This window comes from Parasteatoda tepidariorum, chromosome 3, assembly GCF_982258835.1.
Source record: "Parasteatoda tepidariorum strain Cologne lab strain chromosome 3, Ptep-v5.0, whole genome shotgun sequence".
Taxonomy (NCBI): domain Eukaryota; kingdom Metazoa; phylum Arthropoda; class Arachnida; order Araneae; family Theridiidae; genus Parasteatoda; species Parasteatoda tepidariorum.
In genome coordinates, this window is record NC_141757.1 from 55,675,689 (window position 1) to 55,819,867 (window position 144,179).

General features: G+C 29.3%; 3 protein-coding genes across 8 annotated transcripts; 2 read left to right on the forward strand and 1 right to left on the reverse strand.

Annotated features, from left to right (window-relative positions):
- Nucleotides 1-6,100: 6,100 nt before the first annotated feature.
- On the forward strand, nucleotides 6,101-6,712 carry LOC107454919 (NPC intracellular cholesterol transporter 2 homolog a). Its single transcript, XM_016072263.4, has one exon. The coding sequence runs from the start codon at nucleotides 6,101-6,103 to the stop codon at nucleotides 6,542-6,544; it is 444 nt and encodes a 147-aa protein (XP_015927749.3). The 3' UTR covers nucleotides 6,545-6,712.
- On the forward strand, nucleotides 6,697-78,327 carry LOC107454917 (sialin). Of its 6 annotated transcripts, none has more exons than XM_087159355.1 (12): nucleotides 6,697-6,832; nucleotides 48,254-48,280; nucleotides 51,660-51,734; nucleotides 58,011-58,210; nucleotides 60,418-60,651; nucleotides 63,839-64,019; nucleotides 67,387-67,514; nucleotides 67,856-68,005; nucleotides 69,332-69,464; nucleotides 70,977-71,132; nucleotides 74,706-74,791; nucleotides 76,394-77,911. In XM_087159355.1, exons 4-12 carry the CDS (start codon nucleotides 58,043-58,045, stop codon nucleotides 76,613-76,615), a joined length of 1,458 nt encoding a protein of 485 aa, XP_087015481.1. In that variant the 5' UTR covers nucleotides 6,697-6,832; nucleotides 48,254-48,280; nucleotides 51,660-51,734; nucleotides 58,011-58,042; the 3' UTR covers nucleotides 76,616-77,911. The 6 variants fall into 6 exon arrangements, with proteins under 6 accessions (XP_087015481.1, XP_087015482.1, XP_087015480.1 ...); XM_087159356.1 differs by having other exon boundaries at nucleotides 76,353-76,718; XM_087159351.1 differs by lacking the exons at nucleotides 6,697-6,832; nucleotides 76,394-77,911 and adding exons at nucleotides 45,133-45,242; nucleotides 77,980-78,327.
- On the reverse strand, nucleotides 20,101-20,568 carry LOC107454918 (ecdysteroid-regulated 16 kDa protein-like). Its single transcript, XM_016072262.4, has one exon. The coding sequence runs from the start codon at nucleotides 20,566-20,568 to the stop codon at nucleotides 20,101-20,103; it is 468 nt and encodes a 155-aa protein (XP_015927748.3).
- Nucleotides 78,328-144,179: the final 65,852 nt, after the last annotated feature.

The following is a 144,179-nucleotide window of genomic DNA, read 5'->3' on the forward strand; positions in this document are numbered from 1 at the left end:
TTAAACTTATAAAAATGTTTTGCTAGTTGGTGAAAATGACACGATAAATACTTTATTTTAAAAAGTTCAGTTTTAACTTTAACTATTTAGAAAAATGAAGGCATATATCGACACTTTTTTTGTCTACATATTCTTTTATAAAGATAAGTTAAGTTAAATTTTGAATCCCTGATTTTAAAATATGTCGTTAATAGCAATTTGATCATACTTAATCATTAGGAAACATCAACCTTAAACGCTAATTACTGAAACAAAATAATAATTTAGGTACATAATGACATTAGAAATTTTACAATTGTTTATAGACATTTAAATTTACGATGGTATAATTTATAGATATTTAAATTGAAGAGAATATACTTTAAAAAAAATCATAAATATTTAGAATAACTACATTAAAAAATATGTTATGAAATTAGGAGCATTTCAACTATAAACTATATATTTTATTTATACTTTTTACTTACATTTTAATTTTCTTTGACTTTATCTATTTTTTAATTCTTTTCACCTGCCTTTCTTTATGAAGTAACGAGGCGGTTTCTATTTAGATAATGAATTTTTATAAAAGTTCTTTACGACAGAATAAACGTATTGCTGTTTTATATTAACTGTGTCATTTCGGAATCCATTCTTTACATAGTTGTTCATTTACTTTAAGGAACACTCGAAAAATTATACTTTTTCCTTTTGTTTTTATATCAGAATTTTTGCAAGTTGCAATCGCGCTAACTGGCATTTCGATAATAGTTTTATATTCTTGTAAATTCACTGCAAAAACTGAGGAAAGTCATTATAGAAAATAACAAATGTCTTAGAATATCTCGCAAAAAGAAATGAACCAATATTAGTTAGAGCTAGTAAGGCCAAACGCTCCGTTCTTGAAGTAAAAGTGCGAGCTTTGCGCCAAAGTGACGTCACTAGAGTGACGTCGCAGGATCGGCGCGGCGAGAGATACCTCAAAGGAGTGAACCAGCCCTTCTATTCTCTTTAGCCCTGATCTGTGAGAAATTTCTCCTCGTTTTACCATTTTTTTTTATTAGCATGGTTAGTTTTCGTATTCAGAACCTATAAGTTTGTTTTATTTTGAATATTTCCCCTTAACTTTATTATACTATTGTGTTCGTTTTTTGTGTGTTTCGTCTTTTCATACATAATTTCCTGGATGTCATGCAGATTTTTTAAATAACATTTGCATATAGTTAAATAATATTTTTAAATTTATGCATTGAACCATCACTAAAGAAAGCAATCCAGAAAATGCGCATTTTCTAAATTGAAATTAACTGAAACGAAAGGAGACTAATATTCATAAACGAGTTCCCGAGTATTAAAAAAAAAAGAAAAGAATTGAGTGGTTTTAAAATTTTGACTATTAAATGTTCTCCGAAATAACGTACTTTTAAAATAATAATACTGAGTAATTAAACAACGTACTTAAAATAAGTAGACTAAATCTTCTAATTTGCTTTTCATTTAAATGACTTTGGGATTGGGATTGTTATGCATTTAATAATATACTTTAAAATATTTGTTGCTCACGGTGCGCTTTTAAAAGATTTGTCAAATATTATATACATACTCTATGCATTTGCCTTATTTATGCGAACATAAATTTAATCTTCGCATGTTATTGTGTACTTATCAAAACCCTTTAATAAGTCTTTAGACAAATTTACGCTATGACAGCGAAGTTGTATTATTAAATACTTTTATACTTTAAATTTAATCTGCTTACGAATATAATTACGCAACACAATGCATTAATTTAGTTAAACTAATGGAATGCTTATCAATAGAGGCGACACATATTAAAATAAATAATTTGTTATCAGATTAAACGAATAATTGACAGTTCTCAAAGCTCTTTGTTTGGTTAAATTTATTTTAAGAGTAATTTAAAAAATAGGTTGAAAATAATAGAAAATATTGTCTCCAACTCACATATGACAAAAATCACCATGTTCTAAATTCTAACTTTAACGAAAAGAAAAATATTGCTTAGAGATTCTAATAATATTCTTCTAGAGATTCAAATAATAGTTCAAAATTAGCTCTTATATATTTTATTGCCTTTTTTCTGTCTATTATAAAGTTTGACACAAATAACAATTCCAGTTCTACATAATTAAATAACATTAAACTTAAACAAGAGTATTAATGCAAAACAGGAGAGACAGTAATTTAAAGTAAATAAAAAAGATAAATTAACATCGTTAAATTCGAAGAAAGATCAGCCTGTATTTTGAAAACATTATTTAATTTTAATAGGAATTAGATTTAATATCTTGAAGCCTTATCATTTACTTTATTGCTTTTATAAAGTGACATACATTTGTAGGCTGCCAACTGGCCTGTGTAGGGTTCAGGGAACTGGCCTTACATCAGAAAGGTTCTGGGTTCGAATCGCTGGCAAGGCATGGATGTTCTTTTATTCTCTGTACTATCTGTCCTTATTGTGGGAGCAACGTTGGCCCCCCTAAAATGATGCCCCAGGAAAAGTGACCAACAAATCTGCCATTCAGATGCCTGTATGACATAAGTCATTCCCCACGTGGGCATTTAAAAAAAAATATTTTTCTTCCAGTGCCCACCTGTGTTAATATCGGTCAATTCAGGCATATACAGGGCGATTTTGTTGGCCTCTCTTTCAGGGGCATCATATTAGGTGGGCCAACGTACATTTGCAGGCTTGTGTGTTCAATTTAGGCTTATAAACCTTTGTCAAATAGATGGTAGGTAGGTACTTTATTTACGTCGTACTAGAGTTGCACAATGGGCTATTGGCGATGGTCCCTGAGGATGATCTGAAGACATGCCATCACAGTTTTGATTATCTGCAGAGGGGATGGTTCCCCTACTTTGGTAACCCGACGACCTGTGCGCGAAGTCTAGCACTTGAAGGTAGAACAGTATAGCGAGTACTGATATCGCACTCCCTCGGTCCCTACGCAGGCTGATCAAAGTGGTCACCCACCTGCTTACTGACCGCAACCAGTGACACCTGACTTCGGTTTTCTACTGGTAACCGTGTCTATACGATCAGTTCACTGAGGGACTAGTCCAATAGAGCTGTACAGATAGAACTATTCAAAGAAAGACATTCCGAAGAATACATCTACTGTTAAGGTTGGATTCGAACCCGCTACCTCCACGTTTTGCACAGTGTTTGGCGGGGATGATACCACTCGACCTAGGAGGCCCCTTTATGATTTAAATCGTAAATCGTGGAATAAGTCAAGGAGCGCTTTGCGTAACGTTATAGCTCTGTAATACCATTAATGAGGTATAAGGTTTAAGCAATTCAACGGCGCAATCTAGGGTCAATAACACAACATTTGCTATTCACAACATTCTCCGATCCAGCACCCCCAGAGGTTTTCTTCTGTTATGGAAATTTTTTGGGGCTTTAGGAATCCGACAGAATTAGCGATCACCAGTTATCCTTTGCACACGGGGAGATTTCGGCCTGCGGAATTCGAACTCACGACCTCTCGAACATAGACCCAAAGCCCTACTAGCGATTGGGACTCCCTGGCCCAGCGGTATCGTCCGGCAAACGCTGTGCAAAGCGTGGGGGTAGCTGGTTCGAATCCCTCTGTTACCCTGGAAGTATCTTCGTGCTGTAATTCTCTGTATTGTGCTATATGCCTTCTATTTGATGAAGATTTATAAGCCTAAATTAAGCACACAAGCCTGATAATGTATGTAAATGCAATATACAATAAACCTACAAGCCATTATTTTTGTTATGCATACATTTGCAGGATTATGTGCTCATTACAGCATAATGCTTAGAAGCACTTGTAAAATTGACGAATAACATCTCAAATACATCTATAGTTAAGGTAGATTCGAATCTGCTATTCGAAGTTACAGAATGTTTGAAACTGGTTGGCTATGAAGTTCAATCTTATTTTTTATTTTATTTATTGCTACTCATATGTACGTGAGCATTTGTGATTCATCAAGTAGAAGAGCATGCGTAGCACAATTTAGAGTAAGACCGTATAAATATATTCCAAGGCTATGGCGGGTTTTGAACTCCCTTCCTTTACGCTATAGAGCAGTTGGATAGCTCTCGGTCATGGACACACCATCTTTTAACTTCATCTATCACAGAACGTTATTACTAACATTTTTAATTGTCTCAAAAATACCATTTAACTATAGGTTTAAAAAATCCTGCGAACAGGCTTATGTCTTAGAGTATGTAACTAAATCTAAGAGTATGTAACGGCTACTGTCTTAGAGAATGTAACTAAAGCTACCTGTAATACGAACGTTATTAATTTGTTTATACAGCAGCTCTAACAAATTCTTGAATTTATGAAAAAAAGTCAAAGTTGAGTCTTTATGAACTGGCATATTAAATAATTAGTCATTGCAGTTTTATTCATTGCAAGCCCAAATCTTCAGACTTTCATGCTAAGAATACATTACAAATTTTCGGAAAAAACAACAACACACATCCGAACACATTAGCAAGATATATCCAGAAATAGAACCAGGTATTTTCCACTCTAATGTGTGTTATATGGTTTTAGATTTGAGAATTTTCAAGTAGTAGTAGTTCATTTACGTCGCACTAGAGCTGCACAGTGGGCTATTGGCGACGGTCTGGGAAACATCCCTGAGGATTATCCGAAGACTTGCCATCACAATTTTGATCATCTGCTGAGAGAATGGCTCCTCCTCTTTGTTAGCCCAACGACCTGCTCTCGAAGTCAAGTACTTAATGGTAAAATAGTTTAACGAGGACTAATACCCCACATTCTCAAACCTTCACTGACTGATCAAAGGAGTCACCCACCCGCTCACTGACTGAAACCAGTGATGCTTCAAATCGCTGATCTTAACATAGAGGCTGGGAACCATGTTTAACGATAACTATGAGACTATATGGACACATAAGATATCTTTTATTGCTTATAATTCATTTCGTTGATTGTCCAGTTATGTTTCGAAATGAGTCTGTTAGTAATCAAGAACTTCTAGTTGAGAATGAGCGTCTCAAGCATTCAATGTTTAAGTGGATGAAGTTAAAATACTCAGTAATAAAATTCTCAAGTTTTCACATTTGAGAAAGAGAAAAAAGGAATCTTCTATCTGCTTAATATGGGCAAAATAATAACTCTTTACTTGTTTTAAACTTTTCTAAATTTATATCGATGTTGACTCATAGAATTTATTATTTCTTTCTTTTTTTTGTAGAGATTTTTTATTAATGCAAGACATGTCCTTGGGATAAAAAAAAACTTTTTCAAATCATAAGTGGTCTCCATGTTTGAAAGTTATTTACTAGATTTAATTTCTCGGAAAATGTATATTTATCATTTCTGGACATTACAAGTGAATAAACAATTTTTTTCTCTTTAAATTTATTGCTGAAGCTATAGGATAATAAAATGAAGATTAAATAGATAATAATATGAGTTTATTTTTATTTACTAGAATGGAATCCGTCTTAAAAAGAAATATGAATATTTTAAGTATTTATATTTTTTGTATAATCAAATGAATAATTTTTTGTTTGTTTAATCGATGATTACGAGGAAAACTAAACAATAGTATTAAAAAAAACAACTTGTTTTTCTGGCTTGGAAAGAAAAAGAAGCCCTACAAATCTCTCTTCACCTCCAGTCTTTTTGTTGAGCAAAACTAGTCACGTGCAGAATTTTCACAGTGAGTAAAGTAAGATAAACAACTGTTACATTCATATCGACCCAGAATCAAAGCCATTCAAGTTCAAGATTTATCAGTTTTTATTCTTTTTATCTATCAACAAGGTATTTCTTTGAAATAATTACTTATCCTTTAAGTATTTTCTACTTTATGAGCTTTATTGTTTGTTTTCCTATTGACTGGTTCTTATCAGGCCAAAACGTAAAAACACGTGAGCGGATATGAAGGGTATTTCAAAGTTCAGTCTTTAGATAAGCAATTTCCATTTGACAACATATGTCAATATCCCACCTATTTTATCCATCTGTTTTCCCGATATTGTTTATTTGCTTTTACTACTTATAAAGCCTCTGACGATTTAAAATTCACTCCTTTTTTCCCTCTTGTTCAGTTTCAGAGCACCTTTCGGAACAAAATGCATCGTTTTGCTGGTTTGGGATTGCTGATGCTGGTGGTTTGCGCATCCGCCACAAAGTTTACGGATTGTGGATCTGCCAAAGGAAAAGTTGCTAGTGTGGAGGTTTCAGGTTGTCCGGATTCTACACCAACTTGCACTCTGAAAAGAGGTACAACAGCAGCTATTACTATCAATTTCCAAGCCAATGAGGATACCACTAAGGTTACCGCTGTGGTACATGGTGTCATCGCTGGAGTACCAATGCCGTTCCCCGTTCCCCAACCTGATGGTTGCAAGAGTGGTTTAGCTTGCCCCATTAAGAGTGGACAGTCTTATAGCTACAAAAATGAAATCAATGTAAGGAGCTCTTATCCTCCCATTCCTGTTACTGTGAAGTACGAGTTGAAGGATCAAAACAATGCAGATCTTGCCTGCGTGTCTATACCAAGCCATATTCATTAACATTTTGGAAAATATAGTAGGAGTCTAAAATAGAAAAACTTTTTCTTCCTGGAATATGTTGATTCTTTACGAATTTAAAATGTGAAATATTTCAAATTTGTTAAGTATTTGTACATAAAGCTGTAATTAGAAGTTGGAAAATACAGAATTTTGTCTGAAAAACAGAAAGCAGTTTATTTTTTTCTACTGTTCAGTAAAACATTTTTGATTCATCGAATTCTTAATTTTTTCAGCTCAATTTTTTTTTTAAAGGAAAATGCATGCTGTCCTAATTTCTGATTGAAAAAGGTAAGTAATAGTTATTAAATTTTAAATCCTAAAGCTTTTTTATGCAGAAATCTTCTTGGAATTGAAGATATAATTATTTTTAATATCTAAAAATCCTTTATAATTCACGCTATACTCTTTGAAAACATGCAAAAAGGAAATGAAATTTTCTTCCTTCTTCAAATATTGTTTCTTTTGTTAATTGAATGTGTGAAATATACATGGAGACTTTTAAAAATGCAAAATTTTTTATTTCTGAAACGTGCAATAATTTTGCGTGCTTCAAATAAAAGTTTTTAATAATTATTCAAAAACGCACAAGCTCATCCTAGATATGAAAATATTTAATATGTTAAAGATATCGATTTAAACAATATTAAAAGTTGTAGTAAATTTTGTAAATTTTCTATGTATCTATGAACACCACTTCTTGATTTATTATTTTGTATATTAGTTTCACGATAAGTGTAGAGATAAATTTTTACCATATATACTTCTTATCATATAATAAAAGAAATGTGAAATACAATTTCCTTTAAAGATCTTATTCACAACAGAAAAAATGGATTTTCATCAAATTTGAAAATGCAAAACAGAGTATGGTTAAAAAAGTAAGACATCAGACACTACATATGTGTAACAAGCATTTTCACGAAATATATATTTAATATAAAAATATTTCGTTAACAGCATTTGCCATTTCAGTAGAATAATCATAAAGATATTCCGTAAGAAAAATGTAAAATGAGAGCTAATTTATTGCAGACATTAATCCCTTATATCACTAACTCCTAAATATTGAAATAATATAAATCTTGGTAAAACTTCAACGTTTGAATTAATGAAGTAAAAACTTAGTTTCGAAACAAGCAAATTTTTTTTCTTATATTCTAAGTACATTTTCCTGGAAAGTCTCTGTAAAATGTATATAATCCTAACATTTTGTAAGATTACCGATATAAATTTAATTCTTATTTACTAATCATAATTATATTTAAATTCCTTTAACTATTAATACATTTATTTATTTTATGTATAGTTATTTAAATGAGATTATCAATTAAAATGAGATATTTTTGCAAGTCTATGAATTCGAAAAGATGCTGGTCCAAGTGATATTAAAGTTAATTTAAAGAAAACAACAATATGATTCCATGTTAGTAATACCTGTCATTGGAATGAAAGATATATAAAGAAAAAAATACTGTAAGTAAAATATTAAAGCTTAACAATTTCGAAAGTTCTATAAAAAGGAGCAGTTTTGCTGAAATTTTAACTAGTATAATAGCTTTTATTTTCGCATATATGTTTGAGAAGATTAACTATTATAAGAATTTAGACTTTAATCAAGAAAAAAATCTTTCAATATAAGAATACTTTCGCTACTTGAAAATAAATACAGTTGCGCTATTCTGACTTATTCTTTGATAATTTAATTAAATTACAGCATTGTAGTCAATAGTTTTTTTTGCATGAATCTTGCTACGTAGAAGGTTTTTAAACTATTAATTTTGATGACTAGTTTGAGTTTTTAGTATACAAATTTAAAACTTATATTAAATTAACTATTTTGAGTAAAATTTTTTAAATTAATTTAATTTAAACTTTCATATTTTAGCAAAATATTGTTGAATTATAAAAATATGTAATCAAGGAGTAGCGAACTTTTATTTTTAGGAGGGGTACTCCCATTTTGCTGAAGGAAATTTCTAATTTGACAGAATCATAAATAAGCTCCAGCAATTAATTTTAATAAAAAAGGATCAGCAGTGGTTCTAAAAATGATGTGTTAATGATAGTAAGGATAAAGACATATTTGTCAAGTTTTCCAATTTCATCTCAACGATATTTTTAATTTTTATATTTAAAGTGGTAGCAAGATTTATACTACAATATTTTATTTTTATTTAATACATTTGGCTTGAATTGTTCGTGATCATCATTATACTTGATTAGTTTAAATACATTTGAACTACCTGATAATCATAAATGTGGCTAAGAAATTTCTGCTTACAGTACTTCTTACAATTTTTAATTCACTACCACTAGAAAAAAAAACTTTAAAAACTGCAGTTGTCAGCTAAGAAATTAGTATGATTTGTCTAATACCACATCAACATGCCAGCATATTTTTAAAAGTGTTTTCTGTAATAAAACGAATTCTCCTGTAGGCTAAGGAAATAGATTAGCCATAACTAAAATGAAATGATTTTTATGCATAAAAATCGAGATAACTTATAACAATTCCATGAATTTTTTTGTTCAAAAACGATTAATAGGATATTTAATTTAGTAAATGTTGCCAAACATTGAATATAAGTTTATTGAGAGCTTATACTACACTTATTTGCCTATTTCGTAAAAGTAAATGAAGAAGTTGTTATCTCAGGAGATTAAAGTGTTTATAGGGATGTAATTGATTTGCTTCAAGAAAAAATATCTTTTGTTTGTTTTTAATCTTTTAAAAACATTGTTTTATTACTGATATAACAATTGTTTTATTACTGATAAATATATTACTGATATAACAATTTCATACTTAATTAATCTAGTCAAAAATTGAAATAATTAAGGATCAATTTGATAAATAATTATAAAAATTCACAAGGTACACAAAATTCACAAGAGGAAGACATAATTTTCACTGCAACACAGCACTAAAACAAGTAATTTTTTGACAGACAAATCTCGTTGAATACAGAATAGAAGTGGAATAATAAGGGAATCAAGGTTCTCCTTTAAAATGATTCCGTTTTTTTAATGAAAGGAGAATATTCGACAGTGTTGTATCTAAACGCGGTAAAAATTGCGCTTTTCTTCCCTTTCCAGATTACGTAAAAAACATCAAACATTTTAAAATTGACTTCAAAACTAATTCAAGATTTAAACAAAATCAGACGAGTTACCCATTTCTGAGCATGAGAGTACGAGGCTACAAAAATAAATAAATAAAAATAATTCCTAGCTAATTGGAGTGTGAATTACGTGTCGCAAAAAAAAAAACAAAAAAAAAAACACCCAACTCCATTCAACTTTTCAACTTTGACGAAAAATAACAGTATCAGTAAAATTTTTATAGCAGTATGTTTAGTTAGGTTTTGATAATAATTAAAGAATGAAGGAGACAAAAAAGCATATTCTTCCTAGTTTAAAGTGCCTTCTGTTGACAATGGTAAACTAACCGAAATTTTTTACTTTCCTGGAATAAACTGGCCGACTATGCAGATCATAACAAACCACATGTTTTGGACTTTTTTGATAAATTTTTAAAAATTGTTAGGGCTCTTTTTTTTAAATACGGTTTTCATAACTAAATGATCCATAAACTTTTTAGAACTATTTTTTGTTATAGTTAACTATTTTTAATGAATAGAACACAATTATATAGAGGAAAACACATACATATTATATGTATATAAATGCTTCCGTTTAGATAAGTGTGACTGGTGGGCAATGCTAACTATATTGCTACCATCGTTCATTACAAAATTGCGAAGCCTTGTTTCAAGAAACTCCACGTGCAGTAACGGGATTTTTTTAAAAAAAATAAAAGTAAGTACTTCTTTTGCTCTGAAATATTAAATATTTCAAATTTTTAATTAAAACATAAATGTTTTAACTTTATTTTCTTGTTTTTAATTTTATTTTCATAAATAGTGCACCATGCCTCAAGTTTAGTTTTATTTTTGTAGAAAAAAATTCTTAGATACTGAGTTCGCGGCAAAAAGGACGGTAATTCTTAGGTTGAAATTTTTAATTAAAAAGTGTCAATATTTTTGTTGCAAGGAAAACATTTTCTCACTGTTCCTTTAAAAATAGAATAAAATCGACCATTTTACTTTAGCGTTACACAACGAGAAGTTACAGAAGTATAAGGATATTCGATAACTAATTTCCTATTCTTCCTTAACATTGCCTTAGTTTTATCTATCTTCATCACACAAGATACTTTTTTTCATTCTATTCTGGCAACAATAAAGAAAAAAGATTGTTGTCAGATCTCATAGCTGGTCGAACATTTCGTGCTTTGAGAAGGGAGGAAAAATGGCTTCCGGCCTTGTTGGGAAACAGAAGTTTGTTTCTTGTCAATCCGAGCATTATGCAAAGATAAAAGAAACTAAACAAATATCCTGATTTCTGAATGCTTTCAGTTTCCGTTTCCTAGCCTAAAGGCATTAGAAAAAGAAGAAAAAGGTTTCTATTTATTTTTTTTCTCTCTCAAAAACTACATTTCTAACGTATTCCCCACTACATATTTGCACTTTGAGGAATCAATATATAAATTTCTATTTCTCGCCAAAAATGACGCATATATCCTTTTAGCGAAATCTTAAATTTGAATGCGAAAGTGGAAGAAAATTTGTATGTGTGTAGCAAATTCTGTAGCCGATAAAATGCAGACGTCACAGAGGAAAACTTGTTTCGTCATTGCTTTTTAAAATTCCATCTTACTATTTGGGAATCCGCATTTTGGTTTTATTCTGAACATAACGCCACATATAGATTTGTGTTTTAAAATCTGATGACAGAATTCGTTTCAAATAATAGCGGCCGTCTTTTGAGATCTTTAAAGAATGTTTCAGAAATCTTCACACGTGCTGATGCATAAGTATTGATGATTTGCTAAAATATATTTGAATAGAAACATGCACAGTGGCTAAAATGTAACATACAATTATATTAATATTGAGCTTGAGTAAAAGGCATAGTTGCGTAAGAAATATTTCTTATTGTAGTAATGAGACAATAGGGGTAAAAATGAAACTGTACATTATTCATGAATAATAATTTTTGTTATTCATGAGTGTTCTATTATACTAGCAACTGATAAAAGCACAGATTCGGTTTTTATAGATGCTTTATAAATAATAGAAAAACACAGACGTAAAATTTGAATATTTCGTAAAATAGGGTATTTGTTTTTCACTATTTCTGTCTTCATGTTGATTGCAAATGCTTTCTTTCTTTTAAATGGTGCCTTTTTGAAAAATCAATTTCAAAGAAAGGTAAACTACGTTGCTGAGTTTTGCAATTTATTTTTAAACAAACTCTAAAGGTATTAAACTCAAGCAAACCTAAAAAAAATATACTTTTATTAGGGGTATCCTATTGTGAAGCAATATTTCCAAAAGTTTGTCCGATAATGTCTTTTCTTTATTGCCACGTTTATATCAACTTGCCTTCGTGTATGTCTGTTCGGGTGGAATTTTGTAATCGATTTTAAACTAACTTCCCGACTAGCTACAGATTTCGCACATAGTTCAGAATTGGATGACACTGCATGAAGAGAAAGAAGACTTACAAAGTAAAATAAAATTAAAGAAAAATTAATATTTTCGAGATTGTCTTTTGTTGTTGATTCGATTATTTAAAATTAGTGTCACATGTCAGTTGAAAAGCTTTGTGCACTGTGAGTGAAAAAATTGAGATTTTGAAAGTGAATACAAAAAAAAAATCAAAATAAAAAGTAATATTTTTAAAAACCACGTTTTTGTAATGGAGAATAATAATTAAAAAACAAAAATTTGAAAAACGTGGTGTGCATGAAATACATAGCAGTACATATACACATTTTCTTACTCATACACATGCATATACACAAACATACTCCACATACACATACAATTACAGATATTCATACACATATTCTCATGAGCACCCATACACACACTAATATAACATTACTGTTATGTATTTCATGCTCCCCACGTTTTTCGAATTTTTGTTTTTTAACTATTATTCTCCACTACAAAAAATTGGTTTTTAAAAATATTACTTTTTATTTTGATTTTCATTAATAAATCTGTAGTAAAGCTTATTGAATATAAAAATGTTAAAAAATAAAAAAAATGTGGAAATCTGGGTTATTAAGGAGGGGGAGAAGTAATACTATTAAAAAAAACTTTGTTTTGTTTGCTTTTCTATAAGCCTTAAATTGACAATTTTTGACTCAAAAAGTTTCTAAGCTTTTCAAAAACAGCGCAACAGTTTTAAGATATTTTGTAAATAAACCTTAAATAAAAATAGAAATTTAACTCTAGATTTTTATTCATTGAAAGATTTCGAAACATTGTGATGCAGTTTCAAATTGTTCAGTTGTTTCAATTGTTTCCATTACTGGTGTAAAATTTTTAGCGCCATTTGCAGAAAAAAATTTAACAAAAAGTTGGAATTATAGGGAAAAAAATATCTTTAGTTATCTGAATATGCTGCAAGAGTTTTTTTAATTGTAACAGATTTTTTCTTAAAATCTTTTTTAATTATTAATATTTTCTAAATTTATCATTATAATTAGAACACGCTAAATAAAGACTATTGTTGATTTGTTTGTCTTTTTTCTTCTCTAAAGGCAAAATGAATGATTTTGGATCTTAATTATTCAACACACTTCAGACTTGCGATTCTAAAGATGGAAAAAAATGGCTTTGATCTTTGGACAGTTAAGAAAAGGTGGAAGGATAAACAGATCAGAACATTGAATTCTGATAGCAATTAAATTTAATTCCCAATTAAAATGGAGTAAAATTATAATTTTGCTTATTGATACAAATTATAACCAAATTTTTCTATAAATACCATGTAAATTATTTTATTAAACACAAGGTTAAATGATAAGAGTACGAATTTTTAATAGAACGGTTACTTGATAATATCTTTAACAAATGGCAGCAATAGATGTGTTACTTTTCTTTGGGAATGAGTTTTAGAATAAACAATTGGTTTTGAATCATGTCTAATAAAGCAACGTTCGAAACCGCTCTATTATTTTTACAGTAAATAGAATAAAGTAAGCATTTTATAATTATTAATACATTCTTAAAATAATTTTTCAAGTTTTTGAGTATGTACTTATTTTTTGAAATATTTCTGCTGCAAAATTTTCGTATACGTAATATATAGGATTTTCAAATTATATGATATATGCAACACCAATAGTTCTTCCGATAAATTTATTGTTAAAGATAATCTTCTATCCTAAAAGAGAGTTATTAGAGTTAATTTCATTTAAATAACTTATATTTTGCTGTGTGAATATTAAGTGCGTGTAACATAAATAACAATAGAATTAAAAATTCGGGGAAGTTAGCATCATTATTACTGTAAAAAATTTTGGTGCATAGTTACCATCATTTATGGTGCTGCGATAAACAAAGTTTTTCACAGTACACGTAGTTACTTTTTTCTTTATTTTTTTTTCCTCCTGTTCTAGTGTTAATTATTTATTAAATTTTTTTCTTGTCTGTTTACTGATTACTGATATTTAGATTGTATCGATGATTACTGATTCATTAGAATTAATGTGGTGCTTTTATTGCAAAGATGTTTCGTTTAAAAAATAAGTAAATTTTTTGTAACATTTTTACTCTAATTCTTTCAAAAAATTGTTATTTTTTCAATTTTAAGAAATTTTTGCACGATAAGAATAGTTTTGAACTTAAAAATATTCTATACCAAAACGTAAGTTCTAAACCAAAAATGGGGGCAACTATATACCAAAATCTTTTATTGTGCACTTACGAATCTTTTTTTATAGAGCTGCTACAAATCATTAAGCAGGAGTAATACTTTTACATTCATTTATTATTATTTGTTATGCTTCTTGCTCAGTTAACATTTTAAAGTTGATCAGAACACATTTTAGATATTTAACTTATCAAAAGATAAGTTAACTGTGCGAATATTATTTGATATTAGAAATGATGCTATTACTGCTAGCCAAATTGTGATAATTAGGATTTTATCAGAGTAAATGAATTTTAACGTATATTGACACCAAAAATGGTGACAACTACTTTGTACTCAAAATAATGTAGTGATACACCAAAAATAATTATTTGTCTAGCCAAATAGTAAGAACAGTTCTTGAAGAAGTGAAACACCTGATTTTTTTGCACTACTTTTTTGCGTAATGTAGTTGTCATCATTTTCGGTGTTTATTAACGCTAAAATTTACGATAACAATGACATATGATATATATAAGAGTCAGTAAAATTATTTTACGTATACAATTTTAAATAAGAACTGTTATTTTAGTCTGCCGATAAGACTAGTTCTTAAAATGAAATTAGTTTATAATTCAAACATAAACATAAAACAGTATTAAAATGAAGTCAAATCAGATTTAACAGAACAGAAGTGACTAGAAACTACAGTATATTCCGGCGTATAACGCGCACTTTTAATACAAAAAATAACATTGGAATTTACGGGTGCGCGGTATACGCCGAATATCAAAATTTATAGATTAAAGGTTTTCTCGCCCTCCAACATCCAAGTGTTCCACTGTTTTTTTTTTAAATTGGCTTTAAATGGTTTGTTTAAGCAGACGTCCAATGGCTGAACTAATGGTGTCAATCCGCCCGGAATAACTGCCATATCGGTGTTACATAGTTTCAACAATTATTTTGTATTATCTGTAAGGTGGGACCGAAACATGTCCCACACTAAAAGGCTTTCTGGTTTTCTTACGCAACCAGGATGGATTTGCCAGACATTTTTTACCCACAATTTAACACCATTTTCGTCCATCCAGCCTTTTTCGTGGACATGAACAAATATACCTATTGGAAAATTACATTTGGGAAGAGTATATCTTAAAAGTTAAAAAATGTATTAGAAATTACGGATGCGCGTTATACGCCGGGGCGCGTTATGCGCCGGAATATACTAAATATTATAGAATTATTTAATACAATTTATAGTTATTTAAAAACTATTGTATAATTACCCTTATTGCACAACTCAAAACATACATATATTTTTTAACGGTGAACTTTTGTTTCAGTAGATGCATACCAATTATTGTTAAATAAGTAATAACTGTAACGTTGTCACGCTGTCTTGTTTGTAGCCGATTTCAGCAGTCTTCCTCTCCTCAAGCTGCAGATACCCTATAAACGCACTCTAAATTTTATTTTGTATCGAATAGAGCTGAAAGTTATCAAAAGGCTATATTGCCTATGCTATATTTTAAATAAAAGAACAATAATCTTAATGGTGATTCCTGGTGAAAATTCACTTTTTATAAATCCAGTTTGAAGGCCATGAATAGTATGTTCTGATATCAACAACGACCTGCTTTGTGTTTAAAGCTAGCTAGTATGACAAATTTCGCAGCAATTACATAAATGGCCTAGAAGATTATTCGGAACAGAAACAATATCCATTATTATATATGAGTCATTCTCAGGGAAACAGTCGTTTTCGATTCGCAAAATTCAAAATGTATAAAGTGAATAAAAATTTTTGAAAATTTCCCTATTTATGAATGTATGAAGTGTCATTATGAGAAAAACATATGTACAGGGTCTTTATAATTAGAGTTCCACTTTGAAATAGCTATAAAAATAAAACTACCCGACCAAATATCATCAAACTTGGTAAATGTCTATAAGAGGTCATGGAATTTTAGTTAACGCAAAAAAAAGAAAAAAAATTAAAAATTCACCACCAGCGAAGAATGACGCTGTATGCAACAGTGTTAAACAAATGTGAAATATGCAAATTTGTTTTACACGTCTTTTACCGTAAATTTGCCGTAAACCTTGCGGTGTCATTGAACCTCGGCGTTTTCCTCATACAGTACGGAACTTTTGTAAAGCCCTCCGTTCATTGCTGTCGCATTCATAGTGACATTTCACGAGCAAAGCACGGTCTTGCATGGTAACAGACATTGTCGACTCAGAACACTGACAGCTCAGACAAGGCGCCTCACTTTTATAACTGCAAAGTCACATGACGTGTAAAATAAATTTGGATATTTCACATTTGGTTAACACTATTGCATACAGCACCATTCTCCGCTGGTGGTGAATTTTTGAACTTTTTTTTTTGTTTTGTTTTGTTGCGGAAACTAAAATTCCATGACCTCTTATAGACATTTACCAAAGTTTGATGACATTTGGTCGGGTAGTTTTATTTTTATAGCCATTTCAAAGTGGAGCTTTAATTATAAAGACCCTGTACTATAAATTATTCTCAATACTTCAACAAAATAATTAATTTAAAAAGCGATTTATTTTTAAAAACTGCAACAATCTCAAATTTCAAAGTGATATCATTCTGAGTATATTTATAATCTGTACTTATGAATGCACTAATTTTATTGGAAAATAGAATTTTCTGCCTTGATTTTCTTATGCATTTTTGGTATTGAATATGGTATTTTTTTAGTTTCTAATTATATCCATAAAAAAGTAATTCAAAAACAAAAAATTTATACTTTAAACAATCTAAACTCTTCTTTTGAACAATTAACACTACAAAATATTTCCTTCATTTTAGCATTGTTTTTCATTCTGTGTAGCAGTAAGAGAATTATTACTTTATTAAGGTGACAAGGGACTTTCAAAGAAGCAAAAATTTGTCAAAAAATCGATATTTTACATTTTATATTTCTGAAATCTTGGCATTTAACTGAACATTTAAAAAAAAAATTTCTGGAATTAGAGCAAAATTGATGAAGTTATGATCATTTCAGTTTTGACCCCACCCCTTTGTTTACCTTTTTTTGAATGCAGGTAACTGTTAAAATTAGTTTAGTTTAAAATTAATTTTAAATTAGTTAAATATTTTGTTAATTTTTTAAAGAAATTTAAAGTATATAATTATTAAACTATTTCATTAGACAATATTTATAGGTATTTATATTAAAAACAAGAAATATTTGTTCAGAAGTAAAATTTGCAATGAAAAAGTAGTAAATGTCATTTTTCTCAAAATGTCTTTTTTGTCAAATTTACAAATTTCAAACTGTTCCAGCGTAATGAATTTTCATTCTATTGACCTGAGAATTTAATGCTACATATTGATGAATATTATTAACATTTTGTTGGAAAAGTTTTTTTAATTAAGCGAATAGAATTTTTTTTATACATAATATTTTATAGAGGTATGATGTTTTTTTCCTGAAAATGTAAGTTGTTTATTGTTTTTTTAATGTTATTTATTTCTATAATAAAAAATAAAAAAAGTACTCCCAACAATTTTTTCAATATTACCTAATATGTAATATTTTAAAAGAATTTTGTCATTTTGACAAAATTTCAGACGCGTGGAGTAATATAAAAAAAACATAAAAAATTCAAAAATTTTAATTTTTTAATTTCTTAAATTTTGAAATATTTCTTTGAAATTTTGTATAAAAGTTGTTTTTAACAATATAAATGTATTCTGAAAATTTCAAGCAAATCCCTTCATAATTTCAAAAAAAAAAATTTGAAAGCCCCTTGTCGCCTTAAAGCTTAAAAATAACATTTAAGCTTAATTGATTTCTTAAATCAATCACTCTCAAACATATTCATACAAAAAAGCAAGCTATAAATATTTACTTTTTAAGAGTCATTATTCTTTATCAGAGATGCCAACTGTTCCGGATTCAACAAAATATTTTTAAAAAATGGTAGAAAACTACAAACTAAAATTTGCAAATAGCTGGGCTATTTTTCGAACTTTTAAAAGACTCAACACGGCTTTACTGTATTCGTATTTAAAATCAATATCTGTGTCTCAGCTCGGTTATGGGCTTTTACACACTCATCTGAACAAGGTTAGTGTTCCACATTTGCCAAAGAAAATAGAAATTGAGAGGGGGGGGGGATCTCCCTATGTCCTGGGGACCTGCTTCTCCTGCTGCTTTCCGCAGCTTTCACAGTTTGATCTCTAGGAACTGTCCTGATTAAATATAATTAAATAAAAATTGAGAAAAAAATACATACAAGGATATTATGATGAGAGAAAAGAAACTATATACATTATTTACATAAATTTTTTAGAGACTACATCATTCGACAGGAAAAACGCAGACACCGGGTTGTATTTTGAATTGCTTTCAATTAATTCAAAGCTGAATAGATCTTTGTAGGCTTTACTGTAACAAAGTGACTTATCATATAAGTCTTTGAACTATTTAGAAGTAGTGGTGAATAAAAAATCCTGCAAATCGAATTTTCTAAACTAAGTATCATGCTTTATAAGACGTTTCAATGAAAGTATTTTGAATATGAAAAATATTTATTCGAACTAAAATACTTATCCCATTCGAAAATATTTATCTACTATCCGGAACAAGTTGGCATCTCTACTTAATTTTATTTTTAATAAACACACGCACACGCACACACAAAAGGAATTAATCAATTTAATTTATTTGGATGTATTCAAATTCATTTCACAGGCAAAAGTAGTTATTTAAAAATAATAAAATGCTTTAATGTCGTTCTATGTTGCTAGTAATGAATCATTGATTTTGTTATTTCTTTATGTGGCAGTTATTTAGAATTTTTAATATGGAATAGTGAGGGAATGATACCAGCATCAGGAAAACTAAATAAGATCCACCAACATGTTGAAGATTTTTTTAAATATTTCGTGTGGCAGTTATTTAGAATCTTTAATACGGTTCAAGGAGGGAATGATGCAATATCGGGAAAACTAAATATGATCTTTTAAAATATTGAAGATTTTTTTAAAAGTGCTTCTGTGACGAAAAAAAATCCAAATAAAAAAGATAAAGAAGTATGACTAAGTTAAAAACAACTATACAGAGAGAAAAAACAAACAAAGAAAACATTTATTTGTGCACTGCACGAATGTTTTAAATTCTATGCATTTGTATACCTATTGAGTATATAAATTTTTAGCTAAGCATTTTTGTAAAAAGATATTAAAGTTTATTACAAAAATTTATTTTTAAAACATGTGAAAAAAATGGGACAGTCCTTAATACGGAATAATGAGGGAATGATGTAACATTTGGACAAACCATGCATATAAGAATATTAAATGTATATTCTTATATAATTATATTTAATAAATATATTGTAAATTTCTTTTAAAGTGCTTCTGTAACGAAAAAAAATTCAAATAAAAAAATTAAAAAAGCATGATTAAATAAAAAACAACTATACAGAAAAAAAAAAATTATTTGTGCACTGCGCGAACGTTTTAAATTCTATGCATTTATGTAACTATTGAATACATAAATTTTTAGCTACTAAACATTTTAGTAAAAAGATGTTTACGAAAAGTTTATTATAAACAAATTATTTGTAAAGCATACATTGAAAAAAATGGAACAGTCCTCATTGCATTTGGAGTGAAGATAATAGGCATATAAAAATGGGGAAAGATATTATAGCAGAACATAATGAAACATTAATTTTATTCATTGTTGCTACCATACACCTGAAAACATGGAAATATTCTTTTAAAATAATAAAATTTTAAATAGTTGATATATATGTATGGTATGTTTCATGAAACCATGAAATTTTCTCATAAAACAAATTCAGTTTTGCTTTTCATTTTTGATCGTTGAAGGTATCTCTACGCACAATATTACTGTACCATTTCCGTCCTTTAATTGATACTTAACACCTACGTCTATTGTAGGGTACCACTTTTTAATGAATATTGAACTATTATAATACTGTGATTTATTGGCAATCAGTGGACATATAAGACCACTCTCATGGCATCCATCTTTGTTTGGATTTTTAAAGGGGGCAGTTATTCCATTTAGCACACCATGCAGCTCAGTAACGACTTTTTCAATGTCAGATGTTGGTGTAAATGATATTCCAATGATAACGTCACTTCCTTGATACAGCGGACATCGTTTCTCACCATCACAGTTGCTGACGTTGACATCCAATACCTCAGCAATACCTGGTTGGCAATTTTTATATTCTATGCTATTTAACAATGATACAAATGTAAAAATAAACAAGGTCAGAAATAAGTGTTTAAATTCCATTGTAGTTCACCAATCTTAGACCAAGAGATTAATTATCCTGTGTTCAGCAAATATAGAATATCACTGCACCTATTTCATCACGTGTTTTGATAGATTACTTTATGAAAAGCTCAAACTATTTCCGAGCAAGGTATTATGTCAAATGCGTTTTCTGCCTATCTAAGTGAGCACTTATGCGTTATGCAACGAAAGTGGAAAGTGATAAATAAAGGATAAAGATGTATTGAAATAGGGAAGGTAAAAAAAGCTTCAGGCGGTCAGTTTAAATATTTGTATAGTTGATTAAACAATGTGCAACTTAAGATCGTGAATGATGGCTATATGAATTCAGTTTAATGGGAATTCGAATAAAAAAATTGCTCATCTTTAAGAACTGAACTGTTCCATTTTGCTAATAAAACATGTTAAAAAAAGTTATTTATAATGATAAGACACTACCTTGGAATGAAGAAAAAAATATAAGCGTTGGATTGAATTAATAAAGTTTTCTAATCGTACAGTTCTTTGGCGTTAAAAAAATATTCATTAAAAATAAATTAATTCTAGTATTAAATAATTATTTAAGGAAGCTTTTATTTAAAAACACTTGGATTGTTTTTTTTAATTCGAAATGTACCTTTCTTTCAAAAAATTCCTGTGTGCATGTGTTAAATTTTACAGATTTATCATTTTAAGTTTAAAAAAGCTAAATGTTAAAATAAGTTTAAAAAAAACATAATTACTTAAAGCATAAGATAAAATAAAAACTAAAACCAGTTTTTTAAATTTTTGTTTGTATAAATGTGCGCTACAGAGAGAGGCACACCTACAGTGCAAGGAGAAAATATTTAAATAAAATGACCGTAATGTACAAAAATTACATTTCTAATGACAAAACAAACAAAAACAGTAGATGATTCTGTACTAAAACAAAAATATAAGGTATTTAAAACATTCATTTGGTAACTTTCTACCGGAAATTCTGGTTTTCAAAATTACATTTTTATTACCATACATTTAGTAAAATATACAAAACTGAAAAGCCAATTTTACAGAATATATGGCTTTAATGCCATGCTCTAAGGTATCATGATTAAATTATCAAAATATCACATATTATAAAACCATATTTTATTGTTTATTTAATCAAAATTATTACAAATGCACCTCAGTAAAACATACCGAGCTTCGGTGTTCACATAGAGCCAGAAGCACAGCAAATTTTATTATATTCCGGTAATTTTAATCATGTTTTTTTTCTCAGTGTATACTTGATTTCTTTTAATGCTTTATTCTACCAATTCTTTTTTAAAAACTAGAACCATTAAATTATTTTTAGTTTTTCCAGTCCTTTTGTGTTTAAATTACTTTATTGTTATTAGCTGCGAAATTCTCATAATGCTGGTTACAAAAATCATAAATAACAGCAACTCTTTTCCAATTTTTAACAAAACTTTTCAATTTTAACCATTTTAAAATGCATGTAATCCTAAATAATTTAAATTATTCTACTCTTTGCAGTTCATCAGCTATTTTATTTTCGTCATGAACATTTAGATTAAGCACAATTTTTCACTGATTTATCTATATTTTCAGAAACTTAAAAGCTTTAGAGTAAATTCTGGGGCAGTGAGTCTGCTCTAAAAAAGAAATTTGTTCTCCAAAGAGCACCCCCCCCCCATTGTGAACAAATGGAAATGGGATGGCTAATCTATTGGTGGAAAAAACTTGGATGATTTTCAGCTGTTGCCAAACTAAATTCCCTTACTCTTCAATAAAAAGTATTATTAAAAATGAATCTACTAAGAACTATCAGTCTAAATTAACTGAACAATTCTGGAAAAAAACGTAGATAAAAATTCAATATAAGATTTCATAGTACTCCAGGGAAAAACTGTTGCTGACTCTTTAGCTTTAAACTAGTCATGAGTGTCTTGCATATTATTTACATACACCGAAGAGCCATTACATTATGACCACCCACCATCTATAACAATGGGCACGCCCAGGTTTTCATGGTTTCTATCCCAGGAACAATATTTTCATGGGGCACATTAGGACCCATAATCTTCATAGAACAATCCCTGACGTCCGTAAGCTACTTGAACATAGTTGCAAACCAGGTTCACCCATTCATGGCAACAGGCAACAGTTTTTCCTGCGGGGGATGGTGTTTACCAACAGGATAATGCACCATGTCATGAGGGTCGAATCGTCGAGGAACATTCCAGTGACTTTCAAGTCATATCTTGGCCCCCAAATTCACCTGACCTTAATCTAATAGAGCATTTGTGGTTCTACTAGGAAAACCAAATTCGTGCTGCCACGCTCCCCCTTGCAATGTGAGGGAATTTCAGGACCAGTTGGTGAGCTCTTGGTACCAGATACCTCAGACTACCTATCAGCAGCTTATGGAACCAATGCCACGGCACGGCATTTGAGGGCAAAAGGTGGTCCTACATGTTATTGGCAGGGTGGTCATAATGTAATGGCTCTTCGGTGTATATCCTTAACTGCATCGTGTGCAATGTTAGTGAGATATGATATAGAGTTGTGGTTTTCCACTAATGCTATTTGAACTTTACAGCGCATGCTCGAAAATTCTCCTTCAACTCGTAGTATGACTAAAGGGTAGAAAATGACGTTAGAGTTGCGGTTAACCTTAAACAAATGCTACGCAAATTTCTCCAATGATACATTAATTGTCACTGAAACTGATTGACTTTTGTTACTATTGTGTGGATATCATTGTTTCTTATGTGTGTAAGAATGTAATTCTTTTCACTCAAGCAAACAATTTATATAAAGTGCCACTGTTATAAATAATAATGAATGCTTTTGAAAGTAAAGCCAAAAAATGCTGTAGATCTTGCTGTTAAAAGCAATATTTCATATTCTCAGGATTTTTAGTTACTGTGAAAAACTAAAATTATTTCAACATTCTATCTTATCCATAGTCGAATTATGGTCAATTCTTTAAAAAATAAATAATAGAAATTAATTTTAAATTCAAAAATATCTAAATAAGTTATAAAGAATGTCGTTAATTCTGGTTAGATTAAAGTTTTTAGGAAATATCAAATAAAAAATTATTTTGAGATTTTATATGAGTAATAATAAAATTTATGCTTAATTAAAGAAAATAAAACGTCTTCGAAAATAAAACTTTCTTTAAAAAAACTTTCATTCAAAAGATATAAATTACATAAAATCTAAAAAAAAAACTTTTAAGATTTTATTTCAATAAACTTGAACACTTTTTAAACTTACTGTTAACTGAAAAAAATAATCTTCAATTTTGATTTTCTGTAAAAATAAACGAAAATTTCAGTTTTGAATAAAAAAAATTATATTTATTTCCACTGTAAATTATATAAAATCTTAATGATTCTTTTGAGATCTTATGTAATCTATAATTGAATTTATGGTTAATAAAAAAAGAAAGTAACTTCATGTATTTAAGATAATGTAAAGATCATGTATTTAAGATAAACTTTATATTTTAAAGTAAATTTATTTTATTAATTTTAAGAAATCAATCGCAAACTGTTGCTGGTGTAAGAAAAAATTATTTTAAGTATGCAAAAGCTTCACGAAACCTTTTAGTGATTTCAATTTTAAAAACCATTTATATAATACTGTGAATCACACAAGTAATTGTTCTAATAGTTCAGATATGAAAAAGAAATTATAATTACCCAAAATATTACGTAAGAGAAAACCCAACTCATCTATTTCTTTTCTTTCCATGCGGGCTCTAAATTTGAATTTCAAAGTAAGATCATATTTATTACAATTCTCCTTCTACCCTACTCGGGTAAGGAAATGTAATCTAAGTGCTGTCAGGGTAAGAAAAGGATGTGCCCTGTAGCTAAAATTAGGGTGCAAGAAGACATCGAAATTAATGATGCAAAGGACCAAGACAAGGGAGATGAGAAGGAAAAGAAAGAAGAAAGTCTCTATTAAGGAAAGTAGGCATCATTAAGCGTAGAGTGTAGAGTCTATGTGAAAAATGATTAATGTTTTTGGCCTGCCATATGAAAGCAGGGTTGGTTGGATTTACATTGAGAAAATCATTACTAAGATTTCTTTCTGTTTTACTGATGGTAATATCTGATTTGCGGGCTTTGTGATACACTTTTATTTGTTTGATGAATTGAAGTAAGGGTAAGGTTAGGTTTAAATTCGTAAAAAAATTATTTAAGAAGAAAAAAAGTGTTTTAAAGTTATGCACTCAAAAAATGTTATTTGATTCTTTTCCAAAACTATAAAATATATTTTTTTTATGTTAACTTGACGATAAATTGAGTTTTAATTCATTAAAAAATCGATTGAGAAAGAGAAAAAAAATGGTGGTAAATTACGCATTGAAAACTTTTTGTTCTATAAAGTCTAAAAATATAAGAAATATAATTGGTTTGCCAAAGCATGAGTAAAAGTAAAAATATTAAAAAACTAACTGACTGGCAAAAGCATAAATAAAATAAACACATAAAAAGATAAATTTAAATAATAAAAGCAGACGATAAAATTAGAACACCAAAAAGTTTTTGATTTTTTAGAATGAGTTTTGTGTGGAATTTGAGTTTTCATATATCCCGTTACGAGCACTTTATCTAGCTGTTTTATAATATTTTATCTATCCCACTATGGGTGAGTTTTCATATATCCCGTTACGGGCACTTTATCTAGTTGTTTTATAATATTTTATCTATCCCGCTACGGGTGAGTTTCCTTATATCCCGTTACGGGTTTTTCTTGCTGTTTTATGATCTTTTCACTATCCCGTTACGGGTAATTCATATTTGTTACTGTTTGTGTTGTTTGTAAATAAAAGTTTTTTATAAAAAAAAAAAAAAACTGAACAGTTCTTTAATATAGTTTGATACGCTACAGTTCCTAAACCTTTCTTTGCACTTTTTAACAGAATTTAACAAAATTTTTACTATGAAGTCTTAGACAGAAGCGCGTATGTAAGGATCAGTTTAAATCCGTAAACAATTTATTGTAACAAAAAAAAAATGGTTTTAAGTCATGCACTTAAAAAGTGTAGTTTGACCTTTTTTAAGAACTTTAAACAATTTCTATAAGTTTACTTCACGAAAGATTGAGTTTTAATTCATAAAAAAGCGATTAAAAAAGAAAAATAATGCCTGTAAATTACGCATTGAAAACATTAATGTTAACAAATCTTTCTTTACACTTTCTAAACGAATTTAATAGAATTTTTACTTTAAATTAAAAGTTTTCGATGTCAGCGTGAATGTAAGGATAGTTTGAAATTTGTAAATAATTCTATTGAAAAGTAAATAGTTGTAAGATATCCATTGATAAAATGTCGATTGCTTCTTACACTTTTAAAATAAGTTTCGTATGTCAGCTTGATGCTTAGACAAGTTATAATTTTGGAAAAATTCCATTAAAAAACAAAACTTTAAATTGTATGTTCATATAAGAAATTGCTTTAACTTATCTCAAATTTTTAAAATAATTTTTTGGTTATTATTAATGCTTGGAATTTTATTCCATCAATAAGCAAAAATTAATGTTATTCACATTAATATAATTTAACTAATTCAGCAATGAACATTATTTGTATTTTAAAATTTATATCTCAGTTGATCTTTAAACAGTCAAAAAACTTTCATTAAAAATTCATAATGTTGTAAAAAATAAACAAATCTCAAACTTTTCTTTACGTTTAAATTAATCTTTTAAAACTAATGAATCAATTTTTAAAATTTTTAAAATTAATCAATCACATAAATTTTTTAAATGTAAGCTTTTTTTAATAATAAAATTTAACAGAATTTTTATTTTAAAGAAAAAGTTCTTTAGATAGCAGGGTGAATGTAAAGTTTGGTTTAAATTCGTAAAAAAAATTTTTGACAACGAAAAGAGAATAGATGTAAGTTATCCATTGAAAAAATGTTGTTTGCTTCTCATACTTTTAGAAGAATTTCCCTATGTCAGCTTGATGCTTAGGGTAGGTATAATTTCGTAAAATTTACATGAAAAAGGAACATTTTAGTTGTATATTACGCATATAAAAAATTTTATGTAAGAAATTGCTTAAAATTATATCAAACTTTTAAAATCGTGTTTTCGGCTATTTTTAATTCTTAGAATTTTATTCCATCAGTAAGAGCACTGTATATGGTATTTATGTTTTGAAAAATAGATCTCAGTTTTTGAGCTGTTAAAATTTTTTTAATTAAAAATTATAATCTTGTAAAAAAATAAATAAATCCCAAACCTTTCTTTACACTTTTTATTAGTATTTAACCGAATTTTTATGTTAAACAAAAAAAAATGTAGACATCAGCGTTAATATATCATTAGTTTTAAATTCGTAAAAATATTTATTGACCAAGAAAAAGAAAGTAAGTTATCCAATGATAAAGTACTGATCGTTCCTCACACTTTTAAAATTATTTTGATACGTCAGCTCCTTGCTGAGGCTAGGTATAATTTCCTAAAAATTACTAAATTACATGAAAAAATGAAAAATTTGAAATGCATGTCTAAACTTGTCTTAAACTTTTAAAATAATGTTTTGGTTACATTTATTTCTTAGAATTTTATTCGATCAGTAAGAGCCCAGGAAAATGGTATGCATGTTTTAAAATTTACATTCTAATTGGCATTTAAACTATCAAAAATTTTTCGTATAAAAATTATGATCTTGTTAAAAATGAAACAAAACAATTTCTTTTAAAATACAATCAATTTTAAATCCAAATTTTGTGGAAGATATGGGAAAATTCCGTTATTTAATAAATCTTTCTAACAAGATTAAACTAGATCGAAAAAAAGAATCTTATAAACAAATCCCCACATGAATGTTATGAGATGATTTGATTTATTTGTTCCCATTTACAATTCCATTGTAAAAAATTCTTGATCGAATTACGGCATAAAATACCAGCACTTTGGATGCATCATCCATATTAACCATTTTACCGTAAAATCCATTTCTACTTTAAAATAATATACCGTAATTGTTACTGTAATATTTATTTAATTAGATTGATTCAGTGGTTTTACGTTAATTATTACTGTAAAATTACGGTTCATAAAATTTTTTTTTGTATCATATTCCGGTAAAAAAACTGGATTTCACGGTAAAAGTACTTCCACCAAGAGTTCACTTCTTATCGTAATTGGATTAGAAAATTTGTACAGTGTACTTTTTTAACGTAACCTAATATATGATAATTTTATAAACAATATATATGTCAAAGAAAAATTTGGTATATTTTTATTCACAATTCTTTGCTTGAATACAGAAACTAACAAAAAGGCTATTAAAATAAATTTGATATGAATGAAATTTTCGTAATACAATATAACATCTATTCATTGTTCTAATGAAAAAAATATGCTTCTATACGTTTTCTAAAACAACCAACAGAAATTTTTTGTAATTGTTTAAGGTTTTAAAATAATTTTTGAAACAGTTGTTTTATTGCATTATATTCTAATGCATTTCAGTTATAAGTAAATACAATGTCTCACATACGAAAATACACAATTTCTGTAAAATACATAAATTAACAAATGCACTAAATAAATATGCTAAAACACAGGTCATAGGAATTTTTCAACAATTTGTCATTAACGTAAGCAAATAATTTGTATAGATCATTTTTTTAAATTAATTAAAAGTTAAATAATTCATTAGTATTATAAATTTTAAAAAAAAATAATTGTAAGGTTTACGCATTTTTAAAATATCGAAATTTTATATGCTGAAGCAACAAAACTAACTTAAATAAAAAATAATGTAAACACAGAAACAAATTTAACTTTTTTTCTTACTTTATTTCTTAAATAACAAAGGTTTAAAATTTCAAATGAACAGATTCGGAAAAAAAATTGAAACAATATTACTTAGTTCAAATTAAAGTTCGGATGTAAAACTGAAATTAAGCTGGAATCTTAAAAAAAAATGTAATTCACTTAATTGCACGTAACAAAAATCAAATATCCGAATTACCCTCTAAAAATAAATGAGTGCACATTCAATGATGTCATGCCATGTAGTTTCCTTGCCTTCCAATCGCGAAGTTAAGCATATCCTAATTTTCTATTCAAATACTCCAATAAGAAACTCTTCGAATAAATGGATTAAGCAAATATACTTGTTTCATGAAATACTGCACACAAAAAGATATATGGGTAAACTATATTAAAGGGAAGTGAAAACAGCTGAACTGTTATGGTGAATTTTTCTTGCTTCGAAACTTCTTTAACTCTCTCATTGTTTGCTTATTTTCAGGAGAAATACATTCCAGAAGTTTTTTTTCTACCCTTTCTTTTTCATTTTCTACCTTAGCTTAAATTGCGGTACTAAAGAAAATTCACTTTTGCTTAATTCATTGGCCCCTTATGCATAATAATACGACTTTTATTAGTTTGTTTTCTTAATAAATAGGGTAACACTTTTCCTGGGGTAATTTAAATATGAGTAATGAATCTTTTATTCTTTTGATATCTATTAGAAGGAATGCTTACGAAGAAATAAAAAAAGGAGAGATTCTAGGGATATTTGTAAAGAAAGGGAAAAAATTGGTTTGTCTTGGGGGACACTTAAATGCGTTGATGATAGTGCGAGTTGTGCATATAAATGAGTTATTTATTCAAACTCAAGATAATGTAGTGAAAGGCACAAATTTATTCAAAATAAGATGCTTTTAGCGGAGGATCTGTAAATTACGAGACATCAATTTTACTTTTTAGGGTACTCGGTTAAGTAATGTATGTTCAAAAGAAATGCGATATTGTTTCAAAACAGATATAATAAATGTTCCTAGAAAACAAGGTTAAGTGATTATTGTTTTCATACCGACAAAAAAATCGTGTTTTAAATGCAATAAACTAGTGTTTCTTTTTGTTTCGAAAAATGTATGTTCTTAGACTATTTATTGGACATTTATTGTTTTTAAATGTTCATTTTAGTATTAAAACACGGTAAACTTTAAAACAAAAGTGTAAAGAAAGGAAAAGAAATAAAAATGCGTTAAAAACGTAAATAATTGATCTCAAAATGAAACTTACGAGAAAAAAAGTAAAAAGTAGAAATAAATTCAAGCTAAGTTTTCATGTTCTATGATGTTTTTTTAGTAATGAATTTCTTAAAATAAAAATAAATTCTTTGTTCAAACAATATATATTTCTAATATTATGCTTTATTTCACTGTTCAGAATAAGAAGTTTCAGCAGATGTAGATCAGAAAATTCCGAGCCACCAGTTTTACTTTTTAAGACAATCACTTTGGTAATAATATATACTAAAAAGTATTACATTGTTTCAAAGCTATAATAAATATTTCAAGAAGACAAAGTTATGAGATTATTGCTGTTGCGCAAAAAAATCCATTTTAAGGAGATTTTTAACCTAGTTCTTTTTTGAAAGTTATAAGTTTCTAGGTTATTTATTATCTATTTCTTAGAGCGTTAGTTTTAGTTTTATTATATGGGTATTCATTATAACAAAAAATTAAAGTATATAATTGTGGAGGGATGATTGCACTTTATACGTAGTTATAAATATTAAATTAAAATTTTTTAAAGTAATTAGAAACTATATAGTACTCAAATACAAATATATCCATTATCCACAGTATTGATTTGAAACATTATTGTATGTCCAGATACCTAATGAAGTTTTGTACAAAATATACCTACAAATATTGATTCATATATCGTTATTTTGTAGAAAACATTTTAAGAAAACATCAAAGTTTTTTCAATTTCATTTCAGTTATTTTGAATATTTTATATCTCTGTTGGGTTTCCTTGTTGAAACAAGATGTTTTGTGTTTAAAAATTTAAAGTGTGCTGGATATTTGTTTGAAAAAAATAGTGTACATTCTGAAAAAAAAAACCTGGGTAAGGTATTGAAAATGGAAAATGCATAAAAAGAAAATAATTTATTTGAAAGAAAAGCGATAAGAATAAGCAACTGAAATTTATTATTATTAACGAATTTTATTATGGATATAATTATTTCTTGATGTAATATGTCTGAATTAATGGTTAAATAACAATTCCTTAAATAATAATAAATAGGGGAACATATCTTTTCTTCTCTGTGCTCGGCAACCACTTCAAAATGCTTTTACAGTTTTTTTTCTAGATTTCTTCACAAAACAGTTATAAGTTCTTTATTCGAGTGTAACATTATAATGTTAGATATAAAAATAGAAGAAATAGCTGAAAAATTGAGGAAAAGATATAACTGATCGATCTTTGTGTGTAAAACGCTCCTCTCTGCTATGTTAATCATAAAGCATCATTCATTAAAACTGAAAAGTAGTTCTAAGCTAATAAATAACCTGTGTAAATTGATAAGCATAATTAAAACAAAATATAGCTTTATCTGTTTGTTTATAGTAGAGTTCCTTTAACTAACTATGTAGCTGACTAGTACATATATTTTTAAGAAACTAGTACATATATCTTTAACTAGCTAATACATAAACCAAAGAGCTATTACATTATGACCACCCTCCATCTATAACAATGGGCTCGCCACGGTTTTCATGGTTTCTCGCCCAGGAACAATGTTTTCATGGGACACATTAGGACCCATAATCCTCATAGAACAATCTCTGACGTCTGTAAGCTACTTGAACATAGTTGCAGACCAGGTTCACCCATTCATGGCAACAGTGGTGTTTACCAACAGGATCATAAGGGTCGAATCGACGAGGAACATTCCAGTGACTTTCAAGTCATGTCTTGGCCCCCAAATTCAGCTGACCTTAATCCAATCGAGCATTTGTGGTCCTACTTGGAAAACCAAATTTGTTCTGCCACGCTACCCCCTTGCATTGTGAGGGAATTGCAGGACCAGTTGCCGAGCGCTTGGTACCAGATACCTCAGACTACCTATCAGCACCTTGTGGAATCAATGCAACAGCGGGTGCTAGCAGTTTTGAGGGCTAAAGGTGGTCCTACATGTTATTAGCTGGGTGGTCATAATGTAATGGCTCTTCGGTGCATAACTCTAATCTAACTAGCTGCTTCCTACAGAGTTAGACATATAAACTCAAGTTGATGAAACATAACGCCAAGTTCAAAAAACTGATCACTTTTTTCCTTTCATTTCTTTTAGCAGAGTAGTAGGAGTCTTAGCATAAGTTTGCTTCAGCTTTTCGTAGCCCACGATAGGAAAGAATTTCCATTCAGAAATTTCTAAACATACATGTTTACGCTCTCATTCTCATTCGCATAAGTTCAGTATTCATATTTTTATGATCATTGAGAAAATAAATTGCGTTGCTTTGATGAAAATAATTTTTTCTATTAATATACGCATGCTTTAGTGTTTTTATATAAAGAGAAAGGGACCCAAACCCATGCTGAGGGTGCTCCCTAACCCTAAAACCTGTTCTGGCAGTTAATTTCTGATTGCTTCGGAATTTTGAAACAAATAATGAATATAGTTTTCCTGTATAAACAATCATAATTTCTATGTTTAAAGAAACAATTTTAGGAGATCTATTTTAACACATACTCGTAAAATTTATAAAAATCAAAGAAAATGGTAAAGGGGGAAAAAGTAAGTCTAGTCGTACTTCGTTTATAAAACACACGTTTTTTCTCTGGTAATTATGATGCATTTTTAAAACTAAATATATCACAAACTATTATTGAATATGTGTAAAATTATAACAATAATTAAAGCAAAAATATTGCCTAGTTTGTTTGTGAGAATTATTCAATTTTATCTCTCCTTTTTGCCCAACTAATAGCTCAGTTGATCTTAGCGTTTCGTCCCTCACGCAAGAAAAAGATTTTCATTCAGAAAGTAAGTATGTACGTTTGAGCGATAATGCTTAAGACTGGGCATTTGCTTGATATTTCACTTTCTTGTTGCCAACACGAAAAAGAAATATCATCTTTTTTATAAGCCATCTGTGCATTAGTGTATTTTATAATAATAGATATATAATAATAATTAATATCTTATTTTTTAAACATTTTTTTCTGTTATATATTTCACTATACATATTGTAATTAATGCAATATTAAAGTATGAAGATAATTGATTTAAAAAATATATTAATTTGAGTGTTCCTGTAGATCCAGAAACACGGTTAATTTAACCATATTCTGCAGTTTTGAGCTTTTTTTCCCCTCAGTGTATGATTATTATAATCTCAAATAAATTCTTAAGTAGTATTGACTTACTTAACTTTAGTTTAAAAAAAAAGTGTCAAATGACTCAATTCAAATTATTAAAAAAACATTTCTGGTTGTGCCACAGCCTTGCGTAAAAAAAATCCACTTTTTTATTATTAACTTTTTTGTTGTTCTTTTCTTTACTGAAAAATAATAATAAGTTAAATTTTACTACCTCGATTAAAAGGATAGATTTAAAATTTTTGGCAAAACAATATTCTTCCTAGAAGTCTTGTTTCAATTTTTTTTTATAACAGTAAATATTAAAAATATTAATAGATATAAATGAAATACACTCACATTAAAAGTTAAAATTCTAGAATGTACTTAGATGTTCTATTTTCGTTTTGTTCTGTGATTACTAGATGGCGTAACATGACCACTCGGTAAGTTTTAGCTATCTTTTTACCCTTATGAGATGTTTCCATTCCAAACGGCAATCGTTTTGAATGTTAAAAAAATTCGTTTTTATCAAGTAAAATTTAAAATAATTCATTCAAAAATTAAAAATATCATTATAAGATTATTCTTAAAACTATTGGAAAATTATTATTGAAAACAAAATCGTTATCATTATTATTTTAAATGTTTCGAAATCTTTTAAATACTAGTAAGTTTCATAATTAAAAAAAACAGAAAGAATGAAAAAGAGGAATAAAGAAAAAAGAAAAGTTTATACATTCTTTATACAATCAGAATTGAAATGAAATTGAAAAAATAAAATAAATAAATAAACATTATTTAATTAATTCTTCAGACTTGTTTATTTTTATTTTTTGCGAATTCCAAATATGTATCTGTGTGGTATATATTATACCTAAATATTTTATCAATCTAAAATACATTAGATTAATGTTCATTAGACAAAAACTGTAATGAAAAAATTATTAATTTATAATGCTAGTTTTTAAATTGACTCTTCTAATACTACGGGAACTAGAATTTTTCTTTCTTTTTTTTCTTCATTTTCTTAGGCATGCTAATCGCAGATATTTCGATTTTCACGTAAACAATTAAATGTTTTTGTGGATACTGTTGTGGATGTTCGGGAATCGCGTAAAATAATTATCAGGAAACAAAATTATTGTTTTTATCGCCTACTTGAAGTTAGTGTAGATACAGTCTTCTATATAGAAGAATATATATATATACTTATATCAGAAGTATATATATATATACTTATCAGGAAACAATATTGCCGTTCAGATCTCTAATTTGAAGATAGTGTAGATATTGCCTTCTTCATATATAGATATCAGAAAAAAATATTGTTATTCTAATCTCAATTTGAAGATAGTGTAGATAATGCCTGCCATATATATACCTATAAGGAAACAATATTGTTGTTTTAATCACTTTCCTTACAAATTATTTTGAGGGGGAAAAAATTCAAAAAAAAAACAGCATATTTTTTTTATTAATAAATATAAGGAGCTGAAACAAAGCATAATACATAAGTTTTAAGTTGAAATTCTATTTTTTTTATGTGTAGAAAACATTTAATTTACCATCAGCTTACTATCAAGAGTTATTTCGAGCAAATGAAAAAAGTTAAATATTAGTCTTTGTATGATAGTTCTTAAAACAAGGGACAACACAAAGGGATACTTTCCAAACGCCAGTTAAGTTATACGCCATTTTTTACACACACACACACACACGCACACACACACACACACACACACACACGCGCGCGCACGCACGCACGCACGCACATTTAGAATCCCCGGAGTATCAAAAAAGTGTCATGTGTCCTGGTGTAGCGGATTTAGAATGCATTTAGAATCTTTGTAAACAACGAATTTAAGAATAATGCAAATTAGAGATCGTAAATTGATCTTTAAGTAAGGAAAAAATACAGAAGATTTTTCAAATTTTAACAATCACTACTAAGGAAGGTGGAAATGAAAGCATTTAAACCTGTTTAGGTGTCTGTGAAACTTAGAGGTGCATCGAATAATTTCAGTTTTATTTCCTGCAGCAATTAAACAGGTTCTGGCATTTTCTGTCCTTATTTCCTCAGACAGTATACAATACAATATATATATATATATCCATATATGTATTAAATTAATTGAAATATATTCTGTAAGGAATCTTATTTTTAAAAACCAAGATAACTAGTTTCGTTTGAATATTATAATGAAGAAAGTAAGATTACGAAACACCCTCTAAACAAATGAAATCCTTTTCTTGTAACATAACACCAGGTTCTTGAACGCTTCCTTCGACTTTCAACCTTTTACCCTGAGTATCAGAAAAGGATCTTGTATCCTGGTGTAGCGGATTTAGTACAAAATATTGCATTAGAGCTTTCCATTACCTAGTGAGTTGTAGCTCCTCTTCTCATTACAGTGTCTAATGGGGAAGGCGATAACTTTATTACAGGAGCCCAGACTCAAATGTCACTCATAATGAAGTGAACCATCTAAGGAAAGATAATTGAACCTCATTCCGTGTTGTAAGGGATAGATATATCTCTGTATTATCTGTGTTAGACACATTGTCTGGTGGGTTTTAAATATTGATTAAATTGCTATGTTTGTAGTCGGATATTTTTTTATTTATATATTTCTGTGATCATTCGCAAGTTTATAAATATTTCTTACAAAGTAGGTTCGATTCGTAAAATAAATGAATAAATTTATAATCACCCAGATTAGTTTAGCTTTGATGTGTGCAAATTAATATTATAAAACCTTATGCTCAAATTATTGATATAATTTTAATTTTAAGTATTACAGGAAATATATAAAATTAGTAGGAAAAGACTGTAATTTTTATAACATTTTTAATGTTAAAATGGATAAAAAAAATAAAATAGTTGAAATTTTTTTTTATCAGCAATTGAAAATAATATTACTATTGCAATTTTAGTGAATATCATTGAAGCTATACATAGGGTTTTCCGAAATGTACACCTTTAATACATTTATTTTGAAACTCGTAAAAATACGAAATTATAAATAAATTACGCTCATCAAGGTTCGCAGCCTAATACTTGAGTGAGAAATAAATAAATAAATAAATAAAAAAAAATAAAAAAATAAATAAGACTTTTTGAAATTCCGACAAATAATTGTTGAGAATACAGAGAGCAAAGAAAAAACTGGAACCATCAACAAAGAAGAGTATAAACAAATAAAATTAAAAAGGAAAATAATAAAAATAGATAAATATTACTAGTTTATTTGTTTAGTGTGACTGAAATGTTTTCGTCCTCTGTTAGAAACATATTTCAAGCTTCATCCCCAAATAAACTGGTTTTAACTTATTTTAATCCGATTTATGTTCCTTCTTACATCAGTAATAATTATTAAGAATTTTTGAAACATATTTTTTTGCTCTTTTAAACATTAATTTTCACCCCTATATTATGGACGAGGAGAGATGAGATTGAAATTTTCAAGAAACAGTTAATTTATTTAGTGGGACTACTGAAATCTAGTTTTCTGGACATTAAATCTTTTTTTGTTATACAGACACTATATTGAATTCTACTATAGGTGAGTGTGAAAGAGAGGTTAGTTGCACCACTGTCTGATTGAGAAATTTTACTTAGCTGTCGCCTTATCAGTTACAACTATTTGCATTTCTTAATCAGTATTATCCGAATGAACAATATATATTCATTTCTTTATTATATCCAAGTCATCACAAACATTCACAGAGAGCAAAAAAAAAAAAAAAAAAAAAAAAAAATTGAAAATTTACTAATCATATTCTATTTTTCTTGAAAATGATTTATAAATATAAGCGGATAAATGATAGCTAGTGAAATGTAATTCTAAATAGTCATGAAAATAATATTTTATTTAAATAATCTGCTAAATATATATTTTTATTTTAAAAACAATGTAAAGCACCGTCATTGACTATGAAGTACAATTGCGATTCGATTGGGGAAAAATGATGAAAAATATATGTATTAAAAATAAGATAAATATTTGAATCTGGTCAGCCTTATAATAAATTATTGGAGTACATTTTGATATTATTTCGTAGGAATCGCCTTTAAATATATTTATACATTTAGTAATAGTCTAAGGGTAATTCTCTTGCTTCTATGCGCCTTCATTATCATAATTCAGAGCATAAAAAAGAAATCTCATGCAATAGCAACTTCTGAATATATCAATCCAGAGGCAAATACACATAATTGAACAAGAATTATCAAATAATGTGAAGTCTGTTACCGTGAAGACGTTAAAACATAAACTTGCAACAGAAAAAAAAAAACGATTTTGAAAAGTAACTGGGTTGACAACTGAATTAAATCTTCTAAAATATTGTGTGTCAGCTGAATAAAATATTATAAAATATTGTGCGACAGCTATATCAAATCTTGTAAAATATTGTGCGATATTAAAATCAAATCTTGTGAAATATAGTCTGACAACTAAATTAAATCTTGTTAAATATTGTGAGACAACTAAATCAAATCTTGTAAAATATTGCGAGATAACTAAGTCAAATCTTGTAAAATATTGTGTAACAACTAAATCAAATCTTGTTAAATATTGAGTGACAGCTAAATCAAATCTTGCCTTGTATTAGAAAATAAGGACAATAATGATAAAATTTTATCTCTTAGATTTGTACTGTATTCTTGATTAGTTGTATATGGGCAATCAATAACTAATTGCTCCCAATTATGAATAGAGTGTACAGTCGGCAAAAAAAAAAAGATATCACCCTGAATAACTTTTGTTATAATGATCGGATTTTCACGATCTAAGTGTCAATCTTAATGGTTCCCGGGGGTGACCTCAAATATGCTAATTAATTAGTGCTAACTATTAATTAAGTTACGAAATCTGACACAAAAACGTACTTTCTCTGAATAAACATGTATTTTTTTTTACATATTTGGATTCCTAACCTTCAAAATATAGGGGGTAGCCGCAATCTGGGAAATGTGGTCCCCATAGTTTGGTCAGGAGAGCGATCCAAAGTTCGTACCCCTTAATGTTAATTTCGCTTTTTGCGTTTTCAGTCATATTTTCAAAACTAATGAAGCAATTCAAAAAAAATTGCACCCACTCATAAAACTCATTTACCCAAAGATAATTTCATGAAAAAATAATTTTTAATAATTATTAATTATTTTTTATTATTTAATTAAATTGAGGATGAAAAAATTTTGAATTATAAGGTATGAATTTTTTTATACCATAATAATCTACATATTTTTCAATAGAAAAATCTAAAGTTTCAACTGTTTTTATTTATTAGAAGCTGAAAAAAATTAAAATTAATTATTTTTAAAAAAATAATTTGGCGACAATAAAAAAATGATTAAATGGGGCGATTAATATGAAAATGTGATAAACTTGCGAGGAACTTGACTTCGCGCGCGTAGTGTAAAATTTCATTCATATTTTTTTCGCTAATAATCGTTTGCTAATCTTTTTATTTTTATTTCTTTCAAACTATAAAATACGATGTTTATTTTTAGTCATTTAATAATGTATTTGTAATTTAGTAAAGAAATTATGAATAAAACATTTTGAATAAAAAACACTTTATTCAACGAATGTCTAGTTTTATAAAGGCGTGCTTCTGATAGAATATGATTATGCACCAGATTGTGCTTACTTAATGTGATTATTTTTTAATTTTTGATTTTCTTTTTCAATAACTGATACAATTTCAATAATATACACACGTATGCATAGATTTGGAATAATATATTTATCAATTTCTTGAATATATATTTTATAATTATTAATACGAATGCGTAGTCAACATTTTTAATCATTTTAAAACTTCCCCCGGTGGCTGAGCGGTAGCGCTTCGCCCTGTCGTTCCTCGGGTCGGACAAGGCTGACTCAGCCTTTCATCCCTTCAGTGGGTCGATAAATAAGTACCAAGCATGATTGGGAACTAAACACTGGGGGTTCCGCGTTCGGCTGACCACCTGACCGGAACATCTGCTCCTGCACCCCAGAGCCCTAGGTCCAGAAAACTGAGATGGGCATAGTAGGCCTTGGCCCTCCATGGGCTGTCGTGCAGCTGAGTTTAGAGTAGAGTTTTTTAAAACTTCTTTACATCTTATATATCGCCTTAATCTTAAAATAAATTTGTAAATTACCTGTCTATGCGTGTTTCGCAGAATTATTTTTCTAACTTTTTTATTGAATTTTAATGCAATTTTTTTTAAAATTCTATTATGTATATTTTTTTCCAATAATATACTAATCAATTGTTTAAGTACTTTAATTTATGTTTTTCTTTAAAATAAAATTACTTTTTAAATTATTGCTAAGTTCTTATTGAAAGAAAACTTAAAATTATTGCCAGCTATCTGAGAATTAAATCTTGTTAAGAAATTAAAAATATTCTACTGATCACACTCAATATCATTCGAAGCAGAACAGCTGACTATTTACTAGAAATACTATTGTTTACGAAAAATGAAGATAAATTATTAATTTTATTTTTTTTATTACTTCTTATTTATTCGAGTAATGAAAAGTAAATGCGTATGTGCGCACAGGGGAAAAATTTAACAGATTGTTTTGTTTTTTAAATGAACAAAAAACTATGGGCATGCAATTTTAATTCAACATTCAAAGTTAATCTTGTGCGCTAACCCTTTTAAGTTACCCTTTTGTCTTAAAAAGTTGAAAATATTTTCTTTAAAAGTTGTTTGTATAATTTCTCAACTTTTGCACAGTTCAAAAAAATATTGCTATATCAGGAAAATGTTCGATATGCCTTGTTTTGTTAAACAACTACTAAAATAAAAAATTGCAAAAAGATTTGAAAAATGTGCTATTTTTAGAATCATCATCTCAAAAATTGTTCTTTTACTCCATTTGACTTTTTTCTTCTTAAATAACTTATAATCATAGTTTTAACACACGTTTTGAAGAAATTATGTATACAAATTTCTCCTAATATTTCGTAATAAAAAAACAAGAATATTAATGATTTATTTATACAGTGAAACCTGCCAAGTTGACCACACTTGTAAGTTTTACACCTGAATAAGTTGACCTCAATTATCAAGAACGGAAATTTTCCTACATAATAAAGAAGCAAAACCTTTGTAACTTGACCACCTGTCTATCTTGTATGTTGACCACTGAAATAAGTTAATTTTGTCTAGGAGTATTATGAAATTCTATTCTAAAACCCTCATAAATTGACCAGAAAAAAAAAATTCAGAAAATTTTCTGTCATTTCGCAATGTATGTTAATATTTCACTTGTTTGGTGAAATAGTGTAAAAAGCTAATCTAAACCTTTTTGTGAGTTGACCATCTGGGGAAACTGTAGGGAGTCAGCTTTTAACCATTTCTTTCATTCATTCATTGAAAACAGGTGTGTTATTTGAAAAGTTGCTCTTCCAGTTGCAATAGTGAGCAAATAGGCTTGTATGCGTAGTAATAACAGAATAAATTTTAAAGTGTTAAAATAATTTTGTTTTGTTAAAGTTTTCAATGTTTTCGTGTTCTGATATTTTAAGAAATTATTTTTATTAAACACTTCACATGCATAACTAACAAAATAATTTTTTTTTAAAAGTTAGTTAAATATTAAAATTATTTCTGTGTAACAAATTGAAGTTCGTTTAGGTTTAAACACATTTCTTGAGATATTCATTTGGCCATTTGCTAAATCAAATTTTTAAGTCAAGTAAAAAAAAATTTTTTAATGTATAGCAACATGTAGGAAACGAAAAAGTAAACAATGTCCCACCCCTTCTATAAGTTGACCACTTGTCTACGTTGGTCACTAAAACAATACACATGAAGTGGTCAACTTACCCAAGTTTTACTGTAATTGTTTCATTGAACCAGAGTAGTTAATTGTTTTCGTAATAATCGGCCTTACAACTATTTAACTTAGATTCTTTGGACTAGGCGTCACTTCATGCATGTCTTTCGAGATTGAAATTTCAAAGATAAAATGTAAAAATTACAAGAATGCGTAAGCTGATTTCAACTAACAAAAAAAAAAGGGACAAAATCGTTGGCAAAAGAAGTTATCTCATGAAAAGAGTGTCAGAGTTGAAAAATTATTGTAAAAACTGTAACAATTGTTACTCTTGTTTAATTAAGGGTATTATAAACCTAATTTTCGTTTAATCATGTTTTTTAAAGAACTAACGAAAGGAGTGTGTAAATAACATCAACTCTTTTTACTGCAAACTAAGTTTACTTAATATCATTTGCAAATATTAAGAAGTACAAATTCTTGACTTGCTCTTTAAAATAAAGTTTTATTTTAATCGTAGTTGAAGAAGTACGGATATAGTTAAGGGAGGTATGCGACATTCGGAAAAAAAAAGTCGTGTGATAGAGATAGTTTTAAACAGAACGAATTAGTTCTTTTAATTGAAATGGTGACAATATCATTACAGCATTTTGGTTAACAAGTGCCATGAAAAAAGGTTCTGAACTTAAGATATGGATTTTAATATATTTCCCTATTTACATACCTCCTTGATCTCCGCACCGTTTTAATATTCTGTAAAGCATAAAATGAAATAATGTTGAATAAAAAAATAGATTTCAAATGAAATATTTTATTTTCCTTAATACAGGGTATCTGTTACATTTTAGATTTTCAAATTCATAACTTTTCATGTCTAATTCCAAGAATTTTCATGATTTAACGAAGTTACTATTTTCTCCGATAAAAACAGAATAATAAATTCAAAAAGCATTATAATCACATTATATAAAATAGGTATAACCAAAACACTGCAATAAGAACGCACTTTAATACAAAACCCCTCTATTTAAGCTTTTAGCTCAATTTCCGCTTTTGGTTTCATATTTTGTAATGTGGCAATCTTTTTCGAAAATATTTTAAATAATTCTTTAAAAATTTCACGTTCATGTAATAAGTTCATTTGAATTCGCAGCTTGCTTTATAGATTTCGTTTCATGTTTTATTCTGTTTCTTCTTTATACTTAATTTTCTGATTTCGCTTGATATTTTTACATATTGTGTTCCATTATGTTTGTAATTTTTTTGTAAAATTTTTTTGAGTGCTTCTCAAACTATTGCATTGATATATTTTACTTTGGCTATATTGATACAATAATAGAAAGTACTATTTTTTTGCTGATATAATTGGGTAAGCTGATGAAAAGATTATATCTTTTATTTTCCGGATATTTTTAGAACTTTTTTTCCGGTTTCTTGCTGTTTTATTTTTTATTATTATTTTTCTTCCCCCCTTTTTTATTGTTCCGTAATTTTTCCCAAGTTTTTTCTACATTTTGAACTTATTTACTTATTTTATGAGTTCTATTTACTTGCAGCTTATGCGCAATAAATAAAACTTATTATTTTTCGTAATTTTCTTCGTGTTTTTTTTGTTTTTATTTATTATGATATATATATATATATATATATATATATATATATATATATATATATATATATATATATATATATATATATATATATATATATATATAACATTTATTAAGTTTTACAATTTTATCGAAAATAAATACCGTGATTTCTATAAAATTTTGCGATTATGCATCAGAATAGCTATCTTTTTTCAGGTCCACCTTTGCTTGATCACTTTTTTTTCCTGTCCTAAGAAACTCGAAGTGCGGGGCAAAAGCATTTAACCCTACAACTCTTCATAAATTTATGATAACTTATGAAAATTTGGTTTTAATTCAAAACTGTCATACAAATTACATTAAAACAGCTTTACAAAAATAAATAATGTCAGATAAAAATTCAAAGATTCTATAATCTTGGAGAATCAAAAACAATTTATTAATTTATTTAAATTTCCTTTTTAAAGGAGATTTAAAAAAAAAAAAAAAAAGCCCAGAAAGCAACGTGAAAAATTCTTTTGGTTGCTTAGCAACGAGAAGCACTATCTTTTCCCATCTTGTCATTCATTCAGTTTCTTTATGGTTGTTATAAATTATTTCCCCTTCTATGGCGAGGTAATTTGGCATATTTTTAAACCATCGCCAGATATATAAATCCCTATTGCGACCTAATTTACAACCCATTTTTTTCGAAGTTTCGTCTACCCCCCCTATTTTAAGGGTCAGGATTCTAAATATGTAAAAAAAAATACATGTTTATTCAGAGAAAGTACGTTTTTGTGTCTGATTTCGTAACTTAATTAATAGTTAGCACTAATTAATTAGCATATTTGAGGTCACCCCCGGGAACCATTAAGATTGACACTTAGATCGTGAAAATCCGATCATTAGAACAAAAGTTATTCAGGGTGATATCTTTTTTTTTTTGCGGACTGTACATGCATCTTAAATGTTGCAAATTTAAGCTCTATACGATCTTCTGCCTTTCTTGTAGGCAAACTAGCCAACCCGCTTCTGCTATTATATTAATGAAGGAGTACCGTCCTGAGTTAAACGCTTATAATTGGTATCATTACTTGCCATTTCCTATCCCGTATCTTTTCCTCAAAAGACACCAACTTCCCTGCACTTTGACCATTTCCTGAGGATTCCTCGTCATTCAACGTTCTCATCGAACTCAGCATTCCATTCTAATCGAAACTCACTATTCATTTCGGTTTCAGCTGAGATCTATTCTTTTGATATACACTTCAGCATATGAGAAACTAGAGTTAATACCGCACTGCCTTAACATACAAAGACTCTGAGGCTATTATAAGGGGTGAGTTTGTATGGTTTCGCTTTTGGAACGGCTGAAAGGGAAAATTCGAACAATATAGCGATATGTAATTGTTGCCGGTTCCACTCTCTATGCTAGAGATACGCTTGATTAGAGGAGAGAAGCTCGTTAAAGCTGCACTTTAATTGAGAGAATTATGTCAGGTGCAGCATTAGGGTATGTAATGAGAACGGTGAAGCCTCTTGCAGGCCATTTCCACAATGAATGAAATGAAGTTATTTTTAATTAAATGGACAATCGAGATCGAGTGATTAGTTACATTTGCTGAATAACTCGTAACATTGAAACTAAACTACGCTTTCAAATATTTTGTAGAACTTATAATTAATACAGTTATTAATGAAAGTTATCTTAGATGTGAGTAGCAATAGTATTAGTTGATCTAAAATGAGTTAATTTTGTCCATTAATGCTTTTATGCTTAAATAATAGGTCTTTCAATAGTATGTTAATAAAAATATAAAAAAATATGATGAAATCCATTTTCTTATTTACAGTATCAGGCGATCGAAAAAGTTCACATCGATCTCAATTACATGAAATTAAAAAGTATTGTTACGTGTTCAATGAGATTTTTGAGAAATGCAAGCAACAAGAAAATGTTAAAAACTTACATAGTTCAAAGGTAAAATTCTTGCAAACCCTTCTTGTTTGGTCACTTGAACATGCATTTTATTTGCCACGAGTCAATTAACAGCCATTTTAAAAGCAGTAAAAAGGAGAACTTCTCCTTACTCACGTGACTTTGTATACTCGAATGTACAGAAATTCGTTTCTGTGAAAAATAATTTGAGAGTCAAAAAAAAAATTTCCCCCCAAAAAACAGAAGCGTCTTTTTCTACTTAATTTTTGCTAAAAATACCGATTTTAAAGCAAAAAGAAAGTAAAAAATCTGTACAACAGTGAGAGACAATTGTGCAGCCACATTATTCAAATTAGCTGGCACTGGCAATTAATAGGAAATCAGGCACAAAACATACTTTCTTTTAAATAAATAGACCTTTTTTCTGGAATTTAAAGTTTTTTCAGCTTGGAAACGAAGATAGACATGAAGAATGTTGCTAAATAGTTTAGAATATGTGTGGAAATAAATATAGTGTCAAATATTTATTGCCTGTCTACATACTTACGATGGACTAAGTACATTCTCTAACATTCAGTTATATTATTCGCGGTTCAGTATTTGCATTCTTGGTGTCTTATTTTAACAAAAAATAAGGAAAACATCATTTATTTTGCAAAGAATGTTAAAACCCACTTTTATTCAGAAAACATTTTAGAACTTATTAATTACATTGATTCACTGAACTCAGAGATCTCAATAAATTCCCAATTAATAAATGCCGCATAATGAAATAAGACTGAAGGAAAATTTTTACCCGAGACCTGCTAAATATGATTAAAACTTTCTTTCTCAAAGCTTTTCAATAGCTTAAAATCTCTCAGTTATGCCCTCAAAATTACTTTATTTTCTACAACACTGCTAAGTTAACTAGACGCAAAACAAAAAAATTGCAACTGTCAACGAAAAGAACATGCGGTTTTAGGTTTTATGTGTCTTTAACTTTTAACAATGCTATGAATTTATGACGTCACAGTGTACAAAACATCACATAAAATAACCTCATTTTGGTTTCGTATGAATTCATATTGTCATTTCTGTTTATCGATGAATAAGTTTCAGAAACTAGGGTTAGCATAATCATATCAGCCTTACTGCGGACTTTATAAAACTGTATGTTATATGAAAGATCTTTATTTATATTTTCAAATGAAAAAGAACAAACATTTTTAGTCTGATTTCTTTAAGATATAAAAATGGGATCTGCTCTTTTAGACTGTTTGAGAGGTAAGAAAACAAGCTTATAAAATTTTGATTTAAAAAAAAAACTTTCGATAAATTGTGTCTTTATTTTATACGATGTAATATTCTTTGGCGTGCTAACAATTTTAGTTTACACGTCTCTTCTGCCATAAAATGCTTTGTGTAAAACAGTTTTTGTACACTTTGGTATCGACACCTACATTTTTGAAAACCGAATTCTCAGTGAAAAGGAAAATGAAATTTTGATCTACTAAGGTACACCATGCAGAAAAACTCTTTGACATCTTTTTTTCTCATTAATTGTTTTAGTCACAATGAAGGAAAACGTAAATATCCAGGAACACGAAAGTTAATTATATCATTAAAAACAACACAAAACGCAAATTATGCTTCTACCCTTTTGCACTTTTATATCCTCTTTGAGAGGACCACATGGAGTTTCAAAATGTAATCTTCCTGACTAGTAACCACTTTATTTTGTGACTTTTGCAATACTATAAAATGTAAACTAAGGTTTTGTTATGTCTTTTAAAATCAATATTTATATAATTAGTTCATTAAGTTACTTCATCTCAAAAGGGTTAATCATACCTTAAGCCCAGTAGTGTCATAATTATGACATCACTATAAAGATCATAACAGTTGAGAGGTATTTTGACTTTTTTTGTTTTCCTTCCCCTGGCGATAATTCCTCTTCACAGCATAGTTGAAAAATTGCGCCAAATAATGTTACTATGTTTGTAAAACATGCGTCTAATAACTTTGATACATGTTTTACGAGCCCAATAAAATACTCTTTGATGTTTTATAAAATACTTTTTGATGTTATATGCTAATTTATTTGGCTATTTTAAAAAACAAAAAATGCACAATTTTGTCGCCAAATATTAATAATGTCGCCAAATCACCATAATCAAGTTCAAGTGTTTTCTTCATGATGGAAATTATTTGTATTCAAAAACTTTACGTGATGCCATTTCTGAGAGGTTACTTTTGCTGAAGAGGACGCTATGTTTGAAGATAAGCCTTTCACTGCGATTTTTGTTTTACTTGTATCAGTAATTGAAAATTTAAATTTCTGAAAAAAAGTTGAGTTCAGATTAATCAAAGAGTAAAGCATGAAACATAAAAAAAATATGCTTTACTTTTGATTTATCTAAACTTTTTCTCTACCTCAAATAACCAGTAAATGTGAAACACGATTTGCCATGAATTTTTTTTCTCGGGATATAACGCCCACTTAAGGCAACTATCCTTAAATAAGTGATGTGATTCATTGTATTAGTATGTTTAGTGTCTGCTGTCACTATGTTGTCTGCTGTTGTCTGTTGAGAGCTGTTGTTGACTACTGTTGTCAGATAAAAGGAACTAAACTGTCGTAAAATTGACATTTTCGTGAACAAAATAAATGAGTAATGGCTATTCCAAAATATGAATAGAAATTGTATAAATAGTAAATTAATATAAAAAATGCTACCTGATTGAATGTTAAATGATTCAGTAGTTCTTAGTACTGAAACGTATTAAGACTGAACAAGGCCATAAATAAATTTTATAAAGTTTTAAACATCAAGAATGAAAAGTCTTACTAATAAATGTATAACTCAATTACTTAAATAATACTCAATGCATAAAAAATTATTCTTTTATGGTCTGCTTCAAGACTCTTCTAGAAGAAAATAAAATAAAAAATATTTTAACTCGCAAAAATAATTATCGAATTTTTTTGAGTAAGGTAACAAATTGCAAAAAAACCTTCCAAAGTTATTATATGTATAAATATTTTTATTGTATTTTGAAAGAATAATGAAATAGAAGGTTATTTTGGGTGAACAAAAGAAGGAGAAATGGTGCTTTTTGAATCGTGACTGCACATTATATTCATAAATAAATTTCGATTACAGCAAAGTCTTGATTTACTGCAATTCATAGGGAATTTAATAGGGGATTTAATAAGAAAAAATAGGATTTTACTGATTTTTTTAAGAAAAAGAGAAAAATCTGATTGATCCTTTAGATGAATGTTTGACTTATTCTTTATTCTCTTCCTAATTCTTTTAAAAACTTGGAGACTTATTTAATATTCATTTACTGTTTATTATTTTCTATATTTTTTCCCTTTCCTGACGCCAAAAATGAGGGTAGTTCTCATTCTAAATTGGTCACACTTTAGTCAGCAATAATAATTCATTTTGCTAGGTTGTCTAAAGTAATAATTTAAGTAGTGTTAAATAATTATACGTTATTGTTTAAATGGATTTTGCTAGTTAGTCTTAAGTGACAGTTTAAGTAGTGTTGAGTATTTAGTTATGCGTTAGGTATTTATTTAGAATAATATTGTATTTTTACCGAATTAAAATTTTGGTAACGAAGTAATTATTAAGATTTATTTTTTATTCTTTCTAAAATGGATGTAGACATGAACGGTGCTATGGTGCCGCATATAGTAATACTAATTATTACTGCCGGAATTCGCCCTTTTCCGATGCTGAAATGTCCCGAACTCATACTTACAGTGGTTTGAGAGATTTAATGGCTGCAGGAGGGATTTTAAGTTCTTACAAAAACTTAATATATTAAAAACATTAGCAATATCACGAACATCTTTTGAAAATAGTAAAAATTGAAATGAAAGTAATTCCGCTCCAGAACAGCTACGGGAAACAGCTGACCTTGGAAAAAAGTTGGTTAATATATTGTTTAAAGCTAATTAAGGTGATAGAATTTGAGGAGGAGTTGAAGAATTCGAATATTTATTTGCAGCTGTGTTGGGCATTCGGCTTGATTACTTTTAAAGTTTACATGTTGTACAAGATAATTTTTAAAGGTGATCAAGCTTTTCGCCACAGGTAGCTGGAAATAGTTATAATTTCATAATTAAAAGCAATGGTGGTTATTAAAATGTCCAATTCATATTATCTTCATATTAAAATGTTGATTTTGTTGCTCCATTTGATCACTAATATGACAGTTTCTTTATTTCTTATCACTTTATTATCTTGATCACTAAATATGACCGTTTCTTATCTTAACAGGACTCTGTGGTGCTAAGAAGGAAGAAGGTAAGAAATATTTGCAAAACTTATTGAATAAACTTAAAAAGTTATTAACTTTTTCATTCCTGTTACTTGTTTGCAGATAAAATTTCGAGGAAAAATATATTAAGAGGACCTGAAATATAAAAAAATATACAGTTTTAGAAAAAAATATTTTATATTAAAAGTCCAAAGCATATTTGTGCTTGGAAGTTTTATTCTCGGTGTTGTAAATGTTATAACTGTTAATAAACTGTGAAAGTCCCGGACATTTTATTTTTCCCCATAACAAGATAGAAATAAAATAATTTTACTACCAGTTTTTTAGATTTTCCAGGTATTTTTACTCAGCTTTGGTCAGTTACCTACATGCATACGTGAAATTATGCAAGAGTTGATTAAAATGCTGGATCTCTGTATTATTATTATTAATTAAAGCCTGCCATTCAAATGAAATTAAACCAAATTGTAGTTTGTGTAGAGTTCTAGTATCGTGTAATCGAGATTTATCCATTTTCCGATCTAACATCAATCCAATAAAACATCGTAGAACTGAAGTCGTCATCACATTAAATTAACGTTGCTCTGTTTATTCGTTAATTTTTCGCGTATTTCACACCGATTGCAAGATTGCGATGGTAAGTTTGAATTAACTCCTTATATTTCTCTGTAAATGTTCACGGAAAGTCAGGTCCGATTTCTTATAAAGCGTGAAAAATACAGATTTTTTCAAAAGATATTAAACTTAATTCTATACACGCTTTTTTTAATATTAATTCCATATTTATCTAAATATAAGTTATAACGTTCTTTAAGCTTTAGTATGCCTATGTAGTGACATTAATAAATCTAGCCATTTGCTATATTCAATACATAAGAAGAACCATTTACTATTCTTGTGACACAAGTATAACGATTCGATATACTTATTACCTAAGTATAGCCATTTGCTATAGATAGATAAATTATCCTGATCTGTTTCTTTTACATTGTCTTTCGTGTTCAAGTTTTTCCCACTGAGCAATACTTAAAAACAACTGAACACATAAAAATCACTCAGCACCAAGGAAGGTGGTTAGCTTGTTCCTAACCAGAAAAAGAATGGCAAAGATACACTCTAAAAACCGTACCTCTGATTTCAGAGGCACATTTGGATCATTTGTGCCTCTGAATTTTAAGGGCGCAACGTACCTTTAAAAATGAAAAGCACAATGTATCTCTGATTTCAGAGGCAAAGTCAGATGTACCTCTTAACTTGAAAGGTACACTGTACCTTAAATTTTGCTTTTGTGTACCGCTCATTGAAACAAGCATTTAGTGGTTCCAAAACCTGTTATTTACCAGATTTGAACACATTTTTTTTTACCTATTTGTAATTTGCTAGCACTTCATATAAAAAGGGACTTTCTATTTGGTTTACACTATTACCAAGATATTAATTATAATAATTCTTAATGAAAAATATTTCTCCATTCTTTGAATATTGGCCACTTGAAAGTGATCATTTCAAGGGATTCCATCTAAGGCTTTTTCATAGACAATTATAAAATATGTAAATTTATACCATTTCTTTAATTATGTAGCGTTTAATGATACTTCAACAACTAAAATGGTGCTTTTCTGATCAGATATAGGTACAAAAAGATAATATTTATCTCTGTTAACCCAAGTCAATAATAATTCATGGATTTTTTTTTTCAAAAAGCATCCTCAAAATGGAAATTTCTTATAAATTTAGATATTTTTTAAATATTTAGAGATTTAATAAAATAGTTTTATAAGGATCAAAATTAAGCACTAAATATCATGAAATCTAATATCTTTTATTTTCACACATAAAGAACAATTTTACATAATTTAGTAACAGTTGCAATATGATGCATACAGTTGCACAAATATGGAAAAACATAGAACTTACATAGAATATTTTAAAATGATAGATGTAGATTTTGACAACTTGGATATTTTATAACATAAAATATGTTTAATCAAATGACTTAACAAGTGCAAAATGAAAGATTTCCTTCCATTGATATGAATTTTTTTAAAATCCAGATTTTGGCGAAGAATATTAACCCGTTAGGTGCCATCATTCCCATTTTGGGAACATTAGCTTTCAATTTTTTTAGAACTAACTGTACTTATTATTATTTAATCGATGATTTTATTTGAGCTCAAAATATATGAAAAGCCTTCTGCAATTTTTTTGGAAAGCTTGTTTCAGAATTTTTTTTAATTGTATTTTAAAAAACGTGAAATTCTGCATTTTTGACCCAATCATTAAACATTCATTTGTTTTATAAATATCATTAAAATAAGAATTACTTTCGTGCTTCAACTTAATTACAACAATCGGATTATAGTCGGATTGAGGATTAATAAACTTCAAACTTCTATCTTAATTCTCTTTTCTATAATCCGAATTTCGATGTCTACAGTATTTCTTAAAATGCCCTATTTCACTACAATAGAAACATTCACTTTCAGATCTAAATTTCTTCACAATACTTGGCGAATTCCATTTCTCATTAAAATGTTCTTCCTGGCGATCGTTATTACACGGAATATCTTGTGGATCATACTGAAAATTGGCAATGAGATTTTCTTTAAAGTAATAATAATTATCATAAATTTCTGACCTTTCAGCAGGAATAAGCTGTAAAGCACACGAAAACCAAAGATCGAAATTCACACTAAATCTCTTCGCTTTCTGTTCAAAGAGTTCGAAGTACTGTCGAATTCCACACTTCTTGGCATCAATTTTAAACATTTCATTCACTAATTTTTTCTTAAGTAGAAAATCCATAATAACAATAATATTTGTCACCAATTCTTTCAAAAACTTAATAAAACATTTCTGGAACGGTCTTCAACGCTGCCACCAATTAAATACATAGCTGTAGCGTATCAAGCTATATTAAAGAACTGTTGAGTTTTTTTATAAAAACATTTATTTCACACCACAACAAATACAATAACAAATATAAAGTACCCGTAACGGGATAGTTAAATCTCATAAAGGAGACTAGAAAAAGTGCCCGTAGCGGGATATATGAAAACTCACCCGTAACGGGATAGATAAAATATCAAGGCACTCTAGATAAACCCGTAACGGGTAATATGAAAACTCAAATTCCGCACAAAACTAATTCTAAAAAATCAACAACTTTCTGGTGTTCTAATTTTATCGTCTGCTTTTATTATTTGTATTTCGTCATAAAATATTTCATTGATGTGCGCATGCGCTTCTACGCATATACATGAATACATTAAAAATTTTTGTAAGAATTATTGATTCCTAGTATAGTTTATTCAGCAATATCAGATAAAACACAAATGTCTGATTTTGAATTATAGAAATCGCTTATCTCTTTGGGGATTTATGTAATTTATTTGTCCTTTTCAGAAGAAGCTGAATTAGTGTCCTCTGTGGTTGAAGACGCATTGCGAAGGGAAGATGAAGGCTTAAATTTTTTTCGAAGTAAGATGTTCTTGCTATTTTCATGAAAATAAGAAATATGAATCTATCTATACATTAAGTAAAATTCGTTCTCCTTCAAAATGGTTCAGTTTGAAACCTCTTCAAAATGAACCATCTCAGGGTGATATTTTATAATTTCAACAAAATAATTTAAAAAAAAACCCTTTTTTGTCACCCCCCCCCGAAATTTTTAAATTCTGATATCTATGAATCTATAGAAGATATTAACTTTGAATGAATAAACTTTCAGCAGTGAATCTTTTCATTTTAGACCCAAAAGAAAAAAAAATGCAATTTTTAATTAATTTTCAAGCGTACAGAAAATTAAAAAATTTCTGATTTCCTCAGCAACCATTTTTGCAGTTGATATCAGATTATTTCTTCTTTCGTTCGGCGGATTTGCTTAGGCTCAGCAGCTGAACCCGTTTTTAGGCAGTAGTATAAATATATCTTTAATAATATCAGTGGTTTGCTTGCTTATAGCTCTATTAAACCAAATATTGGTTTCATTAGCGTGTTTAATTGGGTATACTATAGCCTACGTCACAGATCGTGTTATTCCTACTAAATTTAACTAGTAAACAGCATTTTCTGCGAACCTGATTTCTAGCAACAAGTAAAAGCATCAAACGAAGTGTCTTGTTTATAAGTCGCTACTCGCCAGGTTGGAATTGTATTAGTCTAGTTCCTTTGGAAATAATTTATATTGTTGTTTTACCGAAGTTTATGAATTTAGTAAACATATTTAAAACTCAGTTTATTAATTAAACTAAAAGGTAAATGTTATTCCTAGTAAGTGGAAGTAGTTGTGCTTTTTTCATATTATACCCAATTAATTAAGGAAGGGACTATTCTGCAACGCAACAGATTGAACAACATATATCGTTTTTTTATAATTTTGTAAACTGTGGCCGCTGTAGAGACGCGTGTAATAGTTTGAAATGGATTGTCATGGTAATGCCAACTATTCATTTAGTTGGTTGTTCTTCAGAATACATTTAATCAAGAAGAACTTTCAAATAAAATATAAAAAAATAAAAAATAAACTGGAGAATAGTTCTGTTAGCTGGAGTCACACTAAACAGTATGAAATAGAATAAATATAGGATTTCTTGTCCACGACAATCGAGAATGGCTTTAAAATTTTAAGGGGAAAAACGCAGTAGAAACCTGTAAAAAAGAAAGATTTTTTTAATGGATTTTGCAACGATTTGGATAAATGTAAAAATTTTTTTTAATCTTGTAGTATATGCTTTAATATTTATTTTATCTTATTACAAATGAAGAATAAATTCGCGTTTCTATAAGAAAGAATTAGTGTTTCTATAGCGCAATGTTTGTAATTTATTTCTTAAATTATCCGTAATTTGCTGAGCTAAGTTAAAAAAAGTAATAAAAAATTCTTTCAAATGTGATTCCGTTTTGATTTGTTTAAACTACATGAGTGTAATTTAAAATTTCAAAGAAGGAAAATTTGATGATTTCTTTCAGAAAAGAGCAGTGTTGTGAAAAGAAAAAATAAAAAAATTATATGAAATACGCTTCATTTTCACGAATTGCTCAAAAACAGTCATCCCAATTAAAAACTCCCTAAAAGTAATGAAAACTATATTAAGTGTGAAAATTGTGTCAAAATTTGAAGTAAATCTGTGAGGAATTGTACTAGTTAGAATTATAGCAAGTAAGAGAAACATAGTTTCGAGTATGTTTTAAGTCTTGTGATCAATAATTTCAATAAATATATAAAATTTTGCAGCAATAATGCATTAATACCAGGTTGATTCGATTTTTCTTCTCCATCGTTTTCAACAGTCTTAAGTACTAGTTTTTTTTTTCGTCGATCTACCCTCAAGTGACGCATCATATGTTGTAAGTGTAGCAGTCGAAATTCTACAATCATCTTCATTTTGGGCACAATCTTTGGGTGCTGAGCCTACATTTATTTCTCATTGTTAAATGATTAATTCTAATTGGTCCATGTTACATAAATGCTATTACATTTAAAAAAGTTGCAATTCCAACTATTTATATTGAAAGTACCATTAATTCTTTTTGTACATAATTGAAACAAATTATTTCAATAAAATTATTAAAATAATAATTTACTGCTAAGAATTTGTCCAATTATATACTCCATTGAGCCATTGTGGCTTAAGGGATAGAGCGCTCGCCTCCAAATAAGGTGGCCCCAGGTTCAAATTCCAGTGGTGTTGGTTGATACGAATTTTGCTCCCGGCTAGAACCGACCACATTGCTGGCGTAGAATATCCTTAATAATTGCCGAAACATGGGTTAGATTCCCCTTGCTATCTGGCTTGACGCGGGAGGATAACGCATGCAACGTATCTCTCCGTGTAACGCAAATGCGGATTAGTTCCATCGAAAAGTCATCCACGAAGACAAGTTTGCCTCAATGTTTGATCCAGGAGTTCCTTTGTCTTATGGGTTTGATTCAAAATTACAAGACTATGGAGTAGAGTATTGATAGTCATAAGCTCAGAATTGGGTCGGCTGCTTGACGCCTGTTATAAAATAAACTATACTAACACTAATAACATTGTTTGTTTGATGTTAATATTAAAACACAGAACACATGCGGAAATTTAAATACTTTCAATACAAAATTAATACTACTTTTTTTATAAAAATATATAAATTCAAACGGAAACTAAAATGGTGCCGAAGACAGCGAGGTCACATTGGAACTGCAAGTGGTCATGTCAACAATTACGTCATTGGTCATAAAACTGTGAAGTCTTTACCTAAATTATCTTTTTGGGCTTTAACGCGTAGTTGAAAGAATGATTTACTTTACAATACATCTGTAGTTTCTTATTTTTTATTTATTTACTTTTTTGAAGTAATGAGCATAACTGGACATATCCTGAACAACAAAAAATAGTAAAAAAAATTGGCCTTCCAAAATTTGCCTACGTACCGTATTTTTTAAAGTGTGTTTTTTTTACTTAAATATCGCTTAGTATTTCTTATTTTTACTCCAAGCGTATTTCACATTTTTTTTGATATTCTTATAACCGTATAAAAAAATGGAAACTCGTCGCAAAAAAGCGGTCTAAGCTGACGTCATTTTACTTACCTGTCTACATGAAATCCATCAATTGGGTATAATATAGCCTACGTCACAGGTTGTGTTGTTCCTACTAAATTTAACCCATGAACGGCATTTTCTGTGAGCCTAACTTCAAGCCACAAATAAACAAACGAAGTGTTCGATCGCTTAAATAGCTGCTCGCCAGATTTTATTGCATTATAAAGAAAAGTTATTGAAACTAAATACAACTAAATAAGCAACAACAACTAAAACAAATAACAACTACTAATAACAATAACTAATTAAACAACAACTAAATTTCATTCGTTTAGCATTGCGTCATATGTTGTTCCTACTAAATCGAAGTAGTTGTGTTTTTTTCATATTATACCCAATTATCAATCAGTTACAGAACAACCAATTGGAATACGCTTCTTTTGGGATGGGAATACAAATCATTTAATAGGAATCGTGCAAATAACCAGTTGCAATTCACAATCACAAAAATCGATTAATTTAATTCATTCAAGTGACGTACTTCAGCTTTGGCTTGGACTAGAGCCCCTGAATTCATCATCTATTTTTGCTCCAAAGAGCTAACATAAGTACAATACTAACATAACGTTAACTTGCAAACTTTTTTGCTCCAATATTGCTTGATAGGTCAGCTCTGATAGTATAGGAGCCTTAGCTTGGACTAAGGCTCCTATACTAGCAGGTGTTTAATTCAGGGGCTCTAGCTTGGACATCTTTATCGACACAAGATATGTTATAAACTGTCTAAATGTGATTAGAAATATTTTTATTTCCTTCGGAGCTACTTTATTGATTGGCTAACATAAGCAGCTCAATATTTTTATATGTTTTCGGCTTAATAAGTTTTAAGAAATGTTATGTCGGGATTTTTTTGTTTTTTAGGATTTATTTGTTTGTGCTGTGGTAAATGTATTATTTAAATAAATTATGCGTTTTAAATATTTTTATTAGATTAATTTTGATTTTTTCCACGTATTTTATTAACCCTCTTCATTTTCAATAAAATGTTAGGGTTATATCAGGGCTCGAAAAACCGCCCGTCCTCGGTGATCAAAAATTCTCCGCGGACAACGAATTTCTCAAATCCGATGTCCGCGCGGACAGTCATTTTCCCGTTAATGTTCGTGATACATTTTCAATTTCTGTTATCTTACTAGAGTCTACTGCCTCACTTCTAAAATGACCCTCTAATCTAGAAATACAGCAACATACTGCGCATGGTGGAATTGATGTTTTCTCTGTCTGGGAGTACTGCAGAGGTTGAAAGGGGCTTTTCAGCAATGAACTAACAAAAAAACACATTACGTACTGGTCTTAAACAAGAAGCGTTAAACGCAATTATGAACATCTACCTAAATGGAAAACCTGTTTCAGATTTCTGTGCAGAAATCTCTGCAAATCATTGGTTTGATTGCAGAACTGGCAAACGTCATATTTGATTCATTCAAAAAACGCAGTACCCTCGGATAAATTGACATTCCAGATAACTTGACCTTTGTCGTTTAAATTATTTCATAAAAGAAATAAATTATTTCATAAAAGAAATAAATTATTTCATAAAAGAAATACTAGGTCACTATTAGTAACCTAGTATTTCTTTTATTACTGTATAATGTAATCCTAGTAACTACTAATTCATTGTGCAACTTATATAAATGTTTGTAATAAATAAGAGAAAATTATATTTTTATTTACTTAGAAGCTGCGGGTTAGTTTCAAAGGAGGACGGGTAAAAGTTCTGAGCTTTTCGTGCCCTGGGTTATATAGTTATTTCTCCTTGTTTAATCTTATTTGATGAACTATAGTTATGCTATTAGTATATATTAGTGCGATTTTGGTAAAGTTTGCTTTAAAATCATCTCTTTTGTTTTAGTATATATATTCTTTTATACCTCTTAAATGTCGTAATCAACATTCTCAACTGAAAAACCAAATTCATTAAGCTACAAGTTAGGATCAAACTTTTTATTTGGATTGTTAAAGTTTTTTATATTCTTAAATTATACAGTAAGCTAAATATATTCTTTAATCTAGTACATTAGTAACACTATTAATGTCTTTTGCTGTTTTTTATTTCAGGATGTAAAAATAATTGAATCTTCAAAATTTCTAAAAATAAATTATTCACAAAATTTTTGATGTCGTTCATGCCGGAAATTTTTCTTACACGTTGCCTAATATGGTTTTACAATTTTATTTCTCCTGGTACAATTTTATTAGAACAAGGAAAACATCTTGAAATAATTTATACTCTTAAAAAGTAATAAGCATTTGACGGGTGAAGTTCATGCATAATTTTCAAAGAAGAATATTCTAAAAAAGGAAGAATGAAAATTGGATATAATTTATTTATTAATTTACTTGATTTCATGCATTTATTTCTACAACGTTTACTAAGTTTTCTGCCATATGCATCAGTTTTCCTAGAAAATTATAAGACAAATTAAATGTGATGAAAACTAAATTATCTTCTCTTATAGTCATATCTTTTCCATACATTTTCGTGCTATTTTCTAAAAAAAAGTAGACATCCCATTTCAATAATATTTCTTATGTACTACAACCAATAAGATGTTTTAACTTTCTTAGGAAAATTACAATTTTGTCTTCGTTACAATGAGAGTAAAAATATGGTCAAAGATTAGTAATAAATTTGATAAAACTGTGATACAATTTGCTAAATGAAATAATTTTTATCCTGATTCCTTAGAACATGGCTTAAAAATCATATATTCTGCTTAATTTACTTTTTAATTTTGTAATTTTTACTTAATGTGTGATAATACGAACTATACTTTTGAAAACCAGAATTTGAGTAAACCGTTAAAATATGAACGGAAAAGTTACCAAATGAGTGGTTTAAGTAGCGTATACATATTTTTTTTAACCAGTTAACCAAAATTACGTTTATTTCAGAAAAAAATTCTTTAATCAAAAATGTCATTACCATACAATATGGTAATTATTCCTTCTCTGTGTACCAAGCTTGGTCATTAGCTTGCTGATCTTTTTAGGTGTGGTTTTTCGCAAAAGCTAGATAATCTTGCTTATGTTTGTACAAGTAATGTTTATTTTAAATCTCATGATTCATGATTTTGTTTCAAATTAATTCAAAATAAACAATATTATTAGCATTGTTTATTTTGAATTTATTTCGAATTTTCTGATTTATGATTTATTATTTTTAGGACATGTGCCAATTAGATATGTTTTGACCTTTATGGGATTCCTTAGTTTCACAGTTCTGAATATGATGAGAGTGGACATAAGCGTTGGTATCGTGTGTATGGTTAATTGGAAAAATTTAACTGACAACTCTGAAGGTCAGTCGTGCTCTTACGATTCCTCAGTGACCAATTCTTCAGTTAATGTAAGATCAGACGATGAGGTAATCACTGCTTGTATTTACATATTTATTTATTTAAATTAAATTATTGTTTAATTTTTATTCATTAATAATGCTAAAACACAAAAAGTATGTTAACATATCGTTCATGGGCTGCAATAGTGGCACAACTCAAAAAACACATGTTTTGGACTAAGAACAGCTGTAAATATGAAAATACACTTTCTCTCAGCAGCAATACTAGCACAAATCATAATTCAACTTGAAGGTAATATTCGTTTAAGCAAACGAAAGCATTTCTTATGCATTTTTCTTAGAAAGGAAAACTTTAAACTCACTTCTCTCAAAACATGATTTTTTGAGTTGTGCCACTATTGCAGTCCATTAGCGATAAGTTAAATCATAATAATCAAGACTATTTTTAGTAAGAAACATATGCTTGGAAACTTTTGATATTAATAAACAAGCACACAAGTTAGCAAATAAAATCCTTGTAGTCTCTAGGATGCAATTTAACCATTTGAAGCAAAATTTTTATTAAAGGTATTTTATATAATTTTTTCATTTTTTTATTAATTCAGGCCGAAATAAGTGAAAAATGCAATGGTTAACTTTTTAATAATTTAGGGTTATTAAGTACAGCAAGAATCACTGTTGTCGCTTTCTGCGTTAAAGATAAAATCTTCCGAACAATAATTTATCAAATTCACACTTGTTCAGATCTAAGAGAAACAGTTATTTATTATTGAAATTTCTATAATTTTCAGAATCAATTATTGGGAAATTTTTTGAATATAAATGAAAAAAAAACTACTTTTTAAGGATTTTATATTTTAGTACAAGCATCATTTCGATTATCTAGCAGTTACGTTAAGCATGTAATGAATCTTTTAACTCTTATTTGCAATAATATATTAATCTAATTAGCACCACAAAAATAATAGTTGCAAAAAGATTAATAAATTTAGACAACAATTTAAATAAATTTATCATAAAATGTTGCGTGTTAAGGTAACATAGAATTACGATTTAATTCAGAAACAACTCTTTTAGCTTTGAAATCGTTTTGGAAACATTAAAAAAACAGTTAACATCAAAAACGTAATAAAGGCAGAGAATAATAAAAAACATAAATATTACAGGTTCTACTAAATTAAGGAAACAAAAATATTTTGTAGGAAAGCGATACCTTTTGGACTTCTTTTTTTCAATTTCTGGAGTAGGTGCATATTTTATCAGCATTTAATTTTAAAATTCGGGAACATCTATCTTCTATATTATATAAAACGCTAATACGTATGTATCAATAAAACCGATGATATTTCTTTTCTCGCGTTGGCAACAGTTTTCATTTTTAATTGATAGGATTCGGCGCGCAAGAACACGTAGTGAGCATCATATGGCTAATCTATATTACATAAAACGCTAATACGTTTTAATTGATAGGCTTCGGCGCTCAAGAGCACGTAGTGAGTATCATATGTCTAATCGGGTGAATTCTCACCGAATTATCAAAAACATTCTCACAAAAATATCTTCATCGAAGCCGATGCTTTACATCCGGCGTTCAGTACTATTTCATATTGTTTTACAACACATGGTTTCAGCCCTCTGGTGGGAAAGACTTTAAAACAAAACTTACAACAGTTACTTTTCTTAACAACTGAAATTTAGAATAGTGTGATTAAGAAAAATATGTGAACTCTGTTTGCAATTTCAAATTAATATTGAAATGCACAGGTTTAGAATTTTCTACAGTGAAAAGTTTTCGGAACTTCGGTGTTCAAAAAAAATTACAAAAGCTAGACGTTAAGAACGTATCCAATGAGCAAGCAAAGCGAGCGTCGGATTGCGAAGCAATCCGAAATGAACTGCGAAAGCAGTTCCGGGGGTTGGCGAGCGCCAGCGAGCAGGGGGCGAAGCCTCCTAGTTTATTTTATTATGTAACCGTCGTTGAACATTCGACCCAATTTTCGGTTTACTACTTCTGATGTTCAACTTCTTAGTCTCGTAATTTTGAACCCAATCCGGAAAACAAGGGAACTTCTGGATCAAGTATTGAAAGAAATTCGTGGTAGACATTTTGATGAAACTAACCCGCATTATTCGAACCCGGTTCACCTCATTGGAAGGTGTGCGTTCTTACCCATGAGATACCACGGCTCTCCTGAAGATTTATTAAATTTTTAGAAATTCAATATTCTATGCGTCATTTTTTAAACATTTAAGCAATAACCTTTTTTTTTTAGGATGGCCCTTTTACGATATCTACTCTTATGCAAGGGATTATTTTGGCCGGTTATTTTTATGGATTGTTGGCAACTCAATATCTAGGTGTGATATTGTGTGAAAGATTAAGCGCTAAATATCTTCTTCTGAGTGGTGTGTTCATTTCTTCATTGTGTACAGTTCTCGTGCCTGCAGCTGCTCATTCAAGTGGAATCGGTTTAAGTGTCGTGCAAATTTTCAAAGGAGCTGGACTAGTACGTTAATCATTTATTTTTTAAAAGTAAAGATTTTATTTCTTTATTTTCTGATTTGACTTACAACCTATCTATTATTATTTTAATTATAAACAACAAAAAAATAAAATTTATTATTAGATAATTGGTGCACGTGAAGTTAATCGTAATAGATCTTGGAAAAAATGCAATTATTAAAAAATTTTTTGAGCATAATACGGTGTTACTAATGTTGTTTTTCGATAATCTAAAATTAAATGCTAAAATCAAATTATTAGTTAAAAATTTTTTCATAATAAATTAGATTCACATAAATTTTCATTTTAAAAAAGACAGCTCTATTTTTGCCCTTTTATTTATAATTTCAAAAAACAAAGATTGTAGTATTTAGCAGTGTTCTGTTTTCCTAAAAGTAAATATCTTAGTGATTGTTGTAGTAGGTAGACGTTGAATTGCTGTAGCTATTATAAGGCACGCAAAAAATCGGTAAGACGCTTCAAAAAAAAAATAAATAAATAAAAAAAATAAAAGAATAAATATAAGTAAATAATTTCAGTAAAAATTGAAACTAGCATTTATTTTGAAAAGAATATTCATATTATTAATACATATCACAAATATATTAAAAAATACATAAAGAATACATTGAAAAAATGACATTTTAAATTTCCTTTCATTGTTTTCGGAAGATAAAACTTCTGCTGTAAGACTTAAAAACTTTTGCTCTGCTCATTTAACCGAGTGTTTTAAAAAATACCAAAAACTTCAAAAATTCGTTTAAGAAAGATAGAAAAAGAAGATATAAATGTATTGTTCTCATGTGATCTGCTTAGGAAACCAATATCACTAAACTTCAAAAATAGTGTAGTTTTGATGGTTAACAAATTATAATTTTTTTTCCATTCTAATCACATTTGATGAAATTATAATTATTACCTAGGAATCAGTAAAGAATACATCATTTCCCTTTTCATATCATTATATTTTGGTTTGAAGCTAATTAAATGACATTTACTTCACCATCTAAATTACCAACTTGCTTATGAGTTTAGTTTATAGAAATAGTTCTAGAGGAATTCTCTTCAACCTAATCGTTAGTTTGGAACTAGTACCAGAAATTCATCTAGGTATCGTTCATGAATAATGGCCGATAAATACAATTCAATTCGAGAGAAATTCCTACCAAAACGTTAGTTTGGAACTAGTACCAGAAATTCATCTAGGTGTCGTTCATGAATAATAGTCTATACAATACATTTTATTTCGAGAGAAATTCCTACCAAACTGTTAGTTTGGAACTAGTACCAGAACTTCATCTAGGTATCATTCATGAATAATAGCTAATACAATACATTTCAATTTGAGAGAAATTTCTCGTTAACATCAGAGATAAAGTCCCAATGCCTTCCCCCCCAATTTATAATTTCTCATTAGCTGCCAAGGATTTTAAAAGGGACAATGATTTGAAGATGTGAAATCGAGGGTATTGGGTAATTCTCTTATACAAGAATAAGTTATTTATGTATATTTCGGTAAAATTTAAAAACACTGTCCGTCTACGGTCCCACAATGACTCGAAACAATATTGGAGCTCCATAGCGGCAATTGATGTAGATCTTTTGACAGGTCTTAGGATACGAGTTTGGAAATTTATAATTTGTTCCAATTTTTCTCTGAATTAGTTATAAGGGTCTCAATACCACACCATATTCAACCTTTGGTTTAATTGGTGGTGTAAACCGTCATCTTGAGTATAATTCCAGACTGTGTGACCCAAGCGTTTAAGAATCTTAGCTTTGTTTTCACGACGAGCAATAGCTTTCCTTATTTGACCATTCCAGTTTAGTTTTGAGTCAAAGACCATGCTCAAATATGTAAAGCTTTTGGTTTTTGTTGATAATTAATCTGATATTTGTGTCACGTTGTTTAGAACTGAATATGAAAAGTTGAGAGATGACTTGGTCCGAGTTCATTTTTATCTGACTACTTTTCAAAATCCATCACGGTTTTTCTTCTGCATAAATTCAAAGCCTATAAACGTAGTCATAATTACAAAAAATCACGAAGTGACTTCATCATTAGATTACAGAAACCAGATTCAGAAAGCATTTATATGATGGGGTTGCTTTGATTTTGTATTAATTTTTAAAACAGGCATCATAGATAGTTACATATTACTAACATATTTCAAAAAGTCCCTTAATGTAAGAATTGTTTTTATTAACTTGATTTTCTTAGCGAATTAAATATCTTATAGGAGGCTCATTTTGCCCCCAAATTTCTTTGAAATTATAATTCATTTGAGTAATTTCGTCACAGTTTGTTCTCCATTTGATATTTAAAAACGTCCTACAGCACAGTTTGTTCTTGGTTTAGCTTAGCTTGTTTTTTTCTTTTTTATTAAATTTTAAATTTCAAATGCAGTTGATAGAAAATTGTTTTAGTCATTATAAATCAACCTCTGTATAGCATGCTCTTAAAAACTTCAGAATTAATTTGTGTTTGTAAACAAACATGCCAAATGCTCGTGGTCAACATTTTGATGGCCCTTTAGCGTAACGTTTTAAAATAGAAGAATTACGTGCAAAAGTTAGATTTGTGAGCTATCTGTGCAATTATGAAATGGTTCAAAACTTCACTATTAAATCAGTAAAATATGCCAGACAAATGTAAATAGAAAGAAAGAATTATATATTGTCTATCGAAAGAATTTCCTTCACCACAAACTCTAAGCCTGTCTGCTTCTATGAAAACGATAAATAGCACATTTCATAGAGGAGAGCTTCTCTCTCCTCTGATTTTTTCTCGTCGTCCCGATTCTAGACTTCTTTTATATATTGAAAAAACTTTATATTTGAAATAGTTTTACCTTATAATCATAATCACCGCCACTTCTCCAGACAAATCGGGAGTTCTTTAAATAGACATACTATAGATAATTTGATTGGATAAGGTTTCTGACTGAAAAGTGTGGTTTAGTTTGCCGTTATAATTACAATAAGCAAAAATATGCTAAAAAGGAATTGCAGAGATTTTTAAATTAAATAATTTAATTTGTAACATATGCAACTTATTTCAGCAAGTATCAACACTGTCATTAAACAAACGAAATCATATATCATTATTATGTGAATTTTGAACACAACAGTTTAGATGTTATTTTTGCAGAACATATTTCAATCTTTTAAATAGTGAATTCCTTTTTTAGGGAATCGTCATTCCAGCTTTTAACACATTGATTGGAAAATGGATACCATTAAGTGAGAGGTTTTATTCAATGTGTATTATAGGTAGTGGAGTGCCATTTGGGAGATTTTTAGGAACTTTAATTTCTGGAAAAATCTGTAAAAACGAAAATCTGGGATGGTCGCATATATTCTATATCTTTGGTAAGTGAAACAGGTTTTTTTTTGAAAAAATTCACACTTTGAAAACATAATTTATACCGAATTCACTTGCTCTATGCTAAAAGAACTTTGTCTCTCATTGAATAAGAGAATTTTATAAAACAAGTTTACAATGAGTAAAATTTTTTTTTCGAGATCTAAATTGTCCTACCCCCATGATATTCGCACTATAAAAATTAAAGATCAAATTATGGTAAAAAGTACCGGCACTCAGGCTGCCTTTACTTTTTACCATAATTCACTATCATTGGAACATGTTATAGAACAAAAAATCTGATAAACCGTATTTTTTACAGCATTAATTACTGTAAAATCACGGAATCACTCCGATTAAAGAAATATTACTGTATAAATCGGGATACTACATTTTAACGATTAAAAATTAGTTTTACGGATGATGTACTCAAAGTAGAAGGAATTTAAACTGCAATTTGATCTGGAATTTTTTGTAGTGCAGTGTACCATTTATGATTCGCTTAGTGTTCATCACTTCTACAGTCTTGAATCAAACACTTTGATTTTCATATCTAACTTTTGTATATTTGTGCACGGCTCTTGAATTTTTAGATGCAAATATATATTTATTCGCAACTCTAGTTGACTTTTATAAAAACCTTTTGCTTTTGTACCCGGTATTTATATTTTTGAACACAACCCTAAAGTTAAAGAGGAATCAAGATCGTACAGTATTAAGTACGAAAAGCCTTGTTTTATTGATTAATCATTTTGTAATATGCATAATTGCATATCGATTAAATATAAGTTTAATATTTAAGAGATCAAGGATAAAACGCAATTTTTACTAAGTGTATTGAGCATAGTGAATAAAATTATTAATGAATTCCGTTTACGCAACCCTAAATGACCAACTTTCTTACAGCGGAACCCTGATTTTACAGAATATATGAACACAACTATGATCCTATTAACTAATAAAAGACTGATTTATTTTGAAAATATTTAAAAAGATGAATGAAATGTTTTCATAGTTTTATCACTAACAATCTTCAACTAGGTTTTATGTCTGACAGTTGAATTCACAGTCTTGCACTGAGAATGTATGGTCAAAACTACCAGAATATGGTAAAATTTACCGTATATCTGTCTGTATAGGAACAGCAAAATGCTCGGTAATTTTTACCGAACACTTTGCTGTCGAATTATGGTCAATTACTTTAAACTGAATTATGGATTTTAGATTTCATTGAAATGAAAACTTAAAAAAATGCCCCAAGGAAGTGCTTAAAATTATTGCGTTGAAAAGGATAATTTGGAAAACATGTTTCTTTAACGAATTTAAATATTATATTTTGATTTGAAAAGCACGATACGAAATACTATTGCATATTTTTATAAATGCATGTTTTTCTCATAATTCATTAAATAAAATGTTTTTTTTGTGTCGTTTTTTTAAAAAAAATAGAGCCATTTCTTTTTATTGACAATTTGCTTCGTAAAGATAGCCGATGTATTAAGCAAATACTAAATTACTGATTAGATACAAACATAATTACAGGTTTCAAAAATGTTTTATCGGAACCTCTTTAACTCTTCCACGGTACCTTAGAATTCCGTGGAACCCCATTTGGGAACCAATGATCAAGAAAATAATATTTAAATAAGTATAAGACTTTTGATTTTTTGATCTCTCTATTTATATAGGGGCTATAAAGAATCTGAGAAAAAATGGGGAATATAAAATAAGATGAAATTCATTAATAAATTTTAAATGGAAATTTAACGTATATGCGGGAATAACTGCATAAAGTGATTTAAATAATAATTTTTTTTTCTATCAAACTATAGATAAACTGCTGTTTGTAGAAAATGCAACACCATGAAGGAATCATCAGAATCAAATGAAATTCGCAGCAAATGTCAATTATAGGATATTATGCAAATTAATGAAGTTTCAGAGCCATCGCGCGTGCGTGGCGCGCGCAGCGCCCTCTGAATTGATGCTGAAAGCGTATAAATAAAGTGCTGTAGCGGGACGTTGAAAATAGTCTATGATTATTTGTTAGTGGCAAACGTTTAGTGAGACCTGAGTATGCCTCCACGACGGAAGAATAAGAAATTCTAGCAACTTACGGAGTTTGAACGAGGGAGGATAATCGGCCTTCGAGAAGGAGGATTTTCCTATCGCGCAATAGCAGCTCGTACGCAGCGGAACAGTTCCACAGTGATGCGAGTTTGGAAGCAGTGGACCGACGAGCACCGAACAACTCGAAAAACAGGCACTGGACGACAGAAGGTGACGTCAGAGCGCGATGATCGACACCTGCTCCGCATGGCGGTGAATGATCGCACAGCTTCCTCCAGGCAGCTGGCAGCACACTGGTCTACTGCTACAGATGTACAATTGTCGGCTTCGTCAATTCGTCGTCGTCTGCTGCGCCGTGGATTGCGTGCAAGGGTGCCATTATACAGGATTCCCCTCACGGCGGATCATCGACGGCTGCGTCGGCAGTGGGCTCTTGAGCACAGAGACTGGCGAGCTGATTGGCACCAAGTTGTCTTTTCAGATGAATCACGCTTCAATTTGTGGACCCATGATGGCCGTGTTCGTGTTAGACGTTATGCCGGTCAACGCTGCCTTCCTGAGTGTATTATTGAACGACATAGTGGTCGAACACCCGGAGTTATGGTCTGGGGTGCGATTTCGTATCATGGACGATCCAATTTGATACGAATTGAGGGTAATCTCAATAGCAACAGATACGTCCGTGAAGTGCTACAGCCCGAAGTCGTTCCTTTCCTTCAAGGCATCCCTGGAGCTATCTTTCAGCAGGATAATGCACGCCCACATGTTGCGCGGACTGTTAGAGACTTCTGTTCAGCACAACGCATGCAACTTCTTCCTTGGCCTGCTTATTCGCCGGATATGTCGCCTATTGAGCACGTGTGGGATATGGTTGGTCGGCGTCTCACTCGTGATCCGCGTCCTGCAGTTTCCAAAGACGAACTTTGGTTGCGCATACAAGCGATATGGAATTCTCTTCCTCAAGCAGATATTCAACATCTGTTTGACTCCATGCCACGTCGTATAGCAGCACTTATTGCAGCGCGTGGTGGCTGCACCAAATACTGATTTCGGACGCTTAATTTGTTTCTTTTGTTTTGAAAATTTCATCATTTATTTGTATCAGTACAAGTCGTTTCTGCATTAAATTTCATTTGATTCTGATGATTCTTTCATGGTGTTGCATTTTCTACAAACAGCAGTTTAGTTAAAAAAAAATTCAAGTGGTTATGTCACTTTTTGTAAATATTTCCGTTAAAATCTTTCGATGTTTTTCAAAACCCATTCCATTTATCCAAAATCTAATGGCTATTATTATTTTTATAGGTGCAATGGGATTTATTTATTGTATATTATGGGTTGCCTTCATTTTTGAGTCACCATTGACTCATCCATACATCACGTATAACGAAATGATTCGAATTTTAAAAAGTAGAGTGATTTTACCTCAACCAGTAAGTATAATTTATTAAATTATATTGAAATATTTATTCTTAAAATAATATTGGATTTATCGAATTCTTTTATTATGCCAAAGTAATAATTCGAAATTCTCGAAATGATATAAAAACTACCTTAAAAAGAGTGATTTTCAATGCTGTAATTAAAATTATTTTCGGATAAAGTGTGTGTGATACAGGTTCTGGGGCTAAATCCGAAAACTTTGAAAACTTTGCAAACTGTGAAAGGAATCAATAAAAAGCTTTTCTGATTCATTGCTATGCTAATGAACCTTGCATAAATAATGCCTATCAAAATAATGTCTACCCATTTTGTTGTAATTTTATATTTTCAGAAAACAGTCGTACCTTGGAAGTACATTCTGAAATCGATACATGTGTGGGCTTACTTTATTCTTGGATTTTCTTCGTATTGGGTTCTTAGCATTTACACGACACTCGTCCCAACATTTTTGAGTACAGTCCTGAAATTTGACATTGAAATGGTAAGTTTAATTTTGTATGACGCTTTTGGTCGTAAAATAATGAAAAGGTTTTTGTTACCAGATCTGCAAGTACGCAAACTGTAACACAACATGTGAATCACTTTCTTTTTCAGTGGCAAGTCATAATTTGCAAATAAGAATATTGTACAAAATGGAGATTAGGATCTCAAATGTTAAAAAAAAATTAGGTTGAAAAACTAATTTATTAAAGATTATAACAGAACATCGAATGGCAGAATAGTTGTAAAGGTGTAGATGTAATGAGTGAAAGGGTAGTGGGCGTTTAAAATTACAGTTTGATACTAGAAGCGTGAATGAGCATAAGGAAGATGCTTATTATGGGACTAATAAAATAATCTACGTATTAATTTTAATTCTTTCTTCACTCACCTGAAAGCAAGGCGACTCAGAGTGAGTTCTCTCTGTGCAAGAGAAAATTGTAGATTTTAACAATTCTAACTGAACGCGCCTGCGAGGAAGATGCAGTGGCAATGGTCGTCTTTATATCGCAAATTGTCTACCAGGAGAATTTTTGAGAGCAGGGCTCAAAATATGGCTCCTTTGTAAAAGTAAAAAGAAAGTTTTAAACACTTAAAAATTGACAAAAAAACAGAGTAATTTGTTTGAGAAGGGAAAATATTAAAAATAAACTAATTAAAATAAATTTTAGTATTTTTAAAGTTATTTTTCTTTATATATACGATTTCTAAAGGTTGCTAATAAAGTTTGCTATTCCTAAAGGTTGATCAACTTTTTAGGTCCCTCTGTAGTATTTAGGTATTTTATGGTGTTTTCAGCAAAAATTATGCGAAGCAAAAAAAATCCAAAAAAAAAAAAAACTTTGCTCCTACAAGATTTCTGTCAGGAAGCAGTTATTTCAACCGAACACAGTATTTTATAAAAAACTGAAGGATAGGCAAATAGAATTTCAATAAAATGTAACTAAAATTAAAATAAGTTATTCTTATTCCTTAAAGTTTAATAAAAATTTCAAATTTTTTGAAATGACTAGTAATTTATCTCGTGTTCTTGAGTTTTAATTGTTTGCAATTATGGCTATAACTATAATAAGAATTATGATTTTATGTAATTATGATTATAGTTGTTATCGAAATTAATAATAATTGCAATTATGACTACTATATTAATTAACTTTATGATTGCTATTTATCACGATTATTTACAATTACTGTTTGTAATCAATTATATTTTATCCAAATCTGCGACATCTATATTTAAACAATTGCAAAAGTTTGCACTATAAATATTTAACAATATTTTTAAAAAAAATTATAATAATTATATTTTTACTTTCGTTATTTTTAGGTTGGAGCCTGGTCTTCTTTGCCTTACGTATTTGAATTGATATTCTTTATTTATTCCTGTGTGCTTAATGACAGACTAAAAAGAGTGGCAAGAATAAGATCTGCAATTGTTCATAAGTGGTCGATTGTCGTTGGTAAGAATAAACATTTTTTTTTTGGTTTTAAAACCGTTTGATGTTCACCAAATGCACGTCGTACATTTCACTTTAACCTAACGCATCTTATATGCTTAAGCGGAGTACTCTGTTGAAAATTTCTCGGAAAAAATGGTTAAATAACAATGGACTTAATTGTTATTTCGCATATTCAAAAAAATTTTTTAAAAAACCTTAAATAAGATGGTATTCTAACTGTGAGCAAAACAGTTCATTAACTGTTTGTACCTAATACGGTTAAACAACCAGAATTTTATTGCACCAACTATTCTCTCCTAATGAAGTCACTTGCTTCTTTACTGCTGGGTACATATTACAGCCGAGAAGGCTAATTTATAATAGAGGGATCTCTTGATCGGCAGAACGAGGGTTCATGTCTAAGCGAAGATCCCATAATTTTTCTATTTGATAAACCACGCCTTAACTCTACTACCAATTACCTAACGAAAATCTTAGTCTTAAACTCCGGTTAAATTTATTTTTTATGGTTTTGAAACCATGCTAGTTGTAAATGGCTTCAAAACCGTAAAGGTTAAAAATAGTTCTACCGTAACCTTTATGGTTAATTGGAGGGACAGAATGCTGCCGGTTATTTTACCATAATTTTAGAACGGAAATTCTAATAGTGCATATTTAATATTTATCTGACAAGATTTGGTGTAAGAGGAAAAATAACGCGAAGTATGAAAAATTAAGATTTATTGCTTTTTTTTATTGGCATTTATTGATAAGAATTTCAAGTGTGTTGCTTTTTTCCAATTTTTTTAATCGAGATTCGTTGCAATTTAAAAGAGAATAAGAGAATAACAACACTTGCAATTTAAGAGAAATATTTTAAATATTTTTTTCTTTTTCTTTTTGGTGACAGAAACCACTTTCTCTTGACATGTACTCTTAATTTAATTTTAATGCTTTAATAAACAATGAGCCAAAAAAAAATATACCATGAATCATGTACTAAGTAGGACGAGCTTACCTGAAATACTCAAGAAGTTCTAAAATGTGATAATTTCTTGCCATTCAAAAGCATACTCTCTATAAGCAAACCAGCCTTTTGTTTAACTATGGATTTGGATTTTTGACACTCAAAGTACGGGGTGTGGCCACTATCAGTTGAATATGGTCTTATGAAATGGAACAGAAGTATGATCTCTTTTTGTGTCTTTCTCATTTTGTGTATTATACCATATCTCTAGAAGTGACAAAATGCACTATTTTAAAGAAATCGATCAAAATATCGAAATCGGTTTAATTATGTACAGAGTGTTAAATTTTACATCCATTCACTTCTTGAACTTCATTACACGATACTATGGTGCAATTTAAAGATAAACATCTCATTAAATTTGCTTAAAACTTTTACTATACTGATGCTCAATGATGAAACGATGTTTCCGAGAGTGCAATTGTGTCTTTTTACGCTTACGAACAGTGTCGGTTACCCTTATAAACCTGGTTTTCTTTACCCTATATATTTATTTCTCTTCTTAGGTCTAATTGGCTTTGCGGCGTTCTTTTTGGGTCTCCCTTTCTCTGGCTGTGATCGAGTTATTGCTATTTCCTGCCTCGTTATGGCTATGGCTTTCTACGGAATAATCATCGGTTCTGCTTCTCATGTACCTATGGCATTGTCTCCTCGATATGCAGGTTAGTATATGAATAATTTACTTCGAAATATCAAATACTTATGAGTTTCAAAAATTAGAAAATTTTTTAAACCTCCAATTCCTTTGTGATGTTTTCAATAAGAACACTCAGAACCTATTGTTATATCAAAACCTATAGCTTTTTTTTCTGATCTAAAACGTTTTGCGCAAAATCAAAATATTTTTGTATTAATGTAAATGTAAAACAGCAATGAATAGATATGCAAGAAAGCTTTAGCTCTCTTAAGCATAGTAAAAATAAATTATTTAGAGAAAATTCATACAGTTTTAATTGCTTGAGCTGGAAAGATGTGCTTCTTATGTCAAATTGCTTTTGTCGCAAAATTTCCAATTACGTTCTGTGCAAGTAGACAGGCAATCATCACAGAAATAAGAAAAAATAGAAATTCGTATCACAGAAATCTAAAAGATATTTTCGATTTCAAGTCGCGGTTTGTCAGGGGATATAGAGCATTCACCTCCCAATGAAGTCAGTCAGGTTCAAATACCTGGGTCGGCTGGTTGGTACTTATTCTGGTTCCAGTTCGCACTGACCATAGTGCTACTGTAAAATATTCTCAGCGGTAGATGGATCATGGGTTAGAACCCTTTGGCGTCGGACTAACCATGGGAGGTTTGTCCAAATCACCATGTAAAGCAAATGTTTGTTAGCTCCATCATAAAGTCTTTCACGAAGGCTAGTTTGTCTCTACGATTGATCCAATAGTTCCCTTGCTTTCGAGGCTGACTTCAAAATTAGAAGGCTTATGGAGTTTATCATCAATTGCCTCAAAGTCAGAATTGAATCGGCAGATCAATGCCAGTTATAAAATGAAATACAATTTCTTTAAATCTTAGAGCACTTAATGTCTCGCCATGAATATCACTCATTTGCTTTCATAAACACATCGGTTAATTCCGTGCTAGCGCAATTAGTAAAATTTATTAACAATAAACAGGAATAAACATTGGAGGATACGATATTTTACTTTGATTAGAAAATGTCATTATGTAAAAATTGTTAGCGCCTCAACCCAGAAAAAATTCTGATATTCTTAGCAAGTCCTCAGATGTCAAGAACAGAGGTTAGTGTCAAGCCCTTCGTTAGATGGGTTTACAATGCTAAAAAAGAACTCTGGGCGCTGGGTGTCGAAAAATGGAAGTTTATGACGTTGGATATACAATAATAGTGACCACTGAATAAGACTGCAACGCCAGCTTTAGGTTGTAGTGTCAAAGAAGAAAGAGTGGTAAGAAAACGACTTCTGCTTGGTATTTTATCCAGAAAAATCACGCTATTCTTGATACCTTTTTCCTCTTCTTCCTCAATGCAAAAAGTAAAAACGGTGATAGTGAGCCAAAAGAAATTTTTGAAAAATTAGAATCGTCAGTGGGATTCTAAATGTTAATAAAATTATAATTTCAACACTGAGTGTTCACCATATAATCTTTGGACCAGGTTCTTTGCAGACATTTTAAAATTACACGTTGCAGTTGCTACGATAAAATATTACATCGGTTATAAAATAGCAGAGTGCGACCATATGTTATCTCCCGAGAAAGAGAGAACTAGGGTAAACTAACCAGTGAAGGAACACTTAAGCTTCGCCTGCCTTTTAAAAAATCATATTAATTTCAAAATTCGTAACTTTAGTTAAATGTCAGTGTCAACATATTTGTTACTAATTGCAAATTATGTAAAAAAATTGTAGAGAACTTACATAATATTGTTGTATAATTTTGGAGGCTCAAATAACAGGTAGTAAGAAGACCAAATGAAGGAACAGCTCTTACCAGAGAATGAACACCCAGTAAAGGAACACTTAATTTTGGTTATTTTTTAATGCTTTTTATGAATTTATAAGCCATACAAATATTTGAAAACAAGCCTATTCTTGAAATTATAACATATAAATACTTGGAAAATGTAAACTTTTTTTTTGTAATTATGAATTGAAAATTAAAGTGTCAACATATTAAAACATACTGTTCATTCACTGAGAAATCTATGCCCAGTAAAGGAACATGCCTGCTCCCTCACTGGTCAAAAGTTGTTTTTTGCATTTTTAACATACTTTTGATGCGGAACATCACTAAAGGTACAAGAAAATTAAAGTCATAATTGCAATTAATAATTCTGATAGCAACTATATAATCAAAATTACATAAAATCATATTTTTTATTATAGTTATAGCCATAATTGAAAATAAAAATTAAAAACACATGCTCCTTCACTGGTTTTTCATCGTTTGGTGATCCAGTGAATAAACACCCCCTTATCTCAGTACCTTATTATGTTATGATGCTTGAAAAAATAAAACGTAACTTCAATAACTATATTTTAAATTCTCTTTTTCACGGTGAGAAAAATAAAACTATTACATGCATTTAATTCCACTTCAAACATATAAATACAAACACTCATCTTATAATTTTTTCAAAGAAACAAGGTGTTGCAGAGATAATAACAAATTCAAAAATTTTTCCGGTAAAGTCTATTTGACCAGGTAATCCAAAACATTGCTAGATGATTTCTTATTGTTTGGCAGTAAGCTATTGTTACCAATCAATCTAAAGAAAAACTTTCAAATTCTTATTTTTGATTAATATATATGAAATGTTCCTTCACTGGTTGGTTTACCCTATAACAGGGAATTAAAGAATTTGAATTGAAAGAGAAATAAAGAATTTTGAATTACATTTGATCATTCGCTGAATATCCTACACAAAATCTTCCTTCAAAAAACAAAATTACATGGGAGTTAAAATTTATCTGAGAGAATGTAGCTAAGTAACAAAGTTGCTGGAATCTTTTTGTTTTTCGTTGATTTTATCTGTGAACATTTTTTTCATGCGAAAACTGAAAACCTTCGCTGAAGATAATATGGATTACAGCATCTAAACTGAATAAACAAGTTGGTTTTCTGCGTTTTTTTTTGTTGTAAAGTTTAGTGAAAAATCTAGAGTACGTGGCATTTTTCTGAAAACCTAACATTACAAGTCTATTAGTTTAATTCTTTCCTTTGTTTAATGTTGCAATTCTACTGAGTGCCCGTGAAAATGGCTGGCGACTTGAAAAAGCAATTGGAAAAGAAATTGAGAAGATAGAAACGCATATTTTACTGCGTTATACTTTGGAAACAAGATTTTTATCTCATAAAGTTTAAAATTAGTTGAAAAATTTCGTTAAAAGATGGCACTGCTAATGTTAGAAAATTGCAAAATTATGTTTTCGGAATTACCACATTTTTCGGCAATAGTGTGATAAAAGTAATAGATACCCGTCAGAAATATTTATGTTGGAATGGTCTGAAATACAGCGGAAAGAAACGAGTTTTTTAGTTTGCAATTCCATCTGTTGATAAACTCAGTAAGTAATTTTAAAATTTGACGAGAAAGACAGTCTGTTCCTTAACGAAACATACATTTGTATCTCCCTTCATTTTCTTGTAGTTTTTTTTCAAATGTTTGATCGTGTTTGAGAGGTCTGGTATATGATGCTATTGATAGTCGATAGGCGATTTTGTTTATACAGAATAAATATGTTTTTTAACAATTCTTCTTATATTCCAGATAAAATTTCTGTAATAATGAACACATTTGGTGCTATAACGGGTATAATTCCACCTACTATGATGGGTCTTTTAACTAAAGAAAAAGTAAGAAATATTTAATATATTTTAAATAAATAAGGGTATGAATTGGTGCTTATCAGCATTTAAGGCCGGAAACATTTTTAATTATCAGTACTGTCACTAAACAATAACTGGTGATTTGAGCGATTATATATATATATATATATATATATATATAAAACAAATTGTGAGAAATTCTTAATGTGTTCTATTATATTTGTTGAAAATTTTTTTGAGTGCTCCCCACACTATTGTATTGTTATATTTTGCTTTGGCTATATTGATACAATATTAGATATCACTCCTTTTTGCTGATATAATCGCGTGAGCTGGTGATAAAGATTAGATCTTTTATTTTCCGGATTTTTATTAATTTTTACTATTCTTTCTCTTCCTTTTTTCGTAATTTTTTATTACCCGGACTTTTTTTAAATTTTTTATTTTATCTTCTTTATGTTATGTTTCCCTTTTTTCTTTGTTCTTTAATTTTTCCATGTTTTCTCTACAGTTTGAACTTATTTTATGAGTTCTATTTACTTGCAGCTTATGCGCAGTAGATGAAGCTTATTATTTTTCTTATTTTTCTTACTTTTCTTCGTTTTTTTTTCTTCCTTTTTGTATATATATATATATATATATATATATATATATAAATATATATATATATATATATATATATATATATATATATATATATATATATATATATATATATATATATATATATATATATATATATATATATATATATATATATATATATATATATATATATATATATATATATATATATATATATATATATATATATATATATATAACCTAACCTAACTGTTGAAATTTATATTCATTTTCATGGTGTCCCAAAAACGTCCGGTAAGTCAAAACTTATTTAAAGAAAAATGTCCAGGGACAATACAGCTTGCCGTGTGCTTCTTAGGAAATCAGAATTTTGCCGACTAAATTTACAAATTAGTTACATTTATCTTTATTTTGACAGATGAAAATAGTGAATAAAATTCTGCATTGTTTTACGATTGTATCAACCCAATATCAAAGGAAATATTTGCATGACCACCTGTTGATTTTTTCTTGAGACAAAAGCATGAGAATTAGTTTTTATCTGAGTTAGCACGTTGTTATTGGAAGTGATTATGTTTTTTTTTTAAATATTTATAGTTTTTTTCAGTAAGAAGACCTACTTGTTGGCAAACGTTGTGATATGAGTAAAAATTATTGAGAAGAAATATCTCTTTTACCAAACAGAAGGCAAACCGTATTTCCTCATATCTTTCCTTTTATCTTCAAATATCCATCAGCAAGTGTGGATGGTAGAGGCTTTCAAATTTAGTGACCAACTACACTTTTTCTACCGTTACTTTCCAACTAAACTGGTACCTTGCGATTTGAAACTGGATTAGTTTCACGTCTCCACGTGGGATAGAACTCATTGTCAAATTAAAACCTCAACGATTGTATTCAATTTCGTTTTTCTTTAAATGATATTTAAAACCACCGGTCATTTTTGGGACACCAGACACTAAAGCTTTAAAAATTTTGTTGAGTTCTCTAAATTTGTTTGTAGGAAAAAAATGTGTATTTGGCAATTTTACTTCTATTTGACAGCGAACTATGGATGAATGGCAAATCCTGTTTTACATCACGGCTGCCTTCAGCCTGGTGGCTCTTCTGGTCTTTTTAATTTTCGGATCTAGTTCAGTTCAAGAATGGGATGATCCGCATTTTCTCGGAATAACAGATTCTGAAGATCATCGAGATCTGGCGGTAGAAGTCAGCGCAACTCCTGAAGGAAGAATAGATCTTAAACTGAAGTCACCATCAAAATAAAACGCTAAAATTATCAGGATATTTTTAGGCTAAAATCATGTAATACTATCTATCTAAATTTAAGAAGCTGAATGTGGATTATTAAAGATATTGTCAAGCGTAAGAGTATTTTTTTTAACATATGAGTGACTGAACCATAAAGATACTAAGTCTGTGACAGAACTGTGACAGCAAAACGAGAAATTAAATAAATAAATAAGATCTCAGTGACATTATAGCACCTTTAAGTACATAGTTTTTCTAGAATTTTACCACGTCTATTGAAATGTAGTATGGTCTAATATAATGCAATTGCGTAAGGTTTACTGATTTGACAATCATGTGCCTAGGATTAGGTTTTGAGAAAAATGTAATAGGTGTCAGATTAAGCAGAAGCAATTGCAATCATTTCAATTATTTCAACACCCGCTGTTAAGAATTGCAATTAATTCAACAGCTAGACTACTACCCTCTCCAAATGTGTATTATTGATCAGCAAGAAAGAATTTGAATTAAAGTAGAAAATATTTTAATTGTTTTTAATATCCCATGTGATTCGTATGATTTTTCTAAAGTTTTAATTAATTCTAAATAATTTCCTTTTATTATCATTGAGTGAGCCTCCTATTGAAACGATTTGAAAACTTTTACTTTTTAAACATCAACACATTGCAGTTGGATCGCCACAACACTGACAACATATTTTTAAGGCTAATGTGCACATACTCACATTATGCCTAAAATCTTAGTTTGTCAAAATTATTAATTCATCAAACTATAAAGCGAATTATTTTTTCCACAAATTTTAAGAACTATTTTGTGAGTGTGTTGAAATTTACTTTTTTGAAAATATTAAATGCTATTATTATAAACGCTATTTTTATTATTATGATATTATTTATCTGCTGTCCCAGAAATGACTGATAATTTAAAAAATCATTTAAAGAGAAACTGAAAAATATGTAAATATATGAATTGCTAGAGATACTTGCGTTCTAGAGGAACTAAAATATTGATTGCAAAATTTTTAAAACGATATTCCAAAACCCGTTGTTATACTTTTTGCATTTAAAATTCTCAGAATAGGAAACACGTTTTATTTTATTACATGAACCAATATATAAGAAATTATTAATAATTTTGGAACTAAGACTTCAATTATGTAGCAACTAAGTTTATTCATGCATATTTATTACTGCTGAGGATTATTTTAATTTTCACAAAAGGTAAAATGCCATGTTTCAGTAAAATCAGTTGTTCAATTTGCTGATACATAATATTTTATTAGTTTAAAAATGAATAAGAAAACAAATACTGCACACGAGCATTATGTCTTTAATTTGAAGAATGGAATTGAAACAAAAAATTCCATTTTCATCCTACAGCATTATATGGAAGCTTGGCGAATTTTGTTTTACATCTCTGCAGCCATTGCTATTGCGTCTCTGGCTATTTATATAATCTTCGGTGCGACCGAGACTCAGAAATGGAATGATCCATCTTTTCTGAATCAACTTGATCAAGACTCTTCAGAATCGTCTGAATCCAGTACTAATCAGCATAAAGACAGACCATGGAGGACTTCTTCCTTTGCAGATATCCCTAAGGAACGCGAACCACCTGTTGTCGTAGAATATTAATTTTTCATTGTTGAGCCTAAAAAATATTAGCTTTTTGAGTCTCTGGATGGATAATGTAATCAGGATATTAAATATAACGACTCATATCACATACTTCTTATATTATAAAATATATTATTTAAGATGATATTTATATGTATGAAGGATTCATATTATGTAAGATGAAAGAAAAGAAGATTAAAAAGAAAAGAGTTCAAATCATGCAAAAATATCTATGAAATACATATTAAAATATATCAACTTATATTAACTCTATATTAAGAGTAAAAAAGGTCTGATTTTTCATTCCTATTTAACTATTTTTAAATTCATCAAATACATATATATTTCAAACTGAAGTTACAACAAAAGATTGAAAGCAAATATTTGAATTAGGCACTTAAAATACTTATTATTTTCAAAGCCTTATTCAGATAAAAACAATTTAACAATAAATACGTAATACTTTCACTAAAAAAGCGTGTTTTTATGTAATAATTGTGGCTTGAGCAGATTTCTATGTTTATTAAAATTAAATTTTGAAGCAGCGAAAACGGCAAGAGCTTTGGAACTCTGTTTAAAAATCAAATTAAACATTTACAATTTACAAAAAACAAAAAAACTCATTTGTTTAAGACTGAAATCAATATTCGTTTATTAGAGGAGTTAAACACTATAGTGAAATCTCAAAATTTTCATTCAGATAGATATTCTTTAGATAAATTCAGATACATTTGGATCAGATAGGTAATATTTCCTTAGATTCAGATAGGTAGGTACTTTTTAAGTTTCAGGAATTTCAATTAGCTAAATACTCAATGCACAAAACACTGAATATTACACGTAAATCATGATAATTTAACCCAAAACATTTTCTTTAAAAAAATTAGAATGAGGTTTATTATTATAAAGACAAAGGTCTTTCATAAAATGAAAGCATAATGAAAACAATCCAAAAAAGTAATGAAAATTAAAAAAAGGAATATTTTTGTATCAGATAACCTATCAAATTGAAACTAACTTACTGCGAACAAGAACTTGTAGATACGAAATAACAAGGTGCTCAATTATATACAATTTTAGTATTTTTAGAACCCTTGTCAGAAATAAAGTTAAGAAAAAAGTTGCAACTTGAGGGTCACAAAAGCTTTGAAGTGAGAATTAAGCTTAACCACTATCAAAATGTAACGAATTATTGATGAGAACAGTTAGACTGGAAGTATCGAAACTAATTCAATCGTCAGATGGTACCTCTATTAATCGAATACCCTAACTCTGCATAAACAAAAAAAACAGTTTTATATTTTTTCGAAGGAAAAATTGTGTGTTAATCAAATGTTAACCCTGCTCACACTGTAAAAAAATTGCGATAAAAAGCACCAGCACTCAGGGAGCCGGTACTTTTCCCGTAAAATCCATTTTTACCGGAACATGTTACGAAGCAAAAAATCAGATATACCGTAATTTTTATAGTAATAATTACCGAAAAATCACTGAATAAATATTACTATAAAAATTACGGTATAATATTTTACGATCAAAATTGATTTTGTGGTAAAAATAGATTTTACGGATGATGCCCCCAAAGTTACTTGATACCGTAATTTGATCCCGAATTTTGTACAGTTTAGTCATAGTGTTCTATCTTTTACATTGTATCAAAGGTTTATTTGAAAAAAAAATAATATTTTAGAATAATTTTAAGTTTATGAGTTGTAAGATTATATTTGGGACCAAAATAATTTTCGGAATCTCAAAAAGTTGATGAATTTGGTAATGATACATTAAAAAAAAAATTCGAGCATTGTTTTCAAATTTAAAATTTAAAAAAAACATGCATATTTAGACACATTCTAGTTTTAACTTCACAATAGATTGCTATTTTTTATGTAAATATTAAAAATAATGTAATTATTTATTTTATTTATGCATGTCAGCGTGTAACACTCACAACATTTCCATATGAAAATGCTTGATCGTGATCCGTTTTCAAGTCGTGAGCCCCTTTGATATGCAGATGAATTCCATCCTTCGATTCTATATCCTTCTCCAATAAACTTTTCAAATGCCGTGAGCAAACATTTCAGAACGTTCTAAAGGATTGTTCCATTCTTCGACAAGCCTCTCTCTGCATATTCATGAACGGTAGTTGAAGCATTCGAGTGGCTTAAGAGTTTTCTATTATCCATATTCTAAGCCCTTTAACGAAGGTGCGAAGTAACACATTATAAATCTTATACATATAAACGCCAGTAAAATACATGTTGATTTTAGAGACGGCTTGGGAACTATAATTTGGAGGCGCTCTTCTAGCATTAATGCAGTCTTAAGCGATGGTCCTTCTGTTTCCCCTTTGTGTCAATTAAGCTTAAGCAGCAATTGATACATGCGTGGCATGAAAATTGTTTTGGAGATTACTCGATTCTAATATGCTTCAAAAAGATTTAGCACGCCCAAGTTGCATGATCAAGTATAGAAATGTGGGCCAAAGCTATACATTATTCAATATCATTTTAATTAAAAAAAAAGAGCCACTAGGAATTTATTTCAACTTGCAAATAATGCATCATAGTATTTAAGAGTTAATGTCCAAATGTTTTTGCTATAAATTGTAAAGTAAGCGTAAGTGATTCACCATTGTTCTAAGGATTGTTTATTTACAAATGAATGGCGTACAAAGACGGTTTAAGTACGAAAAGATACATATACATGAAAAGAATCTTTCCTATAGGCAGGTACTGAACTTCTAGTCCTTCACCTCGGAAGATGCCAAAGTGTTGCTCATTTAAGGTTACCCGGTGGGCACCTGCGAAACTAAGTCCCACTGCCACAGGTAACCGTTCATAGGTTTAGGTAAACCAAAAAAGAATAGCTTAACTTAAAAAAATAGAAATTTAAAAAAAAACATGTTTTTTCAGCTATTTTCAAAATGCGACGGGGAGCCCCGCCCAGTTATAAAAATTATGTTTTTTGACTGTTTTTTCAGGTGTAAATGAAAATGACCAATGTATTGACAATAGATAAACCTCATTTATCATTTTCATCACAAAATTATTTTATTTATTACATATTTATATACTTTTAGTGAATTCTATCATTTAATAACAACAATATTTGTTGTTAAAAATGCATATAACATTCAAATTTGAAGCAATAAAATAATAATCTTTGCAACCATACATTTATCGACGAAATAAAATTGGGCGGTGATACCCGACATTCATGTACCCGAAATCCAATTTTTTTTTGTCAATTTGTAATTACTCGAACAATTTTTCACATATAAACTTCTTTCTTTGGGCAAATTAAACTTAAGACTACATACTTTAATGCTGTTGGTATAGAAAAAATAATTTTTTTAGTATTAAAATGAAGTTTAATCGAAACATTCAACTAATGTTTCTTAATTTTATGACTACTGTAATCAACATATTTTCAAAACTATTGTTTACCATGTTAACAGCTGCATAAATACTTGAAACTGTGAAAATAATCTTTTTTTAATATAACAATTAATGTCCGATGGCCCAATATATTGAAGAAATATTTTATACATTTGAAATTGACAATAGGAGGGGGTACCCGCTGGGCGGTGCCACCCGACTCTCCCCTATTTTATTTTAAAAAAAATAATTTTCAAAGAGATAAAAATTTTATTACTTTATACTTAGCTGGTGTCTCAAACTCTAATGTGTAATATAATAATTTCATTTTACAAAGTGTCAAAACATGCTGAAAGCCATCTCCGTCCTTTTCGCACTCTCAATTCTTTATCTATTTTCACATTTCAGTAAAGAAAAGTTACAAAATACTGTCATGTCTCATTAAGTCGCCAACGTTTCATTTCCAAGAGAAAATCCTCTTTCTACACAAAATGTATGGATTTTGCATATGAGCGGGTTGCCGAAATTTAATTATTCACTTAGAAAAGTTTATCCCGGAAAAATTCAGCAAGAATTAATGTACACGACTAATGCATTTTATTGCGCTGCTAAATCAATTTACATAAACTACTGCGTACACCTCGCCGGAGCACACAAGAAGGGGACATTATTTTCAACCCAACAAAATTTCTGTTACTAAAACTAAGAACGTTAGGTGAAAAGGCGCTTTATAAATAATTACCGTTATACGGGTGGGGGAGGTGAGTTGATCTGATTTGCTTATACTTAGCGATGCACTTTATTTTCATTAAGCTTATTATTGTGCAGCTTTCGAAATATCTTTCTGTTGATATTTAGTTTTTGTGTTATATCTGTCCTCAAAAGAAATAAGTTTTCTGTAACTTATGACATTCAGCAAAGTTTGGATGTTGAAAGCGTAGCCAAAATGAAAAACATTTTTATGCTATTCAAGAGAAGATTTTGAAATGAAACTTATATTCTGCATGCACCGTTAGGATTATCAGATGTTTTGATTCAATAGAGCAAAGAGGGCATACTTTTAAAAGAAATATCTTTTGTGATGTTGAAATTAACTTCGTTAATAAATTTGATCTTTAACTGATTATATTAGGTTCTAGCTCTTTCCACCTCCTTTCAAATAGAAAACTATATCAAAATAACAGAAAATGAATTTATTTATAAAGTGTTTGCTCTGTTTATTGTAAGATCAAAATGCTAATTCAAATAGAAATTTGTAGATTGAATTAGATTAATAATATGCATATAGCTTCATATTAATATAAAAAAGCAGTAATAAAAACCAACAACGATCTTTGGAATAAAACTCTCATTTCGCTTGATTTACCATTTTTCGGCAGCATTTTCTTTTAAACAATCATTTCGTTACAAAATCACGTGATTTTTAAGGAAACGCTAGCTCTTATATATATGTTGGCTTTAAAAAACTAAAGCTACGACCTACTTTTTGTATCTAATTTGAAATTAAATAAACATAGAAATAAGAAATTTGGAGGTGATATGCACTGAACAGTTCCATATTAACCCTTTCAAGCATGCATTTTTCATTTGAGATAAAAAAAAAATTAATATTTAGATATGCTACGAACCCATTTTGTATCTCAGAATTGTTGCATTTTTGAAATTTTTGTCTTGTATAGTAAAATATCGGAATCTTCAAGTACAAGTGAGGACTTAGCTCATATAATGATCGCAGAGGATAACTTAAAGTAGTTAATTGTATGCCATGGTAGTCCCAAACTTTTTCTATCTGATTCAGGACTGAAGATCTGTCCGGCCAATCCATTCGGTGAATGTGTTTATACTTCAGAAAACAATGGACATAACGAGGTGAACTCCCATTTAAATGAAACCAGTGTTAAATAAATCCCTTAAAATGAGCAAACGGTTCAAATAAAGTTGCAACGAAAACTTATGCTTTACGCTATATATATATTTTATAATCATCGTTGAATAGCCGATCCAATTTTTGTTTTACTACTACTAATGTTGAACTCCGTAGACTTGTACTTCTGAACCAATCCAGAGGTCAAAGGAACTCCTGGATTAAGTATTGGGAGAAATTTGCTTTTGAAGAGAACTTTTTGACGAAACTAACCGCATTTGAGTTACATGGAGAGGAAAACCACAAAATCTCCCACATTAGTCGAAAATTCCCTCTTTTATTTTCAACTAGAGAAAAAAAAATCAATCGTTAAGGCTAAAGTAACGCCTGTGTAAACGATATGCGATACATTTAAAATTTAATAAATTAAACTTGTGGAGATTTGTATTTCTTAGGTACAATTCAGTTGCATCAAAATATGCTTCAAAAGTTTCAAAATGTTAAAAATTTAAATATTCAAAAATATGTATAATCTATAAAACATTTTCTTGTGTAACAGAATTTCATGTAAATCAAATTTCATAGTTCACATCAAATAAACTTACACGCATCATGTAATAAATTTCCTGCATACAGTTTCATTTATGGAAATAATCTTTGCTTGTGTCAAACAATATAACTAACTCAACATCGTGTTTCATTTGATTAAAGTCTTAAGTTAATTTACAAATTTTTTTACCTATAAAATTAAACACGTGAATTTTCTAGAAAAAAAAAAGATAAAATATTTTAAAATTTTTTGAATGAACTTGTGGAAATTGATATTTATTTAATGCAGTATACACTTGATTTTTAATTCTAAAGCCTACTTAAAACAGATTTTCAATTTATTTTAAAATTTGAAATTTTAAAATAACTGGAGAAAGGCTGTCAGACATTTTCCCGTGTAACATAATTACACATGAATCAAATTTCATTTCAGTCTCAGAGTTCGCTTCAAATAAACTTACACGTATCACACAATGAACCTCTCTTACTTTACGCTTCATTTATGTCGAAGTAAAACCATGTACCCTTCCTTGAGATTTGTTTTAACATTTATTGAGTTTCGGAAACTTTTGAAAGTCTTGATTAGCTCTAAAAGCTAATGCTTGTAACACTGACAGACAAAGTTCATAGCATCTTTAATGTGTTTTAGTAGATGTGAATATCTTGAAGTTTGATATCTGGATGTTGGTTGATGTTAAACAGATTTGAATTTTGGTACAGTGTTGTGTTGCAAATGTGAAAACTGTGTTTTAGTTTCTAAATATTTTAACTAGAATCTCACTTTATTTACAATTACATAGTTTGTGGAGACTGCGTTTAGTGGTTACAATATGAACTAGTATTTAAAATTGTGTTTAAATATAAATGGTACATCATTTTAAAGTTAAAAGCCCTTAAACTTATAAAGTGTAAATATTTGTTGGTAATTATTGTTTCATAGCAACTTTGAGGCCAGTTTAATTGTAGATGTACTTAAATTTGAAACTAGAATTGAAGGTAAACTTTCCCTCGTTGGAGCATATTTTATTCTTATGTGATGAAACATTTTAAATTTTATGTTAATAAATTTAAGGTTAATAGAAATCAGAATTTTTTTTTTATTTGTTTCATTTGAAGCATCAAAATATACTACCTAAATTGTTTTGTAACTGATTGTTTAGTAAAAACGATCCAAAATCGTCATTTTTGAAAAGAAAAATTAAACTCTGATTTTCATGGAAAAATATTATTTAATTACACAGTATTTTATTTTCGAATGTTTTTAAATTTCTTGGATCTCAGTGAATCAAGATACTATGCGTTAATCCTTGAATATTTCCGGAGTGATAATATAAAAAGGGGTTTCCCAAAATGGAGCTGAAAAGTGCGAAAATAGTTCCGAAACAAACATAGTTTAATTTTGAAATCCCATGCATTCTAAATTGAAACAGCACATATTCATTTTTGTGCACGTGATGCGGAGAGAAAAATATGCGAGAGTATTGTTGGTGGCTACCGGCAGGATTCGAACCAACGACTTTCGATATCATAGTGGGATGCTTTAACAACCATAGTTGTACACACCAGTCCTGGGAGCTTCATATAGAGATTATATATTTATGTGTTTGAATTTAATTTAACAAAGACACATTACTTTCTTGTCCTCTTAAAACATCTAACATGATTAAGCCACTTCATAAATTTTTTTATATAAAACTATTACGTTCATAATACGTGCAACAATTAACAACTTTTAAGCTTTACAATGTAAATTCAAATTAATTTAATCATTTGTGGTTATTCATATTAAATAACAGTCTGGTTGAAAACGTATGCGTTCATACAATAATTAAACGACTTTTACACTTTACAATGTGAATTCGAAACTAATCATTTGTGGTTATTTATTTTAAATAACTAACTGATTGAAAAGGTATGTGTGCATACAGCAATTAAACGACTTTTAAACTTTACAATTTAAATTCGAAACCAATCATTTGTGTTTATTTAAATTAAATGTAGTGATTGCAAAGGTACTGAGATTCAATTGTTAAATAGCCAACTTTATCCTCAATTTCTTTTTAATGCATGCTAAGAAAGATACGTTTAATTGTAGGTAAAACAATACAACACAAAAATATAGGCCTGTTTTAATAATTTTTTACAAATACTTATGAGGAAAATTAAGTTGTCCTTTTTTATTCGAAAGCAATTTAAAATGCCTTGAATTGTTACTAAATAAAGATTCCCAAATAATTTGAATAATTTTCATAAGATTTTGCAAAACTTCGCAAGTGTACGTCTAATTACAAAAAAACAACGGTACTTATAAATATTGTATGAGCATTTTGTAACAAGAGATTATAATTTATTAAATAAGTTCGAAAACTCTTATAACAAAGAAAAAAAAGTTTAATTTATAAACTTAAAAACCGTATTTTTGAATATTTATTAATGAAGTACAGCTTCTAAAAGATTTCTTGGAATAATTACTTATTTCTAAACTCCATATTTCCATTCTTCTAATTTTCATATTTTTTCCTGGAACAACATCATTTTTTTTCTTTATTTCTTGTCGAACATTCTGTGATCTCTGCAGGTTTAATCCTACGAAATAACTACGTTTAATGATGTTACACAATTAAGCAGATTTTAATGAGCTTTGTCATTTTCACGATCGACTTTTTATTCTTTGTTCATTTATTTGATATAAAAATGTAAAACCTCTATGAATAATGTCAAATTTAAAAGACAAGTTTGACGAAATTTTTTCAAATATAAAAGCTTTTGAAAGGGGATTGCGGAACAACGTACTATATAAAGAAAATATTATTAACTTGTAAATGTAAAATTTATCTATAATTAATTTTAAATAATTTCTAGCATTGGTATAACAATTGTAATATTATAAATTTTAAAAAATTAAACAGAGGGACACATTATATTTCACAGCGATTGTATTTTGAAAATGAATATAGTGATTTAAAGAGTTTTAATGGATACATAGTTTTTAGTACAGCATTTCTTAACTTTTTAACCTATCAGAATATTTCCTTAGATATCAAATATACCCATATTAACGTAAAATGTACAAAAAAAAATACTGTTACTAAGGTTTAGCAATGCTTTCCAAATCCCTGAAAAATTTTACAGTTTTATTCACATCACTAGGAGACCCAACCGTGTTTATCTTGACCTCATATTACAAACTGTTTGACATTTCAGTAGTACTCAGGCAGCAAACTTATTTGTCTTAAGTTATTTAAAAAGTAATACCTACAGTAGTTAAAATCTTGAAAAATGTATTGATCCTTCCCATTCTGTATTAGAAGAAAACGTAAGGACCACCGATGCCGTTGCTGTTTTGGATGTTCTTCTTGAAGTTTAGTTTTCTTTATTTTATTAGAAGTGCAAAAACTATATGACTTAAAAATTTGGAATTAATGAGGTGTATTGAAAATTGGATAGGCATAACGATGGAATAAAGAAACATCAACATTCGATAATTTGAGAAAATCGTTGACTTGTTAAACTTATGGATGGTGTATTCTACACTAGGGAACGCTGCAAGCTCGGGACTGCCTAAATTTAAGGGTTACTGTTTCAGTTGTATTTTAAAGCCATTTGACATCATTGTGTTTTGAGATTCTCGCAAACAATGTATTTGATTACTTATCACTTATGTTTACAATGCTAACAATACTTGTGTTTACAATACTAAAAGTGTTAACACTAACGTAAGATGTTGCACAGCTTGCAACACGAACAAACAGTAATAAACAAATGGAAAGAGGCCAAATCAAGACTGCCAAAAAAGCGAGTTATTCAAAATCTAGCAACCATGTCACTTTTTTTAATAATAAATAACAAAATAACTAAAACGAATTTTCACTCCAAACTCACCAGAATTACATAATCACATTAATATCTTATGAAATACGGCAGATTTGAGCTCAGAAATTATCTAATTTATTTCCTTTATTGAAAACAAAATTATCCGTTTGAAAACATCATCTATCAGAATAACATGTAGTAAGCAGCTGCAAACTTTTTAACCGGAACTAGAGTAGGTGCCTAGCTCGAGATTGTTATTGTTTACATTTCTATTGAAAACACCATCTATAGGAAAAAATATCATATGTCCGCAGGAAGGCAGCTATGTAATTGGAATTTGGCATGATGCAACATTTTCAACCAACTCACAGTTTTGTTTTTCAAAATTTGTTCGAAAGTTAATGCGATTTAGGTGCAGTTTTTACGAATTTCTTCTTCCAACTTTTTTTTTTTTTTTACTTTACTATACATTTTGCCTTGCTGCTCAAACTCTATAAGATGATGTGTAGGAAGCATTTCTGGAACATGGAGGAATAAAAAAGTATTCAGATTTAAAGATTAATTTGAGAATTGTTATTAATCTTTACTACTTGTAGAAACTTGTAGAACTAACTTGTAGTAAAAAGTAAAATGTTGGTTGATCAACTGTCCTCTGAAATGCAACTACGGAGTTGAAATTTGATGTGTTGATAAAATCATTTCGCTTGGTTCGTGATTTTTTTTTAAATTTATTTTTGCTTTAATTATAAACTATTTATTCATTGTAGTAGAAATTTATTTTCTCACACGAGATCTCTATTTCTTTATTTTATGGGTTTACTTTTGAACAGATTTCACTAAAAAGTTACAATAGAAAGATAGATAGGAGAGAGAGAGAGACAGATATCAGGTTGTCAGATATAAATGTTAACACTCATAGTAAAATTTTTAGAATTAAAAAAAAATGAAACAATGAAAATTGCACCCGATTTGAATTGTTATAAACTTCTTCAACGAGAAAATTATCCGTCTCTTTTAAGAAACCGGTATTATACTTTACATTTTTAGTTATACTTTCAAATTCTGGAGAAGAATTTAGAGGGAATGTAGAGGAATATAGATAAAATATATTACATTTCAAGCTTGTCAAATTAAGACTAGTGGTTCAAATTAATGGTTTAACATGCTAACATGATATGACAGTTAGGAAGTGATGGTTTCCTTTATCGCTATAGTTAATACAATATTAAAAGCCACGGAGGCCCAATTGGTTGACTGAACTGTCATATGGGACTGTCACTGAACTGTCATTTGGAAGAACTGGAGTTAGATCCCGGATGACTGTTAGAAGCTCACACAGCTTCAGATCGATGAGGATCATCTTGTCTAGGAAATAAAGGCACATGGTGCTCAGTGCCGTCAATACAGTAAAACTTGTGTAAGTTGACCACTTGTGGTGCATTGTTTTAGTGGTCAACTTAGACCAGTGGGCAATTTATAGAGGGGGTGGGTCATTGTTTACTTTTTCGCTTCCTATATCATGTTGCGTACGCCCTGTGGCTGAGTGGTAGCGCTTCACGTTCCCGTGCCACAGGTCCTTGGTTCGATCCTCGGGCCGGGCAAGGCTGACTCAGCCTTTCATCCCTTCAGTGGATCGATAAATAAGTACCAAGCATGCTTGGGAACTAAACACTGGGGGTTCCGCGTTCGGCTGACCACCTAAACCGGAACATCTGCTCCTGCACCCCAGAGGTTTTGTTTCTTTATTAGGTTACAAAGGTTTTGCTTCTTTAATATATAGGAAAAATTCCGTTCTTGATAATTGAGGTCAACTTATGCAGGTGGTCAACTTGGCAGGTTTCACTGTATTACCTTAATCATGGCGTTTGTCACGAAATTGTGAATCCTTAGTCCCCACCTGGCCTACAACGGTCTGTTGTGGATAGGTTTTACTTTATTAAAAACAGATTATGTACCGATTGGGTCAACTATCATTGCCTTCGTATGCGTAACTTTTTCGTTTAAAAAGTATCTATAATTATGATTCTCACACATTTGATACTTCTTCAATTTAGATTTCGTTAAGTACATAACTTTGAATAAAAATCATTACTAAAATATTTAGTGCTAAAATTACTCCTAAGCCATCAAATTTTCTTACGCCTTTCTGCTAATCACTAAAATACGTAATGACCCAGTAATAAAATATTATAGACCTCTCTTTAACATCTTTCACGTCAGACCTTAATCTATTTGGGTTATCTCAAAGAGTTATTCACTGCGTTTCTCAATAATTGTCCTAACTGAACAACAAAGTGCTCGTATAATACCGGATAAAGCATTCCCGATTTTTACGATCACCAGCTTCTTGTGTTGGAACTCAATTCAATCAAGAAGAACGCGAGATCTTTAATAGGGCACTTAGCGATCCCAAACATCGACCCTTCTATTCCCTAGCAGACAGATTTAAGGGCCATCAGACAAAAATTCCTGGATGCGAGAGATGATAATACTGAAGTATGCCAATGATTTAGGAGGGAATCTAAAACGAAAACGAGATGTTTATGAATTGTACAGAAAGAGGAAGTGTATGAAATATTAAGGTTTTGCGTGTAGGTTTTCTGAAATCAATACTTCTTATTTGAAGTGACTCGAATCTTGGTGGATGAAGTATGGCATTGAAAGAAACTAGTGACTAGTAGACTAGTGGATTTGTTACTTAGGTGATTTTGAAATAAACATATTCTGTATGTTAGAATCTAAAACGAAAACGAGATGTTTATGAATTGTACAGAAAGATGAAGTATATGAAATATTAAGGTTTTGCGTGGAGGTTTTCTGAAATCAATACTTCTTATTTGAAGTTACTTGAATATTGGTGGATGACGTATAGTATTTAAAGAAACTAGTGACGAGTAAAATGGTGAAAGAGACTAGTGGATTTGTTACTTAGGTAATTTTAAAATAAACATATTCTGTATGTTAGAATCTAAAACGAAAGTGAGATGCTTATAAATTGTCCAGAAAGGTGAAGGTTTTGAAATATTAGGGTGCCACTTGTAGGTTTTATGAAATTAGCAAATTTCATGTTACGCATGTAGGATGAACGTTTTGGGACATGGTAAATGAGCTACAGTAGTGAAAGGAGCAAACGACTATTGAATTTGTTACTTAGGTGATTTCGAAATAAACAAATTCTTTATGCTAAAATCTAAAACGAAATCGAGAAGTTTACAAATTGTACAGAAGGGTGAAGTTTATGAAATACTAAGGTATTGCTCGTAGGTTTTCGGAAATCAAAACATTTTATGTTTTGCCTAGTGGGACGAGGTGGATGAACTATAACATTGAAAGGAGCAAAATGTTATTGAATTTGCTACTTAGGTGATTACGAAATAAACAAATTCTTTATGTTAGAATTTAAAATGAAAACGTGATGTTCTCCACGCCATATTCTCCACGCCACTTTCTAAGGTACGGAAATAAATATATTTTGAAAGTTTAGAATCTGAAACGAAAATGAGTTGTATATAACTTGAAAAATAATGAGGAAGGATATAAAATATTAACTATTTCCTTGTAGGTTTTTTGAAATCCATGCATGTCATTTTACGTGCAGTAAGCCATAATGACTGAACTATAGCACTCAAAAAACAAAAGGCTATAGAATTTGTAAATTAGATGATTTCGTAATAAGCATATTCTGTTTATTGGAATCAAAAATGGATGCGAGAGATTTATGAATTTTGCAGAAAGTTGAAGGATATGAAATATTAGCGTAAAGTTTGTAAATTTTCTGAAATCAATACATTTTATTTTAAATTAGGTGAGTCTTTCTTTAAAAATTTGAAATATAATTAAATTTCTTATTATAAGGATTTTGAAATAAGCAATATTTCAGTGGTCAAGTTAATACCTAGTTGACATCTTCTTTGTTACAAGTGAAGTTAGCTGCAGCACTTTTAGTAACTGAATTATTTTTTTAAAAGTAGTGATTATAAAATATTTTGAAAAAAATGACTACTTAACTGCTTTTATTCGGTGGATTTTTCTGCAATATTTTAATTACACTCATATGTTCCAAATGAAATAAAAATAAAATTGAAGAAAAAGTCGTAAATATCGTGTACTATAAATAATAACTGGTTTGTTTAGACATAAGGAATTATTAAGGAATTTATAATTCTTGTTTGCATCAGACAATTTATTGTTCTAAAATATTCTTTTATAAATCTTTCCTTCTTCATTCAGCTTCCTATGTCTTAATTTGCCTTTTTTGACAATGAATGCTTAATTCAAGAAATACTAAAATATTAACAATTATTTGTGTATTTGTTTAATCATATCAAATTTTTTTAATTTCTTCTAAGAAGCCGTGGTGACTCAGGAGACAGAGCGCTCGCCTTTCAATGAGGTGATTCGGGTTCGATCCCAGCGATAGCTGATGGTCGAATTCCACAACCGGCTTGCACAGACCACAGTGCTGGCGCAAAATATCCTCAGTGGTAGACGGATCATGGGTTAAAGTCCCTTGCCGTCAGGCTAACCGGGAGAAGTTTTTATGGTTTTCTTCTCCATGTGACGCAAATGCGGGTTTGTTCCATCAATAAGTCCTCCACGAAGGCAAATTTCTCCCAATATTTGATCCAAGAGCTCCCTTGTCTTCTGGATTGGGTTCAAAATTACTACGCAATGGAGCTGAACATAAGTAGCCGTAAACCCAAAATTGGGTAGACTGTTCAATGGCGGTTATAACATAAAATAAAAAGTACTATGCATCAAGAGTTATAGAACAAAATATGTTTCCCTTTGGAATTACATAGAATCATATTTGATAAATCAGATTTGATAAATTGGTTGCGTTTGAACCTTAAATCTTTTTTTTCCTTACGAAACTAATGTTAAAAGTAGTTACCAGTAGTTGTATTATACCACCCACTATACTATTTATTTTAAAGGAGCGCATTACGATGTAGAGAATACATTAGCTTCCATTTCTGTTGCGTTAATTTCAACCACTGCATTTTTTGCATGTTAGTTTCATGGTAAGAACTGCTGTTCAGTTTATTAAAAATCGTATCGTTCTATATTAAAATTCTGTTTAAAGTCAATGTTTCAATATTCATTGGCACAAAAAGTCGTATTGTCATAGATGTGGTAAAACAAAGGAAGGTAAACAGTAAAAACAAGAAAATAATAAACAGGGATAATTTTTAATAACTAAGTTGTAGCCATTTAACATATGTTGAAAAAAAATAATAATACAAAAAATTAAAAATACCTGTGGCGTGACTAGCTATTTTATATTGTACTGTTATTGCCTATGTCCATCCTTTGAGTCTGTAACGTAACGCTGCTAGTTAATCAATGTAAAATTAAATTGTCGCTACTAGGCCGGATAGCCTGGTCAGTGGGGTGCCGGGCCCATGTCCAAGAGTTCGCGGGTTCGGTCCCCGCTGGTCGAAGACTCCCCGTGTAGTAAATGGTGACTGATGCACGTTAAATCTGTCGAGTTTCAAAGTCCCCCATGTTCCCATAACAAATCAATACCTCTGGGGTACCGATCCAGGAGTTTCCTTGTCTTCTGGATTGGTTCAAAATTACAGGGCTACGGCGTTGAACATTAGTAGTCGTAAACCCAAGGATTGGGTCGACTGTTCAACGGCGGTCATAAAATAAAATAAAATAAAGTAACTAAGTTGGCAACATTGCTGCCTTTTTCCCACTCATTTCACCGAGTTATGATCATTCACGCTTTTGTCCTTACGATGAGCAAGTTACGCGAACAAAAAATATTGATAAAATTGTACACTTCAACTTCACTTAACACTTACAAATTTTAAAACTTTATCTCTAAGAGTGTGGTGGAGATATGTAAAAATAACATAATCATGCAATTTAATTTTAACCTGAAATAAAATATGCAATTTACATAAAATTCGTCAAACTGAGCTTAATTTACAGAAAATTTTAATCATCTGGGATAAACATATGCATCCAAAATATCAGAAAATATAGAAATTAATACAAATAATGTTTAATATTTACAAATTCAGCAGGGATTGAATTATTCTTAACTAAATAAAACAAATTGAATCATAAATTATAGCAAAACAAAATAAATAATTTTAAAAGTATTTAAAATGAATTGATGGGAAACGTAAATTAGAATTAAAACTTTAAATAATTGAATTTGATTTTATTTTTGATTATAAATGAAAAGGAACTTGAAGTAATCCCGCTTTCGACAGTGTATTTATCAAATTTAATTAGGAAATGAACGATACATTTTATAAATTATGAAATGAATTGCCGTTTGATCGTGCAACTAATTTGAAGATTAATTTACACAGATTTATAGTTAAGACTTAAATTAAATTTCAGTTACTTAATCAGATGTAAGAAAATTGATAAAAATAATTTTGATTAAAATAATAATTTTAATGCTTGGTATATAAGAATTTTGATAGGAAATTAATTTGAAACAGTAATAAAATAATTCATATAATTCTATTATATGAAGGAATGCGTTTATATAATAGAATGAAGAATAGATTGAATAGAACAAACAAACTTTTCTTGTAATCTAATTCCTACTTGTATTCTGAATAAAAGAATAATTTATTTTTATTTAAATGAATTTGTTTAACTTAATTATGTTTCTTAAGTTGAAATAATGTAACGCGTAATTATGTCAGATATATATTGTAAATTCATTTTAAATATGATAAAAATATTTTAAAAACAATCAACTGGTCATTTTTTATTTAGTTAATAAAATTTTCAAACGACACTGAGAAAAAAGTACGGTTAACACTACTAGAATATGATAAATTTGATCGTGTTTCTGACTTCATGCATACACGAAAAACTTGGTAATTTTTACCTGACAGACAGGTGATGGTAATCATTTTGGTAAAATTAACGATAAAATATTGCTTTATGATGTGTGATAAAATTTAGTAATTTTATCATGATTCCTTAGAGCATGGTATAAAAAGCTTGTTATGGTGAAATTTCCATTTTAGTTTCGTATTTTTTACTAAATGTGTGGTAATAAGTACTATACTTTTAAAATCCAAAATTTCCGTCAAAACGGTACCATGTGGATGGAAGGAAATTACCAAATGAATGGTTTAAATGCCGTATATTTTGATTTTTAAATCCAAAATTAGTTTTTTTTACTTGAACTGTCGCTTACCGTAGAGTAATCTTATTTTACCAGAATTTATTTTTCCCGATTAAAGTTAACTAACTTACGTGTTTAAAAATGTGTTAGATTTCATATAAGTTAAATTGGCTCAAGCTCTCTAATTTTTACTTTTATTTTTTTTAGCTTATTTTTAATAGCACTTTATTATCTTTAATTTATCAATTGCGTATTTATATGTACTGTTAAAAACATTGAAAAGCTACTGAATTAGGGATACAAATTAATGACAAATTAGATCTTCGGCTTCCGAAACCTATGTAATAATTTAAATGTTACGCAATTTATTTACTGACTATACCACAGGTTAAATATAAGCGATTTGAGCCTAAGTGCCAACTTGGGGCTAATGTTTGATTTCACTCTCAACTTACAACATTGCTCTCTATATACAATCATATGTGCATTGGCTACGTGCACCACATTTGTTCATAGTTACTTATCCTTTGAAGTTAGTCTGATAGCTAGTTTTTCCAATACTATTTGTTTAAAAATTTGGTATATTCTAGGCGAGGTCAACCTGGAAAATCTTAGTTCTCTTACGTTTTTAGAAATTGAATGTCTTAAATTCAACGGAATAAGGGATTAGGCACAAATAAAGCCATGTAAATTGTGCAGTGCAATGCATGCTACGGCGCTATATTAATTGCATTTATATTTCATACTGCGGTTGCTCATAATCTGTTTTTCAATTGTTACTATTTATAAAATTTTGGGATTTTAAGTTTGTAATCGACAATTAGGCCATTGAATATTCACAATCGTAGATGTGATACTAAATTGAACCTTGCAATCGTTCTCTATAAACATAATTCAACGATAGTATGGTTCAAATTTAAAAGAGTACTATTCATTCTTCATTTATTTAAGATTCCAACGAATTTTCACCGTATAATAGTTCAACGCTGAACCAATTTTTCTGAGAGTGCACACTGAGAAATAAAGTATGGTCAAAGCTAACACAATATGGTTAAAATCATCGGGTTTCTGGCTCTATGAGAACACCAATATGCTCGATAATTTTTACCGAAGAGCTTTTGTAATAAGTTCTACTAAAATTAACCATAAAATGATAAAAATTAATAAATGTGGCAAAATTTGGTAGTTTTGTCATAATTTCTTAAAACAGGGCATAAAAACCATTCGTTTGGTTAAATTTACTTTTAAGTTTTGTATTTTTTACTAAGTGTATGAACTGTTATTTAGGGAACCAAAATTTCCGGTATACCGCTACCATATGAACGTAAAAATTACCAAAAGAATGGTTTATGAATACAATATATTTTTGTTTTATTATCAGAATCATTGCTTTTTCTTACCAGAAATGTCAATACCATAGAGCCCGGTAATATTTTTTTAGCCCGGTATATAACCAGAATATTTTTTTTTTGCGTAGATCTGAAATACAGAAAAAAAAAGCTGCATATTTTCACGAATAAAAAAGTTAATTTAGATACTTCTTCATCGATATAACTTTATCATCAGAACTTTAGAACCTTTAATTTTTGTTTAAATAATGCCATGTTCATACATTTTAAAGTTTATTTGTCGCAATTCCGAATTTGTTTATGACGAATCTCAAATCTAAATTATAGGCTCTATTTCTGCACTATCAAACAGTTTATACAAGTGTTTCTTTTATTATTTAAAGTTCATCAGTACTATTTTATAGGAGCCACTTAATTCAATCAATATTGCTTTTGGCATAAAATTTTGGATCCCTCAAATAGTCCCCACCCATGGGGCGTAAAAGCCCACATCCTATCCCGCACACACTAACTACGTCATAAAAGTGAAGATTAATTAGAGAAAACCATAAAAATGATCATAAAGTGCTACTGCAACGACTCGATACCGTTTCTCCCCCATCGAATTAAGTTGACCCTCTGTTTGTGTAGTTACAGATTGTATGAAGGTGATAGGTTTGATACTGGGTGAACGGTGGAGAGGGAGGAAAACTATACTTGGCACAGTCTGGGCCAGTGGCACCCCAACTTTATAGGGGTCGTTCTCTGGGGTTTCTAAGAGACATTATTTGACAGAATCGAGTTTAGTGCCCAGGGGAATGAGATAATAGAATACTAAACCTGAATCGGTAAGGGAGAAGTTGGGCAACCATGGTTTTGGGTATTTCTTCCGCTTCTGTGGAAGTTACTCATAGAATTTGTGAGTTATGATCTTACATAGCCTTTTGGTTTTGGTGAACGCGTATAACAAAGAGAAGTTAATGTTGTGGAAAAACTGAGAATTTCATTAAATGATTTTAAAGCATGACTGATAAGAACATGCGTTTCAGATTCAACATAAACGTACTGGAAATAATGACTTTTATATATTTTTGAAGTCATGTACAGGTGACAGTGTTGTACCTTTGATCAATTCTAATTTTTGTGTAAAATATACATCGAATAACGTAAATAGTTTGTGAGAAATGTCTTTTTCTTTTAGCAATTAAAGAGTGAATATATATAAGATATAGACTATACAAGAAAAATAACACAAAAATATTTGGAAAAAAATGTGAATAAAATTTAATGCAGCTCCATGTAAATCGTAAAAAAAAAAAAAAATGTGCAAATGGATTTGATCATCGTTCTTCGTTCGCAGTATTGTGCTGCCTGACTTGTAAATGTTTCAAAATAAATCCATTTGTATAAAAAATTTGTACAGGGCACACAGAGAAAAAATTCTGCTAAAATTTTCCTTTTGTCTGGTAAAAAACCGTCATAATTTTGAAAATAAAATTAAAAATATGAGGTATTTAAACCATTCATTAACTAATTTTTCAGCAACAACTGTAATGGTTTTCTCCGGATATTCACGTTTTTAGAATTATTTATCTTATTACCAAGTATCTAGCAAAAAAAAAAAAAAAAAAAAAAAACAGAAGTGAAAAGTAAATGCAACTAAAAAAATTTTTTTATACCATGCTCTGAGGTATCATGCTAAAATTATAAACTTTTACTAAATTTGCCGAATTTCATTTTAAAACCATATTTTATTGTTTATTTTATCAAAAGCATTAAAAAAGCGCGTCGGTAAATATCACAGAGCTTTTGGATGCTCTCATAGAGCCAGAAACATGGCAAATTTTACAATATTCTGGTAGTTTTGACCTTGTTCTTTTCTCTATGTGAAATTTTGCGATCATTATGAAATTTTCGATTTTAAAATGTTAAACACTGTGTGACTCTTCACGACACTTTCAATAAATTATTTTACACAAATATAATGCAAATTGTGCAGAATTTAAAAGCATATTTTAGCAATTTTTTTAGAAATCATCAACGGTTTTTTTTTTTTTTTTTTTTTTTTTTTAATTTAACATTAAGATACAAATCTCAAATTTAGACGAAAAATTTAAAAGTAAAAGATCGTTTTCCAAAAATTCTACTTTCTGGTGGAATTCCAATATTAGTCCTTTAAACTCTTGCTGTTGTGTCATTCGCCACTTTTAAAGGGCGAATGACACATTCGAGATAACATGATAAATGATATGATAAATAATAAATATTGACGTATTTCTTGTACAAAAGAAAGGTTCGAAGTTTTTCTGAGGTCAAATATTATGGAATAGAAATTTTTACTTAAGTTTTCATTTCATTATTTATTAAATTAGCTTTTTTTTTTAAATCTTTTACCGGTTAGCAATTTTATTGAACATCGGTAGGTGACGATACTCAAAGATTAATGCTGAGATGTAACTGTAATTGTAACCGGCTGTTATAAATGTTCTCAACCTCTTTGTCGAAGCAATTTTTCTCTTCCAATTTCTTCTGTGTCTCACCAGAAAGTCATTTCGTATTGACGGATTTTGAAACACTGTTGCAGTTCCGAAATGCTCATCACTCTCTGATAAAAATTCAGATGGGGAATTTACTTTTCAATTCTTTCCAACGCTATTTTTTTTTAAAGTGACAGAAACGACCATGAATAAATGCACGATAAATTACTATATGTCGCTAAGAGTAAAAAAAAAGAAAAAAAAATCTATTTCCAGACACTGTCGCTTCATTGCGTACAATGCGGTGAAAAATGAGGCAAAAATAACTAGAATAAGAATGGAATAAGAAGAAAAAGGTGGAAGGAAAAAAAAAACGAAGCAGTTGCCACAGTTTCTGTTCGCAAGGTATTCGAATTTATTCTCTATTCCCCAATTTACGTTTTGTCAGATCTAAATGATATTTGAAAGGACCTTCTGTTTCAATCATAGATGTTACAATAGTACAGCTTAAATGACAGAAGACGAAGGGATTTCCAATGAAATTTGAATGAATTGAAGCTTTTATTAAATTTCTTGCGCTTGGTACTTTTTGATACTTCCGCGTTTCGATATTGATACAATGTCAAAGGGATACATTCTTTGGTATGAAATATTTCAGAGCTGCATTTTTTAGAGCATTAACTTTAAATTCCATGCAAGTACTATCTTAGTTATTTCCACTTTTTTGTGACTTATGTCAAATAAATTAATTGTTTTGTTCTAAAATACTTAGAATTTTCCACGTTTGTAGCATATAAATTTGGTGTGTCAGAAATATATTGACAAAGACAAAAAATGTTTCATTGAAGTGAACGAAATTTAGTTTTTAAACACTATAACAATCTTAATCGAACACAAATCTACATTCATTTTGAAACCAATATTGAAGTATTTCAAGTTATACAATCATAGTATTTATAGAATTTTTTTTTTGGATCTGACATTACGAAAAAATTCAAAAAGTGTTCCAAAATCAACGACATTAATATTCAAAGAGATTATAAATAAAGTCCGACATTCGAAATACTTTAGGCTAAATGACTTGGACGAATGATTTGAAGTTTGACTAAAGTATTTATGACAGAGGAAAAGATACGGCATGCGAAAAAAGAATTCAAAAGGTAGGTGATAGATTTCTCAATATAATAAGAATTTGGTTTGAGACAAACGTATAATAGCCTAATAAAGTCGGAGATTTTTTGAAACTCATAAAATTTTGAAACGTCGCTTTGCTATCGCTAAGCCGTCAAGACCTCCTGATATGAATCAACGTGACTCCTGTATGAGGGTATCAACTGAAAAGTGTTTTGTTCAGAAATCTAATTTCAAAATTAAGTAAAATAATGATTTGAATTCCTTGATAAATTTAAAATGTCAATTCTGAAAGATTTGTTGTGGAGCTTACTGTTACCCGTCATGTTTCAACTCGTCTAAAAACACATCTGCTAAAAGTTATTTCGATTGTTAATTTTTAGTTTGTTTTTGGAATAATTACAATTAAAAACTGTTTCTATCGTTTTTCTCCTTTTACTTGTTTAAATTTAGATGTTACTTAGCTAAAAAAAACATCTCGTACGCCATTTGAATTAAAATACTTCATAGTAAACATGACCATTAATAATAAACATATACTTTAAAAAAATCAGGATCGAATTACAGTAAAATCCATTTTTATCGGAACATGCTATGGAACAAAAAAAATCTAATATACTGTAATTAAATACTCAAGTCAAACTTCAAAACATCCTTACTAGCGTTCTTTTAATTTTTTCGAAAATTGAACTTCAATTTTTACCACACTACATATGATTAATAATTAACGAATTAATAATTAAAAAAAATTAATCCAATGTATTTCCTTTCCTTCTTTTTATCCAACTACTTAGTATACTAAAAAATCTTATTGGTTTTTGTCTAAATTAATCAGCTAATTGTATTTATTTTAATGCCCTTTTTTCATTACCACACTAACAATCTTCTACTTCATAGTGAATCCCAATAAGTTCCACTTCGATAAAATTTTTATATGGAATAAGGTTAGTAGCATCTTAGCCTAAAAATGTGATAATTTATTACCAACCCTAAAGAGCCTTATCATAAACTAGGGTGTTATCACTATCCCCATCAAATTTGGGTTTTATTTTTACAACCCAGTGACGTAATCTACTTAATTTCATTTCTGCTATTGGGATCGAGATAATAAAATGCCCACCCTACCGTCTATATCGTAAAAGGGCCATCGAGATTACGTCATTGATCATCCTCTCCTATAGGAACAATCACCTAAGTCCCGAAAACTATTGAATGAATGATGCTGGAAGATTAACTGTAAAAAAAAAAAAAACATTTTAAATTATTGCTGTTTCATTACTTTTTAAGTTTCATTCGTTCATATTTTTGTCTACGGAATGTATTTTTGATAAGCTCCAATTTATTGCAACACTTTAACAACTGCGAGTAAAATTAAACAGTGATCATTCATCTATCAGCTGGAATCTTAAACTAGTTTGATAACGACGAAAAATGAATAAAAATTTTTAAAAAAAATCATTTTAATAACTGTGAATAGAAAGCAAAATCAGTGAATAAATTTCACTGAGGGACAAATTTTTTCCTCTGTTGCATGAGAATTTTTAAACAGATCTTGGATATTTTCACGTTACTGTTTTTAAATCTGCAATCAGTTTCTCTCTTCAAGCTATAGATTTTTTTTAAATCACCTTTTTAGTCTATTTTTTGTCGAAATGTATATGTTGAAAGACTTTATATATAGCAGGGGTGAGCATAAATATTGCGTTAAATTCTACGGGAGTTTGGGCATATCATCAAGATTAAAATTGCAAAGGAACCTATGCCCAAAAATATCGCCATACGCGTCTAGGGGCGTTTTCCTATTATGAACTAGTTCTTCGTGTGCTTCTGATCTGATACAATGGGGAAAGCACCCCTAGCTGCGTATGATGACATTTCCAGAATGGGTCCATATGCAGTTTTCTTCCTAATCATGTGTCCCAACTTCCCAAGTTTTTTCTCTTACCTTACTTCTAAAAAGGCCTTTAAAATACATAATTATGGAACAACTTGTAGAGTAGGGAGATTTGTTTTGATTCTGATAGATTTGTAGGTTAAAGCTCGAGATTAATCTACTAAAGCTCCATTTAAGATTCACTATTTCATTTTAATGCAAAGCACCTGACATCTTCTAAATTTTGTACACATTACAAAATTTTATTACACCTTATCTAATTAATTCTCAAAAGTTCTTATCTTCATTTAATATAATTTTTTCTTTTATCACTATTATTACTCTAATTTTGTTATTAAGAATAAAGTATATTTTCTAGAGTGGGCTTCTGAAAATATTGTTATATAAGCCTTAAATTTATTGGAATCTTAGAAGGATTATTGCATCACTAGCTAAATAGGTTACTCAAATTTTAGAGCAGAAATTATATTTAATCATTAAGTAGGTTTTAATTAAAATTCCTAAAACAATTTTGAGAGAAAAGTTTATGTTTTACTTGCTACATTAAAATTATCAACGATTAATTAAATTAATAGTTAGTCTTCATTAAGATAATCACGTCGCATGAGTTGCTATTTTTATAAGAGGATTCAGCTTAGATTGGTTTTAAATATTTAAAAAAGTATCATATTTTGCAAAGGATCAGCATATTCACCATTAATGATTGATAGCGAATTATATCACATTTAAATGATAAACACAATGGAGGAACGAACAACAGTTGACTTAGTATTGAAATGTAATTAACTTAGAGGCATGATTAATAACTCTGTACCGTTGATTAATTAATTCCTTCTTGCTTTCCATCCGGTTTCAAGGCTAATACTGCAAAACTGATGTACCTATTCATGAAATTTCTCATTGTAAATGGATTATTAATTAAAATGCACGCATTTAATCTTTTTCAGCTTTACTCATAGATTTGATTTCGTCATCAAAGTAGACAAAATTAGCTGTTGCCTGTTTGGCTTTTGGCAGTAATTGATACAAAAATATGAAACATTGTAACTTTAAAAGTTTCATGATGAATCAAATATGCCATTTAGTTCACAAAGCTACCTAATGAGAGAATGATTGATACATCATAATTACTTAATAATATATTTAAACATACAATTGATCTGTAAATATGCACCGTCAGCATATCGATTTTAATGCACCTGTAGTATTTATCAATACATGTTGCAAAAAAACTTTTATCAAATACGACTTTAGTAATTTATTATTGAAACAATACATTCATGACTGAAATATTTATATGAACTGACATAAATAGATTATTTATTTTAGTTAACTTAATAATGCTCAATCTCAATTCTGCACAGCGCATAAAATCTATTTGATCTTGATTTTATGATTTTAAAAATGCTCTAATATTCTACCATCTAGATTGCAAAGTTGCCTTACAAACACTTATAAAATGTTAGATTCTTTTTGCAATGCTGATGACGGTAAAATAGTATGTTTGATCGATATAAGATTTTATGGTTCTATTTTAAACTAATATAAGAATGAATTGTTGAGTATTGTCAGCATCAATTAATTCAGTAATTTTAGTTTTCGAGTTGGATTATGGTTTAATTTGATTTGATTTGCAATGACTAATTCAACCAATTTAAAGATGTAATTGTACATGAAAATAGAAATATTAGTCTATTTTTAAGTTAAAAACAATATAAATTAAATAAAGTAAAATAAAAATGATCACCTAAAATGATCAAAAATGAATTTAAAAATGCATCTTAAATTTTAATGTGATCGAATTGAATGAAAGATGTTTTTCCAGCACGCTTTTTTCATTAATTTTTAAAACTATGTTTATTCTTACAGACATTATATATTTGTCTTTACATATTCCTATTTTTTGCAAATTCATTTTTGCAAAGTCATATATTCATGTTTTTAAATCTTATTCGAACTGTCGAATTCGCATGTTCGCGTTCGTATTTTCGTATTCATATACTCACATTCGTATATTCCTGTTCATACATTCGTATACTCGTATTTGCAAATCCACATTCGTATATTCGTATTCGTATATTCGTATTCGTATATTCGTATTCGTATATTCGTATTCGTATATTCGTATTCGTATATTCGTATTCGTATATTCGTATTCGTATATTCGTATATTCGTATTCGTATATTCGTATTCGTATATTCGTATTCGTATATTCGTATTCGTATATTCGTATTCGTATATTCGTATTCGTATATTCGTATTCGTATATTCGTATTCGTATATTCGTATTCGTATATTCGTATTCGTATATTCGTATTCGTATATTCGTATTCGTATATTCGTATTCGTATATTCGTATTCGTATATTCGTATTCGTATTCGTATATTCGTATTCGTATATTCGTATTCGTATATTCGTATTCGTATATTCGTATTCGTATATTCGTATTCGTATATTCGTATTCGTATATTCGTATTCGTATATTCGTATTCGTATATTCGTATTCGTATTCGTATATTCGTATTCGTATATTCGTATTCGTAATCGTATATTCGTATATTTATATTCACGAATTTGTATATTCATATCCGTATATTGTATTCAATTCTTCTAAATTTTAACTAGTTGTTTTTAAGCAAGTATATTAAAATCTGATAAAAAATTTATTAGAAAACCCCTTAAAGGCTAAACTAAATATATCACGAATTCTATCAATTCGAGTGAGAGATCATTATAAAGGAACAGTTCGATCAATGACACACCTTTTTTTTTTCTTCGCCAAATCAGTATTACCACTCTAAATAAATTGGCTCGGTGAGTGGTCAAAACTTATTTTTATTCTCGCTAATGTCGATTCATAAAATACATTTTCCCCTTTTCTCTCGATAGGAAGATATTTCTTTCCGATTTCTCAGAATTTTTCATTTCCCACCCAATGGTCGGTGATGAGAAAAAAAATCTCATATCAATAACTGCGAGAATCACTTCTCATTGTCAACTCTCTGCTGTTTTGATTTCGGAGTAATTTCTCTTCTTTTTCCATCTTACGAGGTGCTAGAAGTAATCTTCATTACCGAAGAAAAGTAATCTCCTTGAATAGACTTCTGTAAAGGGAGAGAGAAAGAGGAAATGACAGAATAAAAAGGGAGAAAACGGGATAGAATCGGAAATCGTCTCCAGTTTCCGGTAATTCCTGCTTAAATTCCAGCTTCGAAACGAAATAAGAAATAAAGCTAATATACTACGTAAGAAAAAGAGCGGGAAAAGCAGCAATCGCCATTTTGAACATCTCAGTTTGTCAAGGTCCTAACAAGACGTTTTGGGGGTACGCAGCGGTTGGATGTCCATTGTGCTGTTGTTGTCTCTGCACTATGTGATTAATGTCTTGGCTGACGTCGGAAAGAGGCTTAATCTCGCCCTGGACCAATCACATCTGCTGTTAGAAAAGCTCAATTGTACGGAGAAGATTCAATAAGATTAAGGATTGATTCAACAATGGCGGAAGTCAAAACATTGCCCTTCTTCCTTAAGACAAGTTCACTACTAACATCCGCATGCTGTTCAATTATCTCGTTTATTGCTACTATTCTGTATCTTTTCGTGTTGTTAGTGTCTTATCCGAAATTAGTTTTTATCCTTAATTGCGATTGAAGAAACAATGGCTGTAATTTTGGGAAAACAGGTAATAAACTGGTTATTGTCTAATAAATTTCAGACAATCGTTGTTAAATCTACAGAAAGAAAGATTAGAAAAATATTGATTAAATAAAATCAGTTAATGATTTTAATCAATAATTTTTTCACTTCTTAAAGCAATAAAAAAAAAAATTTCTTCTTATAAACACATTCCTAGTAACGAAAATATATTTACTTAAAAATATGGCTTAAATAATTATTCTTTAAAAGCAAACAGTTTAATCCTAAATACGTAATTTGCCATTTTTTTGGAACACATATTTTAAGAAAAAACAGACTAAGAGGGGATGCATTGGTCTTAGGAAGTCAATAAAATGGATCACTTAAAAATATTATTATCTTTTAGAAAAGGGAGGAGGAAAATTCAGAATTTTATCAAAATTTAGATATTAATCAATTACATAAAGATTTAAAAATAGGTGAGTATACTGTATATACATACAGTATATATATTCCGATTGTTTTTTTGAATTGTTATTCTTATAATAGGAAAAAATGCTGATTTAAAGTCATATTTTGCAAAATTAACGCAAATTTGATTCGAGCTCATTCTAGTTCTTCAAAATCTTATAAAGTATATACTTTGGAGCTCAAAGTGAATCATATGTTTATAACTCTTAGCTCAGCAAAATAAAAGAGCACTATGTAACCAACTTACAAGTAAATAAGTGTTTTGATTACTACTATACACTGAAAGAAATCCCGGTAAAAAGTACTGGTACCGGTAGAAAGCATGCCGGTGCATTTTACCGTGAGATTCACTTTTATCGAATCATGTTTCAAAATAAAAAATCTGATATACCGTACTTTTTACAGCAATAATCACCATAAAATCACTGAATCACTATCATAAAATTATTACTGCTCTAAAATGTTAGGTGTAATATTTTACGATTAAATTGGATTTTACGCTAAAATGAATTTCGCGAATGATGCAACCAAAGAGCTGGTATTTTTTACCGTACAGTGTAGCAACCTTCCTTAATCATTCGTTATTTCGAACGATTTTAGAGCATACTTATGGAGACTATCATTATTTTTTCCCATGTAACTTAAGAATACACATTCTAGAATGTACGGATAAAATTTACAAAACAGGGTATTTTGAAATATCAGTTTTTATTTTTGCATCACTGATGCATCAAAACTTAGCCAACATATTTTTACGTAACTTTGGAGTAATTTTTAATAATTTTTATTTTTTTGCAATTTTTTGTCATCCTTGCCATTTATTTCAATTTTCTTTAATATTCTATTGTTTCGTTGTATGATTAAAATGTAATTTTTGGGAATAAAAAAAACAGATTTAGCTTCTGCCAATTCTACTAATTAAATACATATTTTAATCTACTAAAAAATTAATCAATTTTTTACCTAATTAATTATATTCATTATTAAATTTGAAATAAATAATAAATTTTCTTAATTAATTTTACCATTAAATTTCTCCACGCATCATGCTTTTAAAAATTGCTACCCATGCACTATTACTGCTTAGAAAAATTCGAAGAGATGTATTTATTTGTACTGCAATGAAACAAAAGTTTACGCGTTTGAAAAATAATCGGATTTAGTCAATAATTATTATTTCATCTGTATTTCATAACTATATAAATAGTTTTGAAAAATTTGAAGAAATTGCTGTTTTTAAATTTTTCGTTAGACGCATGACACTTTTTTTTCTAAGCTCAGAAAACTTCTATGTGCAAGTCTTGGAACAAAAATTCAAAAATCTAAGTAAATATATAACTAGAAAAAAATATATAGTAGTCTGTGGTGATTTAAAATTACATATTTTAGATGTCGTAAATTATGACTATGGTTGCCTTCAGATTATATATTTTTTAAAACTTTTAATTAAATGAAGATATTTCACAATATTCTATCATATAACTATAACTCTATCAAATAATTATAACTCTATCAACTAACTATAACTCTATCAATTAAATATCGGTAAATAAACCATATAACCATATTTTATTTTTATAAATATAATTTAACTTTAAAGTCACTCTACTTTAATAAACTACAGATCAACTCATGCCATGCATTAACGTTTAAGACTTCAATATTTTATAAATAAAATTATGAAAATTTAATTGTCTTTCTAAAATCTTGATTGAATTTGAAAATTATCAATTTGCAAAGTGAAAATTTTGTTGATAGTAAAAGGAAAAATCTTTCTAAGACGTTATTTGACTTTTACGTTTTGAAGCGCTAAAAGCAACTTGTATTTTGTAAGGAGTATTAAAACTTGTTTTTAAAAATAATTATACTAGGTATCTGCCTGCCTTAAAATGACCGATTTCATCAAATAATTCGAATTTCTGTTTTTTGCATTTTTGAAAAGAAAGAACTCTTGGGATTCTAAAAATATTTTGTTTTTAAAATTTCGATAATTAGAAGCAAAGTTATAGCTGATTTTGAAACCGGAAGTGAGATTCCGAAACACCGGAAGTGCACTGAAAACTTCAAAACTAAATGTAAACAATGTAGTTTTGAGCTAATAAGAATTATTTTTAGCTTGTAACGCTATTAAAAATATTAATATTTGTTAATTTTTTATATAATATTAATTAAACGCATCTGGCAACACATTATGTATAAACTTTTTAAAGGAAGTGAAATTAAATGGCATTAATTTTGATATTTATATTTTCTGTTTGCTATGCTTTATTCAGCGTCTTTAATATTAAATTGACGGTAGTTTTAGTTGTTATTTAAGTACTTTTATTTCATTGTTTAGTTATAGTAAACAAATATGCTAACATAGTAAATCTTTTTACAAAATTATGTACTGTAAAATTTTGTGTTTTCATAAGAAAGGCATATCTTATAATGTTTATTTTAAAATATTACAGTTTTTGTTTGAAATGAAGTTAAAAATAATAATAGTGTGTAGTATGAAGTTAATATTTTTAATTATGTAGTTGTGTATACAAAATACAGCGAAAATTAACGCGTCAGTTTTGCCTGTTTTATGAAAAAATATAAATATTTAACTATACTATATTCTAAAATGACTTAGGAATTGTTTGCCAATTGATTCTAACAACCTAAAACTGTTTTAAAAGGGTGTAGTGGTAATTTGCTGTGAATTATTGCATACATAACTAACATTTTGAAAAAAAGAAAATCGCGAACTCGTGATACTGTTCGTCGCTCAATAGAAAAATTGGTCATAAAAAAAAAGATAATGAATTAAAATGCAAACTGTAAAAAGAAAGAGCTACATAAAGGGCTGAACTACAAATATTATTAAATTAAAGCTTGTTGAATAAGTCTATGTAACTATTTTTGTTTAAGTAAATCTTTAAAAACGTTTTCTGAAAAACTGTATTTTTCAATATTTTGATTCACGCCACACACTCATACTCCAAAATTAAAGGGAGTTTTCTTATGAAATTTGGCAACAATGTTATAAACTATATATACTGTGTTTTGAACTAAAACTAAGTTTCAATTTAAATATTTGGTGATGTTACAGGTATATAAACATAAAAAACTATTTAAAAAAATGAAAAAATTGCTATTTTTCTAGATTTTACCACTTAACTTGAGTAATTTTTAAAATTTTCATAAACCTTTAGTTCAGAACACAGATAAGGGTCAAAATAATCTGTACAGAAAAAGAAATTGTATTTTATTCATTTAAATTAAGTGTATGGTGTCTGACGTAAGCTCCAAATTTCACTCATTTTAGGCTTAATTTTTCAAATATTTTAAAAACTATGCGATATTCAAAAATATTTCTTCTTGTTTACATCATTTTATGACACACTTGAACCAATAACACATATGTTTTTAGAAAAAATTTAATTTTTAAAAAAATTTTCATCGTACCCAGGCAGTCGCCTTACTTACATTAAATTTTTACTCGTATACTATATGGAAGGATGAAAAATTTTATCATAAAAGTGCATTATCCATTTTAGAATTAAAAATTATCAATTTATAAACTTAGTTGCGATCACTAATTTTGCTGCATATGTAATTAAAGATTTTTGGAAAATGTTTGATAGAACCCGGTAAAGATTATTAAAACATCGAAAATTTTGTGTTGGTTGGTGAAGAAATTTAATGGAAGATCTTTAAAATAAAGTCATTATTTTTCAGAAATTTTAAAGCTAATTAGAGAAAAATCCCCTTTTAAATTTGTCTCAAAAATAAGCGTATGCCGTTTTAAATATTATGCTTTTTTAAAAACACTCCATATTTTCTTAGAGAAATATGCGGTACAATTTTTAGTCATATGCAAAATATTAAAATTAACACAAAGCGCTTTATTCTAAACTTTACTTCCATATTAAAAATACCATATGTAACGTGCAAATATAATAATTTCTCAACGTAGCATTCAACACAAGATGAAAAATCATTTTATTTAACAACCCGTTCCTTTATTTCCTTGTAAAGCGTATGTTAAATAAAGCACATTCCATTATTAAAACTTGTTCTCTTAACTACAACAGATAAACTCTTTATGAGTTTATATATCTATCTCTTATTAAGTTATGCAATTATCTGAATATTCTTTTACAAAGTACGGCGGGATAGAATGCACTCGCCAAAGCGAGTTTTGCTAGCATTTGAAGAAAATTGCGAAGCGCCCGAATTTAGTTGAATTATTGCAGTCAGCAGGAAGACCATGAAAATCTAGAATCATAGATCTTTCCGTAAAGAGAGAGTTGATTTAGACCAGGGACCCAGCTAATCTCGACTCAGCCCCACTGCCCCATAAACCCTGAAATACTGCCCATTTTCTAGGTTCGTAATCTGGGACGTACGTTGTTGGGCTGCTGTTGCTGCAGCAACAATGGGCGAAACTTTATCAATGGCTCAGAAGATGTAGTTTCGTCTAACGGCCGCTATTAACATCTGACCATTCTCTCAATAGGGTTACTTGCTTGGCTGAGTTAGGAGAAATAAAAAGATGCCAAGAACATCATCCATGTTAAGTAAACAGTATTAAAGTTTCTTCAATTTTCTAAATTTCTCGTAGAATAAATAAAAGATGAGAAAACAGTTTTTAACTTTTTCTTACCATTGCCTTCTAATTTTTGTAAAATGTTGAGCTCATTATTATGTAGAACTTAATTTAAACTCTAATTTAAAAACATTCAAAATAGTAGGGTCAATAAGTATGGATTCATAGATTTTTAAAATATTATATCTTTAGTTTTAGATGCAATTTCCGTATTATTTTATTTAAATAACTTTATTAATAGAAGTATTAAATTATCATTATTAGGTCCATAAAAATTTTTGTTAAATGTTGAGCTCAATATTATGTAGAACTTAATTTAAAATCTAATTTAAAGACATTCAAAATAGTAGGGTCAGTAAGTATGAATTCATAGATTTTTAAAATATTATATCTTTAGTTTTAGATGCAATTTACTCCATATTATTTTATTTAAATAACTTTATTAATAGAAGTATTAAATTATCATTATTAGGTCCATAAAAGTTTATGTTAAATGTTGAGCTCATTATTATGTAGAACTTAGTTTAAAATCTAATTTAAAAGCATTTAAAATAGTAGGGTCAGTAAGTATGAATTCAAAGATCTTTAAAATATTATATCTTTAGTTTTCGATGCAATTTACTCCATATTATTTTATTTAAATAACTTTATTAATAGAAGTATTAAATTATCATTATTAGGTCCATAAAATTTTTTGTTAAATGTTGAGCTCATTATTATGTAGAACTTAATTTGAAATCTAATTTAAAAACATTCAAAATAGCAGGATCAGTAAAAATGAATTCATAGATTTTTAAAATATTATATCTTTAGTTTTAGATGCAATTTGCTCCATATAAATAATTTTATTAATAGAAGTATTAAATTATCATTAATAGGTCCATGAAAAGCTTTTGGTGTAAGAAGGAAACAAATGTTAAACTCATCGTTCAACTTAAAAAAAAAAAAAAAACAACAAAAAAAAAAAAAAAAGCATTTGCAATGAATAAATGATGTCACTCAACTTAAAAGTGATATTATTAAGAAGTTAAAATTTTTGGAAATGCATGTTGTAAATCAATGTTTTCTTATGGAATACTAAAACAAAGTGTAGAATGTTAATTGGAACTGGATAAATTGGATTAATTAAAAAATTAAGCATCCATTCAAATTTTTTTGTAATATTAGAATTAGGTCCTTTACTCTCTTTGAACAATACTCCCCATGAAAAATAGTAACGAACAAAATGAAAAACTTAAAAAAATAAATATTGAGGTAAAATAAATCGTGAACTACGTTTCACATATTCCCAATTTGTTTTTAAATTTTTTCACCTTGATGTAGTTTCTAAAAATATCTTTTTCGTACTCCTCCTTTTTTGTACATATGCCGCTCTAAAAAGCGCCAATTAGGGATAAATAGAATTATCTAGGGTCAAACAAAGAAGACTTTCTCTAGAGAAAATGGGGACACCCTATAACGGGAGGGCACCAGTAAGATACATAAATTCGTAATCTCCATGAGAAGTTGAGTACTGAGGGGTATTCCTAAGGGCGTCACCCCCATCTTCCATCCGTTTAATCAGCTGTTTCCATCATCGGTTCCTCATCGGTTCTTAATCGGGAAAAGAGGTAGACTCAGGTTTAGTGCGGAGGGTTATCGCATTTTCCGCTAACTCTACACACTCCATGTCAGATAAAAATAAAGAAGGGTGACGTACAATATGACCGCGGAAAGAGGTTGTCCGCTGAATTGTTAAATATAGTTATTGGTCGCATATTAGATTGGAATCTCCTTCTCTCAGGATTACTGGCCCGTGATTTTGATCTCATAGAAAGATTAGATTTTGTCTTTCCCTTGATGGGATGGTCTTCTTTTTCTTTCTTTTTTTTCTTACGAGAGTGCTTCGTTTGTCCATCCAACTAGGCCAAGTTGATCTGTAAGATTCATGTTTGCTGTTGTATTTGTGTTTGCTCTCTGAGTAATGAAATATACAGTTATTTCTAGTTTTTTGGCCCATGATTTTTTGGATCATTCTTAGTTGAGTGCTTTTGCGAGTTATATATTTTTGTTTGGTACAAAACCACGCTTATGCAATCAAATAAGAAGCTTCCTTACGCATTTCGTTTACATGAAAATCTCAGTAAATAAAGTTTCGTGAAGTTGTATTTCTTGTAAGCGTGTCAAACTGTCCTCATTTTTTTATACCCTTTTAAAGGGAATTGATGTACAGTAAAATGCATTACAAATGTTTTTCTCCTCCCGATTTATGCTGAAAAAAATTTCTAGCTTTATTTCTCAGTGAAATATTGCTTTGAAAATGTCCGCATTAAAATATTACGTACGAGATGCGTCGATATTAAAAGAGGGTGAGTTTATATGTCTATATTAAAAGGGTCACCTGATCAGTTATACTTGGGATGATGTAGTCATATAAGCATCAATAAGGAAAATAGCTGTTATTTATATAGGCAAACTTCTTGAAAAACTCACCATGAAAAGAAAATACTTGTCTGAGTTGGCATTTTGATCAAAAGGAGTAAAAAAAAACCTTTAACATTCTACTTTATATCGTCGCTTTGAAACTAAACTGTAGTAACTCAAAAAAAATAAAAAAAATGAGATATTTGGGTCATTTTGTGTAAAAAAAATCACTCTTGTAGAGAAACAACGTGTTATCTTCATAGTTCCATAAAATTAATTTAGAGAGCAGATAAATCGTTATCGCATTGGCGCGATTCGCCATCTTGGTTTAAGGGAATAGTGTAGCATTGTGGCAGTTGAAACAAAACCTTGGTGGAGATAAGTCGCAGTTTTTCCCTACACTGTTGTATGTCAAAATTTGAAATGAAATATGTAATATTCGGGAATATATTTGGAAGAACATTGTTGTGTTTTGAAATAACTCTTCACTTTTAATAAAAATTTTCGAGAAAAAAAATGCAACTCCAAGTACCTTAACTTGTTCCAAAATTACCAGAATATTAAAAATGTTACAAGAATCAGGCCTAGTTCATTGAAAAATGTAAAGAAACAGGTTTTTTTTTATGTAAACTATTTTGCAATAGCCGCCGTAGCTTCGAATCAAGCTGCGGTGGAAGTTCCTGAAAAGTTAGAAATCGCTCTCCTGAAAAACTTGCGTTTTTGAGTTACAACGGTTTAGTTTCAAAGCGACGATATGTGATTTAGCTACAAAGCAGGCCAATACCAATGCAATCGTAGAAATCTACGCAAATTTAGACTTTTGACTATTTGTCATCCTTTCACAAAAGAAAAACACGCTACTGCTAATTGCGCTTCGATGTTGCATTCGCTTGCATGCAACAATTCATACGAATTTATGATATTCATTTAGATTGGGACTTGATCCAATTACTCATTACATCAAGTTACTGCAGTTCAGTTTCGCTATTTAAGCTATTTGAGTAACAAAGAATTCTAAATTTGTTAAAAATGGGAGGATTCGTCAGTAAGTAACGTATGTGAAAATATGTTAAAAAAAATCCTTTATTAACAATTTGAAAAGACAAGAGAGAAAGTTTTATTCACTTGTTACTTTTAAACACAATTTACTTACATATTGAGGCATTTTGCTCAAAATTAATCTGTTGGGAAATCTCAGTCTCGGTGAAATCTGGTTGTAGACAGTTGTTTTCGTGTTCACGAAGAATAAACTTTCCTGCACCCCAGCTTCTTATGAACAATGTTGAAGGCAGATCCATACGAATTGTTGAAACATTTATTTATTTCATTTGTTGATTTAATCATAAGTTGAATAAGTAGATGAAGACACTGACTTACCTTATCGAATCTCATCAGTCAAACTTGTTCTTTCAATTTTAAGCATTTTGCTGAATTTTTCCACTTAATCACAGTAAACTGTTCCATATAAACGTTCTGATCTTACAATAATTTCTAACTTTGCCTGTTTTTTTGTGAAAAAAAAAGTCTTATCTTGCTCTATATTTTAGTTGAAGATTCCTTTTCCAACTACGTTTTCTTTACTAGGAATTTACGAACGCTAACGGTTGGTGGAATTTCAACGTTTTGCATTAATCAGTCAGTGTGCTCCTTCAGTTTCGTTTTCGGAAATAATTTAGTTTTCACTATTTAAATTACTATCTGCAAACAGCCCTGCTTATTGATTGACACTCTACAATCCATGAATATTGTTTTTCAATCATGATATCTGGCACTTTAATCAATTTGTGTGCTCTTTAATTTCCATTTTAGTCAATTATTTTGTGTATATTATATCCTTCACCACTTAGAAACAGAAAGACATATCTTTTGCTGATTCATACTCGTATTTGAATGAGCATTCTACATTCAATTAAAATTAACTCGCAAGTATAAATCATATCTGAGTTTAGCAATAAAATTTTAAACATTTTCTGACATCATTGTATTGTTGAAAAATATTAGATTGCAACTGTTGATTCCATACAACCTTCAGAAAAAATTCCTCTCTATCTAGAGCAATAATGATTACTTTAGCTTATATATATATATATATATATATATATATATATATATATATATATATATATATATAAGCACGTAGCTGTCCTGTCTTTAGGCAAAAAATAATTTTAAATGATTGCTGATTTTATTAAAATGTAATCAAATATAATCTCACAACTGTTGCTGCTTTAAGATCTTCAATAAAAGTATCTTCCCTCTCCACTGCATTGCAAAGATCTTCAAAGTGACCAACAAAACTTTCGATTCTATTTTCGTTCTTTCACCAAGTCTCTCTTAAAGCACCTTACCAGTCTATTGGGAGAAGAAATAGGGAATAACAATAAAGGAAACCGGATAAAAAGAAGGAAAACGGGATAAAACGATAGGAAATTTCTTTTCGGCCTTCTCCTTTAATTGGATGGAAGTGTGTTGATGGACGGAAGGACGTCAACAGAGTCCGTCAATTGTAGGCCGTTACTGCTGACCGAGCGCATCTCGAGTGCAATCGCTAAGCAGCTGCGCCCAATTGCATTTCGTTCAATTCCAAGGATTGAGTGTAAGGGATTTTTCTTCCCCTTTTACCTGACTTTTCCCCTTACTTTTTCCCCCTTCATTTAAAGATACGAAATTGTTTTTAAGATGAACAACCATTCCTTAAAATAAATAACTTCGACAATGTGTGCTGTTCCTGATGTTCGAATTGAAAATCACACTTTACAATCGAAACCGTTTGAAGTTGTTCGTTTAGACTAATCAACGGAATCAGTTTGAAAAAGGTTTATAAAACTTTGGACTAAACCTACAGAGATTTTTGCTCATCAATTATAATTGCATCAATTGCTGCTAAGAAAACAGGCGCTTATGTGCCCAATATTTAAATTGTCAAAAAATTTCTGATCAAATTATGTTATAAAGTACTGGCACTTAAGTGCATGATAAGTAATATCCAAGTTATCATAAAATCCATTTTTGACGAACAATATTATATTATGCCGACCGGCCTGTGTAGGGGGCAAGGAACTGTCCTTGCATCAGAAAGGTCCTGGGTTCGAATCCCGGGCAAGGCATGGATGTTTCGTTCTCTCTCTCTGTGTTCTATGCCCTTTCTCCTTTGTGTGTGAATGTATGTGAATGTGACCCGCCCTATAAACGGGTTGTGGTTGTGTGAATGGCGTGGCAGAAGTCGAATTCCTGGCCATAAATGGCGCCACTGAAAAACAGGAACAATCGCACGCCCACTGCCTAAACAGGCATACGACAAAAAATATTATATTATAATTTATACAATCATAATTATTTAACTAGAATTATTTACTGTAGTTATTACTGAAAAGAATTATGGTATATCCAATTTTTTGTTACTGTGGAAAGGACGGGTACTCGGAGTGTAGAATGTACTTTTCAACATAATTTGATTCCGAATTTTTTAAAGCGTAGCTATAAATACAGGAATTCGGGATAAAAACAATTTAGACTTTGCCTGATTTATTTGCTGAATATATAAATAAAAAATTATAACAGAGCTGTTATTTATCCGTAAAGGAGAAAAACCTGTAGCAAAACTAGTTCATTTCTACACTTCTTCGGGAGAAATAAATTATTTGTCACTACTACACATTTTTTTTATTAAAGCAAACATATTAACTCAAGAAACTTCTTATAAATAAATAAATGTTATAGCTGTTAAAAATCCATGTCTGTCACGGATTTTTAGCATGGTTTTTTTAGAAAGTTTATTTCTATATTCTGGGTAAGTTGCAACACGGATTTAAAGTTTATTGCGATGATTCATCATTTTATTATAATTCTTAGCATAAGCTCAAATTTTAATAACTTAAATACTCAGATAAAATGTTACTATACTCGCTGTTTGAAGTTATAACTAAATTATGTACTTATGTTCTATATTCAAACATTAAAGGATTTGTAATTAAAATTGTTGAATATAGTAAATATTTTCGCTTATTTAAACTTATGAAGAGGAATTAAAATTCTTAACTCATTTACTAACAAAATATAAGAGTTATTCATATTTCAATTAAAAATTTTAAAATTTGCGGTCTTTTAAAACTATACAGTAGAAATTCAATTTACTTTGTATAAGCTCTAGCTATTACTATCTTATTTAAATTTTTATTTTACGTTTTTAAAACATGTTTAGTCTTCGAAAATTTTAATTATCTTGCTTCCATTAAGTGGAAACTGTTGTTCAGATTTAATCTGGGAAAAAATACACTCATTAATTAAACTTTGGAAGAGCACTCTTATCATCTTGATAGTGTTTATTGTGGTGAATAAGCTGATATTTTAAGAAGATTATTTCAGATGATGCCACAATATTTTTTATGACTCAAAAATAAGAGAGCAGATATATTTTCCAATTAATTGCATCCGAGCTTCCTTATATGAAGGATTATATTAATACTCAATATTTTTTGCTAATTAAACTATGATAATTCGTTTTTTATGAACGTGAATATCATTAGTTAGTCCTAAGAATATTCGCTGAATAATTTATTCATTAAGGATACTTAAGCCTATATGTAAATAATATCTAACAGTGTAATAATTAAATCTCAAGCACAGCCTAACTATATGATTGAATAAATATTCTCTGAGACTTTATGCAAACAAATTAATATTAGTTTATATGTAATAAAAACTGTAGATATTTTCTTATATGTTTTACTTGGAAAATTTAATTAATAATTTTAAACTTTTTAAATCTTATAAAAGTTTTGAAAGATTGAACAAACGAACTTATTCGGGAATATTTAAGATTATTTTTGTTGGTTTTTCACATTCTTCTTGGTTTTATAAGATTTTCCTTTCAAGAAAATATGTTGAGCTAAAATGATGTTCTTTATAAAATTTTTAATAGAGAGTTATCAGATTAATATACCAGTTTCGTTTGTTGAGTAGTAAGTATCGATTAAATAGCTGAACTCGTATTCAAGAAAAGCACACAGAATGCAGACTTTAAACAAACATGAATTTGTAAAAAGTGCTAATTCTGAATCCGTATTTCAACAAAAGAGCAGATTTTGAAAATATTTATTTAAGGAATGAAAAATAAATATTTTAACTGGTTTTTAAATATTCCCATTACCAAAAAGATGTTTATTGAAAATAAAACTTCCGTAAATTATAAAAAAGCAAGTTATCTTGATTAATCTACAAGTTTTGATGATTTAAATAAATGCATTTTCAATAATTTAATTTTTATTCACGCAGTGTGAAACACATATATAATCTACAAATATTAATGTTTTTTTATAAATGAAATCTTTATGAAGAAAAACATACAGTTATTTTAATTTTTGGTCAATTTATATATAATTAATTATATGTTTACATTTAAATGGATTACTATGTTGTTTTTAGGAAGAGCTCTATGCTATTCTTAACCCTAAAAACTGAAGAATAATTTCAGAAATATAATAATTTTTTCTTCGTTTCAATTTATAAAAAGATATGCAGGGCACCAAAAGGAAAAAAAAACGAATCACTTTGTATAACCTTTGATCTAAGAATCGGATTTTCAAATACTATCTTTTAGTTTTAATAATTTGAGGATGTGATCTCAATTATGCTGATTTTTCGTCGAATTTGGATTTCTGACTCTACAAATATAGGGGATGGCCGCAAATTGGTTTAGTGGAAATCACACTTTGAAGAAGTTACTTATTTAAAATTTATTTTATGGAAACTATTCAACTATTCCGATTTTGTTCAAATTTTGTATTTTGCCAAATAAAGTTACCTTCTTTAAAATTAGTAAAAATGTATCTGTCATATTAATCAATTGTTTTCGACTTTATTAAGTAAAATAATGAAAAAGTTACTTGCCTGGAATATTTTGGATAAACGAATTTTATAATTATGAGCAAATATTTTTCAATTGTCCTTAACAAATGTCCATGCTAACATAAAGGTGTTAAAAGTTTAAACCGTTCATCTGAATAAACTTTGAGACCATATTTTCCAGATTGCTGATACCAAAAATATATTGAGGGTCAGAACTCCGAATCCGTAGAAGAAAAAAAAATTATGTTTATTCAGAGAAAATACATTTTTTAGTCTGATTTCGTAATTTAAAAGATCGTCTCTACTAATTAATTAGTATATTTGAGGTCAACCCCTCAAACCATTTAGATTGATTCCCAGTACGTGAAGATCCGATCATTAGATTAAATCTTATTAAAGTCTTTTTTTTTCCGTAGTTCATAGAAAATAATAATTTTTAGGTCATAAAATGTTTCATTATGCATTTCGTGCATAGTCCCTTGTGCATTTGCAAAAAATACATAAAAAATCGTATAAACTTTTTTAATAAAGTAAAAATAAAATCAGAAAAACGATATCTTTCAACCTGTTTTTAATAAATTAAGTGTTATTAAATTTCTGTCACATTAAATGTAGTTTTCCCAGCACTGAGAAAAAACAAAGTTCCTTCAAAGCAACCAGACTCTATCAGACAACCGGATAAAGGAACCAGACTTTCTGGCTCTATGGGAACTCAAGAAAGTTCGGTACTTTTTACAGAAGCCCTTTGGTAATAACTTTGGTAAAATTAACAATAAAATATGGTTTTAGAATGTGTGATAAAATTTAGCAAATGAGGTAAAATTTGATAATTTTATTACTTCCTAGAGCATGGCATATAATCATTTATTTGGTTTAATTGTCTTTTCTGTTTCGCATTTTTTACTAAATATGTTGTAATAAGAGCTGTATTTTGCAGCACAGGAATTTCCGGTAAACCATTTACATATAATCAGAAAAATTACCAAATAAATGGTTTCAATTCCGTTTATTAACCAGAATCATGGTTTTTATCACCAGAAATCTCATTAGTACGGTAATTTTACCAGAATTGTACTGTAATTTGTTTAGATTTTTTTCCCATTTTTATACACTTACATTTTCAATTGTTTTATTAACACTGGGTAATTTTAATGATACTTTAGTTTATTCATTAATATGTTAAGTAATAATAGTTATTACTTATCATTTGTATAGACATTTATTTATAAACTAGGAGGCTTCGCCCCCTTCTCGCTGGTGCTTGCCAACACCCGGAACTGCTTTCGCAGTTCGTTTCGGATTGCTTCGCAATCCGATGCTTGCTTTGCTCGCTCATTGGATACGTTCTTAACGTCTAGCTTTTGTATACTTTTTTGAACACTGAAGTTCCGAAAACTTTTCACTGTAGAAAATTCTAAACCTGTGCATTTCAATATTAATTGGAAATTGCAAACAGTTCACATATTTTTCTTAATCACACTATTCTAAATTTCAGTTGTTGAGGAAAGTAACTGTTGTTAGTTTTGTTTTAAAGTCTTTCCCACCACAGTGCTAAAACCATGTGTTGTAAACCAATATGAAATAGTACTGAACGCCGGATGTAAAGCATCGGCTTCGATGAAGATAATTTTGTGAGAATTTTTTTTGATAATTCGGTGAGAATTTACCCGATTAAACATTTTATGCTCACTACGTGCTCTTGCGCGCCGAAGCCTATCAATTAAAACGTATTAGCGTTTTATGTAACATGGATTAGCCATATGATGCTCACTACGTGCTCTTGCGCGCCGAAGCCTATCAATTAAAAATGAAAACTGTTGGCAGCGCGAGAAAAGAAATATCATCGGTTTTATTGATACATACATACGTACGTATTAGTGTTTTATATAATATAGATAGATAGATAGATTTATGACATTTGTAAATAACAATAAGATAGTAGAAATAAATCGGATTTTAATAAGTTATAATACGTTGCACATCATTTTAAGACATATGGATATTCATCGAAAGTTGCATTATTTTGATAATTTCGTCTTCGTTTAAAAGGATTTCAACTAGAAAATTTTATTGTATCTTTTAACTTTTCAACTGAATATCAATTAAAGGTTATCTTCAATTGCAGATGAAAACCGGAGAATCCAGGAGCAGAATTTAATAGCTCTTTGACCGGAAATTGCTTAAATTAGTTTATCTTCTAACTATCATCTATCTACTAAATGTCAATAGTAGCTAAAAGGTTTCCTGTACAAAGTGAAATGTTGCAATTTAGATATTTAACTCGCAACTGCTTAAGTTCAATTTTTACTCTGTTGTGTGCTATGCACTGAAAATTCTGGTTCAAATTACGATGAAAAAATAAATAAATACTGGCACCTTGAGTTTGTAAAATCAATTTTTCCATAAAATCCAATTTTTAGAGCTTCTCAACAGCTTACTGTGAAAATGGAGTTTGAGGTAAAAATCAGCCACTCAGGGTAGCAGTACTTTTTGCAGCACTGTGATCAGTGCAAGCCGGATCGACTGGGATTCGAACCCGGTTCACCGAATTGGAAGGCGAACGCTCTATCTCCTGAGCCATCATGGCTCAAGCGAAAATTAGTTAGGCAGCATTGGAAACAAGTATAGTTTGGCGATCTATTACAGTTGTCCTCAACGAGTAAGTATCTTGACCACATACGTTTTTTAGTGCATAACTTTTCTTATTACAATTGCCATTGAGTTTACATTATTTAGTTTTGTAGAAACCCCTTTCGATGTCACTGTAAACGTTCTGCGTAACTGCAAACAAAATAAGCTCGTGGTCTCAGGCAACTTTAAAAGCACGAATTGACTTCACATGTCATCAGTTTTATAATGACTCTTACCTGACATATCGAATAAAAAACAAATTTAACGTTAAAGATCGTAGAATAAACGCTTTTTTTATGACGTAGTGATTTAAGCTTGAAAATATCAATTGTATTATCTTTTAAATATTCGAAAGAAAAAAAAAGAATGAAACACATACCTCTCGGTGTAATTTATAACAATGTCTAATGTTAAATCAATAAGAAAAGTCAATTCTTTTAAACGTCTATCCTGAACAATCTGATTGAACTTGGAATACGCATAATCCTAAACTTTGATTTATTTTCAGAGAATTGAATAATTTAAAATGTTGTTAAGTTTTGTTTTAATGTCTTAAATTGGTTTAATAGTTTAAATTTTGCTAGATAAACTATTCAGTAAATAATAAAAATAAATAATTTTAAAATTTGATTCTGAAATTTTTTTTTTTAAAATCTTAACAAGAAAGCAATTGTGAGTCAAGATACTCAAATTAAAAATAAATAGAAAATGAATAACAGCAAGGAATATTATTAATTAGTTATTGTTTTGATTAACAATGTTGATATGAATCAAAAAATAAAAAATATCACTTTTTAAAACCGTTAAAATTTGAATTATCAAGACAATGTCTTACTGAGTTGTTAACAATCTTTAGATACTCATTTAACGATATAAAACCAAAATAAATAAATAAACAAATAGAAACAAATAAAAAAATATACAGTTTTAGAAAAATTTTTAAAAATATTTCTAGGTCCTCTTCAGGATATATGCACACTTTCTCTAAAGATTTCAAAACGTACTGAATTACAGCTCTTCTTATGGTTTGAAAAATAAAATATCGCTATTAACCATTATGGTTTTATAAACATAGTGATTCAACTTTATTGTTTTAAAACTATTGTGATTTCGAATTATGCATATAAAAAAAGTCCTTCCTTTTGTGGTACTCTAAAAAATATAAAAATTTTTTTTCCAAAGACGAACTTTTAATTCTAAACCATTTTAGTGATTTTTTAAAATATTTTACGTCAATTAAAAAAGACTTAAACTATAGATAAGATGGGCTCATCATTAAACACCTTATATTCAATAACTCTTCCGTAGCAAATTATTTAGGACACTGAGACGTAGGGAATAAATTATTTTTTAGAACTATTATTTTGGAAATTAGAAATTTTTTATTCCAGTTACAGAATTCCAGTAATAGAAATTTCCAAATACAAACGTGATATTTCGTTTAAAGTTTAAATAGAAGATGGCGCTCTATGTCCATCGAATAGAACTTTCCTATTTCATGAACAAAAAATAAGCTATTCATTGTAGCTTATAGAAATGAAAAATGAAATCAAAAATTTTCGGCTTAGAGCAACTTTTATAACATTCCGGAATCTCTTTGCTTTTCTAAAATTTTTTGTAAGCTTTCTCTAAACTAAATTAATTTTAAAGTGGAACTTGAAAATTGCTTATGGTTTAAAAAACCAAATGAAAAAAGCGTAATATATATTTTTTTCGATTTAGTGTTTTACTAACGAAAAAACACGGAAAATAACACGCTAATAACAGACATTTTTATGATTCAACTAAAGTAAAATATGAAATTATATTTCAGTAAAATGAATTTGAATTCTTAAAAAAAAGACTATAAAACTTATTCATTAAGAATAGAATTATTGTAGAGATTAAAAATCTGGAGTAGTTTTGTTTTTTATCATTTTTTATGAAATGACCCTTCAGACACGTATTTATACTATTGGTGGCGATTCCAAATAGGATCGTACAGTTACATTTTATCGACACGAAGCAATCGACATTTAACTTTTTTTATTAGAATATTTAATTCGATGTACTTCACCTTCACGTGTTTGTTTATCGCAGATAAACCGAAAACAAATTCCATTGTATTTTTAGACACTTAGGAGCATATTGAACCATAAATTGCTGAAACCGTAACATTAGGATAAGTTGAACCCTATTATTGTGCTTCCTAATTTCAAAGACAAAGAACTACTGATAAGCTTGAGTGCAAACTCGGTTCATTTTAATACCTCATTAGGTTTTCTGCAAAATTATTAAATTTTGAAGAAAAGAGGTTGAATTATGTTATTGTTCAAAGTGCTGGTATTATAATTGATTATTAAACCTATCTTTTTTGGGAGTGTAATAGCGCTTCAACACTTAAATCAAACAGTCAAATTCTTGTGCTTTCAAGGTAGAAATAAATGTTCCTATATAGTTCTGATTTCTTTGACAAAAAAAACATATATAGAGAACCACTTATGTTTGAAGGTCTTGGATCAGTATAGTGTTAACCACATTTTCGAATCAGAACGTTTTACTTTTAAGTGTTCTTTGGTAATATTTCCAGATTAGAATTTTAGAATTTAATAGTCAACAAAACAATTCAGAGAAACGTTTAATTGCCCACAAGGAATTCCTGCTATTTTTCACAGTAACGTTCAAATGAATAATGTAAAAAAAAAATGTGTTTTATAATTTTATTACCCTTAGTCTTTTTTTAATTTTATTAAATCACCATATTGCTTTTCGATTAATTTTTTTAATTGAAATTGTTTCAACATTCTTTAAAGGTTTTACTTTACATATATTTTATTTTAAAAAAGGAATTTATAAAATAATTAGCAAATTAAAATACTAAACCCATGCTTATAAACATACATTGGTTATAGGTAGCATTATTTTATAACTGCTTTATTTTCCGATTTACAGCTATCTATATTCAGCTTTGTAGATTTGTAATTTCGATTGCAAACCAGAAGACAAGATAGCACCTGGATCAGGCATCGGGAAGACCTAGCCCTCGCGAAGAACATTTTGGTGGAACGAACGCGTGTTAGTGTTATGTGGAGAAAAAAATCACAAACCCTCTCATGGTTAGCTCGATGTCAAGGGAATTGTAACCCTTGATCGGTCTACCCCAGAGAAAATTCGACGTCAGCACTGTGAATTGACCAGTTATAGCTGGAATTCGAACATACAGCGGCATTTGTTAAGTGGTTTGGTGCATGAAGCAATTTTATGAATATCTTGTGAGGAGTATGTGTGTGTTTATATAATACTCAATCGGCCTTGAGATTTACTCTTTCTTATCAAAAGTGAATGGTCTACTTATCGTGAATCGCTTGGTTATTTGAAACTTTCTATTTACAAACCACCGAGACTCTCAAAATTAAGTATATTTCCTATAGAGTTTAATAGGAAGAGATAAATAAAGAAGCATTGTATTAAAATAATTGGAATGGTGAAACATAAAATGACATATAATATTTTCGGACTATAATATTACGCTAAAAAGCTATTTATTTCAAACGACTCCAAAATGAGAATATAATCGTTAAATAAAATATAAATACACAATGTACAAAAGGATGCTTTTTTTCAATAAGAAATGCAATTTTTTTTTCAATTCTCATAACTTTGATTATCAGGGAGGAATTTATATTTGTCTTATCTTATTTCTGATGTTCATTTTCTTCTTATTCTTCTTTATCTCATTCTGTTGAGTTTTTTCTTAAAATTTAAGATAAATTGGATTTTTACTTCAGAGAAAAAACTATCACATCACTATGTATAAATTTACTTATTATTTAAGCACTATCCTAAGCACTTAAGCACTAGCCTCACTATTTTTTTTAGAAAAAGATTAACATTTGTATCAAATAAAATTTCAGAATATATATGATTCCAAGCATGCAGAAATAAATTGAATTCTGAAGAAAAAAAATGTTTGCATGAATTCAAGAAATATAAATACATTTAATAAATTTGAAAAATTTAATTGCTGAAATTCATAAATTTATTTAAAATTTAATTTAATGAACCAACGAATAACGCTATGAAACAATGCCTAAATTCTTCATTTAATTACCAAATCAGTAAAGTAACAAAATAAATCGATAAATTATTTTGTGTTAATCAGAGGGTAATAGCTATTTCTGGCTTAAATAGAGAATAAAAGTAATACATCAGTTTAGTTCACTTTAACGATGTAATATGCTTACTTCAGCGTCTGTATTTGTGCGAGAAATATCTCCTCTTTAATACTAATGCTTTCTTATAACGGACTATTTATCGTAATTTATCACTGAAGTTAGAAAATGAGAATGAACTTTTACTATTTCAAAAGAATCGATGTTATTTATTTGTATGACTTCTTCATAGAACTAATCACAATTTATTACTTCACACCATCTATCGGGGCAAAAGTATGTGAAGTTTATGTAGAGAGCTAACTAGGAGTATACGAAAATGAATGGGCCGGCTGAAGACAGCAAATGAAAAAAACAGCATGTCCTACAACGTTTCTGTCCGTTGCGTCAGAGTCAAAAGGCCGAAACCATTTCCACGGAGTCATTGCTCTGTCCGTCTGATTCCTCGTCTCAGCAGATTAATGATTCAATGTTCCTACGACGAAGCCATTAAAGTCGGGGGAATACGAGGGGGTTGGAACAAGTGATAAATGTATAGAACTACGTCACTTGTTACGTCCTGCTTTCTGGACACTTTCGGACATTAATTAAAAATTCGTTCGAAGATCTTAGATCAGTACCACAGAACGGAGTCTCCTATCGCTCCTAGTTGAGGATTGATAGTTCTTGGGCAGTGGGATTGGGCTTTTACTTTGGGATAGGACATGGCCAAGAAGTATAGCAAAAGAGGATGTGTTGTACTTTAGGAAACGGTATCGCAAAAGAGGAGAGTAATATATTTAGTGGACGCCGGGAAATTTATGATTGGTTCTGACAGTTCTGTACTATTATTCAAACGTTTTGCCACTGCATCATACATAATGGAGGGATATTTGTCAAACTTCGCCAAAGAAACTTTGACGGATTAACGAATGGGGAAAATTTTTCTTTACCCGCTCAGGTTTGGTATATCATGTGTGTCAGGTGTAAATTAGAAAAGTGTGTACTAGCTCATGTTTTATTCATTCATATGTGTATTAACATGATATATTGTCTAGAAGTTTAAAAGTATATCTTATTTAATTTAAATGTAATATTATCTACTATTTTGTCAGCTCAAGACAGCTGACTTAATTAAAATTTGTAAATCATGTTATTCCAGAATAATGTGATAACATTGAGTTTGAATTGTAGGACAAACGATATTTATTAAAATATCACTTTCATTTTAGTTAAAAAAAGTCACGTAATTTCAATTTCATGTCCTTTTTATTTTTTTATTTTCCAAAACTTCATAATTTAGAGAGTTTAAGCTATGAAATACTGCTACTATTTTATATACTATTTATGTACTATTTTATATTAAAATGGTGCATGACTCACACATCAAAAGTATTTTCCAATCCTGTTAAATGAAAATTTCGGAATTTTAATTTATATTGTTTTATTTTCCATAATTTTGACATTCAAAGGAATAAGACAACTATGAATAATATAAAATTTATATTATTTCTCGATGATTTAAAATTCATCAATCGAAAGTATCTTTAGCATTCATTTAGTTTAATTGTAAATTTTATTTGGTAATGTTTTATTTACTATAACTTCAACATATAAAAGGTGTTACTCAATAACAGATTGCATGAAGGTCTTATTATTTTTTGATAAGCAGATCTAGGGTATCTTCACATGCTGTGAGGGATTTCGGCATTTATATAATTGTGGTGCGGCTTACATTTGTTGAACACTTAACTATACTGCACCAAAATGACGGAAGTAGAAGGGAAACTAGATGATCGAAAATAAAGCTTAGAAATAAGTCGACTGTGATGTATGGCGATCAAGATCTTGACCTCATACCGCGATGGTTCCTGGTTCAATTCCCGCTTCAGGCACGGGGGTAATTCATCTTTTTGTTCCATCTATTTTTCATGTGTTTTCAAAGCGACATTGATCTAGATACATGGTGATCACGATAAAATAATTATTAGAAAATTTAGATACATTAGGCTCTATGATTATATTGAAAAAATAAAAAATAAAATTACGAAATATTTTTTTTACTATTGACGAATTTTGTTTCTGCGAAAAAGTGACGATAGATGCATTGAAGCTGCGATGGCTCAGGGAATAGTGCTTTCGCTTTTCAATGAGGCGAACCGGGTTCGAATTCCAGTCGATACGAATTCCGCATCCGGCTTGCATCAACTGCAGTGCTGACTTGAAATATCCTCAGTGGTAGATGGATCATGGCTTAGAGTCCCCTTGTCGCCAGGCTAACCTTGGGAGGTTATCGTGGTTCTCCTCACCATGTAACGCAAATGCGGGTTAGCTCCATCAAAAAGTCCTCCTCGGGGGCAAAATTTCTCCCAATACTCGATCCAGGAGTTCGCTTGTCTTCTAGATTGGGTCCAAAATAACAAGGCTACGGAGTTGAACATTAGTAGTCGTGAATCCATAAAATTGGGTCGGCTGTTCAACGACGGTTATAAAATAAAATAAGATAGTTACCCTGCCAGTCTGATGAGGTGTTGACTAGAAGCATATACGAGGAAACGGTCTCGTCAAAAACTACCTAATTTTTTTGAAATTTAAGTATCTACTTTTTACAGCTAATCACATAAGATATTAATAATGAAAGAAACACTATGATGATCTTACTTTAGCTTTGTCACACATAATTTATTCTATTAGCAAGTTTAAATTTATTTCAGCTGTAAAAAATGCAAAATTTTATTTACATATTTTTATTTATCATACAATTTTCAACTTCACTAAAAAACAAGTCTTTTTTTTTGAATAATTATTGCGGTATTGTTCTTTGAATAAAAATTTTTCACTTAGCTATAACGTTTAAAAATTGTTTAGCAAACACTCATGTCTTAACTATTTATTTAAAGTACGTATACATTTCAAATGATATAACGAGTTTACGATTAGTAAACTCGTTATATCATTACAGCAATCAATTTTACAACGAGTAAAATTAGCATTTAAAAATTAAATTTCTTGATTGAATTCAATTTTAATATTTTAATTTTTTAATTGAAAGAAATGCTTTTATCAGGTAGTATTTGATTTAGCAAACTATTGGAACGAAATGTTTTGAACAAGTTAAGTTGAAAATTTTAACTAAAATAGATTTTATATGCTTTTTTGTGAAAATAGGAATAACAAACAATAGAAGTTTCAAAGCGTGAAGACTTTTTGTAGTTAATTATTATCATTAATTATGATCTCGTAATTAAATAAATTTTTTTTCAGCTTTTGAATTTGATAGTTCTTAAGAGCAAATTAAAATCTCAGTTTTAATTTGCTCTTAAGAACTATCAAATTTAAAGAGATCATATTATACTTTAAATCTTCAAGCTTTGTTCAGAAAGAAATGAAAGTAATACGGTGTGTTTAGATTAATGAATAGATTATTACTTAATTTTAAAATATGCTTTAATTGTAAATATTTTAATAAAAGTGAAAATGTAATTAAATCGTGAGGACAACAAAGCTTAAATAATTTAAATATTTATGAATTTTATTCTTGCCTTTGTGAATAAAATAAACGCAATTTTAATCTTAAATAAAGGAAACTAAAAATATCTCAAAATATTTTTATTGTCTTCTTATTTGTATATCTGCTTTGAAAAGGGTAAATAAGGTAGTTATAAATCAATTTTGAATCTTTATCACTCGAATGCTAAACATTAATATTCTATTATCCAACTTTCTAAGCTTAAAGGAAAAACGATTGTTATAATCGCATTAATTTAAAATGCATAGTAAATGAAAAATATGGAAATAACTTTTTAATGAAGATACGCTTGATTTTAATTAGATCAAAAATATATGGAATTTTCTGTAAGTGGAATATTTAAAAAAATAATACACAATGTAAAATGTAAAATTCATTTTCAATGAAAACATGTTTGATATTAAACACTTGGAAAAATATTTTAAAAGTAAAACAATTTTTAAGATTTTATTGCTATCTGAAACTTTCAATAATTTTATTTTAGTTGCAATCACATTAACAAATAGCATTGTAAATTATAAAATTTATTGTTAAATGAAAACAAGCTGAAATTTTAATTTTTCCGAATAAGAATTTTTAGAATATAACAAATAATTAGTAAGCAATGAAAAATATAAAATTAAATTTAAAGGAAAACGAATTTTAAGTTATACAATTTGAAATTCACTTAGGGAAACTGTTTTTAAGATTGGGTGCTTTTGAAATAGTTTAAAATCAGACAGTAAGCATTACAAAACATGAAATTAATTGTTTAATAACAACAAGCTGGATTTTAATTATTTCGAAAAAGATTTTAAAATGTCTTAAAACAAATTAACAGTTTATCCTAATTTCCATTTATTTTAAGATTTTTATACAATTGTAGCGAATTTATATATAGTATTGAAAATATAAATATTTGCTAAATGTTAGAAAAGCATGTTTAATTTAAAGAATTATCTTTGCAAAAGCGAATATTTAAGCCAAAATAGCGCAAATTAGTTTCATTTCATCTAAATGCCAAAGGCAAAGCGTTTCAAATAAAATAGCTTTTATAACGAATGCACAAACGGTCTATCCGATTTAAAATCCCCGAAGCTATAGCTTCACTGCAATATCTTTTAAAGAGTTTAAGCGTTGCAGTGTAAGGCTTTGCTTGGCAAATGTAGACAATCTCGTAAATTCTCGCTAATGGGTTTTAAATTACGATGCATCTTCACTTACGCGCTCGGTACTTTTCCTATGCATGAACTATTCTGATTTTCATATTTGGCAACACTTCAGGGGAAAACGGAGTTCCTGGAACACGCATGACTCAAACAATGGCGGTAAACAGAGCAAGACATTTAAAATAATCTTAATCGAAATACTTCTATTTTAGTTCTGATTCAATGGATTTGAGCTGATCTGAAGTTGATAAACTGTTGCAAAAATGTAGACATCACTCATACATCTATTTAATCCATGTCGTTCCATCGTATCGAGTGTTGTTAATTTAGTTTATAATGGTGTGAATCGCTCAGAGGTTCCAGTCAGGCTAATATAGTAATGTCATTTTGCCAGAGAGGCCTAATTTGAAATGCACTGATTTAACTACGTTGCTAATCTGTAATACACCGTAAAAAATTCCGGATCAAATTCCGGCAAAAAGTACAGCCATTTTCATCCGAAAAATCCTTTTTACCCCCCCCCCCTAAAAAAACATTTTTGACGTAAAATATTATATAGTAAATTCCACAGTAATATTTGTTTAATTAGAATTTTTCAATGATTTTGCGGTAATTATTACTGTAAAAATTACAGTATATCCGATTTTTTGTTTTAGAGCATGTTTCAGTAAAAATAAATTTCGCTGTAAAAAGTACCGGCATTTGAGGTGCCGGTACTCAGTGGCGTAGCGAGCTTAACTCGCGCCCGGGGTACAATACCCTTTTAGCGCCCCCCCCCATTCGAAAACCATATAATATTATAAGTAAAATATATATGGCTTATATATAGGCGACTTGGATTATAGCAAATTAATAAATAAATAAAGTAAAATAAATAAAGTCATAGACTCAAGCTAGGCTTTAAATTTGAGACAAAAAATGTAGTTGAGAGAACAAGACTAGATTTTGAAATGTATATGATCATCTAGAATTAGTTCAAAAGATACCTATTATTTATTTTGCATATTTATAAAGAAATATTTTAAAAACACGCAGTTTTTAAACAATAAAAAAGTAAATATTTATTATCTCTAAGGAGATACATACATTTAATAATCATATGATTATAATACATTAATATAACTATTACTATGTCTAAATTTTCAGTGCTTTTGATGAAGCAAATGTATCAATAATATCATCAAAATTGATCATTTAAAATTTTTCTCTTTCGACTCTTAAAAATGCTAGGTCACTTAGGCGATCTGTCAAAATTAGTTTTAATTTGCTGAATGAACGTTCGCAGCTAGCAATTGATACTGAGATAGTCAGGAGTATTTGAAATGCCGCTCTCAGATTTGGAAAAACATCTTCTTTATTCGAGATTGATTATAAAAGTAAGAAATTCTAATGGAGTTTTAGGTTTAATTTCTTTTCTACTGCGGAGTAACATTTTGCTGTCACATATTTTGATAAAAAGTTCTATTACATTGAAATCTGTATTATAAAATTCACCCAGATTTTTACAATTTTTTTTCAAGGTCGTTATCAACATTATCCTTGTTTAATAAATTTTCAACGTCTAGTAGAAATCCAAATTTGAAATTAAGGTCACTTAATCGTGTAAATCGTGTACACATTTCTTGGAGACGATCAACAGTGCTTTTCATAACGCGAGAAATTTCACTTTCTGCGGAAAGACCACCATAGCCAATTCTCCAGGCACGTATTGTTGTATCCATATCCCATTTTTCACAAAGAGACTCTGCTTTTTCTATTGCCTCTTTACAGAGCTTGTCTCAAATTTCGGCTAGTTCAGTCGCTAAAATTCATTCTCGGATCTTGTAATCTGAGCTGCACACGATCAATCCTTCTTAAGATTTTATACCAGAAATGAAGTAAAGTTATAAAACTAAAGGTTAGTATATTTTGCAACAGAATTATAGCTTCACTTCTGTTGTCACTTGTAGTGGTAGTGTGCTCTGCTAACTTTTCTATTAGTTCTTTTATATTCTCTAGCTCATAGATGATAACGATAACTGCTTGAATTCTAGCGCTCCATCGCGTTTCAGGTGTGTGACCTGCCATCACGGCAGCATTTTCGTAACATTGTGATCTGCAGTTTGTTAATGAAATTTCATCGCAATTTAATTTCTCTAAAATTGTATTTTCGATCGAGGCTGCATCTTTAGCATGCATTTCAATGAAACTCAAAAAAGATTCTTTGATGGAAACTTTTTTATTGATAAAATCAGCATCTACATACCTAGCGACTTGGGACATTTGTTCTCGATGAGAGATATCAGGAGTTGAATCAAACAAAAGTCCATAATATTTATTTCTTTTGATATCGTTTATTAGTTGATTTCGAACTGTAAATGCCAGAAGATGAATGAATTGATTTTGAATCTGTGGTGACAAATATGAGAACAACAAATTTTTCTGTTAACAAATTTTTTCATACTCTATTCACTTAATAATAGAAGCGTCGAGTAGATGTAGTAAGTAATCTTATTTGATTTATTACTTACCAAGAATGCCTTGAACTTGAAAGGTAGTAACATAGTGAAATGTACAATATAATTTATGCTGACATTAAACTTATATATAATATTTAATAACATTTCATTTTTATTCTAAGCAGAGCGCGATGACAAGGACGTGAGTTAAATATTGAAATATATTTAATATGAATATGAATTTAATATGAATATGAATTTAATATGAATATGAATTTAATATGAATATAAATTTAATATGAATATGAATTTAATATAATATTTAATATGAATTAGATATTAAATATTATGAATAATATTTATGAATTAGCATTTATTATATTTCCCTGGCACTAATTTAAAATATATTTTCCAGAAATCAATTATAATAAAGAAAAATTATCCAGCAATTTTTGGTTTTGCGGACCATTTGGCGCCCCTTTGTGAGTAGCGCCCGGGGCATGATGCCCCCCCTTGCCCACCCCTCGCTACGCCACTGCCGGTACTAGTTACTAGTACTAGCTAATTTGATCTAGAATTTTTTGCCGAGGAAAATTATTTTATTCTTCTACCTAACTAAATTGCATAGCAGTTTCGCATGCAATAAATATAATGACATAGCATAATAATCTAACACAGTTTTCCATTGTTGTCGGCGCATTTCTACTGGCCGGAAAAATCACATAGCAAAATCCAGTTCTCCCATACTGAATTCCATATTGTTCTTGTTGTCATCACCATAAAACTAATAAAATTACAAAGGTATTGTTTAATTTCGAAGTGAATTTGTACTGATATTATTATGATTTTGATTGTTTTCTTTAAATTAAGAATTTAAAACTGAGAGAATTGCCGTTTTCGTTATAACGTAATTTCACACTACGTTTTAAGATAAAGTTATTTAAATTGGTATCTAATCTTATGAACCGTATCCCGATTTTTTTTGTGGCAATTACATTAATATACTAATATAAAAATTACAACTAAAGAAGTTCGTTAAAAGATTTAGAGCTAATCAGTGAGCTTCATGTACTATGTAATTCATACAAAAATTGTATTTAAAATATCAGTGTGTTTGGTAGGCGAAATTATTAAATTACGATGGTGAACTCACCAAATTTGTTACAACAATATAATTTTATTTTTAAATGTTTTTTTGAAAAATGATTGCTTAGAAAAATTGCATATGATTTTTTATATAGTTTAATAAATACATAAGGGAAATATTTGGACGTGGGAATTGTGAACGCAAGTGTAAGCAAGTAGAATCTATATATATATATTTCTCTTACACGGCTACAAAAAAAAGCCTCATTACAATTCCTTGAATGGCAACGCTAGAAGATCGACCAATGATTGCTGCTAAAAATTTAACATGCCAAATCTAGCTGAGGTGGCTCAACATATAGCGCTTTTAAAAAGGGAAACTGAAATTACCAGAGAGAGTTCTATTATTGTTATTAGTTATTCATTGAAAAAAGAGTCTCAGTCGTACTGTTACGCTTTTGAATTTTTTTTTTTGAAAAAAAAAGTTGTTATATGGATTTGAATGATTGTTTCGAATTCTTAGAATTTTGTGCATTTGCAATGTACCTAAGTTAGTAGTGAGCGAAGCGAGCTTGGTTTGCGAAGCAAACCATATAAGATTGAGTAGCAATTTTCGGGGGTTGGCGAGCGTTAGCGAGCAGGGGGCGCAGCCCACTAGTTCTTTTTAGTACATATATTTTCAGGTGAATAATTTAGGATCGATAAAAAAATATTCCAAGAAGCAACAATTATTGAGAAGCAATCATCGGGGTTGGTGAGCGGTAGCGAACAGGGGGCTTATATCCCTAGTATATGAATATACTGGTTGTATTTTTCGAATCAGACGAAAGATAGAGACGAAAATTTATGCTAATGGGTTTTCAGTTCGCGATGCATCCTCCCTTACCATTGATTACGCATGGATATAATTCTGATCTTCATGCACGGCAGCACTTTAACGGAAAACAGTGCAAGACTAAAACAATGGCATTAAAGCAAACGTTTAAATTGATAGTTATCAAAATGCTTCAATTTTAACTCCGATTCGTCTTTTCTAAGTTGAGCGGATAAAAAGTTGATAAATTGTTGCAGGGAATATCTCAGTCGAGATAATATCACTCATACTGCCATCTAATTTACGGTCAGGCCCTCATATCAGGCGTGGTTAATTTAGCTTAAACGGACGGGAGAAGACATCACTGTTGTGCCCTCTTTTAAACAGGTCTACAAATGATGCGGATCGCTCATAGGTCCCAATATTCCTGACTAACATAATAACGGCAGATTGGCGAAGTGAAGCAATTTATAATGCGCTGATTCGACTGAACCGCAGGTAATCGAGTGCCCCCTAGCTGATGAAACCACGCAGAACACTAAATACGGTAAATAAACTACGTTATACATTGCAGTGGTATTTATAATTGTTTTAACGCAATTAGAGAGATATCGAATTTCCGATTTTTATTAGTGTTTTCAATACAAACTGTTTAATTCATTATTTTCTAGTGCTGTCTGTATCATGGCATAAAAAAAGTATTAAAGCAAAAAAAAAAAAGAAAAAAAAATTCTTTTAAGCAATCGCAAAATTGATGTTCTAAAAATAAATGTTTGCTTTTCTCATATATCAAAGAAATATTTCTAACTCTGTTATAATGACTTAAATTGAGTACTTAAACCGAATTATTTTAAAGAGTTTTCATTAAATGCAATTTGTTATTAAAAACCTATTTTTAAATAAAACCAAACTTAAAATTTTGAACGGCAGCATAAAACGGAATGGATAGTAAACTTAGTATTACGTAAACATATAAAATTTTTTGTTTCATATTTTTCGATTACTGCAATTAGTTTATCAATCAAATAATATATATATATATATATATATATATATATATATATATATATATATATATATATATATATATATATATATATATATATATATATATATATATATATATATATATATATTGTAAGGCTGATATTGTCGATTTCTACATTTTGAAGCTAAATGAAATACAACACGTGTTCCTTGAAAACGTATGTAATCTCTAATGGTTTTGAATTTTAGCACTTCTGTGGATTCGTATGTCATTCAAAAATGTGTGCAATTAGGAAAATCCGAATTGGCAGAATCAGATGAATATAGTGAATTTCTCCTTTTAATGACTTATGCTTTCAAGCTGTCTGATTAGAGACTTGTGATAGAAAAAGCTCCTTTTATATAAAACAGATATTTCAACTTACTTGCATTTCAATTTTAATTGAGTTGATAGCAGTCATTTGATCTTCAAAATTTTCTGCAATCACATAAAAATATTTTATATATATAATGCTGCAATTTTTACGTAATATTTTAAGTTGGTCGTTATAATTATAAGGATGCATGCTTATAATTATAGCATAAATAATTAATTAAAAGTTAGTTGTGACAAATTGCTTTATATAAATCATGATACTTAAAAATTATTTCACTGCTTGAACAGAATATTACATACATTATTTTATAAACTTTGTTCAATTGTGCAAATAATCAGGTTTAGTTCAAAATACGTATTAAAGTTGATGAGGGAAAAGTATAGCTGCCATATATTGTACATTTCTTAACATGTTATTATACGAATGATTACTGGGAACTGCAGTCTTCATATTTCTCGAACAATGATATCAAACGAACAAGGATAAAAAAAAAAATTTCCGTTTTTAATATACTAAATATGAAGGAACTAAAAACTCTGTAAAATTATTCGAAAAGAATCTAAAAATCTGATCAAGTGCTATAGCACAATTAAAAATTTTCTATGTAAAAAATGCAGAATTTTTTTATTTTTTAATGCAACCTATTATGTAAATTTTAAAATCCATGTCAAAAAATAAAGTAAAAATAGTATGAACAATAGAAGTTGGAAAATTACATTTAAGAAAAGATAAAATGAAAACAAAGTTGATATCTATCGAAGGACTAATGAAGAAAGACATATTAAAATTATAAAAAACCAATTTGGTTTTCTGCTTTTGGTCTTCTTTGTGCTGTTTCTAGCATTTGTCATTAAACTTCTGTTTCCTTCATGAATCAAACAGTTTTTGATGGTTTACGTAACTCCCTCAGTAGTGATTTGTTTGGTTTCAATAGTTTTTTTAATATTTTCCTAGCTTTAATATTAATTTTCGACTCCTAATACTTATTTTTTCTTCATATCAAATAAAATTTGTAAACATCTAGGACGCCATTATGAATAGGGGAGAGTGGGGTCAATTGTAACAGGGTACGATTGTAACAGAGCAAAAATTTCGAGTGTCGGGTTCTAGATTTGGTTCCTAGGGGGCGCACAAGGTGTATTTAATAAATCTACATGTACATCCCTGCTGGCAACCATTTTTATGTACTTTTGAAAGAGTTACATCACAAAAGATATTTTCACGCTACGTAAGTACTTTTTCTGGTATTAGAATATTATATTGTAGCAAAGTAATTTTGTTTAAACAAATAAAAATTATTAACCGAATATGTAAGTGGGCGCCTTAATTAACATTTCAAGAGAAAAAAGATTAGTTTTGTTAATTAACTAGCATAGTTTTTAACAAATGAAGCTGAAATGGCGTCTTGGGGACAATTGTAACAACAAGTAAAGGGATGATTGTAACAGCTGAAAATAAAATTCATAATTTCAATTGCAATAGTTTAACCCCTTAGGTCCCATTTCTTATGTTTACAAACTATTACTTAACTCTTTAAGAATTACCAATAGTTTCCTATATCATCTATATTATGTTGCACGTGCATTATTTTATTTGCCACCTTTCACAGCATAAATTAAAATTTTTAACCCCTTAAAGTTAAAAGTTTAACCCTTTAGGTCTCTGCTCATTATTATTTTTATTCCTAAAATATCACTACTATTTTGATCAATAAAAAAATATATCACAACTACGATAATATGCATAATTAACTATGTTTTAGTTGAATTTATGAACTGTTACAATTGACCCCGTAAGTGGGGACAATTGTAACAAGTGCACGACTGTCAAAAATTGTTAATAACTAAAATAATAACGTTTAAAATAAGGTATATATTTTTTTCTAGTAGAGGATAGTCTACTTTACTTGTCTTTCAATTAATACTAATAATATATTGGAATTTTTGTTAGTTAAAAATAGTTAAGTAAAAAATGTTACAATTGACCCCACTGTCCCCTACTCTATGTACTATAGAAGAGATTATAATTCCTCGAAATTTATAAAACTGGCAGGTTTTGGGACTTTCTCTAAAATAACTGGATTTAAACTTTGACATGAACAAAGTAGCTTTTAAAAACTCAAAATTTTTTTAAATAGTTTCCAGTTACAAATAAAAAGTGATTATTTTTAAAAATTTTTTTTAGGAATTAAAATTTATTTGTAATAATTAAACATTTTCACCTAAATTGACCTTACATGGTTTCGTATAGGTGCTGAAAACGATCTCATTTTAATTTTGTTTTTAGTAAGTAATTTTTCCATCTCATTTTTATTATTATATTTTAATAACTACCCTGTTAAATTCCTGATCAAAGTATGGTATAATGTACCAGCACTTTATGTGCGTATCATCATCCGTTTGTTGTGCATCACACACAAAATCCATTTTAACGCAAAATACTTTTTTACCGTGAAATTTTGTATCGTAAATTTTATAGTAATGTTTATTTCATTAGAGAGATTCAGTAATATTTGTTATTGTATTTTAATAACTACCCTGTAATAAATTCCTAATCAAAGTACGGTATAAAGTACCGGCGATTTGTGTGCTTATCATTATCTGCTTAGGGTGCGTCATCCATAAATTCCGTTTTAACGGAAAATCCATTTTTGCCGTAAAATGTTATATCTTATGCTTTGCAGTAATATTTATTTAATTGGATAATTCAGTGATATTTATTATTTTATTTTAATGACTAGCCGTAAAAAATTTCTAATCAAAGTGCGGTATAAAGTACCAGCACTTTGTGTGCGTATTATCATCCGTATAATTCATAAAATCCATTTTAAAGGAAAATCCTTTTTTGCAGTAAAATGTTATATTGCAAGTTTTACAGTAATATTTATTTCTTTAGAGAGATTCAGTGATTTTACGGAAATTATTACTGCAAAAAAACATAACGTTAGTTACGTAACTTTTGTACTTTTGTTATTCCGGAATTTGATCCAGAATTTTTTGCAGTGTTGTTGCATAATTTTTATTATTATTTTCTATTAACGAAACTCAGTAAAATTAGGTCTTATTATTATATAAATTCTTAATGTATTACGCATTTATTCAGCTGGAATAACTTTAAAGATTAATGATAAACTTTAAAGATTTTTGAAAAATAATACTCCTTTAATTTAATCGTAGTTTTTTTTTTAAAGTGAATTTTCATTACAAGTAAAAATATGCTGTAACTAGTAAAATAAAACTAATTACTTTGACAACAGTGTATAAAACGAAAAATTAATTAGTACGAATTTGCTCATAGGAGTCAAAATGTTTGTTTTCAGTTGATATAATGCAAGTTCAAGAAATGTTTGAATTATTTATCGCAAAAGTACAACTTTGCTGTGAGTGGATTCAGTCGTATACAGACGCTTTATGTACTCAAAAATTAACATTCGATTCCAAATATTTACATAAATAATTTTCAATTAATCATTTTACTTTAAACCCCAATAGCCATGCAGTCATACGCCTTATGTTTCAAAACTCAATAAGCATTGAGTACACTGTTAGCTGTTTCACGAAATTCTAGAAATTTTAATTTAAAACCAACTGAATTCTTGCAAATACCCTGAAGTGATATACATTGATAAATGATAATAGAATTTAGACGATACAGTTAGACGAGGATGTATTCAATTGTAAATGACTCATGTAAAATTGTTTTGAAACAATTTAGAAAACCATTGGTGTTTATATTGTTAGAAACTTGATTTACGTACAACGGCACTCGGGGCTAATTGCAGCGTTTCGAGAAACCAATCAAAGAGTAAGCATGCATTAATTTGATTTCAAAATCATTTCATGAGATTCAACAAACTCGCCCTCCCGTTATTCCGCCACTGAAGATTTATTTATAAATCATAATTTTAATTTTAATTTAAATCGCTGCATCAAGCTCCGTGAGGCGAGAGAGATTTGTAATTCTAAGTTGGAACCAACTTGGAAAGATTTAATATGACAGAATACGGAATTAACAGTTTAGAATAGTGTTTGCCACCGAAAGTTGTTGTGTCTTAAAATTTGAAACAGTTTAACTAATTATGATAATTGGTTTAGAATACATTTTCATATCAATAACCTCTTTAAATGTAGTGACACAGAACAAACATACACGTTTATATAGATAAAAACGTACACATGGCGCAAACATATACATTCATTTTAAATAAATAATTCATCTTACTTATATACAATTTAACAATTAATGAGAAATAGTAATATAATTTAATAATTTCATATTGGTAAAAATAGGTTCTAAAGAAGTTTCAAAAAGTTTTTAGATTCGAAGAAGTAAAGCATAACTTTGTAACAAGTTGGGTAAATTTAAATGCATTTAATATGTTAAAAAATTATGAACAGGCAGTTTCAAATAGGCAAAAAGTTGTAACTCTAAATGTGACAAAATAAGTATAGCCTGCAGGCAAAGTTGTTTTGTAATAAAATAGTAAATTTTGTAATAAAGTAATAAAATGGTAATAAAATTAAAAAAAGTAGAAAGCAGAAGAAGGTAGAGGTATTAATCAAATCCAATATGGGGGGGGGGATGATACAGAACAAATTTATCCACAGGCCCTTTATCCAGAAGAAAAAATATTTGAAGAAATTTTACATATTTAATTCTGAAGGAGATTAATTTAGTCAGATATTTAATACTTAATTTGTTAAGTGAACTGCTTGACTTAATACAAAAAATTTTTCCCCCATAAATAAGCTGCAGTAAAGTTAAATAAAAATAGGGTGAAAAGGACATCTGAAAAAATTAGAACAATTAAAATAATAAATTTTTTTGTTAAAGGAATAGCTTCTGCCTAATGTAATTAAATAAATGTTTAGAAAATTTTGTTATTTAAAAAAAAAAAACTAGGTAATACTCGTCACGAATTTTTTATATTTTAACTAGATAGCAAACTTACTATACCCTCTGCTTAAGCAACTGAACTTTAACGGTACTGAATGTCCTAAAGACGAAGTTAATAAGAAAGTCCTAATACTTGTTGTTTTTTCTGAAGAAAAATAAGTTTTTTTGTTATTTAAGAAGGGTGTGTATTAGAGATAAATTTCCCTGCATATTTATACAAGATGCTCTCTAGGTTGAAAAAATACAATAGCTCCTTCAATATTAGTAGATGTTTTCGTTTCCAAGTCGTTAGATGTTTCGATACGAAAAATACTGGTGAACAATTAATCAGCAGTTCTCCAAAATACTATTATTAATTTTTATCAAGCATTCTCGAAAAACCCGGTGACTTAAAGAATAGAGCATTTGTCACCGATTCGTCGATGAAGGTGATCCAGATTTGAATCAGATGGAATCAGATTGGTTTATGCTAATTCTGCTCCCAGCTCGCACTGACCACAGTTCTGATGCAAAATATCCTCAGTGATCAACGGATAATGGGTTAGAATCCCCTAGCGGTCAATCTTACCGTGGGAGGTTTTGTGGTTTTCCTCTCCATGTAACACAAATGCAGGTTAGTCCCATCAAAAATTCCTCCACGAAGGCAAATTTATCCTAATACCTGATCTAAGAATCCCTTTTCCTTCTGCGTTAGGTTTAAAATTACGAGACTACGAAGTTGATTATATTGATAGTTATAAACTTAGAATTTGGTTAGCTGTTCAATGTCGGATATAAAATGAAATAAAATATTCTTGAAATTTCTAATGATCTATTAAAAAACAATTACTCAATTTTAAAATTTATTTTTTATGAAAATTTGCACGTATCTTGAAAAAAGATGCATCATTAAATTTAGCTTGAATACAAATATAATTACACCATTTTGAAAATTTAAAAATTGTCAAATTCTTTTTCAACAGTACCGGCATGAATTACAAACCATGCATAATAATTTAATCCTTTATTTGGGTGCAGCTCTGCACCCATCCTCGGCCACCCTCATTAATTATCTCTTTAAAATGCATACCTAATGAGCAATTTGGTCATATATTAATCTTAGGCAAAATTCATTTCACATGCATTGCCTTAATTACCCTTTTGCATAAAAGCTGCGACAGTAGCGAGATTTAAAATCCAAAACTACCCTCTAGATGCCTAACTTCCCAATGGTCAAAAGAGGAAAGAGGTTTAGCGCCTCCACCTCCCAAACGAGCTGCCATTCCTCACGCAAGGTAGCTTCAGACCATTCATCAACCATTTGGCTAATGATTTCGTCCAGGCTATGGACACAGCAGGGACCCATTCGTCAACACTCCTGAATCATTGAGCAGGTCGCTATGTTGCCATAGTATCACTCATTGCAGCTCTTTTAACAAAGCCAGGTTGCATATCAGTGATAGTAATGATAGGTATGATAGTTAAGCTACTACTAATGGGCGAATGACGTGGTCACAAAGCTTGACCGATAATGATTCAGAATTCACATTTTTTTCTCCCTCTGAAAACAGTGAAACGGCGATAAATCGTTGGTTTGATCATTATTTCAGTAAAAGAAAACGTCTCAATTTGCGTTATTGGTAAAATATTGAAAAAGGAAAATAGCTCCGTTGAATCGGCTGTTGCTTCTTCCATTTGCAAACTAATGCTTTTCTGAATAATTTTATGTAAAAAATGATGTTTATTTTTACATGAAACAATATTAAAATTGAACATATTCTTTAGTCTTTATAATTAACTACCTGAAAACCCGTATTTCTCAAGAGTTGGAAAAAAGTGAAAAATAAATAAATCGGCATTGATTAATACTTTCAAATCATGCACAGTATATATAATGACACAATTAATAAAGCAAAAATATATTCAGTTTTTTCATTCATTTCTTATTGCCTTTCCTGATGTTTTTACGTTATTAGATTTGGCAAAACATGTTTTTAGAAGTCAAAATAAAGATTAACTATATTCAATATCATTTGGCATTGTGTAATTATTTGAGATCATGGTCAACCATAGTCTACAGTAAAAAACTACCATTCTCGACAATTTCCTTCGGTACTTTTCCTTTTGTTGGGTTATAAGAAATCTCATTCCACGCTATCTATAGTAGGAGGTATCTTGGCACCAATGTTAATATAATAAAAGACAAGAATTGATATAATAAAAGTAGTACTTATTATTAAACTTAAGTAAGCATCAATAACAGTAGGACAATTTTTTACGGTTCTCATAAACAAATATATAAAACTTAATTTTTTATTTAAATTTGTACCTATTATCCCAAGGTTAATTAATTGCAATTCTTGAAAATAGGTATGAGCGGCACTAATATTTTTATGCTCATTTTTGGCGAATTTATATCGGTGATTATTTCGAGGTTTGTAAGAAATCGTCAAACGATTACTGACGCCTATGAGTTTTGACCAATTGTAGTAATAAATACAACTGGTTTTGCCATTATAGGTACTGTGTTAATGGGGACCTATTATAGGTATCCAATATAATAAGTACTGTCGTAATAACTTTTTAAGCACCCTCCGAAGCAAATAAATACCCTAATTTCTCCATATACAAATGCATACTTTTCGTTTTTATTAGTTGTTGTATATTTCGTAGTGGCTTCATACTAAGAGTAGTATACATATTATATAAGTTAGAAATTAAATTCATCAAAAGAGAAATTAACTATAGAGTATTATTTAACCTATGATATTAAAATTTTAACCAATTTTCCCACGACTTATTAGATATTTAGTATTTCTTGTTGAGTTTCCGTTATTTAGATTTATGGAGACAAGTTTGAAAGCGCAAATATTAATGCCAGAAACAAGTGGTGGTTCCTTTTAAAATGAGAACTTCATGACTATTTTCCACGAAACTATTAATGATGATTTTACTTACAATAATTTGGGAAGCAAAGATAAATAAGTCATAAAAGTGTGGGAGGAAACTAATTTGCGATTGATTAGAGTGACAAGCTAGCTATTCGCTCATATTATAGAGTCTTTATCATCACCTATGGAACCTAGCAACACCTTTATCAACACCCTTATAACATCTATGGAAAACTCTTTCTTTGGGATGTAGCAAATGAATCGATTGTAAGATTCAAAATAAGCAGTCAGGTCGAAAGTACAAGGTGCTTGCTAAACTTTACTGTGCTTCTGGCTCTATGGGAACAAGAAAAGCTCAGTAAATTTCACCGAAGAGCCTTGCTAATAGTTTTGGTAAAATTAACAATAAAATTTTCTCTTATAATATGTATTAAAATTTATAAATGGTATCACATTTGGTAATTTAATCATGATACTTTGGAGCATGACATAAAAGCCATTTAAGCCGATCGATTTACTTTTCAGTTTTATATTAAATGTTTGGTAATAAGAGCAATAATTTAGAAAACTAAAAT

Bases quoted from the DNA above. Each gene is read 5' to 3' on its own strand.
- LOC107454917 (XM_087159351.1), top strand. From the start codon at position 45,212: ATGGGATCTGCTCTTTTAGACTGTTTGAGAG. The intron at 69,465-70,976 runs GTAAGAATAAAC...TTCTCTTCTTAG, and splicing joins TAAGTGGTCGATTGTCGTTG to GTCTAATTGGCTTTGCGGCG. The intron at 71,133-74,705 runs GTTAGTATATGA...CTTATATTCCAG, and splicing joins ATTGTCTCCTCGATATGCAG to ATAAAATTTCTGTAATAATG.
- LOC107454919 (XM_016072263.4), top strand. From the start codon at position 6,101: ATGCATCGTTTTGCTGGTTTGGGATTGCTGATGCTGGTGGTTTGCGCA.
- LOC107454918 (XM_016072262.4), bottom strand. From the start codon at position 20,568: ATGGAATTTAAACACTTATTTCTGACCTTGTTTATTTTTACATTTGTA.